General features: G+C 48.1%; 1 protein-coding gene across 1 annotated transcript; it reads right to left on the bottom strand.

Moving 5' to 3' along the window:
• Positions 1-53,229: 53,229 nt before the first annotated feature.
• On the bottom strand, positions 53,230-122,722 carry LOC147084472 (NACHT, LRR and PYD domains-containing protein 12-like). The gene is made up of 15 exons (XM_085979488.1): positions 120,650-122,722; positions 101,972-102,067; positions 87,822-87,988; positions 80,788-80,959; positions 80,622-80,687; positions 69,402-71,139; positions 56,612-56,698; positions 56,300-56,470; positions 55,973-56,158; positions 55,649-55,834; positions 55,337-55,507; positions 55,025-55,195; positions 54,714-54,884; positions 54,405-54,572; positions 53,230-54,232 (listed from the first exon to the last, which is right to left on the bottom strand). Exons 2-15 carry the CDS (start codon positions 102,033-102,035, stop codon positions 54,145-54,147), a joined length of 3,606 nt encoding a protein of 1,201 aa, XP_085835614.1. The 5' UTR covers positions 102,036-102,067; positions 120,650-122,722; the 3' UTR covers positions 53,230-54,144.
• Positions 122,723-144,179: the final 21,457 nt, after the last annotated feature.

The following is a 144,179-nucleotide window of genomic DNA, read 5'->3' as shown; positions in this document are numbered from 1 at the left end:
CACATCAGGGAACACCTTTACACAACAGGTATCACCTTTACACAACAGGGAGCACCGTTACACAACAGGGAGCACCTTTCCACAACAGGGAGCACCTTTACACAACAGGGAGGATCATTACACAACAGGGAGCACCTTTACACTACAGGGAGCTCCTTTACACAACAGGGAGCACCTTAACACAACAGGGAACAACTTTACACAACAGGGAACAGCTTTAAACAACGGGGAACACCTTTACACAACAGGGAGCACCTTTACACAACAGGGAGCACCTTTACACAACAGGGGCAGCGTTACACAACAGGGAACACCTTTACACAACAGGGAGCACCTTTTCACAACAGGGAACACCTTTACACAAAAGGGAGCACCTTTACACAACAGGGAACACCTTTACACAACAGGTAACACCTTTACACAACAGGGAACACCTTTACACAACAGGGAACACCTTTACACAACAGGGAGCACCTTTACACAACAGGCTACACATTTACACAACAGGGAACACCTTTACACAACAGGGAGCACCTTTACACAACAGGCAACACCTTTACACAACAGGGAGCAACTTTTCACAAAAGGGAACACCTTTATGCAACAGGGAGCACATTTACACAACAGGGAACACACTTACACAACAGGGAACACCTTTACACAACAGGGAGCACCTTTACACCACAGGGAACACCTGTACACAACAGGGAGCACCTTTACACAACAAGGAACACCTTTACACAACAGGGAACACCTTTACACAACCGGGAACACCTTTGGACAACAGGGAGCACCTTTACACAACAGGGAGGATCTTTACACAACAGGGAGAGCCATTTTACACAACGGGGAACACCATTACACAACAGGGAACACCTTTACACAACAGGGAGCACCTTTACACAACAGGGAGCAGCTTTACACAACAGGAACACCTTTACACAACAGGGAGCACCTTTACACAACAGGCTACACATTTACACAACAGGGAACACCTTTACACAACAGGGAACACCTTTACACAGCAGGGAGCACCTTTACACAACAGGCAACACCTTTACACAACAGGGAGCAACTTTTCACAATCGGGAACACCTTTATGCAACAGGGAGCACATTTACACAACAGGGAACACACTAACACAACAGGGAACACCTTTGCACAACAGGGAGCACCTTTACACAACAGGGAACACCTGTACACAACAGGGAGCAACTTTTCACAAACGGGAACACCTTTATGCAACAGGGAGCACATTTACACAACAGGGAACACACTTACACAACAGGGAACACCTTTGCACAACAGGGAGCACCTTTACACACCACTGAGCACCTTTAAGCAACAGGGAGCACCTATATACAAAAGGGAACACTTTTCACAACAGGGAGCACCTTGACACAAGAGGGAGCGCTTTTACACAACAGGGAACACCTTTAAACAACAGGGAGCACCTTTACACAACATGGAACACATTTACACAACAGGGAGCACCTTTACACAACAGGGATCCCCGTTACACAACAGGGAGCACATTTACACAACAGGGATCCCCGTTACACAACAGGGAGCACCTTTACACAACAAGGAGCAACTTTACACAACAGGGAACACCTTTACACAACAGGGAACACCTTTACACAACAGTGAGCACCATTGCACAACAGGGAGCGCTTTTACACATCAGGGAACACGTTTACACAACAGGGAGCACCTTTACACAGCAGGGAGCACCTTCATACAACAGGGAGCACCTTTACACAACAAGGAGCGCCTTCACACAACAGGGAACACCTTTGCACAACAGGGAGCACAATTACACAACAGGTTACACCTTTACACAACAGGGACCACCTTTACACAACAGGGAGCACCTTTACACAACAGGTAACACCTTTACACAACGGGGAACACCTTTACACAACAGGGAGCACCTTTACACAAAAGGGAACACCTTTACACAACAGGGAGCACCTTTAAACAACAAGGAGCACCTTTAGACAACAGGGAGCACCTTTCCACAACAGGGAGCACCTTTACACAACAGGGAACATCTTTACACAACAGGGAGCATCATTACACAACAGGGAGCACCTTTACACTACAGGGAGCTCCTTTACACAACAGGGAGCACCTTAACACAACAGGGAACAACTTTACACAACAGGGAACAGCTTTAAACAACGGGGAACACCTTTACACAACAGGGAGCACCTTTACACAACAGGGAGCACCTTTACACAACAGGGAGCAGCTTTACACAACAGGGAGCACCGTTACACAACAGGGAGCACCTTTCCACAACAGGGAGCACCTTTACACAACAGGGAACATCTTTACACAACAGGGAGCATCATTACACAACAGGGAGCACCTTTACACTACAGGGAGCTCCTTTACACAACAGGGAGCACCTTAACACAACAGGGAACAACTTTACACAACAGGGAACAGCTTTAAACAACGGGGAACACCTTTACACAACAGGGAGCACCTTTACACAACAGGGAGCACCTTTACACAACAGGGAGCAGCTTTACACAACAGGGAACACCTTTACACAACAGGGAGCACCTTTACACAACAGGGTACACCTTTACACAACAGGGAGCACCTTTAAACAACAAGGAGCACTTTAGACAACATTGAACACCTTTACACATCAGGGAACACCTTTACACATCAGGGAACACCTTTACACAACAGGTATCACCTTTACACAACAGGGAGCACCGTTACACAACAGGGAGCACCTTTCCACAACAGGGAGCACCTTTCCACAACAGGGAGCACCTTTACACAACAGGGAGGATCATTACACAACAGGGAGCACCTTTACACTACAGGGAGCTCCTTTACACAACAGGGAGCACCTTAACACAACAGGGAACAACTTTACACAACAGGGAACAGCTTTACACAACGGGGAACACCTTTACACAACAGGGAGCACCTTTACACAACAGGGAGCACCTTTACACAACAGGGAGCAGCTTTACACAACAGGGAACACCTTTACACAACAGGGAGCACCTTTTCACAACAGGGAACACACTTACACAACAAGGAACAACTTTACACAACAGGGAGCACCTTTTCACAACAGGGAACACCTTTACACAACAGGGAGCACCTTTACACAACAGGGAACACCTTTACACAACAGGTAACACCTTTACACAACAGGGAACACCTTTACACAACAGGGAGCACCTTTACACAACAGGGAGCACCTGTACACAACAGGGAGCAGCTTTGCACAACAGGAACACCTTTACACAACAGGGAGCACCTTTACACAACAGGCTACACATTTACTCAACAGGGAACACCTTTACACAACAGGGAACACCTTTACACAACAGGGAGCACCTTTACACAACAGGCTACACATTTACACAACAGGGAACACCTTTACACAACAGGGAACACCTTTACACAACAGGGAGCACCTTTACACAACAGGCAACACCTTTACACAACAGGGAGCAACTTTTCACAAAAAGGAACACCTTTATGCAACAGGGAGCACATTTACACAACAGGGAACACACTTACACAACAGGGAACACCTTTACACAACAGGGAGCAGCTTCACACCACAGGGAACACCTGTACACAACAGGGAGCACCTTTCCACAACAAGGAACACCTTTACACAACAGGGAACACCTTTACACAACCGGGAACACCTTTGGACAACAGGGAGCACCTTTACACAACAGGGAGGATCTTTACACAACAGGGAGCGCCATTTTACACAACGGGGAACACCATTACACAACAGGGAACACCTTTACACAATAGGGAGCACCTTTACACAACAGGGAGCAGCTTTACACAACAGGAACACCTTTACACAACAGGGAGCACCTTTTCACAACAGGCTACACATTTACACAACAGGCAACACCTTTACACAACAGGGAACACCTTTACACAGCAGGGAGCACCTTTACACAACAGGCAACACCTTTACACAACAGGGAGCAACTTTTCACAAACGGGAACACCTTTGTGCAACAGGGAGCACATTTACACAACACGGAACACCTGTACACAACAGGGAGCACCTTTACACAACAGGGAGCACCTTTACACAACAGGGAACACATTTACACAACCGGGAACACCTTTGGACAACAGGGAGCACCTTTACACACCAGTGAGCACCTTTACACAACAGGGAGCACCTTTATACAAAAGGGAACACCTTTACACAACAGGGAGCACCTTTACACAACAGGGAGACCCTTTACCCAACAGGGAGGATCTTTACACAACAGGGAGCGCTTTTACACAACGGGGAACACCATTACACAACAGGGAACACCTTTACACAACAGGGAGCACCTTTACACAACAGGGAGCAGCTTTACACAACAGGAACACCTTTACACAACAGGGAGCATCTTTACACAACAGGGAGCACCTTTACACAACAGGGAGCACCTTTACACAACAGGCTACACATTTACACAACAGGGAACACCTTTACACAACCGGGAACATCTTTACACAACAGCGAGCACCTTTACACAACAGGCAGCACCTTTACACAACAGGGAACACCTTTACACAACAGGGAACACCTTTACACAACAGGGAGCACCTTTACACACCAGTGAGCACCTTTACACAACAGGGAGCACCTTTATACAAAAGGGAGCAGCTTTACACAACAGGGAACACCTTTGCACAACAGGGAGCACCTTTACACAACAGGCTACACATTTACACAACAGTGAACACCTTTACACAACAGGGAACACATTTACACAACAGGGAGCACCTTTACACAACAGGCAACATCTTTACACAACAGGGAACACCTTTACACAACCGGGAACACCTTTGGACAACTGGGAGCACCTTTACACACCAGTGAGCACCTTTACACAACAGGGAGCACCTTTATACAAAAGGGAACACTTTTACACAACAGGGAGCACCTTTACACAACAGGGAGACCCTTTACACAACAGGAAGGATCTTTACACAACAGGGAGCGCTTTTACACAACGGGGAACACCATTACACAACAGGGAGCACCTTTACACAACAGGCAACACATTTACACAACAGGGAACACCTTTACACAACAGGGAACACCTTTACACAACAGGGAGCACCTTTACACAACAGGCAACACCTTTACACAACAGGTAGCAACTTTACACAAAAGGGAACACCTTTATGCAACAGGGAACACATTTACACAACAGGGAACACCTTTACACAACAGGGAGCACCTTTACACAACAGGGAACACCTTTACACAACAGGGAGCACCTTTACACAACAGGGAGCACCTTTACACATCAGGGAACACCTTTACACAACCGGGAACACCTTTGGACAACAGGGAGCACCTTTACACACCAGTGAGCACCTTTACACAACAGGGAGCGCTTTTACACAAAAGGAACACCTTTACACACCAGTGAGCACCTTTACACAACAGGGAGCACCTTTACACAAAAGGGAAGACCTTTACACAACAGGGAGGACATTTACACAACAGGGAGGATCTTTACACAACAGGGAGCGCTTTTACACAACAGGGAACACCTTTACACGACAGGGAGCACTTTTACACAACAGGGAACACCTTTTCCAACATGCAGCACTTTTAAACAATAGAGAACCCCTTTACCCAACAGGGAACACCTTTACACAACAGGGAGCACCTTTACACAACAGGGAAAACCTTTACACAACAGGGAGCACCTTTACACAACAGAGAACACCATTACACAAGAGGTAACACCTTTACACAACAGGGAACAACTGTACATAACAGGGAACACCTTGACACAACAGGGAGCACCTTTACACAACAGGGAGCAGTTTACACAACAGGGAACACCTTTACACAACAGGAAGCACCTTTACACAACATGTAACACATTTACACAACAGGGAACACCTTTACACGACAGGGAACACCATTACACAACAGGGAGCACCTTTACACAACAGGGAACACCTTTACACAACAGGGAACAACTTTAAACAAAAGGGAACACCTTTAAACAAAAGGGAACACCTTTACACAACAGGGAGCACCTTTACACAACCGGGAACACACTTACACAACAGGGAACACGTTTACACAATAGGGAGCACCTTTACACAACAGGGAACACCTTTACAAAACAGGGAGCACCTTTACACAACAGGGAGCACCTTTACACAACAGGGAACATCTTTACACAACCGGAAACACGTTTGGACAACAGGGAGCACCTTTACACACCAGTGAGCACCTTTACAGAACAGGGAACACCTTTAAACAACAGGGAGCACCTTTACACAACAGGGAACCCCTTTACGCAACAGGGAACACCTTTACACAGCAGGGAACACCTTTATGCAACAGGGAGCACCTTTACACAACAGGGAGCACCTTCACACAACAGGGACCGCCTTTACACAACAGGGAACAACTTTACACAACAGGGAACACCTTTACACAGCAGGGAGGATCTTTACACAACAGGGAGCGCTTTTACACAACAGGGAACTACTTTGCACAACAGGGAGCACATTTACACACCAGTGAGCACCTTTAAGCAACAGGGAGCACCTATATACAAAAGGGAACACTTTTCACAACAGGGAGCACCTTGACACAAGAGGGAGTGCTTTTACACAACAGGGAACACCTTCAAACAACAGGGAGCACCTTTACACAACAAGGAACACATTTACACAACAGGGAGCACCTTTACACAACAGGGATCCCCGTTACACAACATGGAGCACATTTACACAACAGGGATCCCCTTTACACAACAGGCAGCACCTTTACACAACAGGGAGCACCTTTACACAACAGGGAACACCTTTACACAACAGGGAACACCTTTACACAACAGTGAGCACCATTGCACAACAGGGAGCGCTTTTACACATCAGGGAACACGTTTACACAACAGGGATCCCCGTTACACAAAAGGGAGCACCTTTACACAACAGGGAGCACCTTTACACAGCAGGCAGCACCTTTATACTACAGTGAGCACCTTTACACAACAAGGAGCACCTTCACACAACAGGGAACAACTTCACACAACAGGGAACAACTTTACACAACAGGGAGCACTTTTACACAACAGGGAACACCTTTACACAACAGGGAGCACCTTTACACAACAGGGAACACCTTTACACAACAAGGAGCACTTTACACAACAGGGAACACCTTTACACAACAGGGAGCACCTTTATACAACAAGGAGCACCTTCACACAACAGGGAACACCTTTACACAACAGGGAACACCTTTACACAACAGCGAGCACTTTTACACAACAGGGAACACCTTTACACAACAGGGAGCACCTTTACACAACAGGGAACACCTTTACACAACAAAGAGCACTTTGCACAACAGGGAACACCTTTACACAACAGGGAGCACCTTTACACAAGCAGCACCTTTACACAACAGGAGCAGCATTACACAACAGGGACCACCTTTACACAACAGGGAGCACCTTTACACAACAGGGAACACCTTTACACAACAGGGAACACCTTTACACAACAGGGAACACCTTTAAACAAAAGGGAACACCTTTACGCAACAGGGAGCACCTTTACACAACAGGGAACACACTTACACAACAGGGAACACGTTTACACAATAGGGAGCACCTTTACACAACAGGGAACACCTTTACAAAACAGGGAGCACCTTTACACAACAGGGAGCACCTTTACACAACAGGGAACACCTTTACACAACCGGGAACACCTTTGGATAACAGGGAGCACCTTTACACACCAGTGAGCACCTTTACAGAACAGGGAACACCTTTAAACAACAGGGAGCACCTTTACACAACAGGGAACCCCTTTACGCAACAGGGAGCACCTTTACACAGCAGGGAGCACCTTTATACAACAGGGAGCACCTTTACACAACAGGGAGCACCTTTACACAACAGGGAGCACCTTCACACAACAGGGACCGCCTTTACACAACAGGGAACAACTTTACACAACAGGGAACACCTTTACACAGCAGGGAGGATCTTTACACAACAGGGAGCGCTTTTACACAACAGGGAACTCCTTTACACAACAGGGAGCACTTTTACACAACAGGGAACACCTTTATACAACAGGCAGCACCTTTAAACAACAGAGAACACCTTTAATCAACAGGGAACACCTTTATACACAGGGAACACCTTTACACAACAGGGAACACCTTTACACAACAGGGAGCACCTTTACACAACAGGGAACACATTTACACAACAGGTTACACCTTTACACAACAGGGAACACCTTTACACAACAGCGAGCACCTTTACACAAGAGGTAACCCATTTAAGCAACAGGGAGCACCTTTACACAACAGGGAACGTCTTTACACAACAAGGAGCACTTTACACAACAGGGAACACCTTTTCACAACAGGGAGCACCTTTACACAAGCAGCACCTTTACACAACAGGAGCAGCTTTACACAACAGGGACCACCTTTACACAACAGGGAGCACCTTTACACAACAGGGAACACCTTTACACAACAGGGAGCACCTTTTCACAACAGGGAGCACCTTTACACAAGCAGCACCTTTACACAACAGGAGCAGCTTTACACAACAGGGACCACCTTTAAGCAACAGGGAGCACCTATATACAAAAGGGAACACTTTTCACAACAGGGAGCACCTTGACACAAGAGGGAGCGCTTTTATACAAAAGGGAACACCTTTAAACAACAGGGAGCACCTTTACACAACAGGGAACACATTTACACAACAGGGAGCACCTTTACACAACAGGGATCCCCGTTACACAACAGGGGGCACATTTACACAACAGGGATCCCCGTTACACAACAGGGAGCACCTTTACACAACAGGGAACACCTTTACACAACAGGGAACACCTTTACACAACAGTGAGCACCATTGCACAACATGGAGCGCTTTTACACATCAGGGAACACGTTTACACAACAGGGATCACGGTTACACAACAGGGAGCACCTTTACACAACAGGGAGCACCTTTACACAACAGGGAGCAGCTTTACACAGCAGGGAGCACCTTTATACAACAGTGAGCACCTTTACACAACAAGGAGCACCTTCACACAACAGGGAACACCTTTACACAACAGGGAACACCTTTACACAACAGGGAGCACTTTTACACAACAGGGAACACCTTTACACAACAGGGAGCACCTTAACACAACAGCGAACAACTTTACACATCAAGGAGCACTTTACACAACAGGGAACACCTTTACACAACAGGGAGCACCTTAACACAAGCAGCACCTTTACACAAAAGGAGCAGCTTTACACAACAGGGAATACCTTTACACAACAGGGAGCACATTTACACAGCAGGGAGCACCTTTATACAACAGGGAGCACCTTTACACAACAGGGAGCACCTTTACACAACAGGGAGCACCTTTACACAGCAGGGAGCACCTTTATACAACAGTGAGCACCTTTACACACCAAGGAGCACCTTCACACAACAGGGAACACCTTTACACAACAGGGAACATCTTTACACAACAGGGAGCACTTTTACACAACAGGGAACACCTTTACACAACAGGGAGCACCTTTACACAACAGGGAACACCTTTACACAACAAGGAGCACTTTACACAACAGGGAACACCTTTACACAACAGGGAGCACCTATACACAAGCAGCACCTTTACACAACAGGAGCAGCTTTACACAACAGGGAGCACCTTTACACAACTGGGATCCCCGTTACACAACAGGGAGCACATTTACACAATAGGGAGCACCTTTACACAACAGGGAACACCTTTACACAACAGGGAACACCTTTACACAACAGTGAGCACCATTGCACAACAGGGAGCGCTTTTACACATCAGGGAATACGTTTACACAACAGGGAGCACCTTTACACAGCAGGGAGCACCTTTATACAACAGGGAGCACCTTTATACAACAAGGAGCACCTTCACACAACAGGGAACACCTTTACACAACAGGGAACACCTTTACACAACAGGGAGCACTTTTACACAACAGGGGACACCTTTACACAACAGGGAGCACCTTTACACAACAGGGAACACCTTTACACAACAAGGAGCACTTTACACAACAGGGAACAACTTTACACAACAGGGAGCACCTTTACACAAGCAGCACCTTTACACAACAGGAGCAGCATTACACAACAGGGACCACCTTTACACAACAGGGAGCACCTTTACACAACAGGGAACACCTTTACACAACAGGGAACACCATTACACTACCGGGAACACCTTTGGGCAACAGGGAGCACCTTTACACACCAGTGAGCACCTTTAAGCAACAGGGAGCACCTATATACAAAAGGGAACACTTTTCACAACAGGGAGCACCTTGACATAAGAGGGAGCGCTTTTACACAACAGGGAACACCATTAAACAACAGGGAGCACCTTTACACAACAGGGAACACATTTACACAACAGGGAGCATCTTTACACAACAGGGATCCCCGTCACACAACAGGGAGCACATTTACACAACAGGGATCCCCGTTACACACCCGGGAGCACCTTTACACAACAGGGAGCACATTTACACAACAGGGAACACCTTTACACAACAGGGAACACCTTGACACAACAGTGAGCACCATTGCACAACAGGGAGAACTTTTACACATCAGGGAACACGTTTACACAACAGGGAGCACCTTTACACAGCAGGGAGCACCTTTATACAACAGGGAGCACCTTTACACAACAAGGAGCACCTTCACACAACAGGGAACACCTTTACACAACAGGGAACACCTTTACACTACCGGGAACACCTTTGGGCAACAGGGAGCACCTTTACACACCAGTGAGCACCTTTAAGCAACAGGGAGCACCTATATACAAAAGGGAACACTTTTCACAACAGGGAGCACCTTGACACAAGAGGGAGCGCTTTTACACAACAGGGAACACCTTTAAACAACAGGGAGCACCTTTACACAAAAGGGAACACATTTACACAACAGGGAGCACCTTTACACAACAGGGATCCCCGTTACACAACAGGGAGCACATTTACACAACAGGGAGCACATTTACAAAACAGGGAACACCTTTACACAACAGGGAACACCTTGACACAACAGTGAGCACCATTGCACAACAGGGAGAACTTTTACACATCAGGGAACACGTTTACACAACAGGGAGCACCTTTACACAGCAGGGAGCACCTTTATACAACAGGGAGCACCTTTACACAACAAGGAGCACCTTCACACAACAGGGAACACCTTTACACAACAGGGAACACCTTAACACAAAAAGGAGCACTTTACACAATAGGGAACACTTTTACACAAGCAGCACCATTACACAACAGGAGCAGCTTTACACAAGAGGGACCACCTTTACACAACAGGGAACACCTTTAAACAACAGGGAGCAACTTTACACATCAGGGAACCCATTTACACAACAGGGAACACCTTTACACAGCAGGGATCACCTTTATACAACAGGGAGCACCTTTACACAAAAAGGAGCACTTTCACACAACAGGGAACACCTTTACACAACCGGGAACACCTTTACACAACAGCGAGCACTTTTACACAACAGGGAACACCTTTACACAACAGGGAACACCTTTACACAACAAGGAGCACTTTACACAACAGGGAACACCTTTACACAACAGGGAGCACCTTTACACAAGCAGCACCTTTACACAACAGGAGCAGCTTTACACAACAGGGACCACCTTTACACAACAGGGAGCACTTTACACAACAGGGAACACCTTTACACAACAGGGAACACCTTTACACAACCGGGAACATCTTTGGACAACAGGGAGCACATTTACACACCAGTGAACACCTTTAAGCAACAGGGAGCACCTATATACAAAAGGGAACACTTTTCACAACAGGGAGCACCTTGACACAAGAGGGAGCGCTTTTACACAACAGGGAACACCTTTGAACAACAGGGAGCACCTTTACACAAAAGGGAACACATTTACACAACAGGGAGCACCTTTACACAACAGGGATCCCCGTTACACAACAGGGAGCACATTTACACAACAGGGATCCCCGTTACACAACAGGGAGCACCTTTACACAACAGGGAGCACCTTCACACAACAGGGAGCACGTTTACACAACAGGGAACACCTTTACACAACAGTGAGCACCATTGCATAACAGGGAGCGCTTTTACACATCAGGGAACACGTTTACACAGCAGGGAGCACCTTTATACAACAGGGAGCACCTTTACACAACAGGGAGCACCATTACACAACAGGGAGCACCTTTACACAGCAGGGAGCACCGTTATACAACAGGGAGCACATTTACACAACAGGGAGCACCTTTACACAACAGGGATCCCCGTTACACAACAGGGAGCACATTTACACAACAGGGATCCACGTTACACAACAGGGAGCACCTTTACACAACAGGGAGCACCTTTACACAACAGGAGCAGCTTTACACAACAGGGAGCACCTTTACACAACAGGGATCCCCGTTACACAACAGGGAGCACATTTACACAACAGGGATCCACGTTACACAACAGGGAGCACCTTTACACAACAGGGAGCACCTTTACACAACAGGGAGCACCTTTACACAACAGCGAACACCTTTACACAACAGGGAACACCTTTACACAACAGTGAGCAGCATTGCACAACAGGGAGCGCTTTTACACATCAGGGAACCCGTTTACACAACAGGGAGCACCTTTACACAGCAGGGAGCACGTTTATACAACAGGGAGCACCTTTACACAACAAGGAGCACTTTCACACAACAGGGAACACCTTTACACAACAGGGAACACCTTTACACAACAGGGAGCACTTTTACACAACAGGGAACACTTTACACAACAAGGAGCACTTTACACAACAGGGAACACCTTTACACAACAGGGAGCACCTTTACACAAGCAGCACCGTTACACAACAGGAGCAGCTTTACACAACAGGGACCACCTTTACACAACAGTGAGCACCATTGCACAACAGGGAGCGCTTTTACACATCAGGGAACACGTTTACACAACAGGGATCCCCGTTACACAACAGGGAGCACCTTTACACAACAGGGAGCACCTTTACACAACAGGGAGCACCTTTACAACAGCAGGGAGCACCTTTATACAACAGTGAGCACCTTTACACAACAAGGAGCACCTTCACACAACAGGGAACACCTTTACACAACAGGGAACACCTTTACACAACAGGGAGCACTTTTACACAACAGGGAACACCTTTACACAACAAGGAGCACTTTACACAACAGGGAACACCTTTACACAACAGGGAGCACCTTTACACAAGCAGCACCTTTACACAACAGGAGCAGCATTACACAACAGGGACCACCTTTACACAACAGGGAGCACCTTTACACAGCAGGGAACACCTTTACACAACAGGGAACACCTTTACACTACCGGGAACACCTTTGGGCTACAGGGAGCACCTTTACACGCCAGTGAGCACCTTTAAGCAACAGGGAGCACCTATATACAAAAGGGAACACTTTTCACAACAGGGAGCACCTTGACATAAGAGGGAGCGCTTTTACACAACAGGGAACACCATTAAACAACAGGGAGCACCTTTACACAACAGGGAACACATTTACACAACAGGGAGCACCTTTACACAACAGGGATCCCCGTCACACAACAGCGAGCACATTTACACAACAGGGATCCCCGTTACACACCCGGGAGCACCTTTACACAACAGGGAGCACATTTACACAACAGGGAACACCTTTACACAACAGGGAACACCTTGACACAACAGTGAGCACCATTGCAAAGCAGGGAGCACTTTTACACATCAGGGAACACGTTGACACAACAGGGAGCACCTTTACACAGCAGGGAGCACCTTTATACAACAGGGAGCACCTTTACACAACAAGGAGCACCTTCACACAACAGGGAACACCTTTACACAACAGGGAACACCTTAACACAAAAAGGAGCACTTTACACAACAGGGAACACCTTTACACAAGCAGCACCATTACACAACAGGAGCAGCTTTACACAAGAGGGACCACCTTTACACAACAGAGAGCACCTTTACACAACAGGTAACACCTTTACACAACAGGGAACACCTTTACACAACCGGGAACACCTTTACACAACAGGGAACGCCTTTAAACAACAGGGAGCACCTTTACACATCAGGGAACCCATTTACACAACAGGGAACACGTTTACACAGCAGGGATCACCTTTATACAACAGGGAGCACCTTTACACAACAAGGAGCACCTTCACACAACAGGGAACACCTTTACACAACCGGGAACACCTTTACACAACATCGAGCACTTTTACACAACAGGGAACACCTTTACACAACAGGGAACACCTTTACACAACAAGGAGCACTTTACACAACAGGGAACACCTTTACACAACAGGGAGCACCTTTACACAAGCAGCACCTTTACACAACAGGAGCAGCTTTACACAACAGGGACCACCTTTACACAACAGGGAGCAACTTTACACAACAGGGAACACCTTTACACAACAGGGAACACCTTTACACAACCGGGAACATCTTTGGACAACAGGGAGCACATTTACACACCAGTGAGCACCTTTAAGCAACAGGGAGCACCTATATACAAAAGGGAACACTTTTCACAACAGGGAGCACCTTGACACAAGAGGGAGCGCTTTTACACAACAGGGAACACCTTTAAACAACAGGGAGCACCTTTACACAAAAGGGAACACATTTACACAACAGGGAGCACCTTTACACAACAGGGATCCCCGTTACACAACAGGGAGCACATTTACACAACAGGGATCACCGTTACACAACAGGGAGCACCTTTACACAACAGGGAGCACCTTTACACAACAGGGAGCACCTTTACACAACAGGGAACACCTTTACACAACAGTGAGCACCATTGCACAACAGGGAGCGCTTTTACACATCAGGGAACACGTTTACACAGCAGGGAGCACCTTTATACAACAGGGAGCACCTTTACACAACAGGGAGCACCATTACACAACAGGGAGCACCTTTACACAGCAGGGAGCACCTTTATACAACAGGGAGCACATTTACACAACAGGGAGCACCTTTACACAACAGGGATCCCCGTTACACAACAGGGAGCAAATTTACACAACAGGGATCCACGTTACACAACAGGGAGCACCTTTACACAACAGGGAGCACCTTTACACAACAGGAGCAGCTTTACACAACAGGGAGCACCTTTACACAACAGGGATCCCCGTTACACAACAGGGAGCACATTTACACAACAGGGATCCACGTTACACAACAGGGAGCACCTTTACACAACAGGGAGCACCTTTACACAACAGGGAGCACCTTTACACAACAGGGAACACCTTTACACAACAGGGAACACCTTTACACAACAGTGAGCACCATTGCACAACAGGGAGCGCTTTTACACATCAGGGAACACGTTTACACAACAGGGAGCACCTTTACACAGCAGGGAGCACCTTTATACAACAGGGAGCACCTTTACACAACAAGGAGCACTTTCACACAACAGGGAACACCTTTACACAACAGGGAACACCTTTACACAACATGGAGCACTTTTACACAACAGGGAACACTTTACACAACAGGGAGCACCTTTACACAACAGGGAACACCTTTACACAACAAGGAGCACTTTACACAACAGGGAACACCTTTACACAACAGGGAGCACCTTTACACAAGCAGCACCTTTACACAACAGGAGCAGCTTTACACAACATGGACCACCTTTACACAACAGGGAGCACCTTTACACAACAGGGAACACCTTTACACAACAGGGAACACCTTCACACAACCGGGAACACCTTTGGACAACAGGGAGCACCTTAACACACCAGTGAGCACCTTTAAGCAGCAGGGAGCACCTATATACAAAAGGGAACACTTTTCACAACAGGGAGCACCTTGACACAAGAGGGAGCGCTTTTACACAACAGGGAACACCTTTACACAACAGGGAACACATTTACACAACAGGGAGCACCTTTACACAAAAAGGATCCCCGTTACACAACAGGGAGCACATTTACACAACAGGAATCCCCGTTACACAACCGGGAGCACCTTTACACAACAGGGAGCACCTTTACACAACAGGGAACACCTTTACACAACAGGGAACACCTTTACACAACAGTGAGCACCATTGCACAACAGGGAGCGCTTTTACACATCAGGGAACACGTTTACACAACAGGGAGCACCTTTACACAGCAGGGAGCACCTTTACACAGCAGGGAGCAACTTTATACAACAGGGAGCACCTTTACACAACAAGGAGCACCTTCACACAACAGGGAACACCTTTACACAACAGGGAGCACCTTTACACAACAGGGAGCACTTTTACACAACAGGGAACACCTTTACACAACAGGGAGCACCTTTACACAACAGGGAACACCTTTACACAACAAGGAGCACTTTACACAACAGGGAACACCTTTACACAACAGGGAGCACCTTTACACAAGCAGCACCATTACACAACAGGAGTAGCTTTACACAACAGGGACCACCTTTACACAACATGGAGCACCTTTACACAACAGGTAACACCTTTACGCCACAGGGAACACCTTTACACAACCGGGAACACCTTTACACAACAGGGAACACCTTTAAACAACAGGGAGCACCTTTACACAACAGGGAACCCATTTACACAACAGGGAACACCTTTACACAGCAGGGATTACCTTTATACAACAGGGAGCACCTTTACACAACAAGGAGCACCTTCACACAACAGGGAACACCTTTACACAACCGGGAACACCTTTACACAAGAGCGAGCACTTTTACACAACAGGGAACACCTTTATACAACAGGGAGCACCTTTAGACAACAAGGAGCACCTTCACGCAACAGGGAACACCTTTACACAACAGGGAACACCTTTACACAAAAGGGAGCACTTTTACACAACAGGGAACACTTTACACAACAGGGAGCACCTTTACACAACAGGGAACACCTTTACACAACAAGGAGCACTTTACACAACTGGGATCACCTTTACACAAGCAGCACCTTTACACAACAGGAGCAGCTTTACACAACAGAGACCACCTTTACACAACAGGGAGCACCTATACACAACAGGGAACAGCTTTACACAACCGGGAACACCTTTGGACAACAGGGAGCACCTTTACACACCAGTGAGCACCTTTAAGCAACAGGGAGCACCTCTATACAAAAGGGAACACTTTTCACAACAGGGAGCACCTTGACACAAGAGGGAGCGCTTTTACACAACAGGGAACACCTTTAAACAACAGGGAGCACCTTTACACAACAGGGAACACATTTACACAACAAGGAACACCTTTACACAACAGGGAGCACCTTTTCACAACAGGGAACACCTTTACACAACAGGGAGCACCTTTACACAGCAGGGAGCATCTTTTTACAACAGGGAGCACCTTTACACAACAAGGAGCACCTTCACACAACAGGGAACACCTTTACACAACAGGGAGCACCTTTACACAGCAGGGAGCATCTTTATACAACAGGGAGCACCTTTACACAACAAGGAGCACCTTCACACAACAGGGAACACCTTTACACAACAGGGCGCACCTTTACACAACAGGGAGCACTTTTACACAACAGGGAACACCTTTACACAACAGGGAGCACCTTTACACAACAGGGAACACCTTTACACAACAAGGAGCACTTTACACAACAGGGAACATCTTTACACAACAGGAAGCACCTTTACACAAGCAGCACCTTTACACAACAGGAGCAGCTTTAAACAACAGGGACCACCTTTACACAACAGGGAGCACCTTTACACAACAGGTAACACCTTTACACAACAGGGAACACCTTTACACAACCGGGAACACCTTTACACAACAGGGAACACCTTTAAACAATAGGGAGCACCTTTACACAACAGGGAACCCATTTACACAACAGGGAACTCCTTTACACAGCAGGGATCACCTTTATACAACAGGGAGCACTTTTACACAACAGGGAACACCTTTACTCAACAGGGAGCACCTTTACACAACAGGGAACACCTTTACACAACAAGGAGCACTTTACACAACAGGGAACACCTTTACACAACAGGGAGCACCTTTACACAAGCAGCACCTTTACACAACAGGAGCAGCTTTACACAACAGTGACCACCTTTACACAACAGGGAGCACCTTTACACAACAGGTAACACCTTTACACAACAGGGAACAACTTTACATGACAGGGAGCACCTTTACACAACAGGAAACACCTTTACACAACAGGGACCACCTTTACACAGCAGGGTACATATTTACACAACAGGGGGCACCTCTAAACAACAGGGAGCACCTTTACACAACAGGGAACACCTTTACACAACAAGGAGCACTTTACACAACAGGGAACACCTTTACACAACAGGGAGCACCTTTACACAAGCAGCACCTTTACACAACAGGAGCAGCTTTACACAACAGTGACCACCGTTACACAACAGGGAGCACCGTTACACAACAGGGAGCACCATTACACAACAGGGAGCACCTTTACACAACAGGGAACAACTTTACACAACAGGGAGCATCATTACACAACAGGGAGCACCTTTACACTACAGGGAGCACCTTTACAGAACAGGGAGCACCTTTACACAACAGGGAACATCTTTACACAACAGGGAAGTGCTTTACACAACGGGGAACACCTTTACACAACAGGGAGCACCTTTACACAACAGGGAGCATCTTTACACAACAGGGAGCAGCTTTACACAACAAGGAACACCTTTCCACAACAGGGAGCACCTTTTCACAACAGAGAACACCTTTACACAACAGGGAGCATCTTTACACAGCAGGGAGCATCTTTATACAACAGGGAGCACCTTTACACAACAAGGAGCACCTTCACACAACAGGGAACACCTTTACACAACAGGGAGCACCTTTACACAACAGGGAGCACTTTTACACAACAGGGAACACCTTTACACAACAGGGAGCACCTTTACACAACAGGGAACACCTTTACACAACAAGGAGCACTTTACACAACAGGGAACACCTTTACACAACAGGGAGCACCTTTACACAAGCAGCACCTTTACACAACAGGAGCAGCTTTACACAACAGGGACCACCTTTACACAACAGGGAGCACCTTTACACAACAGGTAACACCTTTACACAACAGGGAACACCTTTACACAACCGGGAACACCTTTACACAACAGGGAACAAATTTATACAATAGGGAGCACCTTTACACAACAGGGAACCCATTTACACAACAGGGAACTCCTTTACACAGCAGGGATCACCTTTATACAACAGGGAGCACCTTTACACAACAAGGAGCACCTTCACACAACAGGGAGCACCTTTACACAACAGGGAACACGTTTACACAACAAGGAGCACTTTACACAACAGGGAACACCTTTACACAACAGGGAGCACCTTTACACAAGCAGCACCATTACACAACAGGAGCAGCTTTACACAACAGGGACCACCTTTACACAACAGGGAGCACCTTTACACAACAGGTAACACCTTTACGCAACAGGGAACTCCTTTACACAACCGGGAACACCTTTACACAACCGGGAACACCTTTACACAATAGGGAACACCTTTAAACAACAGGGAGCACCTTTACACAACAGGGAACCCATTTACACAACAGGGAACACCTTTACACAACCGGGAACACCTTTACACAACAGCGAGCACTTTTACACAACAGGGAGCACCTTTATACAACAGGGAGCACCTTTAGACAACAAGGAGCACCTTCACACAACAGGGAACACCGTTACACAACAGGGATCACCTTTACACAACAAGGAGCACTTTACACAACAGGGAACACCTTTACACAACAGGGAGCACCTTTACACAACAGGGAACACCTTTACAGAACAGGGAACACCTTTACACAACAGGGAGCACCTTTACACAAGCAGCACCTTTACACAACAGGAGCAGCTTTACACAACAGTGACCACCTTTACACAACAGGGAGCACCTTTACACAACAGGTAACACCTTTACACAACAGGGAACAACTTTACATGGCAGGGAGCACCTTTACACAACAGGAAACACCTTTACACAACAGGGAACACCTTTACACAACAGGGAGCACCTTTACACAGCAGGGTACAACTTTACACAACAGGGAGCACCTCTAAATAACAGGGAACAACTTTACACAACAGGGGGTACCTTCAAATAATAGGGAACACCTTTACACAACAGGGAGCACCTTTACACAACAGGGAACACCTTTACACAACAAGGAGCACTTTACACATCAGGGAACACCTTTACACAACAGGTATCACCTTTACACAACAGGGAGCACCGTTGCACAACAGGGAGCACCTTTACACAACAGGGAGCACCTTTACACAACAGGGAACAACTTTACACAACAGGGAGCATCATTACACAACAGGGAGCACCTTTACACTACAGGGAGCACCTTTACACAACAGGGAGCACCTTTATACAACAGGGAGCATCTTTACACAACAGGGAGCAGCTTTACACAACAGGGAACAACTTTACACAACAGGGAGCACCTTTTCACAACAGGGAACACATTTACACAACAAGGAACACCTTTACACAACAGGGAGCACCTTTTCACAACAGGGAACACCTTTACACAACAGGGAGCACCTTTACACAGCAGGGAGCATCTTTATACAACAGGGAGCACCTTTACACAACAAGGAGCACCTTCACACAACAGGGAACACCTTTACACAACAGGGAGCACCTTTACACAACAGGGAGCACTTTTACACAACAGGGAACACCTTTACACAATAGGGAGCACCTTTACACAACAGGGAACACCTTTACACAACAAGGAGCACTTTACACAACAGGGAACACCTTTACGCAACAGGGAGCACCTTTACACAAGCAGCACCTTTACACAACAGGAGCAGCTTTACACAACAGGGACCACCTTTACACAACAGGGAGCACCTTTACACAACAGGTAACTCCTTTACACAACAGGGAACACCTTTACACAACCGGGAACACCTTTACACAACAGGGAACACCTTTAAACAATAGGGAGCACCTTTACACAACAGGGAACCCATTTACACAACAGGGAACACCTTTACACAGCAGGGATCACCTTTATACAACAGGGAGCACCTTTACACAACAATGAGCACCTTCACACAACAGGGAACACCTTTACACAACAGGGAGCACCTTTACACAACAGGGAGCACTTTTGCACAACAGGGAACACCTTTACACAACAGGGAGCACCTTTACACAACAGGGAACACCTTTACACAACAAGGAGCACTTTACACAACATGGAACACCTTTACACAACAGGGAGCACCTTTACACAAGCAGCACCATTACACAACAGGAGCAGCTTTACACAACAGGGACCACCTTTACACAACAGGGAGCACCTTTACACAACAGGTAACACCTTTACGCAACAGGGAACACCTTTACACAACCGGGAACACCTTTACACAACAGCGAGCACTTTTACACAACAGGGAACACCTTTACACAACAGGGAGCACCTTTACACAACAGGGAACACCTTTACACAACAGGGAACACCTTTACACAACAGGGAGCACCTTCACACAAGCAGCACCTTTACACAACAGGAGCAGCTTTACACAACAGTGACCACCTTTACACAACAGGGAGCACCTTTACACAACAGGTAACACCTTTACACGACAGGGAACAACTTTACATGACAGGGAGCACCTTTACACTATAGGAAACACCTTTACACAACAGGGAACACCTTTACACAACAGGGAGCACCTTTACACAGCAGGGTACAACTTTACACAACAGGGAGCACCTCTAAGCAACAGGGAACAACTTTACACAACAGGGGGTACCTTCAAACAATAGGGAACACCTTTACACAACAGGGAGCACCTTTACACAACAGGGAACACCTTTACACAACAAGGAGCACTTTACACATCAGGGAACACCTTTACACAACAGGTATCACCTTTACACAACAGGGAGCACCGTTACACAACAGGGAGCACCTTTACACAACAGGGAGCACCTTTACCCAACAGGGAACATCATTACACAACAGGGAGCATCATTACACAACAGGGAGCACCTTTACACTACAGGGAGCACCTTTACACAACAGGGAGCACCTTTACACAACAGGGAACAACTTTACACAACAGGGAAGTGCTTTACACAACGGGGAACACCTTTACACAACAGGGAGCACCTTTACACAACAGGGAACAACTTTACACAACAGCGAGCACCTTTTCACAACAGGGAACACACTTACACAACAAGGAACACCTTTACACAAAAGGGAGTACCTTTGCACAACAGGGAGCGCTTTTACACAACAGGGAACACCTTTAAACAACAGGGAGCACCTTTCCACAACAGGGAACATATTTACACAACAGGGAGCACCTTTACACAACAGGGATCCGCTTTACACAACAGGGTGCACCTTTACACAACAGGGAGCACCTTTACACAACAGGGAACACCTTTACACAACACGGAGCACCTTTACGCAGCAGGGAACACCTTTACACAACAGTGAGCACCATTGCACAAAAGGGAGCGCTTTTACACAACAGGGAACACCTTTACACAACAGGGAGCTCCTTTACAGAACAGGGAGCACCTTTACACAACAGGGAACATCTTTTCACAACAGGGAGCACCTTTACACAACAGGGAGCACCTTTGCACAACAGGGATCATCTTTACACAACAGGGAGCATCATTACACAACAGGGAACACCTTTATACAACAGGCAGCACCTTTCCACAACAGGGAACACCTTTACACAACAGGGAACACCTTTACACAACAGGGAACAGCTTTACACACCAGGGAGCACCTTTACACAACAGGGAACACCTTTATACAACAGGAAATACCTTTACACAACAAGGAGCACCTTTACACAACAGGGAACACCTTTACACAACAGGGAGCACCTTTACACAACAGGCAGCACCTTTACACAACGGGGAGCAGCTTTAAACAACAGGAACCACCTTTACACGACAGGGAGCACCTTTACACAACAGGAAACACCTTTACACAACAGGGAACACCTTTACACAACAGGAACACCTTTACACAACAGGGTACACCTTTACACAACAGGGAGCACCTTTACACAACAGGGAACAACTTTACACAACAGGGATCATCTTTACACAACAGGGAGCATCATTACACAACAGGGAGCTCCTTTACACTACAGGGAGCACCATTACACAACAGGGAGCACCTTCACACAACAGGGAACACCTTTACACAACAGGGAGCACCTTTACACAACAGGGAGCACTTTTGCACAACAGGGAACACCTTTACACAACAGGGAGCACCTTTACACAACAGGGAACACCTTTACACAACAAGGAGCACTTTACACAACATGGAACACCTTTACACAACAGGGAGCACCTTTACACAAGCAGCACCATTACACAACAGGAGCAGCTTTACACAACAGGGACCACCTTTACACAACAGGGAGCACCTTTACACAACAGGTAACACCTTTACGCAACAGGGAACACCTTTACACAACCGGGAACACCTTTACACAACAGCGAGCACTTTTACACAACAGGGAACACCTTTACACAACAGGGTGCACCTTTACACAACAGGGAACACCTTTACACAACAGGGAACACCTTTACACAACAGGGAGCACCTTCACACAAGCAGCACCTTTACACAACAGGAGCAGCTTTACACAACAGTGACCACCTTTACACAACAGGGAGCACCTTTACACAACAGGTAACACCTTTACACGACAGGGAACAACTTTACATGACAGGGAGCACCTTTACACAATAGGAAACACCTTTACACAACAGGGAACTCCTTTACACAACAGGGAGCACCTTTACACAGCAGGGTACAACTTTACACAACAGGGGGTACCTTCAAACAATAGGGAACACCTTTACACAACAGGGAGCACCTTTACACAACAGGGAACACCTTTACACAACAAGGAGCACTTTACACATCAGGGAACACCTTTACACAACAGGTATCACCTTTACACAACAGGGAGCACCGTTACACAACAGGGAGCACCTTTACACAACAGGGAGCACCTTTACCCAACAGGGAACATCATTACACAACAGGGAGCATCATTACACAACAGGGAGCACCTTTACACTACAGGGAGCACCTTTACACAACAGGGAGCACCTTTACACAACAGGGAACAACTTTACACAACAGGGAAGTGCTTTACACAACGGGGAACACCTTTACACAACAGGGAGCACCTTTACACAACAGGGAGCAGCTTTACACAACAGGGAACAACTTTACACAACAGCGAGCACCTTTTCACAACAGGGAACACACTTACACAACAAGGAACACCTTTACACAAAAGGGAGCACCTTTGCACAACAGGGAGCGCTTTTACACAACAGGGAACACCTTTAAACGACAGGGAGCACCTTTCCACAACAGGGAACATATTTACACAACAGGGAGCACCTTTACACAACAGGGATCCGTTTACACAACAGGGTGCACCTTTACACAACAGGGAGCACCTTTACACAACAGGGAACACCTTTACACAACACGGAGCACCTTTACGCAGCAGGGAACACCTTTACACAACAGTGAGCACCATTGCACAAAAGGGAGCGCTTTTACACAACAGGGAACACCTTTACACAACAGGGAGCTCCTTTACAGAACAGGGAGCACCTTTACACAACAGGGAACATCTTTTCACAACAGGGAGCACCTTTACACAACAGGGAGCACCTTTGCACAACAGGGATCATCTTTACACAACAGGGAGCATCATTACACAACAGGGAACACCTTTATACAACAGGCAGCACCTTTCCACAACAGGGAACACCTTTACACAACAGGGAACACCTGTACACAACAGGGAACAGCTTTACACACCAGGGAGCACCTTTACACAACAGGGAACACCTTTATACAACAGGAAATACCTTTACACAACAAGGAGCACCTTTACACAACAGGGAACACCTTTACACAACAGGGAGCACCTTTACACAACAGGCAGCACCTTTACACAACGGGGAGCAGCTTTAATCAACAGGAACCACCTTTACACGACAGGGAGCACCTTTACACAACAGGAAACACCTTTACACAACAAGGAACACCTTTACACAACAGGAACACCTTTACACAACAGGGTACACCTTTACACAACAGGGAGCACCTTCACACAACAGGGAACAACTTTACACAACAGGGATCATCTTTACACAACAGGGAGCATCATTACACAACAGGGAGCTCCTTTACACTACAGGGAGCACCATTACACAACAGGGAGCACCTTTACACAACAGGGAACACCTTTACACAACAGGGAACACCTTTCCACAACAGGGAACACCTTTACACAACAGGGAACACCTTTACACAACAGGGAACAGCTTTACACACCAGGGAGCACCTTTACACAACAGGGAACACCTTTATACAACAGGAAATACCTTTACACAACAAGGAGCACCTTTACACAACAGGGAACACCTTTACACAACAGGGAGCACCTTTACACAACAGGCAGCACCTTTACACAACGGGGAGCAGCTTTAATCAACAGGAACCACCTTTACACGACAGGGAGCACCTTTACACAACAGGAAACACCTTTACACAACAAGGAACACCTTTACACAACAGGAACACCTTTACACAACAGGGTACACCTTTACACAACAGGGAGCACCTTTACACAACAGGGAACAACTTTACACAACAGGGATCATCTTTACACAACAGGGAGCATCATTACACAACAGGGAGCTCCTTTACACTACAGGGAGCACCATTACACAACAGGGAGCACCTTTACACAACAGGGAACACCTTTACACAACAGGGAACACCTTTACACAACAGGGAGCACCTTTACACAACAGGGAACACCTTTACACAACAGGGAACACATTTACACAACAGGGAGCACCTTTACACAATGGGTAACACCTTTACACAGCATGGAGCACCTTTACACGACAGGGAAAACCTTTACACAACAGGGAGCACCTTTACACTACAGCGAGCACCTAGACACAACAGGGAACACCTTTACACAACAGGGAGCACCTTTACACAACAGGGAGCAGCTTTCCACAACAGGGAAGACCTTTATACATCAGGGAACACCTTTACAATAGAGGGAACACCTTTACACAACAGGGAACACCTTTTCACAACAGGGAGCACCTTTACACAACAGGGAGCACCTTTGCACAACAGGGAACACCTTTACACAACAGGAACACCTTTACACAACAGGGAGCACCTTTACACAACAGGGAGCACTTTTACACAACAGGGAACACCTTTACACAACAGGGAGCACCTTTACACAACAGGGAACACCTTTACACAACAAGGAGCACTTTACACAACAGGGAACACCTTTACACAACAGGGAGCACCTTTACACAAGCAGCACCTTTACACAACAGGAGCAGCTTTACACAACAGGGACCACCTTTACACAACAGGGAGCACCTTTACACAACAGGTAACACCTTTACACAAAAGGGAACACCTTTACACAACAGGGAACATCTTTAAACAACAGGGGGCACCTTTACACAACAGGGAACCCATTTACACAACAGGGGGCACCTTTACACAACAAGGAGCACCTTCACACAACAGGGAACACCTTTACACAACCGGGAACACCTTTACACAACAGCGAGCACTTCTACACAACAGGGAACACCTTTACACAACAGTGAGCACCGTTATACAACAGGGAACACCTTTACACAACAGGGAACACCTTTACACAACAGGGAGCACCTTTACTCAAGCAGCACCTTTACACAACAGGAGCAGCTTTAAACAACAGTGACCACCTTTACACAACAGGGAGCACCTTTACACAACAGGTAACACCTTTACACAACAGGGAACAACTTTACATGACAGGGAGCACCTTTACACAACAGGGAACACCTTTACACAACAGGGAGCACCTTTACACAGCAGGGTACAACTTTACACAACAGGGAGCACCTCTAAGCAACAGGGAACAACTTTACACAACAGGGGGTACCTTCAAAGAATAGGGAACACCTTTACACAACAGGGAGCACCATTACACAACAGGGAACACCTTTACACAACAGTGAACAACTTTACACAACAGGGAACACATTTACACAACAGGGAGCACCTTTACACAACGGGTAACAACTTTGCACAGCATGGAGAACCTTTACACGACAGGGAAAACCTTTAAACAACAGGGAGCACCTTTACACAACAGGGAGCACCTAGACACAACAGGGAACACCGTTACACAACAGGGAGCACCTTTACACAACAGGGAGCGCCTTTACACAACAGGGAAGACCTTTATACATCAGGGAACACCTTGACAATAGAGGGAACACCTTTACACAACAGGGAACACCTTTTCACAACAGGGAGCACCTTTACACAACAGGGAGCACCTTTACACAACAGGGAACACCTTTACACAACAGGAACACCTTTACATAACAGGGAGCACCTTTATACAACAGGGAGCACCTATACAAAAGTGGGAACACCTTTACACAACAGGGAGTACATTTACACAACAGAGAGCACCTTTCCACAACAGGGAACACCTTTACACAACAGGGAACAACTTTACACAACAGGGAGCACCTTTACACAACAGGGAGCACCTTTGAACAACAGGGAGCACCTTTACACAACAGGGAGCACCTTTACACAACAGGGAACACCTTTACACAACAGGGAACACATTTACACATCCGGGAGCACCTTTACACAACAGGGAACACCTTTGCACAACAGGGAGCACCTTTACACAACAGGGAGCACCTTTACACAACAAGGAGCTCCTTCACACAACAGGGAAAAGCTTTACACAACAGGGAACACCTTTACACAACAGGGAGCACTTTTACACAACAGGGAACACCTTTATACAACAGGCAGAACCTTTCCACAACAGGGAACACCTTTAGACAACAGGGTACACCTTTGCACAACAGGGAGCACCTTTACACAACAGGTAACACCTTAACACAACAAGGAGCACCTTTACACAACAGGGAACCCCTTTAGACAACAGGGAGCACCTTTACACAACAGGCAGCACCTTTAAACAACAGGGAGCAGCTTTACACAACAGGGAGCACCTTTACACAACAGGGGGCACCTTTACACAACAGGAAACACTTTATGCAACAGGGAACACCTTTACACAACAGGGAGCACCTTTACACAACAGGGTACACCTTTACACAACAGGGAGCACCTTTGCACAACAGGGAACAACTTTACACAACAGGGAGCACCTTTACACAACAGGGAGCACCTTTACACAAGAGGGACCACCTTTACACAACAGGGAACACCTTTACACAACAGGGAACACCTTTACACAACAGGGAACACATTTACACATCTGGGAGCACCTTTACACAACAGGGAACACCTTTGCACAACAGGGAGCATCTTTATACAACAGGGAGCACCTTTACACAACAGGGAACACCTTTACACAACAGGGAGCACCTTTACACAACAGGGAACACCTTTACACAACAGTGAGCACAATTGCACAACAGGGAACACCTTTAAACAACAGGGAGCGCCTTTACACAACAAGGAGCACCTTTACACAACAGGGAACACCTTTACACAAGAGCGAGCTCCTTTACACAACAGGGAGCACCTTTACACAACAGGGAACACCTTTAAACAACAGGGAGCACCTTTACACAGCAGGGAACCCCTTTACGCAGCAGGGAACACCATTACACAGCAGGGAGCACCTTTATACAACAGGGAGCACCTTTAAACAACAAGGAGCTCCTTCACACAACAGGGAACACCTTTACACCACAGGGAACACCTTTACACAACAGGGAGCACCTTTATACAACAGGGAACACCTTTATACAACAGGCAGCACCTTTCCACAACAGGGAACACCTTTACACAACAGGGAGCACCTTTACACAACAGGTAACACCTTTACACAACAAGGAGTGCCTTTACACAACAGGGAACCCCTTTAGACAACAGGGAGCACCTTTACACAACAGGCAGCACCTTTAAACAACAGGGAGCAGCTTTACACCACAAGGACCACCTTTACACAACAGAGAGCACCATGACACAACAGGTAACACCTTTACGCAACAGGGAACATCTTTACACGACAGGGGCACCTTTACACAACAGGAAACACCTTTATGCAACAGGGAACACCTTTACACAATAGGGAGCACCTTTACACAACAGGGTACACCTTTACACAGCAGGGAGCACATTTACACAACAGGGAACAACTTTACACAACAGGGAGTACCTTTACACAACCGGGAACACCTTTGGACAACAGGGAGCACCTTTACACACCAGTGAGCACCTTTACACAACAGGGAGCACCTTTACACAAAAGGGAGCTCCTTTGCACACCAGTGAGCACCTTTACACAACAGGGAGCACCTTTACACAAAAGGGAAGACCTTTACACAACAGGGAGAACCTTGACACAACAGGGAGGATCTTTACACAACAGGGAGCGCTTTTACACAACAGGGAACACCTTTACACAACAGGGAGCACCTTTACACAACAGGGAACACCTTTATACAACATGCAGCACTTTTAAACAACAGAGAACACCTTTACCCAACAGGGAACACCTTTACACAACAGGGAGCTCCTTTACTCAACAGGGAACACCTTTACACAACAGGGAGCACCTTTACACAACAGAGAACACCATTACACAACAGGTAACACCTTTACACAACAGGGAACAACTTTACATAACAGGGAACACCTTTACACAACAGGGAGGACCTTTAAACAACAGGGAGCAGCTTTACACAACAGGGAACACCTTTACACAACAGGAAGCACCTTTACACACCATGTAACACATTTACACGACAGGGAACACCTTTACACAACAGGGAACACCATTACACAACAGGGAGCACCTTTACACAACAGGGAACACCTTTAAACAAAAGGGAACACTTTTACGCAACAGGGAGCACCTTTACACAACATGGAACACACTTACACAACAGGGAACACCTTTACACAATAGGGAACACCTTTTCACAACAGGGAACACCTTTACAAAACAGGGAGCACCTTTACACAACAGGGAGCACCATTACACAACAGGGAACACCTTTACACAACCGGGAACACCTTTGGACAACAGGGAGCACCTTTACACACCAGTGAGCACCTTTACACAACAGGGAACACCTTTAAACAACAGGGAGCACCTTTACACAACAGGGAACCCCGTTACGCAACAGGGAACACCTTTACACAGCAGGGAGCACCTTTATACAACAGGGAGCACCTTTACACAACAAGGAGCACCTTCACACAACAGGGAACACCTTTACACAACAGGGAACAACTTTACACAACAGGGAACACGTTTACACAGCAGGGAGGATCTTTACACAACAGGGAGCGCTTTTACACAACAGGGAACACCTTTACACAACAGGGAGCACTTTTACACAACAGGGAACACCTTTATACAACAGGCAGCACCTTTACCGAACAGGGAACACCTTTACCGAACAGGGAACACCTTTACACAACAGGGAACACCTTTACACAACAGGGAACACCTTTACACAACAGGGAGCACCTTTACACAACAGGGAACCCTGTTACGCAACAGGGAACACCTTTACACAGCAGGGAGCACCTTTATACAACAGGGAGCAGCTTTACACCACAAGGACCACCTTTACACAACAGAGAGCACCATGACACAACAGGTAACACCTTTACGCAACAGGGAACAACTTTACACGACAGGGGGCACCTTTACACAACAGGAAACACCTTTATGCAACAGGGAACACCTTTACACAATAGGGAGCACCTTTACACAACAGGGTACACCTTTACACAGCAGGGAGCACATTTACACAACAGGGAACAACTTTACACAACAGGGAGTACCTTTACACAACCGGGAACACCTTTGGACAACAGGGAGCACCTTTACACACCAGTGAGCACCTTTACACAACAGGGAGCACCTTTACACAAAAGGGAGCTCCTTTGCACACCAGTGAGCACCTTTACACAACAGGGAGCACCTTTACACAAAAGGGAAGACCTTTACACAACAGGGAGAACCTTGACACAACAGGGAGGATCTTTACACAACAGGGAGCGCTTTTACACAACAGGGAACACCTTTACACAACAGGGAGCACCATTACACAACAGGGAACACCTTTATACAACATGCAGCACTTTTAAACAACAGAGAACACCTTTACCCAACAGGGAACACCTTTACACAACAGGGAGCTCCTTTACACAACAGGGAACACCTTTACACAACAGGGAGCACCTTTACACAACAGAGAACACCATTACACAACAGGTAACACCTTTACACAACAGGGAACAACTTTACATAACAGGGAACACCTTTACACAACAGGGAGCACCTTTAAACAACAGGGAGCAGCTTTACACAACAGGGAACATCTTTACACAACAGGAAGCACCTTTACACAACATGTAACACATTTACACAACAGGGAACACCTTTACACAACAGGGAACACCATTACACAACAGGGAGCACCTTTACACAACAGGGAACACCTTTAAACAAAAGGGAACACCTTTACGCAACAGGGAGCACCTTTACACAACATGGAACACACTTACACAACAGGGAACACCTTTACACAATAGGGAACACCTTTCCACAACAGGGAACACCTTTACACAACAGGGAACACCATTACACAACAGGGAGCACCTTTACACAACAGGGAACACCTTTAAACAAAAGGGAACACCTTTACGCAACAGGGAGCACCTTTACACAACATGGAACACACTTACACAACAGGGAACACCTTTACACAATAGGGAACACCTTTCTACAACAGGGAACACCTTTACAAAACAGGGAGCACCTTTACACAACAGGGAGCACCATTACACAACAGGGAACACCTTTACACAACCGGGAACACCTTTGGACAACAGGGAGCACCTTTACACACCAGTGAGCACCTTTACACAACAGGGAACACCTTTAAACAACAGGGAGCACCTTTACACAACAGGGAACCCCGTTACGCAACAGGGAACACCTTTACACAGCAGGGAGCACCTTTATACAACAGGGAGCACCTTTACACAACAAGGAGCACCTTCACACAACAGGGAACACCTTTACACAACAGGGAACAAATTTACACAACAGGGAACACGTTTACACAGCAGGGAGGATCTTTACACAACAGGGAGCGCTTTTACACAACAGGGAACACCTTTACACAACAGGGAGCACTTTTACACAACAGGGAACACCTTTTTACAACAGGCAGCACCTTTACCGAACAGGGAACACCTTTACCGAACAGGGAACACCTTTACACAACAGGGAACACCTTTACACAACAGGGAACACCTTTACACAACAGGGAGCACCTTTACACAACAGGGAACACATTTACACAACAGGTTACACCTTTACACAACAGGGAACACTTTTACACAACAGGGAGCACCATTACACAACAAGGAGTAGCTTTACACAACAGGGAACACCTTTACACAACAGGGAGCACCTTTACACAACAGGTAAAACATTTAAACGACAGGGAGCACCTTTACACAACAGGGAACACCTTTACACAACAGGGAGCACCGTTACACAACAGGGAACAGCTTTACACAACAGGGAACAGCTTTACACAACAGGGAGCAACTTTACACAAAAGGGAACACGTTTACACAACAGGGAGCACCTTTACACAACAGGGAACACACTTACAAAACAGGGAACACCTTTACACAACAGGGAGCACCTTTACACAACAGGGAACTCCTTTACACAACAGGGAACACCTTTACACAACCGGGAACACCTTTGGACAACAGGGAGCACATTTACACACCAGTGAGCACCTTTAAACAACAGGGAGCACCTATATACAAAAGGGAACACCTTTACACAACAGGGAGCACCTTTACAGAAGAGGGAGCGCTTTTACACAACAGGGAACACCTTTAAACAAAAGGGAGCACCGTTACACAACAGGGAACACATTTAAACAACAGGGAACACCTTTACACAACAGGGAACACATTTACACAACAGGGAGCACCTTTACACAACATGGATCCCCGTTACACAACAGGGAGCACCTTTACATAACAGGGAGCACCTTTACACAACAGGGAACACCTTTACAAGAACAGGGAGCACCTTTACACAACAGGGAACACCTTTACACAACAGGGAGCACCTTTACACAGCAGGGTACAACTTTACACAACAGGGAGCACCTCTAAGCAACAGGGAACAACTTTACACAACAGGGGGTACCTTCAAAGAATAGGGAACACCTTTACACAACAGGGAGCACCATTACACAACAGGGAACACCTTTACACAACAGTGAACATCTTGACACAACAGGGAACACATTTACACAACAGGGAGCACCTTTACACAACGGGTAACAACTTTGCACAGCATGGAGAACCTTTACACGACAGGGAAAACCTTTAAACAACAGGGAGCACCTTTACACAACAGGGAGCACCTAGACACAACAGGGAACACCGTTACACAACAGGGAGCACCTTTACACAACAGGGAGCACCTTTACACAACAGGGAAGACCTTTATACATCAGGGAACACCTTGACAATAGAGGGAACACCTTTACACAACAGGGAACACCTTTTCACAACAGGGAGCACCTTTACACAACAGGGAGCACCTTTACACAACAGGGAGCACCTTTACACAACAGGGAACACCTTTACACAACAGGGAGCACCTTTACACAACAGGGAACACCTTCACACAACAGGGAGCACCTTTACACAAAAGGGAGCAACTTTACACAACAGGGAGCACCTTTACACAACAGGGAACCACTTTACGCAACAGGGAACAGCTTTGCACAGCAGGGAGCACCTTTATACAACAGGGACCACCTTTACACAACAAGGAGCTCCTTCACACAACAGGGAACACCTTTACACAACAGGGAACACCTTTACACAACAGGGAGCACTTTTACACAACAGGGAACACCTTTATACAACAGGCAGAACCTTTCCACAACAGGGAACACCTTTAGACAACAGGGAACACCTTTGCACAACAGGGAGCACCTTTACACAACAGGTAACACCTTAACACAACAAGGAGCACCTTTACACAACAGGGAACCCCTTTAGACAACAGGGAGCACCTTTACACAACAGGCAGCACCTTTAAACAACAGGGAGCAGCTTTACACAACAGGGAACACCTTTGCACAACAGGGAGCATCTTTATACAACAGGGAGCACCTTTACACAACAGGGAACACCTTTACACAACAGGGAGCACATTTACACAACAGGGAACACCTTTACACAACAGTGAGCACCATTGCACAACAGGGAACACCTTTAAACAACAGGGAGCGCCTTTACACAACAAGGAGCACCTTTACACAACAGGGAACACCTTTACACAAGAGGGAGCTCCTTTACACAACAGGGAGCACCTTTACACAACAGGGAACACCTTTAAACAACAGGGAGCACCTTTACACAGCAGGGAACCCCTTTACGCAGCAGGGAACACCTTTACACAGCAGGGAGCACCTTTATACAACAGGGAGCACCTTTAAACAACAAGGAGCTCCTTCACACAACAGGGAACACCTTTACACAACAGAGAACACCTTTACACAACAGGGAGCACCTTTATACAACAGGGAACACCTTTATACAACAGGCAGCACCTTTCCACAACAGGGAACACCTTTACACAACAGGGAGCACCTTTACACAACAGGTAACACCTTTACACAACAAGGAGCGCCTTTACACAACAGGGAACCCCTTTAGACAACAGGGAGCACCTTTACACAACAGGCAGCACCTTTAAACAACAGGGAGCAGCTTTACACCACAAGGACCACCTTTACACAACAGAGAGCACCATGACACAACAGGTAACACCTTTACGCAACAGGGAACAACTTTACACGACAGGGGGCACCTTTACACAACAGGAAACACCTTTATGCAACAGGGAACACCTTTACACAATAGGGAGCACCTTTACACAACAGGGTACACCTTTACACAGCAGGGAGCACATTTACACAACAGGGAGCAACTTTACACAACAGGGAGTACCTTTACACAACCGGGAACACCTTTGGACAACAGGGAGCACCTTTACACACCAGTGAGCACCTTTACACAACAGGGAGCACCTTTACACAAAAGGGAGCTCCTTTGCACACCAGTGAGCACCTTTACACAACAGGGAGCACCTTTACACAAAAGGGAAGACCTTTACACAACAGGGAGAACCTTTACACAACAGGGAGGATCTTTACACAACAGGGAGCGCTTTTACACAACAGGGAACACCTTTACACAACAGGGAGCACCTTTACACAACAGGGAACACCTTTATACAACATGCAGCACTTTTAAACAACAGAGAACACCTTTACCCAACAGGGAACACCTTTACACAACAGGGAGCTCCTTTACACAACAGGGAACACCTTTACACAACAGGGAGCACCTTTACACAACAGAGAACACAATTACACAACAGGTAACACCTTTACACAACAGGGAACAACTTTACATAACAGGGAACACCTTTACACAACAGGGAGCACCTTTAAACAACAGGGAGCAGCTTTACACAACAGGGAACACCTTTACACAACAGGAAGCACCTTTACACAACATGTAACACATTTACACAACAGGGAACACCTTTACACAACAGGGAACACCATTACACAACAGGGAGCACCTTTACACAACAGGGAACACCTTTAAACAAAAGGGAACACCTTTACGCAACAGGGAGCACCTTTACACAACATGGAACACACTTACACAACAGGGAACACCTTTACACAATAGGGAACACCTTTCCACAACAGGGAACACCTTTACAAAACAGGGAGCACCTTTACACAACAGGGAGCACCATTACACAACAGGGAACACCTTTACACAACCGGGTACACCTTTGGACAACAGGGAGCACCTTTACACACCAGTGAGCACCTTTACACAACAGGGAACACCTTTAAACAACAGGGAGCACCTTTACACAACAGGGAACCCCGTTACGCAACAGGGAACACCTTTACACAGCAGGGAGCACCTTTATACAACAGGGAGCACCTTTACACAACAAGGAGCACCTTCACACAACAGGGAACACCTTTACACAACAGGGAACAACTTTACACAACAGGGAACACGTTTACACAGCAGGGAGGATCTTTACACAACAGGGAGCGCTTTTACACAACAGGGAACACCTTTACACAACAGGGAGCACTTTTACACAACAGGGAACACCTTTATACAACAGGCAGCACCTTTAAACAACAGAGAACACCTTTACCGAACAGGGAACACCTTTACACAACAGGGAACACCTTTACACAACAGGGAACACCTTTACACAACAGGGAGCACCTTTACACAACAGGGAACACATTTACACAACAGGTTACACCTTTACACAACAGGGAACACTTTTACACAACAGGGAGCACCATTACACAACAGGGAGTAGCTTTACACAACAGGGAACACCTTTACACAACAGGGAGCACCTTTACACAACAGGTAAAACATTTAAACGACAGGGAGCACCTTTACACAACAGGGAACACCTTTACACAACAGGGAGCACCGTTACACAACAGGGAACAGCTTTACACAACAGGGAACAGCTTTACACAACAGGGAGCAACTTTACACAAAAGGGAACAGGTTTACACAACAGGGAGCACCTTTACACAACAGGGAACACACTTACAAAACAGGGAACACCTTTACACAACAGGGAGCACCTTTACACAACAGGGAACACCTTTACACAACAGCGAACACCTTTACACAACCGGGAACACCTTTGGACAACAGGGAGCACATTTACACACCAGTGAGCACCTTTAAACAACAGGGAGCACCTATATACAAAAGGGAACACCTTTACACAACAGGGAGCACCTTTACAGAAGAGGGAGCGCTTTTACACAACAGGGAACACCTTTAAACAACAGGGAGCACCGTTACACAACAGGGAACACATTTAAACAACAGGGAACACCTTTACACAACAGGGAACACATTTACACAACAGGGAGCACCTTTACACAACATGGATCCCCGTTACACAACAGGGAGCACCTTTACATAACAGGGAGCACCTTTACACAACAGGGAACACCTTTACAAGAACAGGGAGCACCTTTACACAACAGGGAACACCTTTACACAACAGGGAGCACCTTTACACAGCAGGGTACAACTTTACACAACAGGGAGCACCTCTAAGCAACAGGGAACAACTTTACACAACAGGGGGTACCTTCAAAGAATAGGGAACACCTTTACACAACAGGGAGCACCATTACACAACAGGGAACACCTTTACACAACAGTGAACATCTTGACACAACAGGGAACACATTTACACAACAGGGAGCACCTTTACACAACGGGTAACAACTTTGCACAGCATGGAGAACCTTTACACGACAGGGAAAACCTTTAAACAACAGGGAGCACCTTTACACAACAGGGAGCACCTAGACACAACAGGGAACACCGTTACACAACAGGGAGCACCTTTACACAACAGGGAGCACCTTTACACAACAGGGAAGACCTTTATACATCAGGGAACACCTTGACAATAGAGGGAACACCTTTACACAACAGGGAACACCTTTTCACAACAGGGAGCACCTTTACACAACAGGGAGCACCTTTACACAACAGGGAACACCTTTACACAACAGGAACACCTTTACATAACAGGGAGCACCTTTATACAACAGGGAGCACCTATACAAAAGTGGGAACACCTTTACACAACAGGGAGTACATTTACACAACAGAGAGCACCTTTCCACAACAGGGAACACCTTTACACAACAGGGAACAACTTTACACAACAGGGAGCACCTTTACACAACAGGGAGCACCTTTGCACAACAGGGAGCACCTTTACACAACAGGGAGCACCTTTACACAACAGGGAACACCTTTACACAACAGGGAACACATTTACACATCCGGGAGCACCTTTACACAACAGGGAACACCTTTGCACAACAGGGAGCACCTTTACACAACAGGGAGCACCTATACACAACAGGGAACAACTTTACACAACAGGGAGCACCTTTACACAACAGGGAACACCTTCACACAACAGGGAGCACCTTTACACAAAAGGGAGCAACTTTACACAACAGGGAGCACCTTTACACAACAGGGAACCACTTTACGCAACAGGGAACACCTTTGCACAGCAGGGAGCACCTTTATACAACAGGGAGCACCTTTACACAACAAGGAGCTCCTTCACACAACAGGGAACACCTTTACACAACAGGGAACACCTTTACACAACAGGGAGCACTTTTACACAACAGGGAACACCTTTATACAACAGGCAGAACCTTTCCACAACAGGGAACACCTTTAGACAACAGGGAACACCTTTGCACAACAGGGAGCACCTTTACACAACAGGTAACACCTTAACACAACAAGGAGCACCTTTACACAACAGGGAACCCCTTTAGACAACAGGGAGCACCTTTACACAACAGGCAGCACCTTTAAACAACAGGGAGCAGCTTTACACAACAGGGAGCACCTTTACACAACAGGGAACACCTTTACACAACAGGGGGCACCTTTGCACAACAGGAAACACTTTATGCAACAGGGAACACCTTTACACAACAGGGAGCACCTTTACACAACAGGGTACACCTTTACACAACAGGGAGCACCTTTACACAACAGGGAACAACTTTACACAACAGGGAGCACCTTTACACAACAGGGAGCACCTTTACACAAGAGGGACCACCTTTACACAACAGGGAACACCTTTACACAACAGGGAACACCTTTACACAACAGGGAACACATTTACACATCTGGGAGCACCTTTACACAACAGGGAACACCTTTGCACAACAGGGAGCATCTTTATACAACAGGGAGCACCTTTACACAACAGGGAACACCTTTACACAACAGGGAGCACCTTTACACAACAGGGAACACCTTTACACAACAGTGAGCACCATTGCACAACAGGGAACACCTTTAAACAACAGGGAGCGCCTTTACACAACAAGGAGCACCTTTACACAACAGGGAACACCTTTACACAAGAGGGAGCTCCTTTACACAACAGGGAGCACCTTTACACAACAGGGAACACCTTTAAACAACAGGGAGCACCTTTACACAGCAGGGAACCCCTTTACGCAGCAGGGAACACCTTTACACAGCAGGGAGCACCTTTATACAACAGGGAGCACCTTTAAACAACAAGGAGCTCCTTCACACAACAGGGAACACCTTTACACAATAGGGAACACCTTTACACAACAGGGAGCACCTTTATACAACAGGGAACACCTTTATACAACAGGCAGCACCTTTCCACAACAGGGAACACCTTTACACAACAGGGAGCACCTTTACACAACAGGTAACACCTTTACACAACAAGGAGCGCCTTTACACAACAGGGAACCCCTTTAGACAACAGGGAGCACCTTTACACAACAGGCAGCACCTTTAAACAACAGGGAGCAGCTTTACACCACAAGGACCACCTTTACACAACGGAGAGCACCATGACACAACAGGTAACACCTTTACGCAACAGGGAACAACTTTACACGACACGGGGCACCTTTACACAACATGAAACACCTTTATGCAACAGGGAACACCTTTACACAATAGGGAGCACCTTTACACAACAGGGTACACCTTTACACAGCAGGGAGCACATTTACACAACAGGGAACAACTTTACACAACAGGGAGTACCTTTACACAACCGGGAACACCTTTGGACAACAGGGAGCACCTTTACACACCAGTGAGCACCTTTACACAACAGGGAGCACCTTTACACAAAAGGGAGCTCCTTTGCACACCAGTGAGCACCTTTACACAACAGGGAGCACCTTTACACAAAAGGGAAGACCTTTACACAACAGGGAGAACCTTTACACAACAGGGAGGATCTTTACACAACAGGGAGCGCTTTTACACAACAGGGAACACCTTTACACAACAGGGAGCACCTTTACACAACAGGGAACACCTTTATACAACATGCAGCACTTTTAAACAACAGAGAACCCCTTTACCCAACAGGGAACACCTTTACACAACAGGGAGCTCCTTTACACAACAGGGAACACCTTTACACAACAGGGAGCACCTTTACACAACAGAGAACACCATTACACAACAGGTAACACCTTTACACAACAGGGAACAACTTTACATAACAGGGAACACCTTTACACAACAGGGAGCACCTTTAAACAACAGGGAGCAGCTTTACACAACAGGGAACACCTTTACACAACAGGAAGCACCTTTACACAACATGTAACACATTTACACAACAGGGAACACATTTACACAACAGGGAACACCATTACACAACAGGGAGCACCTTTACACAACAGGGAACACCTTTAAACAAAAGGGAACACCTTTACGCAACAGGGAGCACCTTTACACAACATGGAACACACTTACACAACAGGGAACACCTTTACACAATAGGGAACACCTTTCCACAACAGGGAACACCTTTACAAAACAGGGAGCACCTTTACACAACAGGGAGCACCATTACACAACAGGGAACACCTTTACACAACCGGGAACACCTTTGGACAACAGGGAGCACCTTTACACACCAGTGAGCACCTTTACACAACAGGGAACACCTTTAAACAACAGGGAGCACCTTTACACAACAGGGAACCCCGTTACGCAACAGGGAACACCTTTACACAGCAGGGAGCACCTTTATACAACAGGGAGCACCTTTACACAACAAGGAGCACCTTCACACAACAGGGAACACCTTTACACAACAGGGATCACCTTAACACAAAAAGGAGCACTTTACACAACAGGGAGCAACTTTACACAACAGGGAGCATCTTTACACAACAGGGAACCCCGTTACGCAAAAGGGAACACCTTTACACAGCAGGGAGCACCTTTATACAACAGGGAGCACCTTTACACAACAAGGAGCACCTTCACACAACAGGGAACACCTTTACACAACAGGGAATAACTTTACACAACAGGGAACACCTTTACACAGCAGGGAGGATCTTTACACAACAGGGAGCGCTTTTACACAACAGGGAGCACCTTTATACAACAGGCAGCACCATTAAACAACAGAGAACACCTTTACCGAACAGGGAACACCTTTACACAACAGGGAACACCTTTACACAACAGGGAACACCTTTACACAACAGGGAGCACCTTTACACAACAGGGAACACATTTACACAACAGGTTACACCTTTACACAACAGGGAACACTTTTACACAACAGGGAGCACCATTACACAACAGGGAGTAGCTTTACACAACAGGGAACACCTTTACACAACAGGGAGCACCTTTACACAACAGGTAAAACATTTAAACGACAGGGAGCACCTTTACACAACAGGGAACACCTTTACACAACAGGGAGCACCGTTACACAACAGGGAACAGCTTTACACAACAGGGAACAGCTTTACACAACAGGGAGCAACTTTACACAAAAGGGAACACGTTTACACAACAGGGAGCACCTTTACACAACAGGGAACACACTTACAAAACAGGGAACACCTTTACACAACAGGGAGCACCTTTACACAACAGGGAACACCTTTACACAACAGGGAACACCTTTACACAACCGGGAACACCTTTGGACAACAGGGAGCACATTTACACACCAGTGAGCACCTTTAAACAACAGGGAGCACCTATATACAAAAGGGAACACCTTTACACAACAGGGAGCACCTTTACAGAAGAGGGAGCGCTTTTACACAACAGGGAACACCTTTAAACAACAGGGAGCACCGTTACACAACAGGGAGTACATTTACACAACAGAGAGCACCTTTCCACAACAGGGAACACCTTTACACAACAGGGAACAACTTTACACAACAGGGAGCACCTTTACACAACAGGGAGCACCTTTGCACAACAGGGAGCACCTTTACACAACAGGGAGCACCTTTACACAACAGGGAACACCTTTACACAACAGGGAACACATTTACACATCCGGGAGCACCTTTACACAACAGGGAACACCTTTGCACAACAGGGAGCACCTTTACACAACAGGGAGCACCTTTACACAACAGGGAGCACCTTTACGCAACAGGGAGCACCTTTACACAACAGGGAACACCTTCACACAACAGGGAGCACCTTTACACAAAAGGGAGCAACTTTACACAACAGGGAGCACCTTTACACAACAGGGAACCACTTTACGCAACAGGGAACACCTTTGCACAGCAGGGAGCACCTTTATACAACAGGGAGCACCTTTACACAACAAGGAGCTCCTTCACACAACAGGGAACACCTTTACACAACAGGGAACACCTTTACACAACAGGGAGCACTTTTACACAACAGGGAACACCTTTATACAACAGGCAGAACCTTTCCACAACAGGGAACACCTTTAGACAACAGGGAACACCTTTGCACAACAGGGAGCACCTTTACACAACAGGTAACACCTTAACACAACAAGGAGCACCTTTACACAACAGGGAACCCCTTTAGACAACAGGGAGCACCTTTACACAACAGGCAGCACCTTTAAACAACAGGGAGCAGCTTTACACAACAGGGAGCACCTTTACACAACAGGGAACACCTTTACACAACAGGGGGCACCTTTACACAACAGGAAACACTTTATGCAACAGGGAACACCTTTACACAACAGGGAGCACCTTTACACAACAGGGTACACCTTTACACAACAGGGAGCACCTTTACACAACAGGGAACAACTTTACACAACATGGAGCACCTTTACACAACAGGGAGCACCTTTACACAAGAGGGACCACCTTTACACAACAGGGAACACCTTTACACAACAGGGAACACCTTTACACAACAGGGAACACATTTACACATCTGGGAGCACCTTTACACAACAGGGAACATCTTTGCACAACAGGGAGCATCTTTATACAACAGGGAGCACCTTTACACAACAGGGAACACCTTTACACAACAGGGAGCACCTTTACACAACAGGGAACACCTTTACACAACAGTGAGCACCATTGCACAACAGGGAACACCTTTAAACAACAGGGAGCGCCTTTACACAACAAGGAGCACCTTTACACAACAGGGAACACCTTTACACAAGAGGGAGCTCCTTTACACAACAGGGAGCACCTTTACACAACAGGGAACACCTTTAAACAACAGGGAGCACCTTTACACAGCAGGGAACCCCTTTACGCAGCAGGGAACACCTTTACACAGCAGGGAGCACCTTTATACAACAGGGAGCACCTTTAAACAACAAGGAGCTCCTTCACACAACAGGGAACACCTTTACACAACAGGGAACACCTTTACACAACAGGGAGCACCTTTATACAACAGGGAACACCTTTATACAACAGGCAGCACCTTTCCACAACAGGGAACACCTTTACACAACAGGGAGCACCTTTACACAACAGGTAACACCTTTACACAACAAGGAGCGCCTTTACACAACAGGGAACACCTTTAGACAACAGGGAGCACCTTTACACAACAGGCAGCACCTTTAAACAACAGGGAGCAGCTTTACACCACAAGGACCACCTTTACACAACGGAGAGCACCATGACACAACAGGTAACACCTTTACGCAACAGGGAACAACTTTACACGACACGGGGCACCTTTACACAACATGAGACACCTTTATGCAACAGGGAACACCTTTACACAATAGGGAGCACCTTTACACAACAGGGTACACCTTTACACAGCAGGGAGCACATTTACACAACAGGGAACAACTTTACACAACAGGGAGTACCTTTACACAACCGGGAACACCTTTGGACAACAGGGAGCACCTTTACACACCAGTGAGCACCTTTACACAACAGGGAGCACCTTTACACAAAAGGGAGCTCCTTTGCACACCAGTGAGCACCTTTACACAACAGGGAGCACCTTTACACAAAAGGGAAGACCTTTACACAACAGGGAGAACCTTTACACAACAGGGAGGATCTTTACACAACAGGGAGCGCTTTTACACAACAGGGAACACCTTTACACAACAGGGAGCACCTTTACACAACAGGGAACACCTTTACACAACAGGGAGCACCTTTACACAACAGAGAACACCATTACACAACAGGTAACACCTTTACACAACAGGGAACAACTTTACATAACAGGGAACACCTTTACACAACAGGGAGCACCTTTAAACAACAGGGAGCAGCTTTACACAACAGGGAACACCTTTACACAACAGGAAGCACCTTTACACAACATGTAACACATTTACACAACAGGGAACACATTTACACAACAGGGAACACCATTACACAACAGGGAGCACCTTTACACAACAGGGAACACCTTTAAACAAAAGGGAACACCTTTACGCAACAGGGAGCACCTTTACACAACATGGAACACACTTACACAACAGGGAACACCTTTACACAATAGGGAACACCTTTCCACAACAGGGAACACCTTTACAAAACAGGGAGCACCTTTACACAACAGGGAGCACCATTACACAACAGGGAACACCTTTACACAACCGGGAACACCTTTGGACAACAGGGAGCACCTTTACACACCAGTGAGCACCTTTACACAACAGGGAACACCTTTAAACAACAGGGAGCACCTTTACACAACAGGGAACCCCGTTACGCAACAGGGAACACCTTTACACAGCAGGGAGCACCTTTATACAACAGGGAGCACCTTTACACAACAAGGAGCACCTTCACACAACAGGGAACACCTTTACACAACAGGGAACACCTTAACACAAAAAGGAGCACTTTACACAACAGGGAGCACCTTTACACAACAGGGAGCACCTTTACACAACAGGGAACCCCGTTACGCAACAGGGAACACCTTTACACAGCAGGGAGCACCTTTATACAACAGGGAGCACCTTTACACAACAAGGAGCACCTTCACACAACAGGGAACACCTTTACACAACAGGGAACAACTTTACACAACAGGGAACACCTTTACACAGCAGGGAGGATCTTTACACAACAGGGAGCGCTTTTACACAACAGGGAACACCTTTACACAACAGGGAGCACTTTTACACAACAGGGAACACCTTTATACAACAGGCAGCACCATTAAACAACAGAGAACACCTTTACCGAACAGGGAACACCTTTACACAACAGGGAACACCTTTACACAACAGGGAACACCTTTACACAACAGGGAGCACCTTTACACAACAGGGAACACATTTACACAACAGGTTACACCTTTACACAACAGGGAACACTTTTACACAACAGGGAGCACCATTACACAACAGGGAGTAGCTTTACACAACAGGGAACACCTTTACACAACAGGGAGCACCTTTACACAACAGGTAAAACATTTAAACGACAGGGAGCACCTTTACACAACAGGGAACACCTTTACACAACAGGGAGCACCGTTACACAACAGGGAACAGCTTTACACAACAGGGAACAGCTTTACACAACAGGGAGCAACTTTACACAAAAGGGAACACGTTTACACAACAGGGAGCACCTTTACACAACAGGGAACACACTTACAAAACAGGGAACACCTTTACACAACAGGGAGCACCTTTACACAACAGGGAACACCTTTACACAACAGGGAACACCTTTACACAACCGGGAACACCTTTGGACAACAGGGAACACATTTACACACCAGTGAGCACCTTTAAACAACAGGGAGCACCTATATACAAAAGGGAACACCTTTACACAACAGGGAGCACCTTTACAGAAGAGGGAGCGCTTTTACACAACAGGGAACACCTTTAAACAACAGGGAGCACCGTTACACAACAGGGAACACATTTAAACAACAGGGAACACCTTTACACAACAGGGAACACATTTACACAACAGGGAGCACCTTTACACAACATGGATCCCCGTTACACAACAGGGAGCACCTTTACATAACAGGGAGCACCTTTACACAACAGGGAACACCTTTACAAGAACAGGGAGCACCTTTACACAACAGGGAACACCTTTACACAACAGCGAGCACCTTTACACAACAGGGAACACCCACTCACATACAGACACACTCACAAGAACTCTGCAATTTACAGACACCCACTCACATACAGACACACTCATACAGACTCTGCAATTTACAGACACACAGACACCCACTCACATACAGACACAGTCACACAGACTCTACAATTTACAGACACACACTCACATACAGACACACTCACACAGACTCTGCAATTTACAGACACGCAGACACCCACTCACATACAGACACACTCACACAGACTCTGCAATTTACAGACACACAGACACCCACTCACATACAGACACACTCACACAGACTCTGCAATTTGCAGAAACTCACACTCTCACATCAATTTTGAAAGGTGTGCAGCCTGGGAGTGTCTCTTTTTGATGATGTCCCTTCCTGGCTGTGCGGCCATGTTTGATGAGGATAATCCAACAGGAAGCAGTGAAGCCGAGGCCCCAGAAATCCGGGTCCCCGAGAGGAAATGAATGCCCGGGAGGGTGAAAAGAAGTAAATATAATCAGGAATAAATAATATATATACTTTACTTTTGTTAATTCAATGTCTGCCTGTCTGTGGTTTGCCTGGAGTGTAATAAAATGAATAGAAAGATCACACAGCAGCTTTTGCTCTGAAAACATCCCAAGCACATTCCCCAATAAAGGCCAGTCCAGAAAAAAATGAATTGGCTTATTCTGAAAATAATTTAAAAAATATAATTTATACTTTTTCTTTAATTAATGCCTTGTCTTGCTTGGGTTGGGATGAAGGGGAGAGTAAGATCCCACAGCAGGATGTGCCATGAAACACTCCACAAACATTCCCCTATAAAGTCCAGCCCAGAAAAATATCAAATGGCTTGATGTATAAATGTAGATTTGCTTTTTACAAATTCTTGAGAGAAAGGCAAAGTAAGATCCCACAGCAGTGCCGTCTGGAATGAAATCAGTATTATCTAATGGTGTACACTTTCTGTTTTTCAGCATGAGATCCAGTACCAATGCACACAGCAGATAACTTGAACACAGACCAGCCCTGCGGACACACCAGCTTTTGCTGTCTGTCTCTCTCTCTCTCACACTCACAGGCCAGCCTGCAATATTGCCACAAATCAAAGTCAGCATTGAAAGAAAGTTGATTTCTATCATTCCTCTGCTCTGTTCAGCAGCTTAAAAGCAAACCAACAGTTTTCAGTATTTTAACTTTTCATTTTGCGGCCTACAGAAACAGGCTTTCTATTCTGCATCAAAAGCACATGCTGTGGATGTGGGAAATTTGAAATAAAAACAGAAAATGCTGGAAATACTCAGCAGGTAAGGCAGCATCTGTGGAGAGAGAGAAACAGAGTTAATGTTTCAGCTCGATGACCTTTTGTCAGATTCTGACAAGGTTCTGACGAAAGGTCATTGAGCTGAAACATTTACTCTGTTTCTCTGTATCTCCACTGATGCTGCCTAACATACTGAGTATTTCCAGCATTTCCTGTTCTTATTTCTATTCTGCAGCTTGTCTTGATTCCATGTGTCTCTCTCACTGCCCGCCTGCCTTGTCTTGATTTGAGTATGGTGGAATAAAAAGAATGCAAAGATCCCAGAGCAGCTTTTATTGTCAGACAGTCCGAAAAGATATTTTTCAGAATCTCACTGAATGACTGTTGTAATGTATGTACCTTTAAGGAAGGAACTGTCTTTTATAGCCCCTGTATACTGCAGTACCAGCAGTGATCACACCTGTATATAACACTGAGCAGTAATCTGTACAGTTAGTTCCAGTATACCCTAAGTTCAGTAAACACCTGTTTCACCGTTCTCCTGCAGTCTGTGTTTTATTTATATGCGGACATAACAGTGGCGGCGAGCAGGTTCGAACTCTCCTGCAGTTCTGCATCACCTCTCGGGGATTCGTTCCTGAAGAGCAGCATCTTGGAGGTCGAAGCCAGGGAAACGGGCGCCGACCGCGGGCAACCGCCCAGTGATCCAGCGGAGATTAGAGAATCGCGGGGGAGACTGTCGAGAGCCGGGCTTGGTTCTCCAGTCGAGGTGGTCCAGCAAATCGAGCTGGTAACAGGTAGTGCGCTGACCCTTCCCGGACTGCGGCGGGCTAGAGCTCGACCGAGCGGCACAGTAAGATGGCCGAGCAGCATCGACGGGGAGAGAGAGAGAGGGTGCAGCACACAGGGTGCAGCCGGTGTTCAGGAGCTGAGCAGTGTTGAAGAGAGAAAGAGAGAGAGACGCGCAGAGGGCAGCATTGAAGAGAGAAAAAGGGAGAGACGCACAGAAAACCGTGAGGTGCTGCCATTTGCCACGAGGACCGCCGAGAGCGGCGTTGGCAGCAGCTCAGGAGAAGCGCGCGAAATCCACAGAGCGCCGCCATTACCATAAGAAACGCTAGGAGCAGTGTTGGCAGCAGCGGGGGAAGAAGGAAAAGTGCGGGAGGCACCATTTTAATCCATTGGGAGACGCCATTTTAAACCACACCTAAGATGCCGAAGAGTGGCAGTATCACTGCTATGGACAATGAAGTCGAAGACTGGGCTACATATGTTGAGAGGGTTGAAGTGTACTGCAAGGCAAATGAAGTGTCCGATGAGAAGAAGGCGTCGGCATTGTTGAATCTGATGGGCGCGAGAACGTACGGCCTATTACGGAATTTAATAACCCGAACTAAACCAATGGAGAAAAGTTTTGAAGATATTGTCACTATATTACAGGAACATCTAAACCCTACACCGCTGCTGATAGCAGAAAGATTCAAGTTCCATAAAAGAAACCAGCACAAAGACAAAAGTAATGCTGATTATCTAACAGAACTGCACAAATTATCGAAACACTGCCAGTTTGGAGCAGGACTGGCAGATACCTTAAGGGATAACTTTGTCTGCGGGCTCCAGAGTGAAGGAACCCAGAAACGACTTCTATCAGAAAAGGACCTTATGCTGGAAAAGGCTTTCAACGTTGCGGTATCCTATGAAGCAGCAGCACGGGGCGCTGCAGAAATACAACAGAAACTGCAAGAATATAGCCCCAATGAAATGGCATATGGAGCAGAGAAGTGCTATCGCTGCGGCAGAACAACCCACGACCAGAAGGATTGCTGGTTTAAGGACAAAGTGTGCAGACAGTGTGGAAAAGTAGGACACATAGCACGAGTCTGCAGGTCGGGAAAGAAAACCAACACTAAAAGAACTACTAAAGAAAAGTACAAGAAAGTACAGAAGATGACGGACAGTAGTTCAGAAGATCAAAAGAGTGATAACGACTCCGAAAGTAGGAGACTAAGTTGTCTGAAGTTACACAATGTGATCGCAAAGGAGGATCTCTGAACCATTTGGGTCACTCTCATGATAGCAGGGTCCCAGGTAAAGATGGAATTGGACACAGGATCAGCCCTAACAGTCATGAATTGACGAGACTACGAGCGGCTATACTCACATATACCCTTGAGAGATACAAAAATTATTTTGAAGACGTATACGGGGCAAAAAGTCTACCCCAAAGGAAAAATAAGGGTGCCCGTTAAATATAACGGTAAGGAAACACAGAAACTGGATCTGTATATATTACAAGATGGAGGACCACCATTACTGAGATGTGAATGGATCCGGAAAATACAATTGGATTGGCATTCCATTCAGGCACTGACTGTGGCTGACAAAAAGGATGATGACGTCACACCTGGGCGACTGTCAAAGATCCTAACTGACACGAAAGAAGTGTTCCAGCAAGGACTTGGAACACTAAAAGGCATAACTGCGGCAATCAAAATTGAAGAAAAGGCAAACCCAACATTTTTTAAGGCCAGACCGGTACCTTATGCGATCCGTCCAGCCGTCAAAGCAGAGCTGGAGAGTCTGGAACGTTCAGGTGTACTGTCCAAGGTGGACTGGAGCGAGTGGGCCACACCCATCATTCCTGTAATGAAAAAGTCATTGAGCAGCACGCCTGGGGAGCCAAAGAAGGTTCGCATCTGTGGGGACTTTAAGGTAACTGTGAACCCAGTCCTTCACACCGTACAATATCCACTTCTGCGGATTGAAGATATTTTCGCCTCACTATCTGGAGGGAAACGCTTTGCTAAGATTGATCTGGCCCAAGCGTATCTGCAAATGGAGGTAGAAGAAGCATCAAAAAAGTACCTCACAATCAACACTCATAAAGGTCTTTACCAATACAACCGGCTGGTATTCGGGGTAGCATCAGCTCCGGCTATTTGGCAGAGGGCAATGGAGCAAGTCCTGCAAGGGATCCCAGGAACCCAGTGTAATTTGGACGACATCCTGGTTACAGGTGAAAATGACAGTGATCACCTTACCAACCTGGAGCAGGTGCTCACTAGATTACAGGAATATGGGCTCCGAGCCAACCTCCACAAATGTGAGTTTTTCAGGAAACAAATCTCGTATTGTGGCCATGTGATTGATGAAGAGGGGTTACATAAGTCCCCAGACAAGATTGAGGCAGTAGTCAAGACTCCAGCACCGGAAAATGTGTCACAACTGAGGTCATTCCTCGGGCTGGTAAACTACGACCATAAGTTCTTGCCAAATTTGTCGACAATACTACACCCACTGAATGCCCTACTGCAAACTGGAGTACCATGGAAATGGAGTGACGAATGTAGGCGTGCTTTCCAGAAAAGCAAAACCCTAATCACTTCGAAAGAAGTATTGACCCATTACTATCCAACACTACCAATTCGGTTGGCATGTGATGCGTCACCCTATGGCATTGGAGCGGTGATGTTGCACAAATTCCTTGACGGCTCAGAGAGGCCAATAGCCTTTGCGTCACGTTCATTAACCTCAGCCGAGCGTAACTACACCCAGATTGATAGGGAGGCGCTCAGCCTAGTGTGGGGGGTGAAGAAGTTCAATCACTATCTGCACAGGCAAAATTCACATTGCTGACTGATCACCAGCCTCTTGTTTCCATCTTTAACCCAAAGAAGGGCGTTCTGGTGATGACTGCGCAATGGCTGCAAAGATGGTCCCTTTTTCTAGGGGCACATCAATATGAAATCGAGTATCAGCATGGAAACGCTGATGGGCTATCATGCCTGCCACTGCCTATGGTGGAGGAAGCACCTGCAGTGGATCCTGTCGAAATATTCCATTCGAGTACAGTCGAATACCTACCGGTAACAAACGCAAGTATTGAGAAGGAAACACGGAATGACCCGACACTTTCTCGGGTATATGATTTGACGGTGAAGGGATAGCCAGCACATGGCAACTCACTGTTGCCAGCATTCTCGACAAGGAGAGAACAGCTGTCAGTATGCCGGGGGACCTTGATGTGTGGATCCCGAGTGGTAATTCCACCCAAGTTGAGAGATAGAGTGCTCAATGAGCTTCATGAGGGTCATCTGGGAGGGGTAAAAATGAAGAGCCTAGCCAGGGCGTTTGTGTGGTGGCTGGGAATCGATAAAGAAATCGAGGACCTGACCAAGAGCTGCGCAGGATGCCAGAAAGTCCAAAATGCACCACCGCAGGCCCCTCTACACCCATGGGAGTGGCCCTCATCTCCATGGCAACGGGTGCATATTGATTTTGCTGGTCCATTCATGGACTCAATGTTTCCAATAGCCGTGGATACACACTCGAAATGGCCAGAGGTCATCAAAATGTCCTCCAACACCACGGAGAAAACTATTGCACTCCTACGGGCCATGTTTGCCAGGAATGGCTTGCCAGAACAGATTTGCTCCGACAATGGACCACAGTTTGTGTCCGAGGATTTCCGGAGGTTCTTAAGAAATAATGGGGTAAAGCATTACACATCCATCCCGTATCATCCAGCCACAAATGGATTGGTTGAGAGGTTCGTACAAACCTTTAAAAAAGCAATAAAGGCGATGTATAACGACAACATTCCACTGCAGCACAAGGTGGACAATTTCCTGTTTGCCTACAGGAATGCGACACATGCAGTCACCAACCAGGCCCCAGCCATGATGTTCTTTAACCGAAGGTTAAGATCTCGCCTGGATTTGCTCAGACCAAACATAAGACGAGATGTTGAGAATAAGCAATTCCAGCACATCAATGAGAAGCCAACAAGTAGCTTCAAGGTAGGGCAACCAGTCTTGGCCTGCGACTACCGAACAGAAAAATGGCAGCCAGGAACAATATGCACACGGCAGGGACCACTAATGTACACAGTGGACGTTGGAGAGAGCATCGTGAGATGCCATGCTGACCAGATTGTAGAGTCACAGGAACAAGTCAACCCCATGTCACGCCCATACGTACCTGGTGATGAACCCGAAGTGCAGGTTGCATCTACCTCAGAAACAGTAGCATCGGAAGCTGATGAACCAACCAATGATAAGGGTCCAGAATCGCCTCTGCCGCAAGAGCAAGACACTCGGGAAAGGCACTATCCAGAAAGGATCAGGAAGCCTCCCCAAAGACTGAATTTAAAAGAGATTATTTTCAGCGAATGTATATTGTACAAAATTGTAATTGTAATTAGTTATTATTTGATTGTTAAATAAATGTTATGGTACTGTTTATCTAAAAGGGGAGGAATTGTAATGTATGTACCTTTAAGGAAGAAACTATCTTTTACAGCCCCTGTATACTGCAGTACCAGCAGTGACCACACCTGCATATAACACTGAGTAGTAATCTGTACAGTTAGTTCCAGTATACCCTAAGTTCAGTAAACACCTGTTACACCATTCTCCTGCAGTCCGTGTCTTATTTATACACGGATATAACAACTGTCTGTCTTGACGTGAAGTGAAATGAAAAAAAGTGCAATAAAATGATACACAGCAGCATTACATGTGGACCAGGCCAGAATGAAATCAATAGGGTTTAATACAACAACAGCAGGTAATAAGGCAACAGACCACAACTCACACAAACACCAGCTTTTGCCCTCTCTCTCTCTCTCTCTCACACACACACTCACAGCCTGCAGAGGGATGACTGCCGTGTTGGAAGATTTAAACTAAAAAGACACTTTTCAGTATCTTATCTTTTCACTTTGTGGCCTACAGAAACAGGCTTTCTATTCTGCTACTTGACTTTTGATTTCATGTCTCTCTCGCTCTCAGTGACTGTCTGTCTGTCTCTCACTCACACAGTCTCCCTCCCACCCACAGTGAACTAAAATTTACAGTAACGTGACACACACACTCACACAGACTCTGCAATTTGCAGACACACAGACACCCACTCACATAGAGACACACTCACACAGACTCTGCAATTTGCAGAAACTCTCACATCCATTTTGAAAGGGGTGCAGCCTGGGAGCGGCTGAGTCTCATGACCCTGTGACTGGGCCTCTGACCTCACAATGCGAGATGACGCGATCAGCTCGAGCTGGAAACCCTTAAATTAAATTAAAATCAAATCAGCGGCCGGAAATGGTCACACAATGGGAGCAGTGACGTCATCACTTGGAATGTTCACACAATGGGAGCAGTGATGTCTTCACTTGGAATGTTCACACAATGGGAGCAGTGACATCACTTGTAATGTTCACACAATGGGAGCAGTGATGTCATCACTTGGAATGTTCACACAATGGGAGCAGTGATGTCATCACTTGGAATGTTCACACAAAGGGAGCAGTGACATCATCAATTGGAATGGTCACACAATGGGAGCAGTGACATCATCACTTGGAATGTTCACACAATGGGAGCAGTGATGTCATCACTTGGAATGGTCACACAATGGGAGCAGTGACATCATCACTTGGAATGTTCACAGCATCACACTCAGTCCGGATCTTGTTCCCTGCAGTAACTCCAGCTGTTTCTCTCCGGTTAAACTGAATTGATTCTCCGCCAGCCTGAAACAGATTAAAGATTAAACAGGAAATAAACAGATTGAACAACAGTGTAAATAACTGCGAGACTGGGGTTAATATTTCAATAATAATTACAGACAAATATTACCCAGAAAAGTGACTGAATCCCATTGATATTTTATTTATTACATTAAACATTAACACAAACACTCACCAGATCTGCTCCAGACTCCTGCAGGTCAGTATGAGACGGCGGAGAGTGGGGACAGATCGGTCTGTGAAGGAGTTTACTGACAGGTCCAGATCCGTCAGTGAGCGGCTTGTACTGAGAGTGGAGACGAGATCCTCGGCACAAGAATCTGTGAGACCGACACGACCCAGCCTGGGGATCAGAGAGAGAAATAACAGGAATCAGAGTCAATCCCCAGAGTTTATTAATAACACTATTACTGATACTAACAATAAAGTACAGTGTCAGACATCCAGTTATTATAAACACAATCTCGCACAGTCTAGTACTTACCACAGTTTCTGTATTTTACAGTCCGGGTTCCTCAGAGCCGCAGACACTAGTTTCACTCCTGAATCTCCCAGTTCATTGCAACACAGGTTCAGATCAGTCAGTGAGCGGTTTGTACTGAGAGCGGAGGCGAGATCCTCGGCACAAGAATCTGTGAGACCGTTAGCGAACAGCCTGGGGATCAGAGAGAGAAATAACAGGAATCAGAGTCAATCCCCAGAGTTTATTAATAACACTATTAATGAACTCATAATAATGTTCAGTGCCAGACATCCAGTTACTATAAACACAATCTCGCACAGTCTGGTACTTACCACAGTTTCTGTATTTTACAGTCCGGGTTCCTCAGAGCCACAGACAGTAGTTTCACTCCTGAATCTCCCAGTTTATTATCACTCAGGTCCAGATCCGTCAGTGAGCGGTTTGTACTGAGAGCGGAGGCGAGATCCTCGGCACAAGAATCTGTGAGTCCGACACCATCCAGCCTGGGGATCAGAGAGAGAAATAACAGGAATCAGAGTAAATCCCCAGAGTTTATTAATAACACTATTACTGATACTAATAATAATGTTCAGTGTCAGACAACCAGTTATTATAAACACAATCTCACACAGTCTGGTACTTACTTCAGTTTCTGTATTTTACACTCCGGGTTCGTCAGAGCCACAGACAGTAGTTTCACTCCTGAATCTCCCAGTTTAGTATAACTCAGGTCCAGATCCGTCAGTGAGCAGTTTGTACTGAGAGCGGAGGCGGAATCCTCGACACAAGAATCTGTGAGTCCGACACCATCCAGCCTGGGGATCAGAGAGAGAAATAACAGGAATCAGAGTAAATCCCCAGAGTTTATTAATAACACTATTACTGATACTAATAATAATGTTCAGTGTCAGACAACCAGTTATTATAAACACAATCTCACACAGTCTGGTACTTACTCCAGTCTCTGTATTTTACAGTCCGGGTTCCTCAGAGCCACAGACAGTAGTTTCACTCCTGAATCTCCCAGGTTATTATGGTCAACTTCACTGCTGCTCAGATCCAGATCCGTCAGTGTGCGGTTTGTACTGAGAGCGGAGGGGAGATGCTTGGTACAAGAATCTGTGAGACCGACACCGCACAGCCTGGGGATCAAAAGGAGAAATAACAGAAATCGGTGTAAATCCCCAGAGTTTATTAATAACACTATTACTGATAATAATAATGTTCAGTGTCAGACATCCAGTTATTATAAACACAGTCTCACACAGTCTGGTACTTACACCAGTCTTTGTATTTTACAGTCCGGGTTCCTCAGAGCCACAGACAGTAGTTTCACTCCCGAATCTCCCAGGTTATTATTGCTTAATTCACTGCTGCTCAGATCCAGATCCGTCAGTGAGCGGTTTGTACTGAGAGTGGAGACGAGATCCTCGACACAAGAATCTGTGAGACCGACACGACGCAGCCTGGGGATCAGAGAGAGAAATAACAGGAACCAGAGTAAATCCCCAGAGTTTATTAATAACACTATTACTGATACTAATAATAATGTTCAGTGTCAGACATCCAGTTATTATAAACACAATCTCACACAGTCTGGTACTTACCACAGTTTCTGTATTTTACAGTCCGGGTTCCTCAGAGCCACAGACAGTTGTTTCACTCCTGAATCTCCCAGTTTATTATAACCCAGGTTCAGATCCGTCAGTGAGCGGTTTGTACTGAGAGCGGAGGCGAGATCCTTGGCACAAGAATCTGTGAGACCGACACTACCCAGCCTGGGGATCAGAGAGAGAAATAACAGGAATCAGAGTAAATCCCCAGAGTTTATTAATAACACTATTACTGATACTAATAATAATGTTCAGTGTCAGACATCCAGTTATTATAAAAACAATCTCACACAGTCTGGTACTTACTCCAGTTTCTGTATTTTACAGTCCGGGTTCCTCAGAGCCACAGACACTGGTTTCACTCCTGAATCTTCCAGTTCATTGCCACTCAGTCTAAACTCAAACAGAGAGAGAGAAACAAACTGAATCAAAGCCTGGATCTGATATATGTTTTTCTCTCTGGAATATTACAGCAATCACTGAAAGTACTTCAGGACATTAATTACCCGTTTCCCCCCCCCCCGCGATTTCCCACCTGGGCACATCGGTGGCAGCCTGGGTCGGGTGGGGCCGGGGTTGTTCGCGGTTCGGGTGGGCCAGGGTCGGTGGCGGGTCGAGTAGGGTTGGGTCAGGTGGGGCTGGGGTCCGTGGAGGGTCGGCTGGGGCCGGGAGTCGGGTCAGGTCAGGGTCGGGTGGGTCCGTGGTCTTTTCGGTGGAGGGTCGGGCGGGGTTCGGTTCAGGTCGGGGGACGGGGTCTCGCTCTGGGGAATTGCAGGAAGCGGGTTTGATGACCACATTGATGACACACACATTGACTTTGCCCATTGTGCTCTCAGTGTTCTACAGTATTGAGGTTCTACAAACACTGACAACAACAGCACAGAGGAGCTCGGCTGCACCCAGGCTCTCCCAGAACTCGCTCTAGATGATTATGGAGGGAGCCACAGCCCGCAGGGAGGGTCTCGTCACTTCCAAGGGGTGAAAGAGACCCACACAGCCTGGTTGCACATTGCACAGTGGGGCTCAAGCAGGGATGTCGTCGGGAGGACCAGCCTGCAGTGACACAAACCTTTCAATAGTTTGAGTAGATCACAAAACGTTACTGCAAAGCCACACTTAACCTCATCCGGCTGTGCCTCTCATCACATCCCCATCACTCTGCCTTCCCTACCCTACTCCTGAACATTCTTACTCACACCAACTTACCATGCACCGCCACCCATCTCTCTCTATATTATCAATTCCCCATCTCACTCGCCACCCCTCACACTCACCCTCATCCTAGTCCAATCATTCCAACTAACAACACACCTGGGTAGGCAATTGTGTGTTTTAGCCAATGTTCATGCGAAGTTTCTATTAATATGGTGTCCAGCATTGAAATCTTTATTTTCAACACTTTCCGTTCTTAGACATAATTGTGTGCACCTTTCAATGTGGCATAGTGAGTTGCAGTGCATGGTGAGACATAACAGAACTGCCCGCAATGCTGATGTGTGTGACAGGAATGGTTTGGGCATTGTAGGGATGCTGTGTGTTGTTGGTGTGGGCTGGTGTTAACCTGGCACATCATGTGTCATCCAGGGCATGCAGCGTCAAGTGAAGAAACTCTGGCCATGGTGAGGCCATCTCTGGTGACCCGGTCAGCAATGTGGCCGGGTGTTGATGCCCTCTGTGCTGTGCAGCATCAGGAGTTGTGGAGAAGGTTGGTGTTGTTGTTGGTGCTACTGGTGTGCCTGGTGCTGCGGGTGTTGGGGCTGATGGTGGTGAGACTCTGAGGCACAAGGTGAGACACTATAAACCATACCCATGCTGATGTAATAGAAGCAGGTGAACTTGAGATGTCAGAGGCAATCTGTCAATGGTGAGAGAGGTTGTTCCAATGAGGTGACACTGGATAGAGAGTTTGCTCGAAGCACATGCAACCTGCATAATGCTCAATCTGTCTTCCAAATGCAGTAAGCAACAGCTTCTGTGCTTGAAAAGTGAACAGCTGCGAGATGGGAGCTTTTATAGCACATTTCCAGCTGTCAAGTAATGAAATGATTCCATGGCCATTCAACTCCCGCCCTGCTTATCTGACGTGATCCCCGAGCAGCGTGGACCACGTGGGTGACCTGGAAAACTCTGAAGGTGAGCTGAAAATAGTTGTTAATCCTTTGTTTACAAGGTTATAATGACCTGAATTGCCTCCCCCACCACTACATGTTGGGTCTGCTTAGCGCTGACAGACCCAACATTTGGGAAAAGCGCGTGGCGGTGGGTTGACAGCTCGCCAACACTGGGAATTATCCTCACAGAATTACCCTCATGGAGCTCAGTGACTGGCCTCGTCATGTTGGGAGAAACTTGTCACATTTCTGCTGTAAAGTGCCTAATTGAAAGATGAGGTGCTGTTCCTCGATCTTATGTTGTACAGTGTTGGAAGACTGTAAGAGGCTGAGAATGGAGAGATCAGAGTGGGAGTGGAGCAGAGAATTTTAGTTGTAGTGTATGTACCTTTAAGAGGAACTAGGTTTTTGAAGCCCCTGTATACTGTAGTACCAGTAGTGACCACTCGGGTATATAAGCCTGTGTGGCGTCTTGTGTTGTTAGTTCACCTCCAGACTTTGTTCAGTAAACACTTGTTAAATCAACTCCTGCATTCCGTGTCTCCATTAACACACGGATCTAACAGTGGCGACGAGTTAGAAATGAACTTACCTGCAATTCGGCAGCACCTCAAGGGGATTGATTCCTCAGACGAAGGTCGAAGCCAGAAGCAAGAAAAAAAAATAACTCGAAGATACTCGAAAACGAGGGCCAGGCTTGGTCACCAGTCTGTGGCTTCCCCAGCTAAATGGGCTGGTGGCAGGTAGTGCACTGATCCTTCCTGGGCTGCGGCGGGCTAGAGCTCGATCAGGTGGCTCTGCAACGGGGCCGGGCAGCGAGTCAGGAAGCAGCAGCAAAGAGAGAGAGAGGGTGGAGCACTCAGGGCGCGGCCAGTGCTGCAAAGCAGGTCGGTGTTCGGACTGAGCAGAGGGAGGGGAAAGTCCCAGAGGGTCCGCTCCACGACAGGAACGGTTCTCCAAGTAACGGAGAAACTATTGAAGTGATATATAAAAAAAAAATAGAAATACCGCAAAAAGCTGCAGGTCGCAACGGGAACCGCAGAGAACAGCGTTGGCAGCAGCGGCAGCGGTGGGAAAGCACAGGAGGCGCCATCTTAACTCGGCGGGGAAGAAAGAAAAGCGCGGGAAGCGCCATTTTAGATTTTCAAGATGCCGAAGACTGGCAATATTACTGCTTTCGATAGTGATATAGAAGATTGGACCACATATGTGGAAAGAGTGGAGGTATATTGCAAGGCAAATGAAGTAGCGGATGATAAAAAGGCATCGGTACTTCTAAATCTGATGGGCGCAAGGACATACGGGCTGTTACGAAACTTGATCACTCCAGCCAAACCGATGGACAAGAATTTTAATGAGATTGTTGATACCTTACAGGAGCACTTAAACCCAACACCGCTGCTGATAGCGGAACGATTCAAATTCTTCTGGAGGAATCAGCACAAGAATGAAAGTAACGCTGATTACCTCACCGAATTATGAAAGCTGTCAAAGCACTGCCAATTCGGGGAAGGACTGGCAGATTCTCTACGAGACAAATTCGTCTGCGGTCTCCTAAGCGAAGGAACATAGAAAAGATTACTTTCTGAGAAAGATTTAACACTGGAAAAGGCTTTCAGTGTGGCTGTATCATACGAAGCAGCAGCAAGAGGAGCTGCAGAGATACAGCAAAAGCCACAGGACTTCGGCATCCATGAAATTACATGGGGTTTCGAGAGATGTTATCGCTGCGGCAGATCCACCAATGACCAGAAGGACTGCTGGTTCCAGGGCAAAGCATGCAGGCAATGCGGAAAGATGGGACACATTGCACGTGTATGCAGATCTGGAAAGAAATCCACTGACAGTAAAAAGGTCAATAAGGAAAAGTATAGAAAGGTACAAATGATGACAGACAGTAGCTCTGAAGACCAGAAGAGCGATAGCGACTCCGGAAACAAGAGACTAAGCTGTCTCAAATTACAAAATGTAATTGCCAAAGAAGATTACCAGACCATTTGGGTTACCCTCACGATAGCGGGGTCCCCAGTCAAAATGGAGCTAGATACAGGATCAGCTCTGACCGTCATGAGTCGACGGGATTACGAGCGGCTATTTCCGCATATACCTTTGAAAGACACATCCATTGTCTTGAAGACATATACGGGGCAGAAAGTATACCCCAGAGGGAAAATAAGGGTGCCTGTTGTATACAACGGCAAGGAAATACAGAAATTGTATTTATACGTTCTGCAAGATGGTGGTCCACCGTTGTTGGGACGTGAATGGATCAGAAAGATACGTTTAGACTGGCATTCCATTCAGGCACTGACGGTGACCAGTAAGAAAAAAAACGATGATGACGTCATACCTGGACGATTAAAAGAAATCTTGACTAACGCCAAAGAAGTGTTTCAACAGGAACTAGGAACCCTGAAAGGCGCCACCGCCTCAATAAAAGTGGAAGATGCGGCAATTCCCAAGTTTTTTACGGCAAGGCCGGTGCCATACGCAATTCGTCCAGCCATCGAGGCAGAGCTGGAGAATTTGGAAAGGACAGGCGTGTTATCCAAGATAGATTGGAGCGAGTGGGCAACACCCATCGTCCCGGTCATGAAGAAAATGTTGAATAATGATAAATCTGAAGAACAGAGTACAATTCGCATCTGTAGGGACTTCAAGGTGACTGTAAACCCGTTCTTCACATGGTACAGTATCCTCTTCCGAGGATAGAAGATATTTTCGCCTCACTATCCGGAGGGAAACATTTCACCAAAATTGACTTAGCACAGGCATATCTACAGATGGAGGTTGAGGAGGCCTCTAAAAAGTATCTCACGATAAACACACACAAAGGCCTGTGCCAGTACAATCGACTGGTTTTCGGAGTGGCATCAGCTCCGGCTATCTGGCAAAGAGCTATGGAGCAAGACCTGCAAGGGATTCCGGGGACACAATGCTACCTAGACGACATCCTTCTAACAGGAGAAAACGACAACGAGCACCTTGCCAACTTTGGAGCAGGTGCTCACGAGGCTGAGAGAACGGGGCCGATGAGCAAATCGCCCCAAGTGCGAATTTTTCCAGAAACAAATATCATATTGTGGCCATGTCATTAACGAAGAAGGGTTGCATAAGTCACCTGAAAAAATTGAAGCGGTCGTAAAGGCCCCAGCGCCTGAAAATGTCTCACAATTAAGGTCGTTCCTGGGATTAATAAATTACTATCATAAATTTTTACCAAACTTGTCGACGGTTCTGCACCCGCTTAACACACTGCTACAAATGGGAGTAGTTTGGAAATGGAGCGAAGACAGTAAACGTGCCTTCCATAAATGCAAAGGCTTGATCATGTCCAGGGAAGTGTTGGCTCATTACAACCCATCACTGCCAATCAGACTGGCGTGCGATGCATCCCCTTACGGCGTGGGAGCGGTATTATCGCATTGATTCCCTGATGGCTCGGAGCTGCCGATAGCTTTTGCGTCACGCTCATTGAACTCAGCTGAGCATAACTATGCCCAGATCGACAGGGAGGCACTCAGCCTGGTGTGGTGGGTGAAGAAATTCAACCATTACCTACACGGTCAAAAATTTACCTTGTTGACTGACCATCAACCCCTCATCTCCATATTCAACCCTAAAAAGGGCGTTCCCATTATGACAGCGCAAAGGCTACAGAGGTGGTCCCTTTTCCTAAGAGCACACCAATATGACATAGAGTACAAAGGAACAAAACAGCATGGGAATGCTGATGGGTTATCGCGTCTACCGTTGCCAACTGCGGAAGAGGCGCCTACAGTGGACCCATTGGAGATATTCCACTCGACCATAGTGGAATGTCTACCGGTGACAAATTCTACCATTGAAAAGGAAACGCAAAATGACCCGACTCTCTCACGAGTCTACGATTTAATCGTGAAGGGATGGCCAGCACATGGCAAACCACTGTTGCCAGCATTCTCGCAAAGAAGAGAACAGCTTGTCAGTGTGCCGAGGAACCTTGATGTGTGGATCCAGAGTGGTGATTCCACCCAAACTCAAGGATAGAGTGCTAAAGGAGCTTCACGAGGGACATCTGGGTGGAGTGAAAATGAAGAACTTAGCCAGAGCGTTTGTGTGATGGCCAGGTATCGATGGAGACATCGAAGAAATGACCAAGAGCTGTCTAGGATGCCAGAAGATCCAAAACGCCCCACCACAAGCCCCTCTACATCCTCATCTCCATGGCAAAGGGTACATATCGACTTTGCTGGTCCATTTATGGACTCAATGTTCTTAATCGCGGTGGATGCACACTCCAAGTGGCTGGAGGTAATAAAGATGTCCTCCACCACCACGGAAAAAACCATCACAGTATTAAGGACCATATTCGCCAGGAATGGGCTGCCTGAACAGATCTGTTCTGATAATGGACCGCAATTTGTATCCGAAGTATTCAGGAAGTTCTTAAAAAACAATGGGGTTAAACACTACATGTCCGCCCCATACCATCCCGCCACCAATGGATTGGCTGAAAGGTTTCTCCAGACCTTCAAGAAGGCCATAAAGGCCATGGGTAATGAAGACATAAATCTACAACTTGTTTGCGTACAGGAATGCAACACATGTGGTTACAAACCAAACCCCCGCCATGATGTTTTTCAATAGAAGACTAAGATGCCGGCTGGATTTGGTCAAGCCAAATGTCAGAAGGGACGTAGAGAACCAGCAATTTCAAAGCATGAATGAAAGGCCAACTAGAACCTTCCAGATAGGTCAACCAGTTTTGGCCCGGGACTACCGTACCGAGAAATGGCAGCCTGGAACTATTTGCACACGACTAGGACCGCTGATGTATACCGTGGACATTGGAAAAAGCATAATAAGGTGCCATGCTGACCAGATCATAGAGTCATCCAAAAAAGGACAACCTACACCACAACTCTATACGCCTAGTGATGAAGCAGAGATACCCATAGTATCTACCTCCGATCCGGTGATACTAGAACCAGATGAACCTGACACTGGCATTGAAGCCGAATCGACCTTGCCAAAAGAACCTACTACACCACAGAGGCTTTCTCTGGACCGAGTCAGGAAGCCTCCAGAGAGACTGAATTTGTAATTGATTAACTTCAGCAAATGTGTATATTATTGTTCTTGTAAAAATGTTATTTAATGATTACTTAAAATGTTATGTACTATTTATCTAAAAGGGGAGGAATTGTAGTGTATGTACCTTTAAGAGGAACTATGTTTTTGAAGCCCCTGTATACCGTAGTACCAGTAGTGACCACTCGGGTATATAAGCCTGTGTAGCGTCTTGTGTTGTTAGTTCACCTCCAGACTTTGTTCAGTAAACACTTGTTAAATCAACTCCTGCACTCCGTGTCTCCATTAACACATGGATCTAACAATAGTGACAGGCGACCAGAAGCTCGGGGCCTCCCTTACGGTCTGAGCAGAGGTGGTCTGCCAAGTGGTCACCCAATCTGCATTTGGTCTCCCCAATATAGAGGAGACCACATCGTGAGCAGCGAATACAGTATACTAAATTGCAAGTACAACAAATAATTCGCTGTTTCTCCTGGAAGGGGTGTTTGGGGTCCTGGACAATGGGAAGCGAAGAGGTATGAGGGGCAGGTGTTGCATTTCCTGCACTTGCACAGGAAGGTGCCGGGCAAAGGGGAAGGGTTGTTGGGGGTGATTGAGGAGTGGTCCAGTGTGCTGCGCAGGGAGCGGTCCCTTTGGAATGCTGAAAGGGGAGGTGAGGGGAAGATGTGTTTGGTGGTGGGATCACACTGGACGTGGCGGATATGGCGGAGGATGATCCATTGAATGCGGAGGCTGGTGGGGTGAAAGGTGAAGACAAGGGGAACCCTATCGTGGTTCCGGGTAGGATGGGAAGGGGTGAGGCCGGAAGTGCGTGAAATAGAATGGACACGGTCAAGAGCCGTGTCAGCCACGGTAGAGGGGAATCCTCGGTTGAGGACCAAGGATGACACGTCAGATGCAATAGTATGGAACATGGCATCGTCAGAAAAACTGGGAGAATGGACCAGTGTCCTTACAGGAAGCGAGGTGGGAGGAAGCGTATTCCAGGTAGCTGTGGGAGTCAGTGGGCTTATACTGAATGTTTGTCAATAGCAGCAACAGAGTTTATTCTGTCCTGTTACAAGTTTTAAATGTCCCTGTACTCCAAGTTGATAGGGGAGGGGAGTCATAGAAACATGGCAGATAGGAGCAGGATTAGGCCATTCAGCCCCTCGAGCCTGCTCCAACATTCAATGAGATCATGGCTCATCATCCAAACTCAGTACCCTGTCCCTGCCTTCTCCCCAATCCCTTGATCCCTTTAGCCTTAAGAAATATATCTAACTCCTTCTTGAATATATTTAATGGATTGGCCTCAACTGCCTTCTGCGGTAGAGAATTCCACAGGTTCACCATTCTCTGGGTGAAGAACTTCCTCCCCATCTCTGTCCTAAATGGCTTACCCCTTATCCTTAGACTGTGACCCCTGGTTCTGGACTCCCCGACCATCGGGAACATCCTTCCTGCATCTAGCCTGTCTAGTCCTGTTAGAATTTTATAAGTTTCAATGAGATCCCCTCTCATTCTTCTAAACTCTAGCGAATACAAGCCCAATCGACCCAATCTCTCTTCATACATCATTCCTGCCATCCCAGGTATCAGTCTGGTGAATCTTCGCTGCACTCCTTCCATGGCAAGTACATCCTTCCTCAGATAAGGCGACCAAAACTGCACACAATACTCAAGATGTGGTCTCACCAAGGCTCTGTACAACTGCAGCAAGACATCCTTGTTCCTATACTCGAACCCTCTTGCTACGAAGGCCAACATACCATTTGCCTTCTTAACTGCCTGCTGCACCTGCATGCTTACCTTCAGCGACTGGTGCACAAGGACAACCAGGTCTTGTTGCACTTCCCCTTCTCCCAATCTATTGCCGTTCAGATAATAACCTGCCTTCCTGTTGTTGCCACCAAAGTGGATAACCACACATTTATCCACGTTATATTGCATCTGCCATGTTTCTGCCCAATCACCCAACATGTCCAAATCATCCTGGAGTTTCTCGACATCCTCCTTACAGCACACACGCCCACTCAGCTTTGTGTCATCTGCAAATTTGGAGATATTACATCTAGTTCCATTGTCCAGATCATTAATATATATTGTGAATAGCTGGGGTCCAAGGACCAATCCCTGCAGTACCCCACTAGTCACTGCCTGCCATTCGCAAAAAGACCCATTTATTCCAACACTTTGCTTTCTGTCTGCCAACCAGTTCTGTATCCAAGTCAATACCTTACCCCCAATCCCATGTGCCTTAACTTTACATGCTAATCTCTTACGCGGGACCTTATCGAAGGCCTTCTGAAAGTCCAGATACACCACATCCACTGGTTCTCCTGTATCTATTTTACCAGTTGCATTTTCAAAAATTCCAATAGATTAGTCAAGCATGATTTACCTTTTGTAAATCCATGTTGACTTTGTCTGATCCTGTCACTGTTTTCCAAGTGCTCTGCTATTACATCTTTTATAATGGACTCGAGCATTTTCTGCACTATCGATGTCAGGCTTACCGGTCTATAATTCCTTGTTTTCTCTCTACCACCTTCTTGGAATAGTGGGGTAACAATAGCTACCCTGCAATCCATGGGTACTGTTCCAGATTCCATCGAATGTTGGAAGATGATCAGCAATGCATCTACTATTTCTAGGGCCACTTCCTTAAGTACCCTAGGATGTAGATTATCAGGCCCTGGGAATTTATCGGCATTCAGTCACATCAATTTCCCTAACACCATTTCCCTACAAATACTGATTTCTTTCAGTTCCACCCTTTCATCAGACCCTATGTTCCCTGACATCTCTGGGAGGTTATCTGTGTCCTCCTTTGTGAAGACAGAAGCAAAGTATGTATTTAATTGGTCAACCATTTTTTGTTCCCCAATATAAATTCCCCTGATTCTGACTGCAAGGGACCTACGCTTGACTTCAATAATCTTTTTTCTCTTCACATATCTATAGAAGCTTTTACAGTCAATTTTTATATTCCTCGCAAGCTTACTCTCATACTCTATTTTCCCCCTCTTAATTAATCCCTTTGTCCTCCTTTGCTGAATCCTAAACTGCTCCCAATCCTCAGGTTGCTGATTTTTCTGGCCAATTTATATGTCCTCCCCTTGGATCTTATGCTATCCCTAATTTCCCTGGTTAACCACGGTTGTGCCACCTTCTTTGTTTTATTTTTATGCCAGACAGGGATGAACAAATTCTGTAGTTCCTCCATGCGATCTTTAAATGTTTGCCATTGCCTATCCAACATCCACCCTTTAAGTAACGTTCCCCAATCCATCCTAGCCAACTCGTGCCTCATACCATCGTAGTTTCCTTTATCGTAGGGCCCTAGTCTCTGAGTCAACTACTTCACTCTCCATCTAAATGAAGAATTCTATCATAAAATGATCGCTCCGACCCAAGGGGCCTCGCACAACAAGATTGCTAATTAATCCTTTCTCATTACTTAATACCCAGTCTAAAATGGCCTGATCTCTGGTTGGTTCCTCAACATATTGGTCGAGGAAACCACCCCATATACACTCTAGGAATTCCTCCTCCACAGTATTGTTACTAATTTGGTTAGCCCAATCTAAAAGTAGATCAAAGTCACCCATGATAACTGTTGTGCCCATATTGCACATGTCTCTGATTTCCCATTTAATGCCATCCCCAACCTCAGCATTACCGTTTGGGGGTCTGTATACAAATCCCGCTAACGTTTTCTGCCCCTTGGTATTTCTCAGCTCTACCCATACAGATTCCACATCATCAGAGCTGATATCCTTCCTCATTATTGTGTTAATCTCCTCTTTAACCAGCAATGCTACCCCACCTCCTTTGCTTTTTGCCTGTCCTTCCTGAATATTGAATGAGGGGCATAGATAAGGTTGCTAGAAAGGAACTTTCTCCCTTAGTAGAGGGGTCAATAACAGGGGGGCATAGATTCAAGGTAAGGGGCAGGAGGTTTAGAGGGGATTTGAGGAAGAGCTTTTTCACCCAGAGGGTGGTTGGAATCTAGAACTCACTGCCTGAAAGGGTGGTAGAGGCAGGAACCCTCAGAACATTCAAGAAGCATTTGGATGAGCACTTGAAATGCCATAGCATACAAGGCTACGGACCAAATGCTGGAAAGTGGGATTAGATTAGACAGGGCTTGATGGCCGGCACAGACGCGATGGGCCGAAGGGCATCTTTCTGTGCTGTATGAATCTATCTATGACCCCTGGATGTTGAACTCCCAGCATTGGTCACCCTGCAGCCAAGTCTCCGTAATCCCAATTATATCATATCCGTTTACATCTATTTGTGCAGCAAATTCATCCACCTTATTACAAATGCTCCTCGCATTAAGACACAAAGCCTTAAGGCTTGTTTTTTTAAACCTCTTAGCCCTTTTAGAATTATTATTTACTGTGGCCCTGTTTGATTTACACTCTTGATTTCGCTGCCTTCCATATTTGCTTTTCTCCTTCCTGTCTTTTGATTCTATGCTTGCTTCCCTTTCATCTGTCTCCCTGCACAGGTTCCCAGCCCCCTGCCATTTTAGTTTAAACCCTCCCCAACAGCAATAGCAAACACTCCCCCTAAAACATTGGTCCCAGTCCTGCCCAGGTGCAAACCATCCAGTTTGTACTGGTCCCACCTCCACCAGAACTCGTTCCAATGTCCCAGGAATTAGAATCCCTCCCCGTTGCATATTCCTCTAGCCACGTATTCATTTGCAATATCCTTCTATTTCTACTCTGACTAGCACGTGGCACTGGTAGCAATCCTGAGATTATTACTTTTGAAGTTCTATTTTTTAATTTACCTCCTAACTCCCTATATTCAGCTTTTAGGACCTCATCCCATTTTTATACCTATATCGTTGGTCCCTATATTCACCATGACAATTGGCTGTTCACCCTCCCCATCCAGAATGCCCTGCAGCCGCTCGGAGACATCCTTGACCCTTGCAGCAGGGGAGCAACATACCATCCTGGAGTCTTGTTTGCGGCCGCAGAAACGCCTATCTGTTCCCCTTACAATAGAATCCCCTATCACTATAGCTCTCCCATTCTTTTTCCTCCCGTCCTGTGCAGCAGAACCCCACCCATGGTGCCAGGAAGTTGGCTACTGCTGCTCACTTTATTCCCATTAAACTGGCTCTACATTTATTTCAGGGTAACTGGCCCGACAGTTTTTGGGGAATTTTCGGAAGTTCCCTCCCCAAGCGGGGCCTCACACACATGGGGCGGTTTATGGAGAATTCCCGGGTTCACTGCCCCCGGTTTACCCAGGAGCCACCCGCTGTGTGCGAGGCCCCACTGCTGGCCGGTGTGTGTCTGTGCTCCGGTTAGATTGGAACCTTTCACCGGCAGGTTTAAGATCCTGAATATCAATCTTTACTTAATGTTCAGGACTGTGAATAATTGTAAACATTTACAGCTGAAAGTATTCCCAATTCGCCAATATTCCCAATCCAGGAAACTACCCCCTCGACAGGACACACCCTGCACGGTATTGGAGTAAATATCGAACTGTTAGTGATTTAAACTCGGGTTTCTTTCCTGTTTCTAGTTGAAATGGTGGATGTGGAAAACATTTTAAATTAATATTATCTTTACTGCCGGATTATTTTTTATGTTTACATTCCACTGTCCAGCCTCATTAAATATGATTTATTGTAATTAAATTATCAGGCTCTCAGTGACCTGCATCTGCTGATACGATAAAGACTGTAAAATCCCTACTTGTGCACAAGGATCCAATTTAGATTCTCCAGTCCTTGGGGAATTACTGACCGATCCTCTTATTATTGGTCATATTTGTGTTGAATCTGCTTCTCTCTGGTTTAACTGAATTGTTTGTTTCCCTACATTACGGAGCAACAACACAATCCGTGACTGTTCTACAATTCACCCAACAGTTAGAGACAAATAAACAGTTACCTCAACACCCGGCATTTGTGCAGTACGGGTCCCAGCCGCTGGAGTCCTTCACACTGAATGGAGCAGTTCTGTAGATCGAGGTCTTTTATTGTATCACAGAGTCCAATGGTGTGAGACAGGACCGCACAGTCAATCGGGGTCAATGTCAATCCACTAAATGTAAGTGTTTCCACAGATCCCACTGTGGTCCGAGCCAGTGCTTTATTCTGAGACTCAAACAGGTAGTGGAATGTGTTCAGGAGGTTCCTTTTACCAGATTCACTCCATGTGTTTCCAATCTGTCCTTCAATCTTCTCCTTCACCCAGTCAATCACTTGGCAGGTTGTTTGATGAAGAAATCGACCCAGAAACAACTCCAGGGGCCGAGCTGCCTGTGGGGAGGAGAGACCAGCAGCAAAACGGAGAAATATCTCAAATCGCCCATCTTCCTTGCTGTGGGCTTTTCTGAGGAGTTTCAGGATGTCCCCGGGATCTGGAGTCAGGAATTGTGAGAGTGCGGCTACAAACTCTTGGATGGTGAGGTGCGGGAATGTGTACACCACGCTCTGGACAGAATCATCTCTCTCCAGAAGTTCCATCATGAACCCAGACAGGAACTGGGAAGGTTGCAGATTGTACTTGATCAAATCTCCATTTTTAAACACAATCTTCTTCTCGGAGACTCCTGTGAAGGCCATCTCACCAAGCTTCAGTAACACATCACGAGGGCTTTCAACCTCTCGGCCATGGTTTTTCAGAATGTTGTAAATATAGTAGGAATATAGTTGGGTGATGGTCTTGGGAACTCGCTGCTGATTCCTGTCTCTTTGTGTAAAGAAGGGGCCCAGTGACAGACCGAGGATCAAGCAGTAGGAAGGGTTGTAGCACATTGTGTACAGGATGTCGTTCTCCTCCACGTGTTTGAAAACAGCTGCTGCCACCGTCTGATCTTCAAAAAACTTGTTGAAATATTCCTTCCGTTCTTCACCAACAAATCCCAGGATTTCAGCCCAGACACTGATCTCAGCCTTTTCCAATAAATGTAATGCAGTGGGGCGGCTGGTCACTAGCACTGAACATCCTGGGAGCAGCTTGTGCTGTATTAAACTGTACACAATGTCAGACACTTCACACCAGTCTTCAGGATCTGTGCACCTGTGCTGAGGTTCAGTATTTCTCCGATGGTCAGCAAAATCGATGCTGTCTTTGAATTCATCCAAACCATCGAATATAAACAGCAATCCCTCTGGGTTCTTCCAGAGCTCTCCCAGAATATTCCCAAAGTAAGGATACAGATCCAGTATCAGATTCCTCAGGTTTATTCTACAGTTAATAGCGTTCAAATCCCGGAATTTAAAACTGAAAACAAATTGAAAGTGTGGGTATATTTTCCCAGTGGCCCAGTCATGAACAATCTTTTGTACCATTGTTGTTTTTCCAATCCCCGGGACGCCGCTCACTGCTCCTGAACTCCCAGATTTGGATTTTCTCTGGGAAAAACAGCCCTGGAACAATTGATCAGTTCGGATTTTTTCCAGCTCTCCCCGGAGATGTTGCTCTCTCCACTCTTCATGGTCTCGGCCTCGTGCCAGCAGTTCATGTTCTACAAGTGTCCGATCTCGAACAGTAGAAATGATCGTTAGTTCAGCGTATCGATCAACCAGCTGGAAAATCTTAACCTTCTCCTTTATTAGGATCGTGTTCACTCTCAGTGTTTCAGTTTGTACCCGGAGTGTTTCCTTGTGTTTCTGTTGTACAACTTCAATTAGAACAGACAGAAAGTGGTTCACAATGTTAGTTCTATTGACAAAAAACAATTTCTCAATACTATTTAATGTTCAGTAAAATATTGCAAGGTTTAATTCACAGCTTCAACAGAGGTGCGTGTAGAAATTAAATCTCAGTTAATGGAAACCTCATTTGAAAGTGAACAATGGCCGAGAAAAGGTTCAAATCCTCACTTGATTGTAATATTCCATGAACATGGAGATTTCTATGAAGGTGATATTTTCCCTCTGATGGTTAATATTATCCGGCGTGCCCTGTGCTTTAGAAATCACATTACAAATCCACACATGATCCTGTTTCTACGACAGTAGAAGTTCTCTGAAACCGTCAGTGTTGCTTCCCTTCTGCAGCAATGGAAAACGGGATTGATCGCTCACCGAGAGGGACAATGTGCAGAAGATCCGCCGTTACTGTATCAGACCGTGGGCAGGTTATCTGGGTTAGTGTGTACACTGGGAGAGGGACAGACTGTGAATGGACAGAACTTGCACTGTTACTGTATCAGACCGTGGGCAGGTTATCTGTGTTAGTGTGTACACTGGGAGAGGGACAGACTGTGAATGGACAGAACTTGCACTGTTACTGTATCAGACCGTGAGCAGGTTATCTGGGTTAGTGTGTACACTGGGAGAGGGACAGACTGTGAATGGAGAGAACTTGCACTGTTACTGTATCAGACCGTGGGCAGGTTATCTGGGTTAGTGTGTACACTGGGAGAGGGACAGACTGTGAATGGACAGTACTTGCACTGTTAATGTATCAGACCTTGGGCAGGTTATCTGGGTTAGTGTGTACACTGGGAGAGGGACAGACTGTGAATGGACAGAACTTGCACTGTTACTGTATCAGACCGTGGGCAGGTTATCTGGGTTAGTGTGTACACTGGGAGAGGGACAGACTGTGAATGGACAGAACTTGCACTGTTTCTGTATCAGACCGTGGGCAGGTTATCTGGGTTAGTGTGTACACTGGGAGAGGGACAGACTGTGAATGGACAGAACATGCACTGTTACTGTATCAGACCGTGGGCAGGTTATCTGGGTTAGTGTGTACACTGGGAGAGGGACAGACTGTGAATGGACAGAACTTGCACTGTTACTGTATCAGACCGTGGGCAGGTTATCTGGGGTAGTGTGTACACTGGGAGAGGGACAGACTGTGAATGGACAGAACTTGCTCTGTTACTGTATCAGACCATGGGCAGATTATCTGGGTTAGTGTGTACACTGGGAGAGGGACAGACTGTGAATGGACAGAACTTGCACTGTTACTGTATCAGACCGTGGGCAGGTTATCTGGGTTAGTGTGTACACTGGGAGAGGGACAGACTGCGAATGGACAGAACTTGCACTGTTACTGTATCAGACCGTGGGCAGGTTATCTGTGTAAGTGTGTACCCTGGGAGAGGGACAGACTGTGAATGGACAGAACGAGCACTGTTACTGTATCAGACCGTGGGCAGGTTATCTGGGTTAGTGTGTACACTGGGAGCGGGGCAGACTGTGAATGGACAGAACTTGCACTTTTACTGTATCAGAGTGTCGGCAGGTTACCTGGGTTAGTGTGTACACTGGGAGAGGGACAGACTGTGAATGGACAGAACTTGCACTGTTTCTGTATCAGACCGTGGGCAGGTTATCTGGGTTAGTGTGTACACTGGGAGAGGGACAGACTGTGAATGGACAGAACATGCACTGTTACTGTATCAGACCGTGGGCAGGTTATCTGGGTTAGTGTGTACACTGGGAGAGGGACAGACTGTGAATGGACAGAACTTGCACTGTTACTGTATCAGACCATGGGCAGGTTATCTGGGGTAGTGTGTACACTGGGAGAGGGACAGACTGTGAATGGACAGAACTTGCTCTGTTACTGTATCAGACCATGGGCAGATTATCTGGGTTAGTGTGTACACTGGGAGAGGGACAGACTGTGAATGGACAGAACTTGCACTGTTACTGTATCAGACCGTGGGCAGGTTATCTGGGTTAGTGTGTACACTGGGAGAGGGACAGACTGTGAATGGACAGAACTTGCACTGTTACTGTATCAGACCGTGGGCAGGTTATCTGTGTAAGTGTGTACCCTGGGAGAGGGACAGACTGTGAATGGACAGAACGAGCACTGTTACTGTATCAGACTGTGGGCAGGTTATCTGGGTTAGTGTGTACACTGGGAGAGGGACAGACTGTGAATGGTCAGAACTTGCACTGTTACTGTATCAGACCGTGGGCAGGTTATCTGGGTTAGTGTGTACACTGGGAGAGGGACCGACTGTGAATGGACAGAACTTGCACTATTACTGTATCAGTCCGTGGGCAGGTTATCTGGGTTAGTGTGTACACTGGGAGAGGGACAGACTGTGAATGGCCAGAACTTGCACTGTTCCTGTATCCGACCGTGGGCAGGTTATCTGGGTTAGTGTGTACACTGGGAGAGGGACAGACTGTGAATGGACAGAACATGCACTTTTACTGTATCAGAGTGTCGGCAGGTTACCTGGGTTAGTGTGTACACTGGGAGAGGGACAGACTGTGAATGGACAGAACTTGCACTGTTTCTGTATCAGACCGTGGGCAGGTTATCTGGGTTAGTGTGTACACTGGGAGAGGGACAGACTGTGAATGGACAGAACATGCACTGTTACTGTATCAGACCGTGGGCAGGTTATCTGGGTTAGTGTGTACACTGGGAGAGGGACAGACTGTGAATGGACAGAACTTGCACTGTTACTGTATCAGACCGTGGGCAGGTTATCTGGGGTAGTGTGTACACTGGGAGAGGGACAGACTGTGAATGGACAGAACTTGCTCTGTTACTGTATCAGACCATGGGCAGATTATCTGGGTTAGTGTGTACACTGGGAGAGGGACAGACTGTGAATGGACAGAACTTGCACTGTTACTGTATCAGACCGTGGGCAGGTTATCTGGGTTAGTGTGTACACTGGGAGAGGGACAGACTGTGAATGGACAGAACTTGCACTGTTACTGTATCAGACCGTGGGCAGGTTATCTGTGTAAGTGTGTACCCTGGGAGAGGGACAGACTGTGAATGGACAGAACGAGCACTGTTACTGTATCAGACCGTGGGCAGGTTATCTGGGTTAGTGTGTACACTGGGAGCGGGGCAGACTGTGAATGGACAGAACTTGCACTTTTACTGTATCAGAGTGTCGGCAGGTTACCTGGGTTAGTGTGTACACTGGGGGAGGGACAGACTGTGAATGGACAGAACTTGCACTGTTACTGTATCAGACCGTGGGCAGGTTATCTGGGTTAGTGTGTACACTGGGAGAGGGACAGACTGTGAATGGACAGAACTTGCACTGTTACTGTATCAGACCGTGGGCAGGTTATCTGGGTTAGTGTGTACACTGGGAGAGGGGCAGACTGTGAATGGACAGAACTTGCACTGTTACTGTATCAGACTGTGGGCAGGTTATCTGGGTTAGTGTGTACACTGGGAGAGGGACAGACTGTGAATGGTCAGAACTTGCACTGTTACTGTATCAGACCGTGGGCAGGTTATCTGGGTTAGTGTGTACACTGGGAGAGGGACAGACTGTGAATGGACAGAACTTGCACTGTTACTGTATCAGACCGTGGGCAGGTTATCTGGGTTAGTGTGTACACTGGGAGAGGGACCGACTGTGAATGGACAGAACTTGCACTATTACTGTATCAGTCCATGGGCAGGTTATCTGGGTAAGTGTGTACACTGGGAGAGGGACAGACTGTGAATGGCCAGAACTTGCACTGTTCCTGTATCCGACCGTGGGCAGGTTATCTGGGTTAGTGTGTACACTGGGAGAGGGACAGACTGTGAATGGACAGAACATGCACTGTTACTGTATCAGACCGTGGGCAGGTTATCTGGGTTAGTGTGTACACTGGGAGAGGGACAGACTGTGAATGGACAGAACTTGTACTGTTACTGTATCAGACCGTGGGCAGGTTATCTGGGTTAGTGTGTACACTGGGAGAGGGACAGACTGTGAATGGACAGAACTTGCACTGTTACTGTATCAGACCGTGGGCAGGTTATCTGGGTTAGTGTGTACACTGGGAGAGGGACAGACTGTGAATGGACAGAACCTGCACTGTTACTGTATCAGACCATGGGCAGATTATCTGGGTTAGTGTGTACACTGGGAGAGGGACAGACTGTGAATGGACAGAACTTGCACTGTTACTGTATCAGACCGTGGGCAGGTTATCTGGGTTAGTGTGTACACTGGGAGAGGGACAGACTGTGAATGGACAGAACTTGCACTGTTACTGTATCAGACCGTGGGCAGGTTATCTGGGTAAGTGTGTACCCTGGGAGAGGGACAGACTGTGAATGGACAGAACGAGCACTGTTACTGTATCAGACCGTGGGCAGGTTATCTGGGTTAGTGTGTACACTGGGAGCGGGGCAGACTGTGAATGGACAGAACTAGCACTTTTACTGTATCAGAGTGTGGGCAGGTTACCTGGGTTAGTGTGTACACTGGGGGAGGGACAGACTGTGAATGGACAGAACTTGCACTGTTACTGTATCAGACCGTGGGCAGGTTATCTGGGTTAGTGTGTACACTGGGAGAGGGACAGACTGTGAATGGACAGAACTTGCACTGTTACTGTATCAGACCGTGGGCAGGTTATCTGGGTTAGTGTGTACCCTGGGAGAGGGGCAGACTGTGAATGGACAGAACTTGCACTGTTACTGTATCAGACTGTGGGCAGGTTATCTGGGTTAGTGTGTACACTGGGAGAGGGACAGACTGTGAATGGTCAGAACTTGCACTGTTACTGTATCAGACCGTGGGCAGGTTATCTGGGTTAGTGTGTACACTGGGAGAGGGACAGACTGTGAATGGACAGAACTTGCACTGTTACTGTATCAGACCGTGGGCAGGTTATCTGGGTTAGTGTGTACACTGGGAGAGGGACAGACTGTGAATGGACAGAACTTGCACTGTTACTGTATCAGACCGTGGGCAGGTTATCTGGGTTAGTGTGTACACTGGGAGAGGGACCGACTGTGAATGGACAGAACTTGCACTATTACTGTATCAGTCCGTGGGCAGGTTATCTGGGTTAGTGTGTACACTGGGAGAGGGACAGACTGTGAATGGCCAGAACTTGCACTGTTACTGTATCCGACCGTGGGCAGGTTATCTGGGTTAGTGTGTACACTGGGAGAGGGACAGACTGTGAATGGACAGAACTTGCACTGTTACTGTATCAGACCGTGGGCAGGTTATCTGGGTTAGTGTGTACACTGGGAGAGGGACAGACTGTGAATGGACAGAACTTGCACTGTTACTGTATCAGACTGTGGGCAGGTTATCTGGGGTAGTGTGTACACTGGGAGAGGGACAGACTGTGAATGGACAGAACTTGCTCTGTTACTTTATCAGACCGTGGGCAGGTTATCTGGGTTAGTGTGGGCACTGGGAGAGGGACAGACTGTGAATGGACAGAACTTGCACTGTTACTGTATCAGACCGTGGGCAGGTTATCTGGGTTAGTGTGTACACTGGGAGAGGGACAGACTGTGAATGGACAGAAGTTCCACCTTTCGTATGTCAGGTCCTGGGCAGGTTATCTGGGTTAGTGCGGGCACTGGGAGAGGGACAGACTGTGAATGTACCAAAGTTCCACTGTTAGTCTGTCAGACCCTGGCAGGTAGTGTGTGCACTTCTAATCACAGGAAGAATATTATTGAAATGGTGAAGGTGAAGAGAGAAATAAGGTGATTGTGTGTGTCATGAATTCATCAGAATTTCTAATGTAAGTCATAAAATTAATATCGGAATGAGATTCATAATGAGCACAATTAATTAAGAGAAAACTGACTCTAACACGCCAGGACTAAGAAGGGAAATCAGGGTAATGTTTTTCTCCAAAGGGTAATGGAGCGGGAGACCAGTTACCAGGGAGGACACTAAGGGGCAGTGTAATTGGGGACAAGAGACAATTGGTTGTGTTTCTGTGTGAAATCAGGGTAATATAGTTTGTCTGTTTTACTGTCAGATTTAATCGGCCCAAGCAATTTCAAATCACCCATAACATGGCCTATTTCTCATGTTCCTTCTCAGTTAATGTTTGATTGTGTGAAACTCTGAACATCTTCTCAGATTAGATCCAACAGTATCTCACGTTCATGAGGTGATGTACAATGGTAATGCATCAACTTTTCCCAATTCTCCACCACTTTTACAACAGTTTGTGCTGAATAGCTGCACAGGGGCAGGGACAACTTCCACGTCAGGCACAAAGGCATCTGCTCCACACAGTACAATGATCCTGCCAGGTGTATATGTGGTTTCACAGTGTATCAGGATCCTTCCAGGTGTGTATGGGGTTGCACAGTGCATCAGGATCCTGCCAGGTGTGTATGGGGTTTCACAGAGTATCAGGCTCCTGCCAGGTGTGTATGGGGTTGCACAGTGTATCAGGATCCTGCCAGGTGTGTATGGGGTTTCACAGTGTATCAGGATCCTGCCAGGTGTGTATGGGGTTTCACAGTGTATCAGGATCCTGCCAGGTGTGTATGGGGTTACACAGTGTATCCGGACCCTGCCAGGTGTGTATGAGGTTTCACAGTGTATCAGGATCCTGCCAGGTGTGTATGCGGTTACACAATGTATCAGGATCCTGCCAGGTGTTTATGGGGTTTCACAGTGTATCAGGATCCTGCCAGGTGTGCATGGGGTTTCACAGTGTATCAGGATCCTGCCAGGTGTGTATGGGAACTCACAGTATATCAGGATCCTGCCAGGTGTGTATGGGAACTCACAGTGTATCAGGATCCTGCCAGGTGTGTATGGGGTTTTCCAGTGTATCAGGATCCTGCCAGGTGTGTATGGGGTTTCACAGTGTATCAGGATCCTGCCAGGTGTGTATGGGGTTTCACAGTGTATCAGGATCCTGCCAGGTGTGTATGGGGTTTCACAGTGTATCAGGGTCCTGCCAGGTGTGTATGGGGTTTCAACATGTATCAGGATCCTGCCAGGTGTGTATGGGGTTTCACAGTGTATCAGGATCCTGCCAGGTGTGTATGGGGTTTCACAGTGTATCAGGATCCTGCCCAGAGTGTATGGTGTTTCACAGTGTATCAGGATCCTGCCAGGTGTGTATGGGGTTTCACAGTGTATCAGGATCCTGCCTGCTGTGTATGGGGTTTCACTGTGTATCAGGATCCTGCCAGGTGTGTATGGGGTTTCACAGTGAATCAGGATCCTGCCAGGTGTGTATGGGGTTTCACAGTGTATCAGGATCCTGGCAGGTGTGTATGAGGCTTCACAGTGTATCAGGTTCCTGCCAGGTGTGTATGGGGTTTCTCAGTGTATCAGGATCCTGGCAGGTGTGTATGGGGTTTCACAGTGTATCAGGATCCTGCCAGGTGTGTATGGGGTTTCACAGTGTATCAGGATCCTGCCAGTTATGTATGGGGTTTCACAGTGTATCCGGATCCTGCCAGGTGTGTATGGGGTTTCACAGTGTATCAGGATCCTGCCAGGTGTGTATGGGGTTTCACAGTGTATCAGGATCCTGCCAGGTGTGTATGGGGTTTCACAGTGTATCAGGATCCTGCCAGGTGTGTATGGGGTTTCACAGTGTATCAGGATCCTGCCAGGTGTGTATGGGGTTTCACAGTGTATCAGGATCCTGCCAGGCGTGTATGGGGTTTCACAGTGTATCAGGATCCTGCCAGGTGTGTATGGGGTTTCACAGTGTTTCAGGATCCTGCCAGGTGTGTATGGGGTTTCACAGTGTATCAGGATCCTGCCAGGTATGTATGGGGTTTCACAGTGAATCAGGATCCTGCCAGGTGTGTATGGGGTTTCACAGTGTATCAGGATCCTGCCGGGTGTGTATGGGGTTTCACAGTGTATCAGGATCCTGCCAGGTGTGTATGGGGTTTCACAGTGTATCAGGATCCTGCCAGGTGTGTATCGGGTTTCACAGTGTATCAGGATCCTGCCAGGTGTGTATCGGGTTTCACAGTGTATCAGGATCCTGCCAGGTGTGTATGGGGTTTCACAGTGTATCAGGATCCTGCCGGGTGTGTATGGGGTTTCACAGTGTATCATGATCCTGCCAGGTGTGTATGGGGTTTCACAGTGTATCAGGATCCTGCCAGGTGTGTATGGGATTTCACAGTGTATCAGGATCCTGCCAGGTGTGTATGGGGTTTCACAGTGTATCAGGATCCTGCCAGGTGTGTATGGGGTTTCACAGTGTATCAGGATCCTGCCGGGTGTGTATCGGGTTTCACAGTGAATCAGGATCCTGCCAGGTATGTATGGGGTTTCACAGTGTATCAGGATCCTGCCACGTGTGTATGGGGTTTCACAGTGTATCAGGATCCTGCCAGGTGTGTATGGGGTTTCACAGTGTATCACGATCCTGCCAGGTGTGTATGGCGTTTCACAGTGTATCAGGATCCTGCCAGGTGTGTATGGGGTTTCACAGTGTATCAGGATCCTGCCAGGTGTGTATGGGGTTTCACAGTGTATCAGGATCCTGCCAGGTGTGTATGGGGTTTCGCATTGTATCAGGATCCTGCCAGGTGTGTATGGGGTTTCACAGTGTATCAGGATCCTGCCAGGTGTGTATGGGGTTTCACAGTGTATCAGGAACCTGCCAGGTGTGTATGGGGTTTCACAGTGTATCAGGATCCTGCCAGGTGTGTATGGGGTTTCACAGTGAATCAGGATCCTGCCAGGTGTGTATGGGGTTTCACAGTGTATCAGGATCCTGCCAGGTGTGTGTGGGGTTTCACAGTGTATCGGGATCCTGCCAGGTGTGTATGGGAACTCACAGTGTATCAGGATCCTGCCAGGTGTGTGTGGGGTTTCACAGTGTATCAGGATCCTGCCAGGTGTGTATGGGGTTTCACCGTGTATCGGGATCCTGCCAGGTGTGTATGGGAACTCACAGTGTATCAGGTTCCTGCCAGGTGTGTATGGGGTTTCACAGTGTGTCAGGATCCTGCCAGGTGTGTCTGGGGTTTCACAGTGTATCAGGATCCTGCCAGGTGTGTATGGGGTTTCACAGTGTATCAGGTTCCTGCCAGGTGTGTATGGGGTTTCACAGTGTATCAGGATCCTGCCAGGTGTGTATGGGGTTTCACAGTGTATCACGATCCTGCCAGGTGTGTATGGGAACTCACAGTGTATCAGGATCCTGCCAGGTGTAGGCAATGTGCAGTTGGATTAACTGTAGCATACAAAATGTGCAAATTTAACAATAATTCAAAAATCGGCACTTTTTGTAAATTGAGTCAAAGCAGAACGTTTGTGGATTAATCACGAAACCAACCAATGTTCAATCCTATTTCCTTAGTCTTTGAACTTCTCATTCACAGTTTCTGACAATCTTTAAACAATCAGCTCCAAGCAAATATTTGGATTCTGTAATGAAATAAGCGGTTTGAAATCTCCATTTCATCACTTACCTCTCAGGTGACTGGGTACTTCGGATAAACCTCGTGCGATGTTCATGTAATCAAATGGATCAGAACCTGTATAAATCAATTAGCGTTCATGAAATCAGATCTGTGTAATATTGTAGAAAATCGTCTTTGAATCTGAATTTGAATTCAGTGTCTGAGTTTACCGTACCAAGTTCCTGCATTTCTTTCAGTATTTTGTCCAACTTTGGTACCCCATGGCGCATTTTCACAAAGGATTCCCACATCACCCTTCGGGCCTGAGAGCCTTTCTCCATCGCCAGATTTAGGAGAAGTTTGGAACTCTCTGCCCAGTTTCCCTTCTCCACGAGCTCAGTGACTTTCTGTAAAGAACAACAATGAATATATCGAGGAGCTGAGTGAAATATAAACACCGAGAATGAGAGGAAAGTATCTGCTCAGTGATGGGATCTCCCAGTTGTTGAGCACAGGAAGCAGTCACTGTGTCAGGTACTGATCCATTCTGAACATGGGCTGAATATTCTGTAAATATCTTGATTCAGCCATTAACGGCAAAGAAATTTGTGAATTATAGTTCTCAGAGAGTGAGGAATCACTGAGAATCTGCAGCAGTTTTAATGTGATTATTTGTCTCTGTCCTTCAGTGTCCAACATGACATCAGTTCACTGACTGACAATATGATAGACGCGTTTCTCACATTTGCTGCCACAGTTTTTGATTTCCTGAGAAATAAAAAAAGCAGCGAGTCAGAACTCTAGTGGCAGGGAAGGAACGAATCTGAAGTGAGAGAAACAGCTAGAAAACTGCCTGAGAAATTACACTGACTAATCGAAACAATCACTGTTGATGGGTTGGGCCGGAGAATCGACCAATAAAAATAATGCTGAAAAATCTAATCGCTTTCCCCCCCGGTAATTGAAATGTCTGACACCCGTTATTTTACACACCCGCTGCCGGTATGAAACCTCGGTAACCGGGAACCGATATCCAGCAATGGGATTGGTGTAATCTGGACTTTCATCATCAAAACTTACATTTATAGAACACCTTTAATGCAGAAAAGAAAGCGTCGAAAGGCACTTCACAGAGGTGCAATCAGACAATGGACAGAGATGATGAGATGTCGAGAACGATAGCCTGTTGGTTATGTTACTGGATGAGTAATCCTGAGATAATGGTTCAAATATCATCGTGGACGTTTCATGAATTTGAATTCAAATTTAAATTTGAAACATTTTGAAATAAAAAGCTGGTATTAATAAAGATTGTCATAAAACCCAATGCCCTTTATGCCTGGTCTATACGTGACTCCAGTCCTTCACCAATGTGATGGCCTCTGAAATGGCCTAGTAAACCTCTACAAAGTAAAATACGGAAGAATACAACTGGGCAGACCGCTCAGCTTCGGCATTGGATTCGGACACGACGAAGGAACACCCAGCACAGTCAACCCTGCAAAGCCATCCAGGCCATTCTGGAGGGGGAGGGTGAACAGCCAGTTGTCGTGGTGCATAGAGGTACCATCGATATAGGTAAAAAAAAGATTGAGATCCTAAAAGCTGAATATAGGGAGTTAGGAGGTAAATTAAAAATAGGACCTCAGAAGATAGTTATCTCAGGATTGCTACCAGTGCCACGTGCTAGTCAGAGTAGAAATAAAAGGTTATTTTAGATGAATACGTGGCTAGAGGAATGGTGCAAGGGGGAGGGATTCAAATTCCTGGGACATTGGAACCGGTTCTGGAGGAGGTGGGACCAGTACAAACTGGACGGTTTGCACCTGGGCGGGGCCGGAACCGATGTCCTACAGGGAGTGTTTGCTACTGCTGTTGGGGAGGGTGTAATCTAAAATAACAGGGGATTGGGAACCTGTGCAAGGAGACAGAGGAAAGGGAAGCAAGGATAGAAACAAAAGACAGGAAGGAGAAAAGCAAAAGCGGAAAGCAGAGATATCAAGCGTGTAAATCAAACAGGGCCACAATAAATAAGAATTCTAAAAGGACTAAGAGTGTTAAAAAATCAAGCCTGAAGGCATTGTGTCTTAATGCAAGGAGCATTCGTAATAGGGTGGATGAATTAGCTGCGCAAATAGATGTAAACAGATATGATATAATTGGGATTATGGAGACATGGCTCCAAGGTGACCAAGACTGGGAATTCAACATCGAGGGGTATTTAATATTCAGGAAGGACAGGAAAAAAGGAAAAGGAGGTGGGGTAGCATTGCTGGTTAAAGAGGTGATTAACACAATAGTAATGAAGGATATTAGCTCAGATGATGTGGAATCTGTATGGGCAGAGCAGAGAAATACCAAGGGGCAGAAAACGTTAGTGGGAGTTGTATACAGGCCCCCAAACAGTAATGCTGAGGTTGGGGATGGCATTAAAAAGGAAATTAGAGATGCGTTCAAAAAGGGCACAGTAGTTATCATGGGCGACTTTAATCTACATATAGATTGGGCTAACCAAACTAGTAACAATACTGTGGAGGAGGAATTCCTAGAGTGTATACGGGATGGTTTCCTGGACCAATATGTCGTGGAACCAACTAGAAATCAGACCATCTTAGACTGGGTATTATGTAATGAGAAACGATTAATTAGCAACCTCGTTGTGCAAGGCCCCTTGGGGAGGAGCGATCATAATATGATAAAATTCTTCATTAAAATGGACAGTGACGTAGTTGACTCAGAGACTAGGGTCCTGAATATAAATAAAGGAAACTACGATGGTATGAGGCACGATTTGGCTAGGATGGATTGGGGAACGTTACTTAAAGGGCTGATGGTGGAGAGACAATGGCAAACATTTAAAGATCACATGTGTGAACTACAGAATTTGTTCATCCTTGTTTGGCATAAAAATAAAACAAATAAGGTGACTCAACCATGGCTAACAAGGGAAATTAGGGATAGCATAAGATCCAAGGAGAGGACATATAATTTCACCAGAAAAAGTAGCAAACCTGAGGATTGGGAGCAGTTTAGGATTCAGCAAAGGAGGACAAAGGGATTAATTGAGAGGGGGGACATTGAATTGGAGAGTAAGCTTTCAGGGAACATAAAAACTGATTGTAAAAGTTTCTATAGATATGTGAACAGAAAAAGATTGGTGAATCCATGCGTAGGCCCCTTGCAGTCAGAATCAGGGGAATGTATAATGGGGAACAAAGAAATGGCTGACCAATTAAATACATACTTTGGTGCTGTTTTCACAAAGCAGGACACAAATAACCTCACAGAGATGTCTCCCAGGGGAACATAGGGTCTAATGAGAGGGAGGAACTGAATGAAATTAGTATTTGTAGGGAAATTGACAGGATTGAAGGCCGATAAATCCCCAGGGCCTGATAATCTACATCCTAGTGTAGTTAAGGAAGTGGTCATCTTCCAAAATTCTATAGACTCTGGAACAGTTCCCATGTGTCGGAGGATAGCTAATGCAACCCCACTATTTAAGAAGGGTGGCAGAGAGTAAATGGGGAATTAGAGACCGGTAAGCCTGACATCGGTCGTGGGGAAAATGCTCGGGTCCATTATAAAAGATGTAATAGCAGCGCACTTGGTAAACAGTGACAGGATCAGACAAAGTCAACATGGATTTACAAAAGGTAAATCATGCTTGGCTAATCTACTGGAATTTTTTGAGGATATAACTGTTAGAATAGATAAGGGAAACCAGTGGATGTGGTGTATTTGGACTTTCAGAAGGCTTTCGATAAGGTCCTGCATAAGAGACTACCATGTAAAGTTAAAGCACATGGGATTGGGGGCAAGGACTTGTACAGAGAACTGGTTGGCAGACAGGAAGCAAAGAGCTGGAATAAACAGATCTTTTTATATATATATATGTATATATGTATATATATATATTATATGTTATCTAGACGAGGGAACTAGATGTAATATCTCCAAGTTTGCAGATGACACAAAGCTGGGTGGGTGGGTGTGCTGTGAGGAGAATGCAGAGAAACTCCAGTATGATTTGGACAGTTTGGGTGATTATACTGCATTTGCCATGCATCTGCCCAATGTGGATAAATGCTGTTAGCCCCGCCGTTATTTCTACCACAAAATCTGGCCTATTACAAAAATATAAAACTACCACTATTCATCCCCCAGTCACTCACTCCGTGAACAAAATGGTGCAGAAACCAAACCATTAAAGTGAGCGGACGGTAAATGACAGACAGAGAAATCTCAATTTCCTCATGTTCCCCCTGGGGAGCGACGTCCCACACCAAGAGCACAGAGGCAGGTAATTACAGACTGAGAAATCTCAATTTCCTCATGTTCCCCCTGGGGAGTGACGTCCCACACCAAGCGCACAGGGGCAGGTAATTACAGACTGAGAAATCTCAATTTCCTCATGTTCCCCCTGGGGAGTGACGTCCCACACCAAGAGCACAGGGGCAGGTAATTACAGACTGAGAAATCTCAATTTCCTCATGTTCCCCCCTGGGGAGTGACGTCCCACACCAAGAGCACAGGGGCAGGTAATTACAGACTGAGAAATCTCAATTGCCTCATGTACCACCCCTGGGGAATGACGTCCCACACCAAGAGCACAGGGGCAGGTAATTACAGACTGAGAAATCTCAATTGCCTCATGTACCACCCCTGGGGAGTGACGTCCCACACCAAGAGCACAGGGGCAGGTAATTACAGACTGAGAAATCTCAATTTCCTCATGTTCCCCCCTGGGGAGTGACGTCACACACCAAGAGCACAGGGGCAGGTAATTACAGACTGAGAAATCTCAATTTCCTCATGTGCCCCCCTGGGAGTGACGTTCCACACCAAGAGCACTGGGGCAGGTAATTTACCCAGTTGTGTACAAGTTTGGACACTCCATTTATAGGATGTAAAAGCAATGGAAAAACTGGGGTGCAATTGCACTAGGATGTTACCAGGGATGTGGAGTTAACGTTAGAGAGTGCGATTTGAGAACGTTGGACTCATTCCACTACAGGTGAGCAGATTAAGTGAGGAGTTGCTGCAAGTCTTCAGATTCTGAAGAGTTCTGATCCAATAAAAAGTTACTGATCTGATTGCCCAGAGGGCACATATTTAGGCTAATTCGAAGAATTCGGGGTGAAGGTTGATAAAGTGAATTACACACGAGGTGGTTCAAATGCAGAATTCATGCTATGGTAGAAGCAAGTGGACATTTATGTGCTAAAATCTATTTCTATTGCTGCGTGGATAGAAAGGAATGCTGGAGTATGGGGTGTGAACAGAAGATTGCACCTGGACTAATTGGGATACTAACCATAATGAGTCAACTGCAGTTTGGAATTTGACAAGGTGGGATATTAACGGTAATGGGCAGTGAGCAGAAGGTTGGGATTAGACTAGGTGGGATATTAACGGTAATGGGCAGTGAGCAGAAGGTTGGGATTAGACTAGGAGGGATATTAACAGTAATGGGTAGTGAGCAGGAGGTTGGGATTAGACTAGGAGGGATATTAACAGTAATGGGTAGTGAGCAGGAGGTTGGGATTAGACTAGGAGGTATATTAGCAGTAATGGGTAGTGAGCAGGAGGTTGGGATTAGACTAGGAGGGATATTAGCAGTAATGGGCAGTGAGCAGGAGGTTGGGATTTGACTATGTGGGATAATAACGGTAATGGGTGCTGATTAGGAGGTTGGGATTAGACTAGGTGGGATATTAATGGTAATGGGTAATGAACAGGAGGTTGGGATTAGACTAGGTGGGATATTAATGGTAATGGGTAGTGAGCAGGAGGTTGGGATTAAACTAGGTGGGGTATTACTGGTAATGGGTAATGAGCAGGAGCTTGGGATGAGACCAGGTGGGATATTAACGGTAATGGGTGGTGAGCAGAAGGTTGGGATTAGACTAGGTGGGATATTAACGGTAATGGGTAGTGAGCAGGAGGTTGGGATTAGACTAGGTGGGATATTAACAGTAATGGGTAGTGAGCAGGATGTTGGGATTAGAGTAGGTGGGATATTAATGGTAATGGGCAGTGAGCAGGAGGTTGGGATTAGACTAGGAGCGATATTAACAGTAATGGGTAGTGAGCAGGAGGTTGGGATTAGACTAGGAGGGATATTAACAGTAATGGGTAGTGAGCAGGATGTTGGGATTAGACTAGGTGGGATATTAACAGTAATGGGCAGTGAGCAGGAGGTTGGGATTAGACTAGGTGGGATATTAACAGTAATGGGCAGTGAGCAGGAGGTTGGGATTAGACTAGGTGGGATATTAACAGTAATATGTAGTGAACAGAAAGTTGGGAGTGGACTCGGTGGGATTTTAACGGTAATGCGAGCAGGAGGTTCCGATCACACTAGTTGGGATATTAATGGTAACGGGTAGTGAGTAGGAGGTTGGGATTAGATTGTTGGGATATTAACAGTAATGGGCAGTGAGCAGGAGGTTGGGAGTAGACTAGGTGGGATATTAACGGTAATAGGTAGTGAGCTGGAGGTTGGGATGAGTGTAAATTTCCTAGATTATCAACTGTGAAAGTTGGTATCAGGTTGACCGTCCATCATACACCCTGCCCGATTACCATTGCCGTTTAGTTCTATTCCATTACAGGTAACTGACAGAACATTACAGGCTGCTTGCTGTAATTACCTGAAGTGCTGTCCCGGGGAGTGACGCTCCAGGACAGGTTCTACCGCCAGTATTGGGTCTCTATCGAAGTTGGAATTGACTCCCGGTGATGTAGGGGGAGGAAAAACCTGCACAGCGTCGGGTTTTCAATCCTCATTCTTTGGGGGTTAGTTTTCCTGTTCGTGTCTCATACAGTTTAACCATTTTCCCATTTTGTTTCTGATGTTGAAACGCCTCTCATTTACTCCACAGATGATTTTTGTCATCTCTCGGTTCCTTAATTTACGTCAAGTAGTTTCCAGGTCAGTAAACTCATGACGTTCCCTGTAATTCCTGTCTGTTGCCTCTGGCCTCTCCTTTTCCCAGTCCCACTAAAACTGTTCCCTTTGTTTTCAGTCCACAATGAGTTATACCCGAACCGTTCCCCTGTCCTTTGTACAGATAGGGACGGATCCACTGGGTATTTTCACCTCTTCATATCATTGTTTCAGATTCACAATATTTTCAGTTTATCTATTTATTTCCTATTTGACCTGTTTCTCTTCGGTAATATTCTGTGATTCTAAGATCTGATATCCTGTCAGTCCTGTGATGTTTGGATAATCCGGACTCATTCTGTGTCCCTCCCACTTACCCGATGTTCTTGTCCATTGAAATGCCTCTCGTATGTTAACATCCAGCTGACTCCGTCCACCCCTCTTTCAATCGCCTGTTCCAGTCTGTCCCGGTAGAATTTTGTGAACCAGAACAGCTGGTAATTGTCGCACTTTGTCAAGAACTCAGTGATTGTAGAGTTCGGATCTGTGAACACAAATGGAGAAAACTAAACACATTGGCCTAGAAATTCATTGTAGCCACTTTTGGGGCGGTAAAGTCGGGTGGCCGCTAAAGTTTGCGCCCGGCGCAAAATCGAGGCCACTTCTCCGATATTCATTAGCTTCGCCCTAAGAGTTTGCTCGAGCGCTAAAACTGGCGCAGCACGCCTCTCTTTAGGCGCTAAGCCGGAGGTGCTGATCGATAGCGCCGAGGCCGGGCGCAGCGCAGGTGTGGCCATCTCGTGATTGACAGCAGAAACCCTGGCGTCGGCCAGCTCTTAAGGGGGAAGGGTCGACTTGGTCTGCTGCCACGCCCTGGATAGTGGAGCCCTCCAGCTAGGCCTGAGCACTGCTGCTGGACCCAAATAGCGCCTGAAGCCATGCAGAAGGCCCGTGAACGAGCGCAGCGCTTCTCAGAGCTTGATCTGAGTGTGCTGGTTGGTGCTGTGGAGAAGAGGCGCCATATTTTGTACCCGGGCAATGGCAGGAAGGCGCCGGGCCGTGTCTACCGGAGAGCCTGGAGGCATGTCGCCAGCAAGGTGTCAGCCAACAGCGAGGTCCCCAGGAGCGGTGTCCAATGCCGCAAAAAGTTTAATGACCTCACTCGGATTGTCAGGGTGAGTACCCTTTCCAGTGCCCTCCTCATCCTTGCATGTGCACCTCACATTATGGGCAAAGGGACCTGAAAGCCCTAATGGCCAGCCCTCATCCAGCAGCTATGGGACAGGCATGAACATCAATTGCACATTCTGCACTTAACACACTGGCCAAGCTATTCCACCATGGGAGGCAGTGCACACAAGATCAGGGCTACACACTGGCCAGGCTATTCCACCATGGGAGGCAATGCACACAAGATCAGGGCGACACACTGGCCAGGCTATTCCACCATGGGAGGCAGTGCACACAAGATCAGGGCGACACACTGGCCAGGCTATTCCACCATGGGAGGCAGTGCACACAAGATCAGGGCTACACACTGTACTTAGAGGCCGTCCTTTCACTTGCAGGCCAAGCTGGCCAATAATAAGAAGAGCCGGACTGCGACCGGGGGAGGCCGACCCCAGATCCAGCCGCTCACCGAGCTGCAACATTGCGTGGAGCGCATCATGGGTGGCCGGGTGATTGGCCCCGTTGCATGTGGAGATGCCGACCCTGTTCTGGGCACCAATGGTAAGGACATCACCTTTTGGACCTCTTTCGTCCCACTTGCGCATCAGATCTACATCCTTTGCCACTGTCCGACCAATGCGCTGAATGCCACCACTCATGCATCCCTCGCTGATGCCCTCTCCTCACTCTAAAGCTACTCTTGTGCCTTCCTGCTTTCAGATGGTGAGGAGGAGGTCCCTGAACTTGCCAGTGACAGCCCCTCAGAAGAGGAGGAGGAGGAGGAGCAAGAGGAAGGCGGCCCATCAGGGGAACCCTCAGCCGCGGCAACCCATGCGAATGTAGGGGACACGTCTTCCCTGGAGGGGAGCGTGGCGGAAGTGTCGGAGGGGAGGGTAGCTCATGGGACCTGCGGCCTGCAGAAACGCGGGAGGAGGGTGGAAGCTCAGTGGCCTTCTCCCCAGAGGGGGGAAGGGTCGGAGGGGAGTCCAATTGCTGGGCCCAGCGGCGTCCAGCAACGCAGGAAGGGTCGGCCAGCTCGGCGGCCTTCTCCCCAGAGGGGGGAAGGGTCGGAGGGGAGTCCAATTGCTGGGCCCAGCGGCGTCCAGCAACGCAAGAAGGGTCGGCCAGCTCGGTGGCCTTCTCCCCAGAGGGAGAGTCCGGCCTCCAGTCTGGAGATGGTCTTCGCCGAGGAGATGGAACGCCTCGAGGACTTCTCCGCGGACTCGGAGCGCCGGCACACGGAGCTAATGGGGGTAGTGGCACGGTTGCCTGAGGCCATCGAGTCCCTCTCTCGGAGTGTGACCGACGTCGGGGCCTCACAGGCCATCAGTTTGGCGGAATTCGGGGCAGAGCAGGCAGCGAGTCGGGCGGCATTCGGGGCAGATCAGGCAGCGAGTCGGGCGGCATTCGGGGCAGCTCAGGCAGCGAGTGGGCAGCTGATCAGTGGTGCCGTGCAGTCACTGGGTGCTCTGATGAGTTCACTGAACAGGTCAACAAGGGCACTCACTGCTGCCACACTCACTGTGTCAGCCAGGCATCGCCAGGGCACCCGGCGCGCTGCAGCAGCACAGCAGTCTGTCCCTCGGCAGATTGGTGCGCATGCTGCAGTGCTGGCCCGGGCGAGTGCCAGTGTCTCAGGTGACCAGCAAGCGCCTGCCATCCGCCAGCTTGCCCCCATTCCTCCAGCCGCCGCTGACACTCCCCCAGTGGAGCTGCCAGGAGCTGTGCAGCGACTGATGCTGGCCAGCCACAGCTGCAGCATTCAACAGCCGCCCGCTCGACGGCCAGACCTCGACTAGGCCGACCACCAAGGGCATCTGCCGTCACGACATGTGCCCCTCTGGAGCCTGCCCCCAGCCTTGCAGCAGCCAATGGCCTTACTTTGAGGAGGAGCAGCAGGGCGGGCAGGGGCCACACAAAGATGGCCAAGGCATCGCCCTAGCGGGCCAAAAAGTTGAATGTGTGGCCAGTTGTGTTTGTTTTTTGAAGGCCGAGAATTGGATGTTTGTTTTTTGAGGCCGAGAATTGGATGTTTGTTTTTTGAAGGCCGAGAATTGGATGTTTGTTTTTTGAAGGCCGAGGATGTGATGTTTGTTTTTTACGAAGGCCGAGGATGTCGGCCATTTTAGTTGCACTGTTTTGTTAATCCTCTCCAGGTTGTGGGAGCGAGTAATTTGTTTGAGTGTTTTTTGGGGGTTTCGTCTGTTTTTGGTTTTCATGTGGGAAGGGCCCTGAGTTTGTACAATAAAGCATTTTATTTATTCACATTGTCCATGTTTGATCTTTGAAGTGTTTGTTGCCTTAACTGGCTGAGGGCTTGCGGAGCGGCTGCAATCATGTTCTTTCATTGGCACAAGCCATTCCCTGACAGGGGGCCTAGAAGTGACGTTCAATAAGCCGCCGACGGGCGGCCCTTGGACCTTGTGCGTCCCTCCTGGGCTGGTACTCCTCATCCTCCCTCCTCCTCATGCTCCTCCTGCTCCTCCTCCTGAGCTGGTGGTCCAATGTGAGGTGGCAGTGCCTGAGTCCTGCGGATAGCCAGGTTGTGCAGCATGCAGCAGACGACAACGAATTGGGAGACTCGCTCCTGCGAATACTGGAGGGCTCCCCCGGAGCGATCGAGACAGCGGAACCGTTGCTTCAGGACGCCGATTGTTTGTTTGATGAGGTTCCTGGTCGCTTGATGGCTCTCGTTGTATGCCTCTTCAGCAGGGGTCGTGGGCGCGCGGAGCGGGGTCATGAGCCAGGTACACAAAGGATAGCCTTTGTCTCCGATAAGCCATCCTCTTGGGGGAGGCTGTGCCTGGAACATGTCAGCCACAGTTGTCTGTCGCAGGATAAAGGCATCGTGGCTGCTGCCTGGAAAGCGGGCATTGACAGCTAGGATGCGCTGCCTGTGGTCACACACCAGCTGTACATTGAGGGAATGGTAGCCCTTCCGGTTGCGGTAATGCTCGGCATGCTCCAGAGGTGCCCGCAAAGCCACATGCGTGCAGTCAATGGCGCCCTGCACCATGGGGAAGCCCGCTATTCTTGCAAATCCCACTGCATGCTGCTGCTGCTTGTCCAGGGTCATGGGGAAGGAGATGAATTGATGTCTCCTTCTGAAAAGGGCATTGGTCACCTGGCAGATGCAGCAATGCACGGCGAACTGGGAGATGTTAGCGATGTCCCCAGCAGCGGATTGGAAGGAGCCGGTGGCATAGAAGTTGAGAGCCACCGTCACCTTCACTGCCACCGACAGAGACGTCCTGCGCATCAGCTGTGGCTGCAGATCTCTGTGAAGCAGCTGGCAGATGTCTGCAACCACCTCCCTTCTGAATTGCAGCCTCCTTACACACATCACGGCAGACATGGTCAGATAGGAGGACTGCTGGCGGTATACCCTGGGTGGGTAAGGCCTCAGTTGGCGACGCCTGTTGCCCCCTCTGCGTCTAGCCAGGGCTGCCACTCTCTCACGGCGTCTGTAAGGCTGAAAGTCAGCGTTGGCACCCAATGCAGCCCCCATTATATGCTGGCAAACACTGAGCTCTCAATGAAGGCAAAGATAATTGCTAAGCTCTGGCCTGAGCCAAAAATACCTGTCCTAGTGTTGGTCCAAACCAGTAAGCTCTCCTCCTTGGTCTCTGTCCAAAAAACCGTTGCACAAGAGTGAATGCTGCAAAATGGCTGGCCTTTATAGTGCAGGGTAAGTGCCCTTTAATTAGCGCTCCCCGCGGCCCACCTCGGCTGTGTACCGTTCCACTTCACAGTCGTTAGGGCCGCCCGGCGCACAATGGGCCGGCGTGAGTGAAGTTCCGGTTCGGGGCGCACAAAGGGCGTTGCACGACGAAATGACGTCATGATCTGCGCGCGCAGCAGGGCGCACGCTAAGACTTTGCGCCGGCGCTAAATGTGTACTGAAGTTGGGGCGAGGTGCAGATCACGCTGCACCCGGGCGCTAAGTGCCTAGCGCTCGAGATCTACTCCTCCTAAGGCGCTAACGGCTGGCGCGCCCAACTGAATTTCTAGGCCATTATCCACTTTCTACCCAGGTGGCTACATGTCATCATATACCAAAAAGCTACAGCTTCCTGTGAGCCACATTATCAATCACCTTCTGATAACCCACATATACAGCGCATGTACAAAATTCCATCAACCGATATAGTCATGTCTCCACAAAACTGTATCTTAATGTGTTAGGAGATTGGGCACATGGCTGGCACATGATGTTTAGCTTGGATAAGTGCCGTGTTATGCCTGTGGGCAGTGCGAGTGCTCAACATTCATACACCCTTCATGGCATTAAATAAGGGGAGAAAGGAAGATCTGGGTATTCTAGTGGATACATCTCTAAAGGTACAGGACTAATGCCATGAAGCGATAGCTAGAAAAAAGAGGATATTGGGGTGCATTCATAGGCCAGTAGGGTACAAGATGACCTATTCTGTCCTAGTACAAGACCTTGTAAAGGCCTCACTTGGAATACTGTGTCCAGTTATGGTCCCCACATAAGGTGGGTGATATTGAAGCTTTGAACCTGTTGCAGAGGAGGGACATTAGACTAATTCCCAGTATAAAGCACCTTAGTTATCAAGATAGGCTAAGAATTTGGACTCTACACTTTAGAGAAGCAAAGACTTGGCAGTGATCTGATTGAGGTTTATAAGATGATGAAGGGAATCGATTGTGTTACATTTGACAGTTTGTTCCAATTACATAGCTTACGGAGGGCCAGGGGTCACCATTTTAAGTTGTACAAGGCCAGATTTAAGTTAGATGTCAGGAGGTGGTTCTTTTCCCAGAGGATAGTCGACCTCTGGAACAGGATACCTTCTCTGGCGGTGGACACTGACTCGGTGAATTCCTTCAGGCGAGAGCTGGACCTGTTCCTGTTTGGTGCGGACATCACCTCTTACAACAGGAAGGCACTTCCGGGAATTCAGTGTAAGATTGATCTGCTGGACTAGTTTCAATCGTCTAGATGGGTCGGAGAGGAATTCCCCCTATTTTAATCCCCCAAATTGGCCTGTGTTTTTACCTGTTTTTTTTCATCTCACCCATGGTTTGGTTTGGGATAGCTAGAACAAAGTATGACAAAGCATCGCAATTTCTTGGGAATGTCTGGATGGACCAAAGGGTCTTCACCTGTCGGTCATTGTTCGTAAAATTTTCAAATACGACTTTTCTGCATCTAATCCGTTCCAGCCTCCCCTCATCATCCTCTTTCTCACTAAATGCAAACTAATTCGACCTGGATTAACAGATTTGGTGGAGTTTCTACACAATGGTCTCTGTTTACCAAGTTAATCCACTCTCCACATTAGAACAGAAACATCACTTGGGCTCCTTCAGTCCACCTGTATATTTTTGATATTAAACGTGGGTTGAAATGCTGTGGTCAGTCCCTCCTATCTCCGCTCTGACTTCCTCTAACAGTCTGATATTAAACCTGGCTTGAAATGCTGTGAACAGTCCCTCCTATCTCCTCTCTGACTTCCTCCAACAGTCTGATATTAAACCTGGGTTGAAATGCTGTGGTCAGTCCCTCCTATCTCCTCTCTGACTTCCACTAACAGTCTGATATTAAACCTGGGTTGAAATGCTGTGGTCAGTCCCTCCTATCTCCGCTCTGACTTCCTCTAACAGTCTGATATTAAACCTGGGTTGAAATGCTGTGGTCAGTCCCTCCTATCACCGCTCTGACTTCCTCTAACAGTCTGATATTAAACCTGGGTTGAAATGCTGTGGTCAGTCCCTCCTATCTCCTCTCTGACATCCTCTAATAGTCTGGGGTACAATATCTCTGAGCCCAGTGACTTCTCCACCTCGGCTACTTTACTCAGATCTAAATCCTTCTCTACAGTGATCTCTAACTGTGGACCCACATCCTCCTCTAGTACATCAAAACTTCACTTCCACCATCATTTTTAAAAAGTTAAGGAAATATTTTGTATCTCCCCAAAATTGCATCCTCCACAACTAGTTTACCCAGCCACCCCTCAATCTCAATTCAACTGCTGACTGGCCTGTAAAACCCATTGAGAATTGGGCTATCTCCCTTCCTATTGCTGCACTGTGTACATATGGATTCCATCTTAGCATTGCTCAATGGAACACCCTTACCTTCTAAACCTCTCCGCCTCTCTCTCTCGCTCTCCTCCTTTCAGACGTTCCTTAAACTTTACCTGTCCGAATATCTCCTTATGTGACTTGGTGTCAAATTTTGATTGATAACACGCCTGTGAAGCACCTCGAGAGGTTTTTCAACATTAAAGGCGCTGTAAAAACCCCAGTTTGTTCTTGTTGTTGTTGCGTTTTCATAGAATACTTTATTGATACTGGCGTCCACAAATTTGTTGCTCTTCCCTCAAAATGATCACCAGAAACATCTCCCTCTGAGTCCTGTGAAAACCAAGGCCCTGTCTTATAGATACTAGATCACATCTCTCATGTTTCTGAATGTTTGGAATGATTTGTACACTCACACACAACACTCAATACTCGCTCCAGCACTTGGAATGTTGACTTGTCCCTGTTTCTTCTTTTTATAAACACAACTTTATCTCTCACTACTATAAATCCTCTTTCCTTTTTCTTGCCAATAACTGTTCAATATTTCTTAAATCTTCTGTTTCAGCTCCCACATTTTTATTAATTCCGCTCTCTAGTCTGAGATCCGGATATTTCCCAATCTCCAGTCACATCCCCTGATACCCTCCCACTGCTACATTCATCTTTTCTGTAAAACCATTATTGTTGGTCGGTACAGGTCGCAGCAGTACCGTCCCTTCCAACTGAACACACTCTAGTGTCCAAGAACGTGAACACTTCCCTCCTGCTCCAGCCCTCAGCCACACAATGACCAGCCTCCTATTACCCTCCTTAAGTAGCCCAGTGCAAAACAATCCAGAGATCAACAGCTTGAGGCCTGGTTTCTTAGTTTAGTGCCTCAGTCTTAATAGTCCCTCTATAAACGTATTTCTATCCGTGTTACTGGCTCCGACCATGGCTATATTCTGCTCTCCTTTCCTTCCCAGAGGTGGTCCCACCGGTCAAGGATGTTCTTCCCTCTGGCACCAGGGAGGTAACTAACCATTCAGGAGCTGCTCAGGGCTTTAGAACAGGTTGTTTATTCCCCCGACTATACAATCTGCCACCAGTCCCACTCTCCTATTCCTGGGCCCCACCTGCCTCTCACTCTTGCCCCACTGGGTGGCCTCCTGCTCTCTGGGGCCACACTGTTTGCACAAGAATATGGTCCTGAGTCACTGTCTCTCTCCACCTTACAGTCGCCAATACCAGGTATCTATTGGACAGTTCCAGTACTCAGGGGCCCCTCCACCTGTGACTGTGACCCTCTGAGTCACTGTCTCTATCCACCTTACAGTCCCCAATACCAGGTATCTATTGGACAGTTCCAGTACTCAGGGGCTTCCTCCACCTGTGACTGTGATCCTCTGAGTCACTGTCTCTCTCCACCTTACAGTCCCCAATACCAGGTATCTATTGGACAGTTCCAGTACTCAGGGGCTCCCTCCACCTGTGACTGTGATCCTCAGTCACTGTCTCTATCCACCTTACAGTCCCCAATACCAGGTATCTATTGGACAGTTCCAGTACTCAGGGGCTCCCTCCACCTGTGACTGCGATCCTGAGTCACTGTCTCTCTCCACCTTACAGTCCCCAATACCAGGTATCTATTGGACAGTTCCTGTACTCAGGGGCTCCCTCCACCTGTGACTGTGATCCTCAGTCACTGTCTCTCTCCACCTTACAGTCCCCAATACCAGGTATCTATTGGACAGTTCCAGTACTCAGGGGCTTCCTCCACCTGTGACTGTGATCCTCTGAGTCACTGTCTCTCTCCACCTTACAGTCCCCAATACCAGGTATCTATTGGACAGTTCCAGTACTCAGGGGCTCCTCCCCCTGTGACTGTGATCCTCAGTCACTGTCTCTCTCCACCTTACAGTCCCCAATACCAGGTATCTATTGGACAGTTCCAGTACTCAGGGGCTTCCTCCACCTGTGACTGTGATCCTCTGAGTCACTGTCTCTATCCACCTTACAGTCCCCAATACCAGGTATCTATTGGACAGTTCCAGTACTGAGGGGCTTCCTCCACCTGTGACTGTGATCCTCAGTCACTGTCTCTCTCCACCTTACAGTCCCCAATACCAGGTATCTATTGGACAGTTCCAGTACTCAGGGGCTTCCTCCACCTGTGACTGTGATCCTCTGAGTCACTGTCTCTATCCACCTTACAGTCCCCAATACCAGGTATCTATTGGACAGTTCCAGTACTCAGGGGCTCCCTCCACCTGTGACTGTGATCCTGAGTCACTGTCTCTCTCCACCTTACAGTCCCCAATACCAGGTATCTATTGGACAGTTCCAGTACTCAGAGGCTCCCTCCACCTGTGACTGTGACCCTCTGAGTCACTGTCTCTCTCCACCTTACAGTCCCCAATACCAGGTATCTATTGGACAGTTCCAGTACTCAGGGGCTCCTCCCCCTGTGACTGTGATCCTCAGTCACTGTCTCTCTCCACCTTACAGTCCCCAATACCAGGTATCTATTGGACAGTTCCAGTACTCAGGGGCCCCTCCACCTGTGACTGTGATCCTCTGAGTCACTGTCTCTCTCCACCTTACAGTCCCCAATACCAGGTATCTACTGGACAGTTCCAGTACTCAGGGGCTCCCTCCACCTGTGACTGTGATCCTCAGTCACTGTCTCTCTCCACCTTACAGTCCCCAATACCAGGTATCTATTGGACAGTTCCAGTACTCAGGGGCTTCCTCCACCTGTGACTGTGATCCTCTGAGTCACTGTCTCTCTCCACCTTACAGTCCCCAATACCAGGTATCTACTGGACAGTTCCAGTACTCAGGGGCTCCCTCCACCTGTGACTGTGATCCTCAGTCACTGTCTCTCTCCACCTTACAGTCCCCAATACCAGGTATCTATTGGACAGTTCCAGTACTCAGGGGCTCCCTCCACCTGTGACTGTGATCCTCAGTCACTGTCTCTCTCCACCTTACAGTCCCCAATACCAGGTATCTATTGGACAGTTCCAGTACTCAGGGGCTCCCTCCACCTGTGACTGTGATCCTCAGTCACTGTCTCTCTCCACCTTACAGACCCCAATACCAGGTATCTATTGGACAGTTCCAGTACTCAGGGGCTCCCTCCACCTGTGACTGCGATCCTGAGTCACAATTCACAATTCACAATTCAAATCGCTTTATTGGCATGATAAGTTACATCTTATGTTGCCAAAGCATCAAAATACATTTATGGTTTAGCACATAAACACAGTTCTATTCATACAGTGTATAAACAGGTATATCCCTGAGTGTATAAATATACATTCGCATTGTTTATATATATTCTTTTCTTAGTTTACTGGTTGTCCCTCTGTTCATGGCAAGCTGTAACATAGTGTGCCGCCAGTGTTATACAGTTTCTCTCCTCTCCCAGTAGGAATGGGAGTTTTTGGTTGTCATTCAGATTTCTGAAATCAGGGCATATTTGTGAGAATTTTTGGTAGAAATTCTCCCTGATGCCCTGATATTTTCCACAAGCTGTGAGGAAGTGCATCTCTGTCTCCACCACTCCCTGACTGCAGTGAGAGCATATCCTGTCCTCTCTTGGCAGCCTGGTCTGCCTGTGTCTGCCTTTTTCGATCGCTAGGCTATGTTCGCTAAGTCTGTACCTTGTCAAGGTTCTTCTCAGTTTGTTATCCTTTACCATGGTCAGGTAATCAGCTATGTTGTATTGTCTGTTTAGGGCCAAGTAGCAATTGAGTTTGCTTTGGGTTTTTGTTGTTTCTGCCCAATATGTCAGATATTTTTCCTTTTGCTTAGCGACGATTGTGTTGGGTCGAATTCTTTGTGTTACCCTGTCACTGTCCTGGGGCTGGTTATTGTTAGTATTGTTAGTAGTTACTTCACTGAGTCCCAGGACTAGTTGACTGAGGGTATTCTTCTTTATGGTCAGCTCTTGGCATTTCAGGGCGTCGTAGTGATAGCATTGGGGATTGCTCATTTGTAGGTGATTCCAAAATTTGGTGGCTCTTTTTTGGATAGTGATTATTAATGGATATTGGCCTAGTTCCGCCCTGCATGCATTGTTTACTGTTTTCCTTTGAGTCCGGAGGATACTTTTACAGAATTCTGCATGTAGGATCTCAATTGGGTGTTTGTCCCATTTTGCAAATTCTTGTTGAGTTAGCGGTCCCCATACTTCACTGCCATAGAGTGCAATTGGTTCAATTACTGATTTGAAAATTTTGAGCCAAATGCTAATTGGGATTTCTATTTGGATTGATTTTTTGATGGCATAGAAAGCCCTTCTTGCTTTCTCTTTCAGTTCATTCACAGCCAGTTTGAAGTTTCCCGTAGAACTGATTTTTAAGCCCAAGTATGTGTAGTTAGTGGTTTGTTCAATTTTGGTTGTTCCTACTGTGAAATTTATTTTGGGTCCCTGATGTTTGGATCTTTGCTGGAACACAAGGACTTTGGTTTTTTGGGGATTTATTGTCAGGGCCCAAGTCTGGCAGTACGACTCCAGCAGGTCCAGGTTTTGCTGTAGCCCCTCTTTAGTAGGTGACAGCAGAACCAGGTCGTCTGCATAGAGGAGGAATTTAACCTTGGATTCATATAGGGTGAGGCCGGGTGCTGTAGATTGTTCAAGTAGTTTTGCCAATCCATTTATGTAAATATTAAAGAGTGTCGGTGAGATTGGCGAGCCCTGCGTCACCCCCCGCCCCTGTGGGAAGTATTTTGTTTGTTTGTCTCCAATTTTAACTCCACATTTGTTGTTTGTATACATTGATTTAATTACATCATATGTTTTCCCTCCTACCCCACTTTCGATAAGTTTCAGGAATAAACCGTCATGCCAGATGGAGTCGAAAGCCTTCTGGAAATCTACAAAGCATGCGTAGATTTTGCTTTTGTTATGGTGAACGTGTTTGTCAATTAGGGTCTGTAGGGTGAAGATATGATCGGATGTTCTATAGTTTGGCAGGAATCCAATTTGGCTTTTACTCAAGACATTGTGCTCCTCAAGGAAGTTTATAAGTCTTTTGTTTATGATGCTACAGAATACCTTCCCCAGGTTACTGTTTACACAGATGCCTCGATAGTTGTTTGGGTCGATTTTGTCCCCACTTTTGTATATGGGCGTTATGAGTCCTTTGTTCCAGATATCAGGGAAATAACCGACACTCAGAACCAAGTTGAAGAGTTTTAGGATAGCCAGTTTCATTTTGTTGTCTGTGTGTTTAATCATCTCGTTTAGTATGCCGTCTGTCCCGCAGGCTTTTCCTGGTCGCAGGTCCTTGAGATTTTCAAGAAGTTCTTTTTCTGTTATTATGGCGTCCAGCGGGTTTTGGTTATCTTTTATGGCCATTTCTAGCTTTTCCAGTTTTTTGCATATTTGGTGTTGCTCTGGTCTTAGTGTGTTTTTCTGGTATAATTTTTCAAAGTGGTTTACCCATGTGTCCCCATTTTGAATGGCCAAATCGTCGTGTTGTTTTTTGTGTAGTGTTTTCAAGTTTTCCCAGAAACAATTGGAATCAATGGATTCCTCCATGGAGCTGAGTGTATTCTTAATATATTGCTCTTTTTTGGTTCTGAGTGTGTTTCTGTATTGTGTTAGTGTCTGACAATAAGTAAGGCGTAGTTCCTCGTTTTCTGGATGTCTGTGTTTTTGGTTTGATATTTTTCTAAGTTTTTTCCTCATGTTATGGCAATCTCGGTCAAACCATTTTTCATAGTTTTTTGTTTTGGGTTTGTTCTTGCGAGCTTTCAAGTTTGCATTTGTTGCCAAATTATCAAAAATATTGTTTAGTTTACTAACTGCCCGGTTTACGCCTTCTTTATTGTGAGTGTATATGTTATCCAGAAAGGTGTCTAAGAGAGCTTGAGTTGATGCATTGCTAATTGTTTTCTGGTATTTTTCCGTGTCGTTTTTGGCCCATCTGTACGATTTTTTGGTGTTGTACAGTTTACTGGGTTGTGTTTCTATGTTGTTTGTTTCTGTCTTTTTGAGGAACATAGTAATTTGATTGTGATCTGACAGTGTTGTTTGTGGTTTGACTGTGAATGCTCTGAAAGAGGATGGGTCTAAGTCTGTAATCATATAGTCTGTCTCTCTCCACCTTACAGTCCCCAATACCAGGTATCTATTGGACAGTTCCTGTACTCAGGGACTCCCTCCACCTGTGACTGTGATCCTCTGAGTCACTGTCTCTCTCCACCTTACAGTCCCCAATACCAGGTATGTTCTGGACAGTTCCAGTACTCAGGGGCTCCCTCCATCTGTGACTGTGATCCTCCGAGTCACTCTCTATATCCACCTTACAGTCCCCAATACCAGGTATCTACTGAACAGTTCCAGCACTCAGGGGCTTCCTCCACCTGTGACTGTGACCCTCTGAGTCACTGTCTCTCTCCACCTTACAGTCCCCAATGCCATGTATCTATTGGACAGTTCCAGCACTCAGGGGCTTCCTCCACCTGTGACTGCGATCCTCTGAGTCACTGTCTCTCTCCACCTTACAGTCCCCAATACCAGGTATCTATTGGACAGTTCCAGCACTCAGGGGCTCCTCCACCTGTGACTGTGATCCTCTGAGTCACTGTCTCTCTCCACCTTACAGTCCCCAATACCAGGTATCTATTGGACAGTTCCAGTACTCAGGGGCTTCCTCCACCTGTGACTGTGATCCTCAGTCACTGTCTCTCTCCACCTTACAGTCCCCAATACCAGGTATCTATTGGACAGTTCCAGTACTCAGGGGCTCCCTCCACCTGTGACTCTGATCCTCAGTCACTGTCTCTCTCCACCTTACAGTCCCCAATACCAGGTATCTATTGGACAGTTCCAGTACTCAGGGGCTCCCTCCACCTGTGACTGCGATCCTCTGAGTCACTGTCTCTCTCCACCTTACAGTCCCCAATACCAGGTATCTATTGGACAGTTCCTGTACTCAGGGACTCCCTCCACCTGTGACTGTGATCCTCTGAGTCACTGTCTCTCTCCACCTTACAGTCCCCAATTCCAGGTATCTATTGGACAGTTCCAGTACTCAGGGGCTTCCTCCACCTGTGACTGCGATCCTCTGAGTCACTGTCTCAATCCACCTTACAGTCTCCAATACCAGGTATCCATTGGACAGTTCCAGTACTCAGCGGTTTCCTCCACCTGTGACTGTGATGCCCCTCTAGATATTCACTCGCTTCCCTCTTTCTACTCAGCCCCTGTCCTGTTCCCTCTTCCTCTGTGAGCTGCAGTATCTTACAGGAGATTTGGACCTTTTGTCTGGACAGAATTTAAATTTAAAGTATTATCTGAACCCACCTGTGTCCATTCTCATTGTTCTTGAAGATGTTGGATCTTCTCCCCTGTCTGGACCTTCAGCCATGGCGGTGACAGGTGCTCCCGGATTCTGATGCTCTGTAATAGATATAATATTAACAGGAGTGTTAGATGGAAATATCAAAATGAGAAGTAGAACGTTGCTTGTTAAACATGATATCAAATCCCTCCTCCCCATCAGTACAACAGCTGTTAGCTCTTGGATCGAGCATTTCCTGAGTGTTGCGATCAACTCTCCACATCAGGTGTGACACAGACAGCAGCCCAGTGAAAGCCAGTGAGTCCCGCTGATCTCCACAACCCAGTTGCAGACGGGGTCCCGTCGGCCGAGACACCGCACTGGGAGCGCCTATTGGTGAGATTTACTCACAGTAAAGGTCGAGACTCTGCACTGGAAGTGCCCATTGGTGAGATTTACTCACACAGTGCAGGCCGAGACTCCGCACTGGGAGCACTCATTGGTGTGATTTACTCACACAGTACAGGCTGAGACTCTGCACTGGGAGCACCCATTGCTGAGATTTACTCACAGTACAGGCCGAGACTCTGCACTGGGAGCATCAATTGGTGAGATTTACTCACACAGTACAGGCCGAGACTCCGCACTGGGAGCACCCATTGGTGTGATTTACTCACACAGTACAGGCCGAGACTCCGCAGTGGGAGCACCCATTGGTGAGATTTACTCACACAGTACAGGCCGAGACTCTGCACTGGGAGCACCCATTGGTGAGATTTACTCACACAGTACAGGCCGAGACTCTGCACTGGGAGCACCCATTGGTGAGATTTACTCACACAGTGCAGGCCGAGACTCCGCACTGGGAGCATCAATTGGTGAGATTTACTCACACAGTACAGGCCGAGACTCCGCAGTGGGAGCACCCATTGGTGAGATTTACTCACACAGTACAGGCCGAGACTCTGCACTGGGAGCACCCATTGGTGAGATTTACTCACACAGTACAGGCCGAGACTCTGCACTGGGAGCACCCATTGGTGAGATTTACTCACACAGTACAGGCCGAGACTCTGCACTGGGAGCACCCATTGTTGAGATTTACTCACAGTACAGGCCAAGACTCTGCACTGGGAGCACCCATTGGTGAGATTTACTCACAGTACAGACTGAGACTCCACACTGGGAGCACCCATTGGTGAGATTTACTCACACTGTGCAGGCCGAGACTCTGCACTGGGAGCACCCATTGGTGAGATTTTCTCACACAGTGCAGGCCGAGACTCTGCACTGGGAGCATCCATTGGTGAGATTTACTCACAGTACAGGCCGAGACTCTGCACTGGGAGCGCCCATTGGTGAGATTTACTCACACAGTGCAGGCCGAGACTCTGCACTGGGAGCATCCATTGGTGAGATTTACTCACAGTACAGGCCGAGACTCTGCACTGGGAGCGCCCATTGGTGAGATTTACTCACACAGTGCAGGCCGAGACTCTGCCCTGGGAGCACCCATTGGTGAGACTTACTCACAGTGCAGGCCGAGACTCCGCACTGGGAGCACCCATTGGTGAGATTTACTCACACAGTGCAGGCCGGGACTCTGCACTGGGAGCAGGCATTGGTGAGATTTACTCACACAGTACAGGCCAAGACTCTGCACTGGGAGCACCCATTGGTGAGATTTACTCGCAGTGCAGGCCGAGACTCTGCACTGGGAGCACCCATTGGTGAGGTTTACTCACACAATGCAGGCCGAGACTTCGCACTGGGAGCACCCATTGGTGAGATTTACTCACACAATGCAGGCCGAGACTCTGCACTGGGAGCACCCATTGGTGAGATTTACTCACACAGTGCAGACCGAGACTCTGCACTGGGAGCACCCATTGGTTAGATTTACTCACACTGTGCAGGCCGAGACTCTGCACAGGGAGCACCCATTGGTGAGATTTACTCACACAGTGCAGGCCGAGACTCTGCACAGGGAGCACCCATTGGTGAGATTTACTCACACAGTGCAGGCCGAGACTCTGCACTGGGAGCACCCATTGGTGAGATTTACACACACAGTGCAGGCCGAGACTCTGCACTGGGAGCACCCATTGGTGAGATTTACTCACACACTCCAGGCCGAGATTCTGCACTGGGAGCACCCATTGGTGAGATTTACTCACAGTGCAGGCCGAGACTCTGCACTGGGAGCACCCATTGGTGAGATTTGCTCACACAGTACAGGCCGAGACTCCAAACTGGGAGCACCCATTGGTGAGATTTACTCACACAGTACAGGCCGAGACGCTGCACTGGGAGCACATATTGGTGAGATTTACTCACACAGTACAGGCCGAGACTCTGCACTGGGAGCACCCATTGGTGAGATTTACTCACACAGTACAGGCCGAGACTCCGCACTGGGAGCACCCATTGGTGAGATTTACTCACACAGTACAGGCCGAGACGCTGCACTGGGAGCACACATTGGTGAGATTTACTCACACATTGCAGGCCGAGACTATTCACTGGGAGCACCCATTGGTGAGATTTACTCACACAGTACAGGCCGAGACTCCGCACTGGGAGCACCCATTGGTGAGATTTACTCACACAGTGCAGGCCGAGACTCTGCACTGGGAGCACCCATTGGTGAGAGATACTCACACAGTGCAGGCCGAGACTCCGCACTGGCCTCACCCATTGGTGAGATTTACTCACACAGTACAGGCCGAGACTCTGCACTGGGAGCACCCATTGGTGAGATTTACTCACACTGTGCAGGCCGAGACTCTGCACTGGAAGCACCCATTGGTGAGATTTACTCACACTGTGCAGGCCGAGACTCTGCACTGGGAGCACCCATTGGTGAGATTTACTCTCAGTACAGGCCGAGACTCTGCACTGGGAGCACCCATTGGTGAGAGTTACTCACACATTGCAGGCCGAGACTCTGCATTGGGAGCACCCATTGGTGAGATTTACTCACACAGTGCAGGCTGAGACTCCGCACTGGGAGCAACCATTGGTGTGATTTCCTCACACAGTGCAGACCGAGACTCTGCACTGGGAGCACCCATTGGTGAGATTTACTCACACAGTGCAGGCCGAGACTCTGCACTGGGAGCACCCATTGGTGAGATTTACTCACAGTGCAGGCCGAGACTCTGCACTGGGAGCACCCATTGGTGAGATTTACTCACACAGTACAGGCCGAGACTCTGCACTGGGAGCACCCATTGGTGAGATTTACTCACACAGTGCAGGCCGAGACTCTGCACTGGGAGCACCCATTGGTGAGAATTACTCACACAGTACAGGCCGAGACTCTGCACTGGGAGCACCCATTGGTGAGATTTACTCACACAGTACAGGCCGAGACTCTGCACTGGGCGCACCCATTGGTGAGATTTTCTCGCACAGTGCAGGCCGAGACTCTGCACTGGGAGCACCCATTGGTGAGATTTACTCACACAGTACAGGCCGAGACTCTGCACTGGGAGCACCCATTGGTGAGAATTACTCCCACAGTACAGGCCGAGACTCTGCACTGGGAGCACCCATTGGTGAGATTTACTCACACAGTACAGGCCGAGACTCTGCACTGGGAGCGCCTATTGGTGAGATTTACTCACACAGTGCAGGCCGAGACTCTGCACTGGGAGCGCCCATTGGTGAGATTTACTCACACAGTGCAGGCCGAGACTCTGCACTGGGAGCACCCATTGGTGAGATTTACTCACACAGTACATTCCGAGACTCCGCACTGGGAGCACCCATTGGTGAGATTCACTCACAGTACAGGCCGAGACTCTGCACTGGGAGCACCCATTGGTGATGTTTACTCACACAGTGCAGGCCGACACTCCGCACTGGGAGCACCCATTCGTGATATTTACTCACACAGTGCAGGCCGAGACTCCGCACTGGGAGCACCTATTGGTGAGATTTTCTCACACAGTACAGGCCAAGATTCCGCACTGGGAGCGCCCATTGGTGATGTTTACTCACACCGTGCAGGCCGAGACTCCGCACTGGGAGCACCGATTGGTTATATTAACTCACACAATGCAGGCCGAGACTCTGCCCTGGGAGCACCCATTGGTGAGACTTACTCACAGTGCAGGCCGAGACTCCGCACTGGGAGCACCCATTGGTGAGATTTACTCACACAGTGCAGGGCGAGACAGTGCACTGGGAGCACCCTTTGGTGAGATTTACTCACAGTGCAGGCCGAGAATACGCACTGGGAGCACCCATTGGTGAGATGTACTCACACCGTACAGGCCAAGACTCTGCACTGGGAGCACCCATTTGTAGATTTACTCACACAGTGCAGACCTTGACTCTGCACTGGGAGCACCCATTGGTTAGATTTACTCACACTGTGCAGGCCGAGACTCTGCACTGGGAGCACCCATTGGTGAGATTTACTCACACAGTGCAGGGCGATACTCCACACTGGGAGCACCCATTGGTGAGATTTAATCACACAGTGCAGGCCGAGACTCTGCACTGGGAGCACCCAATGGTGAGAGTTACTCACACAGTACAGGCCGAGACTCTGCACTGGGAGCACCCATTGGTGAGATTTACTCACAGTACAGGCCGAGACTCTGCACTGGGAGCACCCATTGGTGAGATTTACTCACACAGTGCAGGCCGAGACACTGCACTGGGAGCACCAATTGGTGAGATTTACTCACACAGTGCAGGCCGAGACTCTGCACTGGGAGCACCCATTGGTGAGATTTACTCACACAGTACAGGCCCAGACTCCGCACTGGGAGCACCCATTGGTGCGATTTTCTCACACTGTGCAGGCCAAGGCTCTGCATTGGGAGCACCCATTGGTGAGATTTACTCACACAGTGCAGGCCGAGACTCTGCACTGGGAGCACCAATTGTTGAGATTTACTCCCGCACACAGTGTAGGCCGAGACTCTGCACTGGGAGCACCAATTGGTGAGATTTACTCACACAGTGCAGGCCGAGACTCTGCACTGGGAGCGTCCATTCGTGAGATTTACTCACACAGTGCAGGCCGAGACTCCGCACTGGGAGCACCCATTGGTGAGATTTTCTCACACAGTGCAGGCCAAAACCTGTCTTATTCCACAGGTAGAGAATATTCTGCAGCGACATATGGAGCAGATGATCACTGATTAATCATAATGTCCTTCACTTGGTTGTACACAGTGTGGCGGTATTATATTTTTTTATTTCGAAATATTTGTTGAGTTTTGATATTAAGTTATGGTATTTTATGAATATGCTATATATCCACAGACACAATATACAGCTGGGTGTGATTCTTGTTCTATCAATGAGCAGTGAGGTTGTCGTGGGTTCATGGAGATGTGTCCTGGTTAGAGTGAGGAGAGGGTGAAATGCACAAGAGGCCAGAGTCGGAGGAACAGAGAGATCTTGGTGGTGGGGGAGTGTAGGGCCGGAGGAGGTTACAGAGACAGGGAGGGCCGAGACAGTGAATGGGGTTTAAACGAGGATGAGTTTTAATTTGGAGTTGCTGGGGGAGTGCAGGGCCGGAGGAGGTTACAGAGACAGGGAGGGCCGAGAGAGTGAATGGGGTTTAAACGAGGATGAGTTTTAATTTGGAGTTGCTGGGTGAGTGTAGGGCCGGAGGAGGTGACAGAGACAGGGAGGGCCGAGACAGTGAATGGGGTTTAAACGAGGATGAGTTTTAATTTGGAGTTGCTGGGGGAGTGTAGGGCCGGAGGAGGTTAGAGACAGGGAGGGCCGAGACAGTGAATGGGGTTTAAACGAGGTGAGAGGTTTAATTTGGAGTTGCTGGGGGAGTGTAAGGCCGGAGGGGGTTACAGAGACAGGGAGGGCCGAGACAGTGAATGGGGTTTAAACGAGGATGAGTTTTAATTTGGAGTTGCTGGGGGAGTGTAGGGCCGCAGGAGGTTACAGAGACAGGGAGGGCCGAGACAGTGAATGGGGTTTAAACGAGGATGAGTTTTAATTTGGAGTTGCTGGGGGAGTGTAGGGCCGGAGGAGGTTACAGAGACAGGGAGGGCCGAGACAGTGAATGGGGTTTAAACGAGGATGAGTTTTAATTTGGAGTTGCTGGGGGAGTGTAGGGCCGGAGGAGGTTACAGAGACAGGGAGGGCCGAGACAGTGAATGGGGTTTAAATGAGGATGAAAATATTAATTTGGAGTTGCTGGGGGAGTGTTTGGCCGGAGGAGGTTACAGAGACAGGGAGGGCCGAGACAGTGAATGGGGTTTAAACGAGGATGAGTTTTAATTTGGAGTTGCTGGAGGAGTGTAGGGCCGGAGGGGGTTAGAGAGACAGGGAGGGCCGAGACAGTGAATGGGGTTTAAACGAGGATGAGTTTTAATTTGGAGTTGCTGGGTGAGTGTAGGGCCGGAGGAGGTTACAGAGACAGGGAGGGTCGAGACACTGAATGGGGTTTAAACGAGGATGAGAGGTTTAATTTGGAGTTGCTGGGGGAGTGTAGGGCCGGAGGAGGTTACAGAGACGGGGAGGGCCGAGACAGTGAATGGGGCTTAAACAAGAATGAGTTTTAATTTGGAGTTGCTGGGGGAGTGTAGTGCCGGAGGAGGTTACAGAGACAGGGAGGGCCGAGACAGTGAATGGGGTTTAAACGAGGATGAGTTTTAATTTGGAGTTGCTGGGGGAGTGTAGGGCCGGAGGAGGTTACAGAGACCGGGAGGGCCGAGACAGTGAATGGGGTTTAAAGGAGGATGAGTTTTAATTTTGAGTTGCTGGGGGAGTGTAGTGCCGGAGGAGGTTACAGAGACAGAGAGGGCCGAGACAGTGAATGGGGTTTAAACGAGGATGAGTTTTAATTTGGAGTTGCTGGGGGAGTGTAGGGCCGGAGGAGGTTACAGAGACAGGGAGGGCCGAGACAGTGAATGGGGTTTAAACGAGGATGAGTTTTAATTTGGAGTTGCTGGGGGAGTGTAGGGCCGGAGGAGGTTACAGAGACAGGGAGGGCCGAGACAGTGAATGGGGTTTAAATGAGGATGAAAATATTAATTTGGAGTTGCTGGGGGAGTGTAGGGCCGGAGGAGGTTACAGAGACAGGGAGGGCCGAGACAGTGAATGGGGTTTAAACGAGGATGAGAGGTTTAATTTGGAGTTGCTGGGGGAGTGTAGGGCCGGAGGAGGTTACAGAGACGGGGAGGGCCGAGACAGTGAATGGGGTTTAAACAAGGATGAGTTTTAATTTGGAGTTGCTGGGGGAGTGTAGTGCCGGAGGAGGTTACAGAGACAGGGAGGGCCGAGATAGTGAATGGGGTTTAAACGAGGATGAGTTTTAATTTGGAGTTGCTGGGGGAGTGTAGGGCTGGAGGAGGTTACAGAGACCGGGAGGGCCGAGACAGTGAATGGGGTTTAAACGAGGATGAGTTTTAATTTGGAGTTGCTGGGGGAGTGTAGGGCCGGAGGAGGTTACAGAGACAGGGAGGGCCGAGACAGTGAATGGGGTTTAAACGAGGATGAGTTTTAATTTGGAGTTGCTGGGGGAGTGTAGGGCCGGAGGAGGTTACAGAGACAGGGAGGGCCGAGACAGTGAATGGGGTTTAAATGAGGATGAAAATATTAATTTGGAGTTGCTGGGGGAGTGTAGGGCCGGAGGAGGTTACAGAGACAGGGAGGGCCGAGACAGTGAATGGGGTTTAAACGAGGATGAGTTTTAATTTGGAGTTGCTGGGTGAGTGTAGGGCCGGCGGAGGTTACAGAGACAGGGAGGGTCGAGACACTGAATGGGGTTTAAACGAGGATGAGAGGTTTAATTTGGAGTTGCTGGGGGAGTGTAGGGCCGGAGGAGGTTACAGAGACGGGGAGGGCCGAGACAGTGAATGGGGTTTAAACAAGGATGAGTTTTAATTTGGAGTTGCTGGGGGAGTGTAGTGCCGGAGGAGGTTACAGAGACAGGGAGGGCCGAGACAGTGAATGGGGTTTAAACGAGGATGAGTTTTAATTTGGAGTTGCTGGGGGAGTGTAGGTCCGGAGGAGGTTACAGAGACCGGGAGGGCCGAGACAGTGAATGGGGTTTAAACGAGGATGAGTTTTAATTTGGAGTTGCTGGGGGAGTGTAGGGCCGGAGGAGGTTACAGAGATCGGGAGGGCCGAGACAGTGAATGGGGTTTAAACGAGGATGAGTTTTAATTTGGAGTTGCTGGGGGAGTGTAGGGCCGGAGGAGGTTACGGAGACGGGGAGGGCCGCGACAGTGAATGGGGTTTAAACGAGGATGAGTTTTAATTTGGAGTTGCTGGGGGAGTGTAGGGCCGGAGGGGGTTAGAGAGACAGGGAGGGCCGAGACAGTGAATGGGGTTTAAACGAGGATGAATTTTAATTTGGAGTTGCTGGTGGAGTGTAGGGCCGGAGGAGGTTACAGAGACAGGGAGGGCCGAGACAGTGAATGGGGTTTAAACGAGGATGAGTTTTAATTTGGAGTTGCTGGGGGAGTGTAGGGCTGGAGAGGGTTACAGAGACAGGGAGGGCCGAGACAGTGAATGGGGTTTAAACGAGGATGAGAGTTTTAATTTGGAGTTGCTGGGGGAGTGTAGGGCTGGAGGAGGTTACAGAGACAGGGAGGGCCGAGACAGTGAATGGGGTTTAAACGAGGATGAGAGTTTAATTTGGAGTTGCTGGGGGAGTGTAGGGCCGGAGGAGGTTACAGAGACAGGGAGGGCCGAGACAGTGCATGGGGTTTAAACGAGGATGAGAGTTTAATTTGGAGTTGCTGGGGGAGTGTAGGGCCGGAGGAGGTTACAGAGACAGGGAGGGCCGAGACAGTGATTGGGGTTTAAACAAGGATGAGTTTTAATTTGGAGTTGCTGGGTGTGGTGATTATTTCCTATGTTTAATAAGAAGTATTGTGATTGTTGAATGGGGTGGTTGTTCTCTGTATTAGTAAGAAGTATTGTAATTGGTTGTTTGTTTCTACCTTGAGATATATGCTGTAAACTCATTGGTAGTGGATGTCAGGTGATTTGTGGTGGCCATCTTAAATTCAGTTCTCTCCAGTCATTGTTGGAGACTGGTGTTGAAAGATGTGCTACTGGGTTTTTAAAGTTAATATAGCCTAGATTAGAAAGGCAAATCTATTCTTTATTTCAATTTATTAACTTTTTATCAGAATGGAGCGATATCTTCAACCAGAACGATTCAATGCTGAGCCTAATTCTGCAGGAGTGGATGATAAATGGAAACATTGGTATTGTACATTTACAAACGTTTTGGGTGTGTTGGAACAAGAGTCTCTGAATAAGCTGAATATGCTGATCAACTACATTGCTCCGGATGTGTATAAGTATATTTTGGACTGTGAAACTTACGAATTGGCTATTTCTGCATTGGAGAAGATTTTTGTTAAACCAAAGAATGAGGTATTTGCACGTTACCTTCTATCTGCCCATAGGCAGCAGGTGGGAGAATCTTTGGATACTTATTTACAAGCACTTCGGCGCCTTAGTGCTAACTGTAATTATAAAGCCGTGATGGCCGAAGAATATAAGGAAGAATCGGTACGGGATGCTTTTATTAATGGACTACTGTCTAGATCAATTCGTCAGCGGTTGTTAGAAAATAAGACTTTGGATCTCAAGAGTGCTTTTGAGCAAGCTTCTGCATTGGATATGGCTCAGAGGTTCGGATTCTTATGCTCTTTCTAATCGGCCTGTGACTATGGTTTCGGCCATTCCGGACGAAAAGGAATTAGGTGGACTTAATGGGAGTGGTTTACTAGATTCTGAAATAGTTTCTACTCCAACAGCTCCACCTTCTACTTCGGCGGCTGTTGCCTCTAGGATTCAGAAGTGTTATTTTTGTGGGGACGTCCGGCATCCTCGTTTGAAGTGTCCTGCCCGGGAGGCTGTATGTAGTAAATGCGGCAAGAGAGGTCATTATGCATGTGTTTGTAAATCATTAGGTTCAATTACCTCCTCTTCTGCGATTATTCAACCTGTAGAGAGGGCGTTTATTGCATCAATTTCTGCTGCATTTGCTCATGGCCTAAACAAAGCTATAGTTACGGCCCAAGTTAATGGGTTAGAAGTGAAGGCTCGCATAGATACGGGCAGTACCGAGAGTTTTATAAGTCTTCAGTTTGTGAAGGAAAAGTGTTTGAAAATCTTGCCTGTTACTTATCAGGTGTGTATGGCTCAGACGACCCTTACTTCACAAGTAGCTGGTTGTTGCCTTGTGAAATTGATTCTTCTAGGTAATACGTATACTGATATACGTCTATCTGTTTTGCCTAATCTTTGTGCGGATATTTTGATTGGTCATGATGTGCTTAAATTACACGAGAGTCTCAGTCTTTCGTTTGGAGGGACTAAGCCACCCTTATCCATTTGTGGATTAACTTCTTTATCCATTTCTCCATTATCACTTTTTTCCAATTTGATGCCGGATTGTAAGCCAATTGCTACCAAGTCAAGAAGGTATAGCAGTCAGGATAGAGAATTTATTAATTCTGAAGTCCAACGTCTTTTATTGGAAGGAATCATTGAACCTAGTTGTTCGCCTTGGCGGGCTCAGGTAGTTGTCACCACTAACGAGAGGCATAAGAAACGAATGGTGATAGACTACTCTCAAACTATTCATAGGTATACTCAATTAGATGCGTACCCTTTGCCTAAGATTGATGAGCTTATCAACAAAGTATCTCAGTATAAGTTTTTAGCACTATTGATTTAAAGAGTGCTTATCATCAGATTCCTATTGTTAAGAGGGATCAACCATATGCAGCCTTTGAGGCTGGTGGAAAGCTGTATCAGTTTTGCCGAATACCATTTGGTGTTACTAATGGTGTTGCTTGTTTTCAACGGGCAATGGATGCTTTTATAAGTGATAACTCTCTCTCTGACACCTTTTCATATTTAGATGATATCACGGTGTGTGGTAAATCAAGGGTGGAGCATGATTCTAATTTAGAAAGATTCCTTCAAGCTGCGGAAAAAGTTGGTTTAACTTTTAATAAAGAGAAGTGTATCTTTTCGACTACTGAGGTAAATCTACTGGGGTATATTATCTCGGGAAATAAGATTAAACCAGATCCAGAACGTCTGCGACCATTGATCGATTTACCTTATCCTACTAATTCTAAGGCTTTGCAACGAGTTGTTGGACTGTTTTCTTACTATTCTAATTGGATTGCAAACTTTTCGCAGAAGATCCGGACCCTTATACGGGTTACGACATATCCTCTATCATGGGAGGCCAGGACATGTTTTGATAAATTTAAAAAGGATATCCTAGGAGCAGTTGTGCATTCTATTGATGAGCAGGTTCCCTTTGTGATTGAGACGGATGCTTCTGATTTTGCAATTGGGGCTACTCTGAACCAAAATGGAAGACCTGTGACCTTTTTCTCACGTACTTTGAACAATAGTGAAAAAAGGCATTCTTCAATAGAGAAAGAGGCATATGCAATAGTAGAAGCACTGCGTAAGTGGAGACATTATTTATCGGGGCGACATTTCACGTTGGTAACCGATCAAAAATCTGTGTCCTTTATGTTTGATGTTAAACATTTTGGAAAGATCAAAAATGATAAAATAATGAGGTGGAGGATTGAGTTGGCATGTTACCATTTTGATATAGTTTATCGTCCGGGGAAGGATAATGTTGCTGCTGATGCACTGTCGAGGGCTTATTGTTCTGTGATTCACGGAGATACGCTTATTAATCTTCACAATGCCTTATGTCATCCTGGGGTTACGAGGATGATACACTTCGTACGCAGTAAGAATTTGCCCTTTTCACTTGAAGACGTCAAGTGGATGACTTCATCATGCTCTGTCTGTGCTCGGTGTAAACCGAATTTTTTTAAGCCTCAACGAGCTCATCTTATAAAGGCTACTTCTCCCTTTGAACGTCTGAGCGTTGATTTTAAGGGGCCTCTTCCTTCAACGACTCAAAATCGATACATATTTACTGTTGTGGATGAGTTTTCAAGGTTTCCTTTTGCTTTTCCTTGCGCAGATGTATCAGCTGCTACAGTTATCAAATGTCTGACTCAACTTTTTGTCATCTTTGGGATGCCTGCGTATATCCATTCGGATCAGGGAAGTTCTTTTATGTCTTCCCAGTTGAAGGAATACCTTCAGAGTCGGGGAATTTCTACTAGTAGAACTACCCCGTATAACCCCCAGGGTAATGGACAGTGCGAACAATACAATGGGGTGATCTGGAAGGCAGTTATGTTGGCTTTGACATCCCAGAACCTTAAGAATACACAGTGGGAAATGGTACTGCCTGATGCCCTGCATTCCATTAGATCATTGCTTTCAACGGCTACTAATGTGACCCCCCATGAAAGGCTCTTTAATTACCCACGGAGATCTACTATGGGATATTCAGTACCTTCATGGCTTACTATGCAGGGACCTGTGCTGCTTCGACGCCATGTTAGATTGTCAAAATATGATCCTTTAGTGGAGGAGGTGGAGCTGTTGGAGGCAAATTCCCAATATGCTCATATTCGATTCCAAGATGGGAAAGAAAGTACTGTTTCAATTAAAGACTTGGCTCCTTGTGGTGGCCAGCCCTCTTCCGAGGATACTAATAATAGTCATGATTCAGATAATGTGGATGTTTTTATAGATACTACGAATATTTCCAATCCTATTGCAGATAATTATACTTCTATTAGTCAGCCTTCGATGGATGTTCATGACCGTCCCAGTTTACTTCCTGATGGGATTTCCAATCCGGAAACCGTTGATAATCGCGATATGGATAGCCTTCCTGCAGAAGATACTTCGGTGTCTCCGGGTGTGGGAGGGCAAGGAATTTCACCAAGGTTAAGAAGGTCGACACGAACAAGATATCCGGTCGACCGATTGAAAATGGACTTTAATGTTTTAAAATTGTTGAAATATTATATTTGTATTTTAGTTGTAAATAAATGAATTATAAATTGTAAAGGTTATTTAGGTTGGAGTATGTTTTAAAAGGAGGGGTGAATGTGGTGATTATTCCTATGTTTAATAAGAAGTATTGTGATTGGTGAATGTGGTGGTTGTTCTGTGTTAGTAAGAAGTATTGTAATTGGTTGTTTGTTTCTACCTTGAGATATATGCTGTAAACTCATTGGTAGTTGATGTCAGGTGATTTGTGGTGGCCATCTTAAATTCAGTTCTCTCCAGTCATGGTTGGAGACTGGGTGTTTAAAAATCCAGTAGCACATCTTTCAAGTTAATAAAGCCTAGATTAGAAAGGCAAATCTATTCTTTATTTCACCCACCCCCACCACTGACCCCCCCCACCCCACTGACCCCGACCCCCCCCACTGACCCTGACACCCCCCCCACTGACCCCCCCACTGACCCCGACACCCCCCCACTGACCCCCCCCACCCCACTGACCCCCCCACCCCACTGATTCAACCCCCCCACCCCACCCCAGTGACCCGAGCCCCCAACCAGACCCCACTGACCAGACCACCCCACCCCACCCCACGGACCCAGCCCCACCACCCCACTGACCAGGCAGCGACGCCTCAGTGACACTGCCACAACCTACTGTCCCAAACCCCCACCCCACCGCACTGACCTGACCCCACCCCCAAAATGTCGAGGAACCAACTAGAGATCAGGCCATCTTAGACTGGGTATTATGTAATGAGAAAGGATTAATTAGCAATCTTGTTGTGCGAGGCCCCTTGCGGCGAAGCGATCATAATATGATCGAATTCTTCATTAAGATGGAGAGTGAAGTATTTGACTCAAAGACTAGGGTCTTGAATTTAAATAAAGGAAACTCCGATAGTATGAGGTGCGAGTTGGCTAAGATGCATTGGGGAACGTTACTTAAAGGGTTGACGGTGGATAGGCAATGGCAAACATTTAAGGATCGCATGGATGAACTACAGAATTTGTTCATCCCTGTTTGACATAAAAATAGAACAAAGAAGGTACTCAACCGTGGCTAAAAAGGGAAATTAGGGATAGCATAAGGTCCAAGGAGTGGACATATAAATTCATCAGAAAAAGCAGCAAACCTGAGGATTGGGAGCAGTTTAAAATTCAGCAAAGGAGGACAAATGCATTAATTCAGAGGGGGAAAATAGAGTATCAGAGTAAGCTTGAAGGGAAAATAAAAACTGACTGTAAAAGCTTCTATAGATATTGTAATGAAATCTGTTTGTCTTGATCCTGTATTCGTTTTGCACTCATGTATATTACCCTCCCCCACTGTGTATAGTTTCACTTCCTCTTTCCCGACTAACCTGGGAGGTTCCAGGTCTTGGCTCTTGGCTCCGCCCCTGACTTCTCTTACAGAAAGATCCCAGGATCTGTATGACTCATTCCTGTGAACCAGTCGGCGTGTTGAGATGTTAGCTCTGATCTTAGTGATTAAAAGCCAACTTGTTTAAGTCTATAACTTCTAGTTTTGTGGTTATTGAAGGCCCATCAGATATGTGAAGAGAAAATGTTTGGTGAAGTCAAGTGTAGGTCCCTTGCAGTCAGAATCAGGGGAATTTATACATAGAAGATAGGAGCAGGAGTAGGCCATTCGGCCCTTCGTGCCTGCTCCGCCATTTAATGAGATCATGGCTGATCCTTTAATTCAGTATCCCGTCCCCGCCTTCTCTCCGTAACCCTTAACCCCTTTTGCCCGTAGAAATATATCTAATTCCCTCTTAAATATATTTAATGAGCTGGCGTACACTGCCCTCTGTGGCAATGAGTTCCACAGGTTCACCACTCTCTGAGTGAAGAAATTCCCCCTCATCTCTGTCCTAAATGGTTTAGCCCTTATCCTTAAATTATGTCCTCTAGTTCTGTTCTCACCCGCCAAGGGAAACATTCCTTCTGCATCCAGTCTGTCTAGACCTGTCAGAATTTTATACACTTCTATGAGGTCCCCTCTCAATCTTCTAAACTCCAGTGTGTACATCCCTAAACTACATAGTCTCTCCTCATAGGTCATTCCCGCCATTCCTGGTATCAGCCTGGTGAATCGCCGCTGCACCCCCTCCATGGCAAGAACATCCTTCCTCAGATGAGGCGACCAAAACTGTACACAGTACTCGAGGTGTGGTCTCACCAGTGCCCTGTACAGCTGCAGCAAGGTATCCCTGTTCCTGTATTCTAACCCTTTTGCTATGAAGGCCAGCATACCGTTTGCCTTCTTGACCGCCTGTTGCACCTGCATGCTCGCCTTCAGTGACTGGTGTACAAGAACACCCAGGTCTCTCTGTACTTCCCCCTCTCCCAATCTATTGCCATTTAAATAATAATTTGCCCTCCCGTTCCTGCACCCAAGGTGGATAACTTCGCACTTGTCCACATTATAGTGCATCTGCCATTTATCCGCCCAATCGCCCAGTCTGTCCAAATCGCTCTGGAGCTTCCTGGTCTCTTCCTCTGAGCCCACCCCCCCTCCTAGTTTAGTGTCGTCTGCAAATTTGGAAATGCTGCATCCGACTCCCTGATCCAGGTCATTAATGTAAATTGTGAACAGCTGGGGGCCCAGGACAGATCCCTGTGGTACCCCACTTGTTACTGCCTGCCATTCAGAAAATGAGCCGTTTATTCCAACTCTCTGTTTTCTATCTGACAGCCAGTTCCCTATCCACGCCAAAACTTTCCCCTTTATCCCATGAGCCTCAATTTTCCATGCTAATCTTTTATGTGGGACCTTATCGAAGGCCTTTTGGAAGTCCAGGTACACCACATCTACTGGCTCTCCCCCATCTATTCTACCAGTTACTCCCTCAAAAAATTCCAATAGATTAGTCAAGCACGATTTACCCTTTGTAAATCCATGTTGACTCTGTCCTATCCTGTCCCCATTTGCTAAGTGCTCCGCTATTTCATCCTTAATGATGGACTCCAGCATTTTGCCCACAACTGATGTAAGGCTTACAGGTCTGTAATTACCTGCTTTTTCCCTACCCCCCTTTTTGAATAGTGGGGTAACGTTAGCTACCCTCCAATCCATCGGCACTGTTCCCGAGTCTAATGAATTCTGAAAAATCATCCTTAGTGCATCCGCTATCTCTAGGGCCACCTCCTTCAGTACCCTAGGATGCATGTTATCAGGCCCTGGGGATTTGTCCACCTTCAATCCCTTTAGCTTCCTTAACACCATATCCTTAGAGATATTGATTTGCGTCAGTTCCTCCTTTGCCAATGTCCCTATTTTTCCCGATATCCCAGGGAGGTTTTTTGTGTCTTCCTTCGTAAAGACTGACCCAAAGTATGCATTTAGTTGATCTGCCATTTCCTTATTTCCCATTATATATTCCCCCGTATCTGACTGCAATGGACCAACTTTGGTTTTCACCAGTCTTTTCCTTTTGATATACTTATAAAAGCTTTTGGAGTTAGTTTTTATATTTTCCGCCAGCTTGTTTTCGTAAGCTATTTTGCCCCTCTTGATTATGCCCTTTGCCCTCCTTTGCTCTATCTTAAACTGGGGAACAAAGAAATGGTGGAGCAATTCAATACATACTTTTGTTCTGTCTTCACAAATAACCTCCCAGAGATGTTGGGAACATAGGTCCTAATGAGAGTGAGGAACTGAATGAAATCAGTATTTGCAGGGAAATGGTGTCAGGGAAATTGACCGGATTGAAGGCCGATAAATCCCTAGGGCCTGAATTTACATCCTAGGGTACTTAAGGAAGTGTCCCTAGAAATAGTAGATGCATTGCTGGTCATCTTCCAAAATTCTATAGACTCTGGAACAGTTCCCATGGATACTAGGGTAACTAATGTAACTCCACTATTCAAAAAAGGTGGTAGAGAGAAGAACGGGGAATTATAGACCATGAAGCCTGACATGGGGAAAATGCTAGAATCCATTACAAAAGATGTAATAGTAGAGCACTTGGAAAACAGTGACAGTATCGGACAAAGTCAACATGGATTTACAAAAGGTAAATCGTGCTTGACTAATCTACTGGAATTTTTTGAGGATGTAACTGGTAGAATAGCTAACGGAGAACCAGTGGATATGGTGTATTTGGACTTTCAGAAGGCTTTTGATAAGGTCCCACATAAGACATTAGCTTGTAAAGTTAAGGGACATGGGATTGGGATAAGGTACTGACTTGGATAGAGAACTGGTTGGCAGAAAGGAAGCAGAGTTCGAATAAACGGGTCTTTTTCCTGAGTGTCAGGCAGTGACTAGTGGGGTACCGCAGGGATTGGTGCTTGGACCCCAGCTGTTCACAATATATATAAATGATCTAGACGAGGGAACTTGATGTAATATCTCCAAGTTTGCAGACGACACAAAGCTGGGTGAGCGTGTGTACCGTGAGGAGGATGCCGAGAAACTACAGTATGATTCGGACAGGTTGTGTGATTGGCCAGATGCATGGCAGATGCAGTATAATGTGGATAAATGCGAGGTTGTCCACTTTGGCAGTAAAAACAGGAAGGTAGATTATTATTTGAACGGCAATAGATTGGGAGAAGGGGAAGTGCAACGAGACCTGGGTGTCCTTGTGCACCAGTCACTGAAGGTAAGCATGCAGGTGCAGCAGGTGATTAAGAAGGCAAATGGTATGTTGGCCTTCGTAGCGAGAGGGTTTGAGTACAGGAACAAGGATGTCTTGCTGCAGTTGTACAGGGCCTTGTTGAGACCACATCTTGAGTATTGTTTGCAGTTTTGTTCGCCTTATCTGAGGAAGGATGTTCTTGCCATGGAAGGAGTGCAGCGAAGATTCACCAGGCTGATACCTGGGATGGCAGGAATGACGTATGAGGAGAGATTGGGATGATTGGGCTTATGTTCGCTAGAATTTTGAAGAATGAATGAGAGGCGATCTCATTGAAACTTATACAATTCTAACAGGACTAGGCAGACTAGATGCATGAAGGATGTTCCCGATGGCGGGAGTCCAGAACCAGGGGTCACAGTCTAAGGATAAGGGGTAAGCCATTTAGGACAGCAATGAGGAGGAATTTATTTACCCAGAGAGTGGTGAACCTGTGGAATTCTCTACCACAAAAGGCAGTTGATGCCAATTCATTAAAGATATTCAAGAAGGAGTTAGATATATTTCTTAAGTCTAAAGGGATCAAGGGATATGTGGAGAAGGCAGGGACAGGGTACTGAATTTGGATGATCAGCCATGATCGCATTGAATGGCGGAGCAGGCTCGAGGGGCCGAATGGCCTACTCCTGCCTTCTATGTTTCGATGTCCGACACCCCACTGAACAAGCTCCACCCCCGACTGATGCAGCCCCACAGCGGCACCCACTGATACAGACTACTCCCCAATGACCCAGCCCGAAATCGAACACCACTGACCCAGCCTACATACCACTGACCCTATGACCTCGCCCACTGCCCCCACCCCACTGACCCAGCCGCCCAACAACACCGACCCAGCCCCATATCCGAATCACAATTTGGAAATCATCCCTCGAACGTGAACCCCAATGTATTTAATAGTTGATCAGAGTTAAAGTCTTCTAGGGCAGGTGGTGGGAAAAACCACGAGGCGGCAATTGTCATTGGCGATATTCACGGATGAGCATTTCACACATTCAGATCACCTTGCTCTGGAATTTTCTTATTTGAAGGGGATAAACCTTGAGCTGAAATAGCTCCTAGAGGAACCTCACTGTAAAGTGTGATGTGCTTATCCTCCAACATCATTATCAGCAATTTCTGGGCTGCAGCTTCCTGCTGCTTGTGTGATATTGAAACCAACCAAACTCAATCTGTGTTTCTGCCACTTACCCGATGTTGTAATCCACTGAGTTCTTCCTCTTAGATTGACCCCACCATGACACCGTCCAGCCCTCCTTCATTGCCTGTTCCAGTCTGTCCCGGGAGAATGTCACAGTTTGTAGAGTTGGTCATCATCCCACGTTCGGAGCATCTCAACGATTGTAGCATTTGGAGCTGTGGATATAAGTTGAAGAAAGTCATGAACAATTCACTTCATGAATTGATACTGAAGGGTCACTGATTTTGAGGAGAGGTTACAGCAAAAACAGACTCAGTACATTCAGAACATGATGTTGGTGAAACCTGAAACTTTGTTAAAGTCCTCAGCAGATTTTCTTTTAATCAATGTTAGACATGGGCGTAATTTTAGTCAGAAAGAAATAATTGCATTTCTATAGCGCCTTTCAGGACCTCAGGGCATTCCAAAGTGCTTTACAGCCAATGAAGTACTTTTGAAGTGTGGTCACTGCTGTAAAGTGGGAAAACTTTAGTCACCTGGTGAAGAACAGGAGCTAGCGAATTGGCACCGATTTTACACCCCGGGCGATGGGTTTGTTTCTCATTTACTATTATTTAACAAGGGGGTAGATCTTGGCTTTATGCGATTGTGTAAAACAGGTCGGTAGCCCGATTTACATCATTCCCAATGTGTATTACCATTGAAGTGACAGGTGATGTTCCCCAGGGCTCAGTTCTGGGGCCTCAACTTTTCACCATATTTATTAATGTCTTGGATGAAGGAAGAGAGAGTTTTATATCCAAACTCAGGGATGACCCTCTGCTCAGGGGACAGTAAGTAGTGTGGACTGGAGCACGTGGCTGTAAAGGGACATCGAGAGAGTAATTGAGTGGAAACACTGCGGCAAATGGAGTTGAACGTGGGCAAGTCTCAGGTCACCCACTTTGGACCCAGCAAAGATAAATCAGAGTATTTTCTAAATGGCGAGAAAGTAGGAACTGTCAGAGGAGCAAAGAGATTTGAGAGTCCAAGTACATAAATGATTAAATGCCAGTACACAGGTACAAAAAACAATTTAAAAATCTAATGGAGTGTTGATCTCAGTGGGGCAGGTGCACCAATCTTGGTGCGGGTTATGATGCAGCCGGCAGAGTCCTGGATGAGTTTGTTTGTGGAAAGTGGAAGATGGGAGGCCGACCAGGAGAATATTGGAACCATCGGGATCAGAGGTAACAAAAGACAGGTGATGGTTTCAGCAGCAGAATAGCAGAGGTGGAGAAGGGCAATATCACGGAGGTGGAATTAAGCTATCTTGGTGATGGAGGGGATGTGGGTGGAAATCTCAGCTCAGTCAAGTAGGATGCGATCAGTCTGGTTCAGCCCGAGACAGAGGCCAGGGAGGGACTGGAATCCATGGCGAGGGGATGGAGCTTGTGGCGGGTGGGGGTAGGGGTGAAGACAAAGTTTTCCAATGTTTAATTGGAGGAAATTGTGTCTAATCCTGGATTGAGTGTTCAACAGGCAGTCTGATAACACGGAGGCTTTGGGTCGAGGGAGAGGGTGGTGGTTAGGTAGAGCTGGATGTCATCAGTGTCCACGTGGAACCTGATGTATTGTAGCATGCAGCTGAGAAAGAGGAGGGAGCCCAGGATAGATCCTTGGGGATTCCAGGGGTAATGGTGCGGAGCAGGAATGAGAGGCAAGAGGGCTGGAACAGGGCCGGATGCTCAAAAGGGGGAGAAGCCGGCGCGGACACGATGGGCCGAAGGGCCTCTATCCATGCTGTATTACTCTATGACTCTATGACTCTAAGTTGCCAGAGGAGTTGGGAGCCAGACCAATGTGTGATTTAGAGGTAGGGGCTACACCACCACTGCGGCGGATTGAGCGGGCTGAATGGTGGAAGGTAGCGCCAGGCAGGGGAGCTTCATTGAGGGGAAAGGTGTCATCACCCCTCAGACAGGCCTCCGTCAAGGCCATGAGCACGATGATCATCCACAATAATGGCCGGTATTTTCCGATGCCTACAGGTGAGTACGTGCTGTGTCCACACCCGTAGGAACATTGGAAATGACAGTTTCAGGAATGCGAAGTGCATCCACTGAAAACTGGCATTTCCGATCAGTCAAGAACGGTCTTAACAGATGGAACACCTGCCCTGGAGAAAGGCCTCTGCAGGGGGAGAGTTCCGTTTCCTGCAGAACCTCCGCCTACAGAAAACCCTTAGAAATATGTTACCTGATTTTACCAGGTGGGAGCCTTGCTTTTACCAGCAGAAGTGTTGAAAAAAAGTTTTTAAAAAATTTCCCATTTATAATTTCAAAATACTTTTAAAATCGGTTACTTTATTTTTAGCCTGTAAAAAACTTTAATTATATTTTTTCAAAAAATATAACTTTTTAAAAATGTAATTTAATGTAATGTTTACTGATTTTAAATGCGTGATGTTTTTTACATGTATTTAATGTTTTAGTGTGTTGTTGGGGTGATCGCCATTCATATATTTGACGGGTCTATCTTGTCAAGTAAATGAAGGGAGAATCCCTTCTCCTATTGGTTGGCTTGACCCACTTGATCCCAGGGATGCTTGCGAACCGCCTGCTCCCCGGGATATCCAGGCCCTGCATATTTCGACTGTGGAGAGGCCCAGGAGCGGAAGTGTCTGGGCCTCAGGTAAGGGCCTAGATTTTTTTCCCCGATATGAGGCCTTCGCACGCAGGAAGCCTCCTAATGGCAGGCGGTTAAGGCGGCAAATGGTATGTTGGCCTTCGTAGCAAGAGGGTTCGAATACAGGAACAAGGATGTCTTGCTACAGTTGTACAGGGCCTTGGTGAGACCGCACCTTGAGTATTGTGTGCAGTTTTGGTCACCTTACCTGAGGAAGGATGTTCTTGCCATGGAAGGAGTGCAGCGAAGATTCACCAGGCTGATGCCTGGGATGGCAGGAATGACATATGAGGAGAGATTGTGTCGATTGGGCTTATACTCACTGGAGTTTAGAAGATTGAGAGGGGATCTCATCAAAACTTATAAAATTCTGTCAGGCCTGGACAGACTAGATGCAGGAAGGATGTTTCTGATGGCCGGGGAGTCCAGAACCAGGGGTCATAGTCTAAGGATAAGGGGTAAGCCATTTAGGACTGAAATGAGAAGGAATTTCTTCACCCAGAGAGTGGTGAACCTGTGGAATTCTCTGCCACAGAGGACGGTGGAGGCCAGTTCATTAAATATATTCAAGAAAGAGTTGGATATATTTCTTGAGGCTAAAGGGATCAAGGGATATGGAGAGAAGGCAGGGACCAGGTACTGAATTTGGATGATCAGCCATGATCTCATTGAATGGTGGAACAGGCTCGAGGGGCCGAATGGCCTACTCCTGCTCCTATCTTCTATGTTTCCTCCTAGTTGTGTACACTGTTGATGTTGTTCCTGAACCTGGTCCACTCTACCTTCAGAAATGAAGATTCCCCTGATCGATCTCCTGCTGAAGTTATGGAGGGAGTTCAGGGCACCTCGCTGGAAATTCTGTCCAAGTTGCTCTGAGAACTAGGCTGAGAATGCTGCTCCTAATTTCAGGGTAGGAAACGAACAGCCTGGAGACAGGGGAGATTTCTGTTATACCATGGGGGCTGCTTCACTCCATCAGTTTCAATCTCCTGAACAGGACATCCTGGATTTTAACTGAGTTTGATAACAAGAAGCTGTCACTGGAATATAGCAACAGACCGGATTGATTTATCCCACACAGCCTGTTCTGGTATTTTATTACCCGGGCCAGCACTTTAACATTTTGCTGGAGAATTTTCCACTTCAGCGCCCCTGACGCCGGCTGGGATCTCCTGTCGGGAACTGCACTCTCTCAGCCCGCGATTTTCCCTTCACTCATTTCACTGTGAGGAAAATCACAGGCTGTCAGTGGGCAATAGCGCCCCTGCTGTTGTCGGCCCATTCCTGCAGCACCCGAGATATAAATTCCCCCTTCCCTGACATGGATGTTTACAGCACAGAATGCAAGCATCAGATCATCGTGTCTGTACCGGCTCTTTACCAGAACAACGCTAAACTAATCTCACCGTCACACGCTCTCCCATCGATCCATATCTTCCAATGTTTATCCAATGTCCATTAAAAGTTAGTGGCCTTTGCTGAACTGTTCTCTCCCTCCCCTTCTACTCCGTGACCAACAACTCCCGCTTTGTAACACAACAATTAATCCGTCATGTATCACCGAGCGGGCTGTAGTTCCACAGTCCTTTATAACAGGATCAATGATTTATCATCGGCTTTTAAACGTGTCTCTTATCATTTTAATATTCCGTCCCCATTCCCTGGTTTGCCCGAACAGGGTGAAGATTCTTTACTGGCCCACGTTTATCACAATGAAGGGAATTGACAGGATATTACAGAGAAAGAATTGTCACTCTGGGTAAATCAGAAGGAGGAGAATATTAAATTAGACCACTGGCTTATCCCTGGAAATATAACTAAAGTTAACCTAGTCTCTCATCATAGCTCCGTCCCTTCATCTCAGCTCTCACCCTGAACAATTCCAGCCGGACTCCCTCCACAGACAACCTGTCCATCCTGGGACAGGCGTCCCAAGCTCAACACACCGCGTTCCAGCTCACTGAACAACTGCAGAGACCTCGAGTATTATTTCGAGCTTGAATCCAAGGTTTAGTGATTTCTGTATCTAAACTCCGTGTGACCCTCTCCCAGTCATTCCCTATTCAGGCTGTATTCCAGTCAGTAACCTTCCAATCTACAGTGTATTGTCCCACATTGTGTTACAATAAACTGCTTCCACAATCCCACCGCAGTCTTCCTGAACAGCCAAGGATTGGCGGACACTGTGGAATCGGTGTTCCTGGTCACTCTCGCTCGAGCCCACTTAACAATGAGAGGGATGGTGGGGAACGGGAGCAGGGATCAAGGGATAGGGGGAGAAAGCAGGGACATGGTACTGAATTTGGATGATCAGCCATGATCTCATGGAATGGTGAAGCAGGCTCGAGGGGCCGAATGGCCTTCTCCTGCTCCTATCTTCTATGTTTCTATGGTTGACCTGAGGGTCCCAGTGTAGAACAGACCATCCGCGGTCACTGTCCGAGCAGACACAGTGAATGGATTGGCCACAGCAGCCCGTGGAACAGAATCTCCCCGGGAGAGCCTGGCTTTAAACAGGAAGAGTAAAGAATCAATGCAGAGTGAGACAGATTACAGGTTCAGAGCTCCATTCACATTACCTGGGTCCCCGAATCTCCCTGGGAGAGCCCGGCTTTAAACAGGAAGAGTAAAGAATCAATGCAGAGTGAGACAGATTACAGGTTCAGAGCTCCATTCACATTACCTGGGTCCCCGAATCTCCCTGGGAGAGCCTGGCTTTAAACAGGAAGAGTAAAGAATCAATGCAGAGTGAGACAGATTACAGGTTCAGAGCTCCATTCACATTACCTGGGTCCCTGAATCTCCCCGGGAGAGCCCGGCTTTAAACAGGAAGAGTAAAGAATCAATGCAGAGTGAGACAGATTACAGGTTCAGAGCTCCATTCACATTACCTGGGTCCCCGAATCTCCCCGGGAGAGCCTGGCTTTAAACAGGAAGAGTAAAGAATCAATGCAGAGTGAGACAGATTACAGGTTCAGAGCTCCATTCACATTACCTGGGTCCCCGAATCTCCCCGGGAGAGCCTGGCTTTAAACAGGAAGAGTAAAGAATCAATGCAGAGTGAGACATGTTGTGTATGTAATATGTGTGCTACTTTGAACCTATGGACAGGACTGCACTACTTGTTGGGCGTAGTGATACGCAGTACCACTCCTGGCCATAGGGGTATAAATAGTACTGTGGGTACTGATCTCCCCTCAGTTCCCGCCTGTGGGCATGAAGTAAAGACCTACGTATAGTCCCTACCTCCACCCAGTAAAGACCTGTTTTATTGTTACTGATTAAGTCTGAGTATTAATTACTTGAACAACTCACAGCTTTAACACTGGCGACGAGTCTGATTCAGACCCTGCGGCAGTCACTCCACGGCAGCTTCGTCCACAGCCAGGACGTTGCAGAGAGGTTTCCACCCTCTCCACCCCACTGGAAGACATCCTGACCTCGGAGCCTCCATCGGCGACCGTCAGCTTCTTCTCCAGCTTGGTGGTGGGTAAGCCGTTGTCTGAGCCGGGCAGCGACGCGACAGGCAGTCGACCGCATTGGCCGCACGAACGGGGCTGGGGGAGCTGGAGGAATAGGGCGCGAGAGCCGCTTCGAGCGGGAGGCGTTTCAACGGAGCGATCGCATCTCCTGATAAGAGCCGAGAGCCGCTTCGCGATCCAGCGATCGCATCCGCTGATAAGGGCCGCACTCGGGCGATCGCGGCGAAGATAAGGGCCGCACTCGGGGGCTGAAGGGAGACGGCGTTGGGGGACGGGTGAAGACCGCCAAGTGCGGGAAAACCGCCATTTTGTGGGCGGAGGACGACGGCAAGAGCGGGAAGCCGCCATCTTGGATAGCAGTAAAAAAAAAAAAAAAAATCTGAGAAATTGCAAATCTACAATGCCTAAACACGGGAATATTAGCACCTTTGATAGTGACCTTGAAGATTGGGCCATATATGTTGAAAGAGTAAAAAATTATTGTAAGGCCAATAAAATTCGTGACCAAGATAAAGCTCTAACATTATTAAATTTAATGGGTGCGAAGACATATGGGCAATTGAAACACCTGTTATCACCAGATGAACTGGCGGATAAGACGTTCGATGAGATTGTTACTGTCCTGAAAGATCATCTAAACCCCACGCCGCTGATGCTAGCGGAACGATTTAAATTTTACGACAGAAGGCAGCTACAGCATGAAAGCAATGCTGATTATTTGCTGGAATTGCGTAAATTAGCGAAATATTGCCAGTTTGGAATGGGACTGACAGAGGCACTTCGAGACAAATTTGTGTGTGGTTTATTTAAACAGGATACACAAAAGCGACTGCTCGAGGAGAATGAGCTGACGCTTGAGAAGGCGGTCACTATGGCAGCAGCACACGAAGCCGCAGCGAGAGGCACGGCAGTAATGCAGCTACGGTCACCGGAGCTCAGTGCACACAAATTGGGTGTGAGTTCTGGCAAATGTTATCGTTGTGGAAAGACAACGCATGATCAGAACCAGTGTTGGTTTAAAAACCAAGAATGTAGAACTTGTGGTAGGCTTGGACATATAGCTAGAGTATGCAGGTCAGTGAAGAAGACCAGCAACAAGAAGTCACCGCAAGGAAAATACGCAAAGGTACACAAGGTGACCGAACAGGAGTCCGATTCAGACGCTAGCAGTAATGAACTGGCTAGCTTAAGAGTACACAACGCTGGTAAGGGTGCAGACCTCCAGACAATTTGGGTCACTCTTCAGATAGAAGGAGTCCAAGTAAAACTGGAATTGGACACTGGATCGGCATTGACGGTCATAAATAAGAAAGATTACAGAAAGTTATTCCAACATATTCCCCGACAGGATACGGGGATTATATTGGAAACATACACGGGGCAAAGAGTGTACCCCATCGGGAAAATAGAGGTTGCAGTGGTCCACAAGGGTGAAGACAGTCAAATAATGGACTTATATGTGATATCTGAAGGAGGTCCTCCACTACTAGGACGGGAGTGGATTAGGAAAATGAATATGGACTGGCATTTCCTACAAACAATAACGAGTGAGAACTCGGTGAAGATAGTTGGCCCAGACTCTGGAACGGATGATTGTAAGCCCAACTCAGGTGCAAAAGACAAAGTTTCAGCACAGAATTCCACTGAGCAACAACAACATAGTTTAACTGTGGATTCTGAGTCTGGCAAGTCTACTGATGTGCCCATTTCTGAGGGACACCGGGCTCGAACTCAACTCCATTTCAAACTACAACAGCAATTAGAACAAATGCTTCACTGTTTTGAGCAAGAGTTGAACGCAACGAAAGAGTTCTTTGATATAGAGTTGGAGAATCTGGAAAGACAACAGAAGCAGCTGATGGAGAAAATGGAGCAGGAGCACACAAAACGTCTGATGTCAGAGGAGTTAACGGTCAGCCAACTCCTGCATATGCTGAAGGACAGGACTCTGAAATGGGAAAAACTTGAACACGAACTTCAATATTCAAACGAAAGGGGTTCGGAGCTCTCAAAGGTTATTGGAAGAGCTGAGGTGGCAACACAGACTGAGATGACTGCAACAGAGCAGCCCTTGGATGCCAAAAGTACACTGACTCACGTCAACGTAGAACAACAGACCGCTGAAACAGCTGCTCCGGTAGAGGGATTGAATAGTCCGATCAATCAATCTCCAAAAGAAGTTGAAGTAGTAAAATCTCAAATGAGGTCATTAGTAAACGACTTGCTGAAAGCCCAGAAAAAGCTGGATGAAGAGGTACGCATGAAGAAGTCTCTTCAGGAAAGATGTCTGGACTTGGAACAAAAGCTGGCTAATGCCCAGCTGGGTATGGAGGAAATAGAAGACCCTCTCACTGGCCTAGATCAGGACGACACCGAATATTACTATGTCCTGTCCTGCCCAACTTGTAACTTCGACTCCCACCATACAGAAATCATGGAGGAGCACCGAAAGTCTACGGAACATCGGGAGAAGGTGGCTCTACTACGGAAAAAGGAGGAAGAGAAGGAGGAACTGCGCATGCAGCTGGCAGCTGACAGTGGAGCCCAGAGAGTCTCCAAGAAGCAGAAAAGGAAAAGTCGAAACAGAAGATGACCCATCTGAACCATTATTACCTCTACCAGATCACACACGTGGTCCCTCCGAACGGAGCCAATTCAGTTCGGAAGTTCAAACTGTTAAATCCATGGAAAGACTATTGAATGAGTCACTCCAGCAACGTGAACCGACTCCACCACAGAGATTGAATCTGTGAACTGTTTTCCGCAGAGACTGAATCTGTGATCTGTTTTGACATGAAGTTATCTATGTATCTATGTTATTCTGTTATGTAAACCTGAAGTTATATATGTATATATGTTATTACGTTATGTTAAATGGGGAGATGACTGTAAAGCAAGGAAGGGAGGAATGTTGTGTATGTAATATGTGTGCTACTTTGAACCTATGGACAGGACTGCACTACTTGTTGGGCGTAGTGATACGCAGTACCACTCCTGGCCATAGGGGTATAAATAGTACTGTGGGTACTGATCTCCCCTCAGTTCCCGCCTGTGGGCATGAAGTAAAGACCTACGTGCAGTCCCTACCTCCAACCAGTAAAGACCTGTTTTATTGTTACAGATTAAGTCTGAGTATTAATTACTTGAACAACTCACAGATTTAACAAGAGAGATTACAGGTTCAGAGCTCCATTCACATTACCTGGGTCCCTGAATCTCCCCGGGAGAGCCCGGCTTTAAACAGGAAGAGTGAAGAATCAATGCAGAGTGAGACAGATTACAGGTTCAGAGCTCCATTCACATTACCTGGGTCCCCGAATCTCCTCGGGAGAGACTGGCTTTAAACAGGAAGAGTAAAGATTCAATGCAGAGTGAGACAGATTACAGGTTCAGAGCTCCATTCACATTACCTGGGTCCCTGAATCTCCCCGGGAGAGCCTGGCTTTAAGCAGGAAGAGTAAAGAATCAATGCAGAGTGAGACAGATTACAGGTTCAGAGCTCCATTCACATTACCTGGGTCCCTGAATCTCCCCGGGAGAGACTGGCTTTAAACAGGAAGAGTAAAGAATCAATGCAGAGTGAGACAGATTACAGGTTCAGAGCTCCATTCACATTACCTGGGTCCCTGAATCTCCCCGGGAGAGCCTGGCTTTAAACAGGAAGAGTAAAGAATCAATGCAGTGAGACAGATTACAGGTTCAGAGCTCCATTCACATTACCTGGGTCCCCGAATCTCCCCGGGAGAGCCTGGCTTTAAACAGGAAGAGTAAAGAATCAATGCAGAGTGAGACAGATTACAGGTTCAGAGCTCCATTCACATTACCTGGGTCCCCGAATCTCCCCGGGAGAGCCTGGCTTTAAACAGGAAGCGTAAAGAATCAATGCAGAGTGAGACAGATTACAGGTTCAGAGCTCCATTCACATTACCTGGGTCCCCGAATCTCGCCGGGAGAGACTGGCTTTAAACAGGAAGAGTAAAGAATCAATGCAGAGTGAGACAGATTACAGGTTCAGAGCTCCATTCACATTACCTGGGTCCCTGAATCTCCCCGGGAGAGACTGGCTTTAAACAGGAAGAGTAAAGAATCAATGCAGAGTGAGACAGATTACAGGTTCAGAGCTCCATTCACATTACCTGGGTCCCTGAATCTCCCCGGGAGAGACTGGCTTTAAACAGGAGGAGTAAAGAATCAATGCAGAGTGAGACAGATTACAGGTTCAGAGCTCCATTCACATTACCTGGGTCCCTGAATCTCCCCGGGAGAGACTGGTTTTAAACAGGAAGAGTAAAGAATCAATGCAGAGTGAGACAGATTACAGGTTCAGAGCTCCATTCACATTACCTGGGTCCCTGAATCTCCCTGGGAGAGCCCGGCTTTAAACAGGAAGAGTAAAGAATCAATGCAGAGTGAGACAGATTACAGGTTCAGAGCTCCATTCACATTACCTGGGTCCCTGAATCGCCCCGGGAGAGCCTGGCTTTAAACAGGAAGTGTAAAGAATCAATGCAGAGTGAGACAGATTACAGGTTCAGAGCTCCTTTCACATTACCTGGGTCCCTGAATCTCCCCGGGAGAGACTGGCTTTAAACAGGAAGTGTAAAGAATCAATGCAGAGTGAGACAGATTACAGGTTCAGAGCTCCATTCACATTACCTGGGTCCCTGAATCTCCCCGGGAGAGACTGGCTTTAAACAGGAAGAGTAAAGAATCAATGCAGAGTGAGACAGATTACAGGTTCAGAGCTCCATTCACATTACCTGGGTCCCTGAATCTCCCCGGGAGAGCCCGGCTTTAAACAGGAAGAGTAAAGAATCAATGCAGAGTGAGACAGATTACAGGTTCAGAGCTCCATTCACATTACCTGGGTCCCTGAATCTCCCCGGGAGAGCCCGGCTTTAAACAGGAAGAGTAAAGAATCAATGCAGAGTGAGACAGATTACAGGTTCAGAGCTCCATTCACATTACCTGGGTCCCTGAATCTCCCCGGGAGAGCCTGGCTTTAAACAGGAAGAGTAAAGAATCAATGCAGAGTGAGACAGATTACAGGTTCAGAGCTCCATTCACATTACCTGGGTCCCTGAATCTCCCCGGGAGAGCCTGGCTTTAAACAGGAAGAGTAAAGAATCAATGCAGAGTGAGACAGATTACAGGTTCAGAGCTCCAATCACATTACCTGGGCCCCTGAATCTCCCCGGGAGAGACTGGCTTTAAACAGGAAGAGTAAAGAATCAATGCAGAGTGAGACAGATTACAGGTTCAGAGCTCCATTCACATTACCTGGGTCCCCGAATCTCCCCGGGAGAGCCTGGCTTTAAACAGGAAGAGTGAAGAATCAATGCAGAGTGAGACAGATTACAGGTTCAGAGCTCCATTCACATTACCTGGGTCCCTGGGATTCTCGGTCTCTCTGCAAGCTCCGTTTGTGGAGATTCACTGCAGCCAATGGCTGGTTTTCATGGAGCGAGTCAGAGTTTGATCATTTGAGCTGATCCTTGTTGAGATTTGTGCCCGAGTTTCACCCTCTGGTGAAAAGGTGGTTTCTGCTCAGAGATTGTTTGGCATCTGAGGAATTTGTGTTTATAGAAAGAGGAGTGGAGTTTCTGGTAAAAACCAATCGAGCCGGTTTGACATGTCCTCGCCCCATTTAACTGTGGACAAAGTCAGTTAGAAACAGTTCTTTTTCACTTCCTGTTCAGTCAGTGCAGCAAAACAAATGCAGCGCTCCACACAAATTGTTGCATTAACATCTTGGACATTGTGGAATGTCCCACCAATCGCCTGATGTTTGGAGATTGAGCCAAACAACTGAGAGCGCTTTCATCAGCTGAGGGGCTGAGGACCGAGTGAGGGGATGGGCGCGGCTCCACTGTGTGGGTGGCGAGTGCCAGAGTTCCTCAACCTGGTCCCCTTCACCTTCAAAACTGAGAGCGTCCCCCAGAAGAGGCAGTGTGTGTGGGTGGCGAGTGCCAGAGTTCCTCAACCTGGTCCCCGTCACCTTCAAAACTGAGAGCTTCCCCCAGAAGAGGCAGTGTCTGAACACAGTGTGTGTGGGTGGCGAGCGCCAGAGTTCCTCAACCTGGTCCCCTTCACCTTCAAAACTGAGAGTGTCCCCCAGAAGAGGCAGTGTGTGAACACAATGTGTGTGGGTGGTGAGCGCCAGAGTTCCTCAAACTGGTCCCCGTCACCTTCAAAACTGAGAGTGTCCCCCAGAAGAGGCAGTGTGTGAACACAGTGTGTGTGGGTGGTGAGCGCCAGAATTCCTCAACCTGGTCCCCGTCACCTTCAAAACTGAGAGTGTCCCCCAGAAGAGGCAGTGTGTGAACACAGTGTGTGTGGGTGGTGAGCGCCAGAGTTCCTCAACCTGGTTCCCTTCATCTTAAAAACTGAGAGAGTCCCCCAGAAGAGGCAGTGTGTGAACACAGTGTGTGTGAGTGGCGAGCGCCAGAGTTCCTCAACCTGGTCCCCTTCACCTTCAAAACTGAGAGCATCCCCCAGAAGAGGCAGTGTGTGAACACAGTGTGTGTGGGTGGCGAGTGCCAGAGTTCCTCAACCTGGTCCCCTTCACCTTCAAAACTGAGAGTGTCCCCCAGAAGAGGCAGTGTGTGAACACAGTGTGTGTGGGTGGTGAGCGCCAGAGTTCCTCAACCTGGTCCCCTTCACCTTCAAAACTGAGAGCGTCCCCCAGAAGAGGCAGTGTGTGAACACAGTGTGTGTGGGTGGTGAGCGCCAGAGTTCCTCAACCTGGTCCCCGTCACCTTCAAAACTGAGAGTGTCCCCCAGAAGAGGCAGTGTGTGAACACAGTGTGTGTGGGTGGTGAGCGCCAGAGTTCCTCAACCTGGTCCCCTTCACCTTCAAAACTGAGAGCATCCCCCAGAAGAGGCAGTGTGTGAACACAGTGTGTGTGGGTGGTGAGCGCCAGAGTTCCTCAACCTGGTCCCCTTCACCTTCAAAACTGAGAGCTTCCCCCAGAAGAGGCAGTGTGTGAACACAGTGTGTGTGGGTGGTGAGCGCCAGAGTTCCTCAACCTGCTCCCCTTCACCTTCAAAACTGCGAGCGTCCCCCAAAGACACAGTGTGTGAACACAGTGTGTGTGGTGGAGAACATCCTCAGAGAGGAAGACGGTCCAGGGCCTGCCGCAGTCTCAGCTGCCAAGGATGGGGTAACACTCTGATTCATCTCACTCCAGTCCGCTGAAGATTGAGATGGGCAGTACAGAACAGGAACGGGCTGGTCCCCAGGACCCTCGCTGTTAAACAGAGCCTCTGCCCTGGGTCACTGCCCGAGCTCACACTGAGAGAATGGCTGGAGCCGCGGGGAGAAGGCCCGTGGAACATCATCTCCCCAGGAGATACTGGCTTTAAACAGGGAGATTAAAGTTGGGCACAGGCTGAGAACTACATGCACCTTACCTGGATCCGCAGATCACAGAATCACAGAATCCCCACAGTGCAGATAGAGGCCATTTCGGCCCATCGAGCCTGCACCGAAACATATCCCACCCTATCCCCGTAACCCCACGTATTTAATCCCCTAACACTAAGGGCCAATTTTTATCATAGCCAAATCAACCTAACCCGCACATCTTTGGACTGTGGGAGGAAACCGGAGCACCCGGAGGAAACCCACGCAGACACAGGGAGAATGTGCAAACTCCACACAGACAGTCGCCCGAGGCCAGATTTGAACCCGGGTCCCTGGCGCTGTGAGGCAACAGTGCTAACCACTATGCCACCGTGCCCCCCAGATTCTCCCTTTCCGTGTGCAGCCTGCCAGTTCTGACTTTGTAAACTGATTGCCACCAATCAGGAGGCTGTTCCTGGTTTTCTTCCTGCCAATCACAGTTTGGTAATTGGAGCTGATCCTTGTTATTTGAGATTTGAGCCAATCTCCGCCCGCTGACTAGAAGCTGCTGTTTCAACATACTAATCGAACCAGTTTGACAACTCGTTGAACTATGAACAAAGTTAGTTAGAAACAATGAATTATGCAGTATTATCCCAATAAAAGAGACCCAGCTCTAGGAATGAATTGTAATGCCTCTATCTGGGACATGTTGAACTGTTCCAGGGATTCCCTGATGTTTGACCTTTCCAGCAAACACTTCAGAGTGTTACAGTGCGGGGAGGGCGAGCCGCCACGAAGAGTCAAAATATTAACAATTTAACTACCGAATGAATTGGGAGGAAATTATGTCTCCATGGTCACTTCTCACTTGTGACTGGATGGTAATCAGTGCCAGTCCCTGTTCACCCATCAGCCCTGCGCCCACTGACCTACATTGAGGGGACAGTTCAGTCTGAGAGAGGGTGGTTCAGTCTGCGAGAGGGGATGGTTCAGTCGGAGAGGGGCGATTCAGTCAGTTGGAGGGGTGGTTCAGTCTGAGAGAGGGGTGAATCTGTCTGAGAGAATGGACGGTTCAGTCTGAGAGAGGGGGCGGTTCAGTCTGAGAGAGTGGGCGGTTCATTCTGAGACAGGGGACGGTTCAGTCTGGGAGAGGGGGGAATCTGTCTGAGAGAGGGGACGGTTCTGTCTAAGAGAGGGGGTGGTTCAGTCTGAGAGAGGGGATGGCTCAGTCGGAGAGGGGCGATTCAGTCAGTTGGAGGGGTGGTTCAGTCTGAGAGAGGGGGAGGTTCAGCCTGAGAGAGGGGGGTTCAGTCTGAGAGAGGGGACGGATCAGTCTGAGAGAGGACGGTTCAGTCTGAGAGAGGACGGTTCAGTCTGAGAGAGGGACGGTTCGGTCCGGTCTGAGAGAGGGGGCATTTCAGTCTGAGACATGGGGCGGTTCAGTGTGAGAGAGGTAGTGGGACAGTCTGATAGAGGGGTTGGGACAGCCTGCGAGAGGGTGCGGTTCACTCTGAGAGAGGGGGCGGTTCAGTCTGAGAGAGGGGACGGTTCAGTCTGAGAGAGGGGACGGTTCAGTCTGAGAGAGGGGACGGTTCAGTCTGAGAGAGGGGGCGGTTCAGTTTGAGAGAGGGGGCGGTTCAGTTTGAGAGAGGGGGCGGTTCAGTCTGAGAGAGGGGACGGTTCAGTCTGAGAGAGGGGACGGTTCGGTCTGAGAGAGGGACGGTTCGGTCTGAGAGAGGGGACGGTTCAGTCTGAGAGAGGGGGTGATTCAGTCTGAGACATGGGGCGGTTCAGTCTGAGAGAGGTAGTGGGACAGTCTGATAGAGGGGTTGGGACAGCATGCGAGATGGTGCGGTTCAGTCTGAGAGAGGGGACGGTTCAGTCTGAGAGAGGGGCCGGTTCAGTTTGAGAGAGGGGCCGGTTCAGTCTGAGAGAGGGGGCTTCAGTCTGAGAGAGGGGAGGGGTCCAGTCTGAGAGAGGGGACGGTTCAGTCTGAGAGAGGGGGGTTTCAGTCTGAGAGAGGGGGCCGGTTCAGTCTGAGAGAGGGGGGATTCAGTCTGAGAGAGGGGGCAGTTCAGTCTGAGAGAGCGGACGGTTCAGTCTGAGAGAGGGGCCGGTTCAGTCTGAGAGAGGGGGCCAGTTCAGTCTGAGAGAGGGGGGGGTTCAGTCTGAGAGAGCGGACGGTTCAGTCTGAGAGAGGGGCCGGTTCAGTCTGAGAGAGGGGAGGGGTTCAGTCTGAGAGAGGGAGGGTTCAGTCTGAGAGAGGGGACGGTTCAGTCTGAGAGAGGGGACGGTTCAGTCTGAGAGAGGGGGGGGTTCAGTCTGAGAGAGGGGACGGTTCAGTCTGAGAGAGGGGACGGTTCAGTCTGAGAGAGGGGGGGGTTCAGTCTGAGAGAGGGGACGGTTCAGTCTGAGAGAGGGGGCGGTTCAGTCTGAGAGAGGGGACGGTTCAGTCTGAGAGAGGGGACGGTTCAGTCTGAGAGAGGGGGCGGTTCAGTCTGAGAGAGGGGCCGGTTCAGTCTGAGAGAGGGACGGTTCAGTCTGAGAGAGGGACGGTTCAGTCTGAGAGAGGGGACGGTTCAGTCTGAGAGAGGGACGGTTCAGTCTGAGAGAGGGGACGGTTCAGTCTGAGAGAGGGGACGGTTCAGTCTGAGAGAGGGGACGGTTCAGTCTGAGAGAGGGGGGGGTTCAGTCTGAGAGAGGGGACGGTTCAGTCTGAGAGAGGGGACGGTTCAGTCTGAGAGAGGGGACGGTTCAGTCTGAGAGAGGGGACGGTTCAGTCTGAGAGAGGGGCGGTTCAGTCTGAGAGAGGGGACGGTTCAGTCTGAGAGAGGGGACGGTTCAGTCTGAGAGAGGGGGCGGTTCAGTCTGAGAGAGGGGGGGTTCAGTCTGAGAGAGGGGGGGGTTCAGTCTGAGAGAGGGGACGGATCAGTCTGAGAGAGGGGCGGTTCAGTCTGAGAGAGGGGACGGTTCAGTCTGAGAGAGGGGACGGTTCAGTCTGAGAGAGGGGACGGTTCAGTCTGAGAGAGGGGGGGTTCAGTCTGAGAGAGGGGACGGTTCAGTCTGAGAGAGGGGACGGTTCAGTCTGAGAGAGGGGACGGTTCAGTCTGAGAGAGGGGGGGGTTCAGTCTGAGAGAGGGGGGGGTTCAGTCTGAGAGAGGGGACGGTTCAGTCTGAGAGAGGGACGGTTCAGTCTGAGAGAGGGACGGTTCAGTCTGAGAGAGGGACGGTTCAGTCTGAGAGAGGGGACGGTTCAGTCTGAGAGAGGGGACGGTTCAGTCTGAGAGAGGGGACGGTTCAGTCTGAGAGAGGGAGGGTTCAGTCTGAGAGAGGGGGCGGTTCAGTCTGAGAGAGGGGACGGTTCAGTCTGAGAGAGGGAGGGTTCAGTCTGAGAGAGGGACGGTTCAGTCTGAGAGAGGGGACGGTTCAGTCTGAGAGAGGGGCCGGTTCAGTCTGAGAGAGGGGGGGGTTCAGTCTGGGAGAGGGGACGGTTCAGTCTGAGAGAGGGGACGGTTCAGTCTGAGAGAGGGGGGTTCAGTCTGAGAGAGGGACGGTTCAGTCTGAGAGAGGGGGGTTCAGTCTGAGAGAGGGGACGGTTCAGTCTGAGAGAGGGGACGGTTCAGTCTGAGAGAGGGGGCGGTTCAGTCTGAGAGAGGGGACGGTTCAGTCTGAGAGAGGGGGGGGTTCAGTCTGAGAGAGGGGGGTTCAGTCTGAGAGAGGGGCCGGTTCAGTCTGAGAGAGGGGACGGTTCAGTCTGAGAGAGGGGGGGGTTCAGTCTGAGAGAGGGCGGTTCAGTCTGAGAGAGGGGACGGTTCAGTCTGAGAGAGGGGACGGTTCAGTCTGAGAGAGGGGACGGTTCAGTCTGAGAGAGGGGGCGGTTCAGTCTGAGAGAGAGGCCGGTTCAGTCTGAGAGAGGGGACGGTTCAGTCTGAGAGAGGGACGGTTCAGTCTGAGAGAGGGGACGGTTCAGTCTGAGAGAGGGGACGGTTCAGTCTGAGAGAGGGGACGGTTCAGTCTGAGAGAGGGGACGGTTCAGCCTGAGAGAGGGGGCGGTTCAGTCTGAGAGAGGGGGGGGTTCAGTCTGAGAGAGGGGGGTTCAGTCTGAGAGAGGGGACGGTTCAGTCTGAGAGAGGGGGCGGTTCAGTCTGAGAGATGGGGCGGTTCAGTGTGAGAGAGGGGACGGTTCAGTCTGAGAGAGGGGACGGTTCAGTCTGAGAGAGGGACGGTTCAGTCTGAGAGAGGGACGGTTCAGTCTGAGAGAGGGGGCGGTTCAGTCTGAGAGAGGGGGGGTTCAGTCTGAGAGAGGGGACGGTTCAGTCTGAGAGAGGGGAAGGTTCAGTCTGAGAGAGAGGCCGGTTCAGTCTGAGAGAGGGGACGGTTCAGTCTGAGAGAGGGGCGGTTCAGTCTGAGAGAGGGGAAGGTTCAGTCTGAGAGAGAGGACGGTTCAGTCTGAGAGAGGGGGCGGTTCAGTCTGAGAGAGGGGACGGTTCAGTCTGAGAGATGGGGCGGTTCAGTCTGAGAGAGGGGACGGTTCAGTCTGAGAGAGGGGACGGTTCAGTCTGAGAGATGGGGCGGTTCAGTCTGAGAGAAGGGACGGTTCAGTCTGAGAGAGGGGACGGTTCAGTCTGAGAGAGGGGACGGTTCAGTCTGAGAGAGGGGACGGTTCAGTCTGAGAGAGGGGTGGTTCAGTCTGAGAGAGGGGCGGTTCAGTCTGAGAGAGGGGACGGTTCAGTCTGAGAGAGGGGGCGGTTCAGTCTGAGAGAGGGGTGGTTCAGTCTGAGAGAGGGGCGGTTCAGTCTGAGAGAGGGGTGGTTCAGTCTGAGAGAGGGGGCGGTTCAGTCTGAGAGAGGGGACGGTTCAGTCTGAGAGAGGGGGCGGTTCAGTCTGAGAGAGGGGACGGTTCAGTCTGAGAGAGGGGACGGTTCAGTCTGAGAGAGGGGGGTTCAGTCTGAGAGAGGGGGCGGTTCAGTCTGAGAGAGGGGACGGTTCAGTCTGAGAGAGGGTGCGGTTCAGTCTGAGAGAGGGGGGGTTCAGTCTGAGAGAGGGGACGGTTCAGTCTGAGAGAGGGGACGGTTCAGTCTGAGAGAGGGGGCCGGTTCAGTCTGAGAGAGGGGGCGGTTCAGTCTGAGAGAGGGGACGGTTCAGTCTGAGAGAGGGGACGGTTCAGTCTGAGAGAGGGGACAGTTCAGTCTGAGAGAGGGGGGGTTCAGTCTGAGAGAGGGACGGTTCAGTCTGAGAGAGGGGGGGGTTCAGTCTGAGAGAGGGGGTTTCAGTCTGAGAGAGGGGGCGGTTCAGTCTGAGAGAGGGACAGTTCAGTCTGAGAGAGGGACGGTTCAGTCTGAGAGAGGGGCCGGTTCAGTCTGAGAGAGGGGGTTTCAGTCTGAGAGAGGGGGCGGTTCAGTCTGAGAGAGGGGGGTTCAGTCTGAGAGAGGGGGCGGTTCAGTATGAGAGAGGGGGCGGTTCAGTCTGAGAGAGGGGACGGTTCAGTCTGAGAGAGGGGGCGGTTCAGTCTGAGAGAGGGGACGGTTCAGTCTGAGAGAGGGGCTGGTTCAGTCTGAGAGAGGGGGCGGTTCAGTCTGAGAGAGGGGACGGTTCAGTCTGAGAGAGGGGACGGTTCGGTCTGAGAGAGGGGCTGGTTCAGTCTGAGAGAGGGGGCGGTTCAGTCTGAGAGAGGGGCTGGTTCAGTCTGAGAGAGGGGGCGGTTCAGTCTGAGAGAGGGGACGGTTCAGTCTGAGAGAGGGACGGTTCAGTCTGAGAGAGGGGACGGTTCAGTCTGAGAGAGGGACGGTTCGGTCGGAGAGAGGGGACGGTTCAGTCTGAGAGGGGGGGGTTCAGTCTGAGAGAGGGACGGTTCAGTCAGGGAGATGGGGGTTCAGTCTGAGAGAGGGGATGGTTCAGTCTGAGAGAGGGGGGGTTCAGTCTGAGAGAGGGGGGTTTCTGTCTGAGAGAGGGGACGGTTCAGTCTGAGAGAGGGGGGTTTCTGTCTGAGAGAGGGGCCGGTTCAATCTGAGAGAGGGATGGTTCAGTCTGAGAGAGGGACGGTTCAGTCTGAGAGAGGGACGGTTCAGTCTGAGAGAGGGGGCGGTTCAATCTGAGAGAGGGACGGTTCAGTCTGAGAGAGGGGACGGTTCAGTCTGAGAGAGGGGACGGTTCAGTCTGAGAGAGGGGACGGTTCAGTCTGAGAGAGGGACGGTTCAGTCTGAGAGAGGGGACGGTTCAGTCTGAGAGAGGGGACGGTTCAGTCTGAGAGAGGGGCCGGTTCAGTCTGAGAGAGGGGACGGTTCAGTCTGAGAGAGGGGACGGTTCAGTCTGAGAGAGGGGACGGTTCAGTCTGAGAGAGGGGACGGTTCAGTCTGAGAGAGGGGACGGTTCAGTCTGAGAGAGGGGACGGTTCAGTCTGAGAGAGGGGATGGTTCAGTCTGAGAGAGGGGGCGGTTCAGTCCGAGAGAGGGGACGGTTCAGTCTGAGAGAGGGGACGGTTCAGTCTGAGAGAGGGACGGTTCAGTCTGAGAGTGGGGGCGGTTCAGTCTGAGAGAGGGGGCGGTTCAGTCTGAGAGAGGGGACGGATCAATCTGAGACGGGGGCCGGTTCAATCTGAGAGACGGGGCGGTTCAGTCTGAGAGAGGGGGGGTTCAGTCTGAGAGTGGGGGCGGTTCAGTCTGAGAGAGGGGCGGTTCAGTCTGAGAGAGAGGGCGGTTCAGTCTGAGAGAGGGGACGGTTCAGTCTGAGAGAGGGGGCGGTTCAGTCTGAGAGAGGGGCCGGTTCAGTCTGAGAGAGGGGACGGATCAGTCTGAGAGAGGGGCCGGTTCAGTCTGAGAGAGGGGACGGATCAGTCTGAGAGAGGGACGGTTCAGTCTGAGAGAGGGGCCGGTTCAATCTGAGAGACGGGGCGGTTCAGTCTGAGAGAGGGGGCGGTTCAGTCTGAGAGAGGGGGCGGTTCAGTCTGAGAGAGGGGACGGTTCAGTCTGAGAGAGGGGCGGTTCAGTCTGAGAGAGGGGCCGGTTCAGTCTGAGAGAGGGGATGGTTCAGTCTGAGAGAGGGGCCGGTTCAGTCTGAGAGACGGGGCGGTTCAGTCTGAGAGAGGGGGGTTCAGTCTGAGAGAGTGGGGTTCAGTCTGAGAGAGGGGACGGTTCAGTCTGAGAGAGGGGACGTTTCAGTCTGAGAGAGGGGGCGGTTCAGTCTGAGAGAGGGGGGGATTCAGTCTGAGAGGGGGGCCGGTTCAGTCTGAGAGAGGGGACGGTTCAGTCTGAGAGAGGGGACGGTTCAGTCTGAGAGAGGGGGCGGTTCATTCTGAGAGAGGGGACGGTTCAGTCTGAGAGAGGGGACGGTTCAGTCTGAGAGAGGGACGGTTCAGTCTGAGAGAGGGACGGTTCAGTCTGAGAGAGGGACGGTTCGGTCGGAGAGAGGGGACAGTTCCGTCTGAGAGAGGGGACGGTTCATTCTGAGAGAGGGGCTGGTTCAGTCTGAGAGAGGGGCCGGTTCAGTCTGAGAGAGGGACCGGTTCAGTCTGAGAGAGGGGGGTTCAGTCTGAGAGAGGGGGCCGTTCAGTCTGAGAGAGGGGATGGTTCAGTCTGAGAGAGGGACGGTTCAGTCTGAGAGAGGGACGGTTCTGTCTGAGAGAGGGACGGTTCAGTCTGAGAGAGGGACGGTTCAGTCTGAGAGAGGGACGGTTCAGTCTGAGAGAGGGGGGTTCAGTCTGAGAGAGGGGGCCGTTCAGTCTGAGAGAGGGGACGGTTCAGACTGAGAGAGGGGCGGTTCAGTCTGAGAGAGGGGAAGGATCAGTCTGAGAGAGGGGGCGGTTCAGTCTGAGAGAGGGGACGGTTCAGTCTGAGAGAGGGGCGGGTCAGTCTGAGAGAGGGAAGGTTCAGTCTGAGAGAGGGGCCGGTTCAGTCTGAGAGAGGGGCCGGTTCAGTCTGAGAGAGGGGACGGTTCAGTCTGAGAGAGGGGCCGGTTCAGTCTGAACGAGGGGCCGGTTCGGTCTGAGAGAGGGGCCGGTTCGGTCTGAGAGAGGGACGGTTCAGTCTGAGAGAGGGGACAGTACAGTCTGAGAGAGGGGATAGTTCTGTCTGAGAGAGGGGCGGTTCAGTCTGAGGGAGGGGGCGGTTCAGTATGAGAGAGGGGCCGGTTCAGTCTCAGAGAGTGACGGTTCAGTCTGAGAGAGGGGACGGTTCAGTCTGCGAGAGGGACGGTTCAGTCTGAGGGAGGGGGCGGTTCAGTCTGAGAGAGGGGCCGGTTCAGTCTGAGAGATGGGACGGTTCAGTCTGAGAGGGGACGGTTCAGTCTGAGAGAGGGGTCGGTTCAGTCTGAGAGAGGGGCCGGTTCGGTCTGAGAGAGGGACGGTTCAGTCTGAGAGAGGGGACGGTTCAGTCTGAGAGAGGGGACGGTTCAGTCTGAGAGAGGGGGGGTTCAGTCTGAGAGAGGGGGGGTTCAGTCTGAGAGAGGGGGGTTCAGTCTGAGAGGGGGGATGGTTCAGTCTGAGAGAGGGGGGGTTCTGTCAGAGAGAGGGGACTGTTCAGTCTGAGAGAGGGGGCGGTTCAGTATGAGAGAGGGGACGGTTCAGTGTGAGAGAGGGACGGTTCAGTCTGAGAGAGTGACGGTTCAGTCTGAGAGAGGGGCCGGTTCAGTCTGAGAGAGTGGCTGGTTCAGTCTGAGAGAGGGGCCGGTTTAGTCTGAGAGAGGGACGGTTCAGTCTGAGAGAGGGACGGTTCAGTCTGAGAGAGGAACGGTTCAGTCTGAGAGAGGGACGGTTCCGTCTGAGAGAGGGGACGGTTCAGTCTGAGAGAGGGGACGGTTCAGTCTGAGAGAGGGGCCGGTTCAATCTGAGAGAGGGATGGTTCAGTCTGAGAGAGGGGGCGGTTCAGTCTGAGAGAGGGGACGGTTCAGTCTGAGAGAGGGGATGGTTCAGTCTGAGAGAGGGGACGGTTCAGTCTGAGAGAGGGGATGGTTCAGTCTGAGAGAGGGGACGGTTCAGTCTGAGAGAGGGGGCGGTTCAGTCTGAGAGAGGGACGGTTCAGTCTGAGAGAGCGGGCGGTTCAGTCTGAGAGAGGGGGCGGTTCAGTCTGAGAGAGGGGACGGTTCAGTCTGAGAGAGGGGGCGGTTCAGTCTGAGAGAGGGGGCGGTTCAGTCTGAGAGAGGGGACGGTTCAGTCTGAGAGAGGGGACGGTTCAGTCTGAGAGAGGGACGGTTCAGTCTGAGAGAGGGGACGGTTCAGTCTGAGAGAGGGGCGGTTCAGTCTGAGAGAGGGGGCGGTTCAGTCTGAGAGAGGGGACGGTTCAGTCTGAGAGAGGGACGGTTCAGTCTGAGAGAGGGACGGTTCAGTCTGAGAGAGGGGGCCGTTCAGTCTGAGAGAGGGGACGGTTCAGTCTGAGAGAGGGACGGTTCAGTCTGAGAGAGGAACGGTTCACTCTGAGAGAGGGGACGGTTCAGTCTGAGAGAGGGGGCGGTTCAGTCTGAGAGAGGGGACGGTTCAGTCTGAGAGAGGGGGCGGTTCAGTCTGAGAGAGGGGACGGTTCAGTCTGAGAGAGGGGCCGGTTCGGTATGAGAGAGGGGGGTTCCGTCTGAGAGAGGGGACGGTTCAGTCTGAGAGAGGGGCGGTTCAGTCTGAGAGAGGGGACGGTTCAGTCTGAGAGAGGGGACGGTTCAGTCTGAGAGAGGGGACGGTTCAGTCTGAGAGAGGGGACGGTTCAGTCTGAGAGAGGGGCCGGTTCAGTCTGAGAGAGGGACGGTTCAGTCTGAGAGAGGGGCGGTTCAGTCTGAGAGAGGGGACGGTTCAGTCTGAGAGAGGGGGGGTTCAGTCTGAGAGAGGGGACGGTTCAGTCTGAGAGAGGGGACGGTTCAGTCTGAGAGAGGGGACGGTTCAGTCTGAGAGAGAGGGCGGTTCAGTCTGAGAGAGGGGGGTTCAGTCTGAGAGAGGGGACGGTTCAGTCTGAGAGAGGGGACGGTTCAGTCTGAGAGAGGGGACGGTTCAGTCTGAGAGAGGGGACGGTTCAGTCTGAGAGAGGGGACGGTTCAGTCTGAGAGAGGGGCCGGTTCAGTCTGAGAGAGGGGGCGGTTCAGTCTGAGAGAGGGGCCGGTTCGGTCTGA

This window comes from Somniosus microcephalus, unplaced genomic scaffold (genome assembly GCF_052327205.1).
Source record: "Somniosus microcephalus isolate GS21.2 unplaced genomic scaffold, FLI_Smic_1.0 unresolved_chr9, whole genome shotgun sequence".
Classification (NCBI taxonomy): domain Eukaryota; kingdom Metazoa; phylum Chordata; class Chondrichthyes; order Squaliformes; family Somniosidae; genus Somniosus; species Somniosus microcephalus.
This window is presented reverse-complemented; position numbering and strand designations above follow the sequence as displayed.

Bases quoted from the DNA above. Each gene is read 5' to 3' on its own strand.
- LOC147084472 (XM_085979488.1), bottom strand. From the start codon at position 102,035: ATGGCTGAAGGTCCAGACAGGGGAGAAGATCCAACATCTTCAAGAACA. The intron at 80,688-80,787 runs GTACGGTAAACT...TGATTTATACAG, and splicing joins GAAAGAAATGCAGGAACTTG to GTTCTGATCCATTTGATTAC. The intron at 56,699-69,401 runs GTAACTGTTTAT...GTTTGAGTTTAG, and splicing joins CACAAATGCCGGGTGTTGAG to ACTGAGTGGCAATGAACTGG.